The 104,285-nt window shown below is 39.1% G+C and overlaps 1 protein-coding gene across 11 annotated transcripts; it reads right to left on the reverse strand.

Moving 5' to 3' along the window:
- Window positions 1-3,585: 3,585 nt before the first annotated feature.
- On the reverse strand, window positions 3,586-86,784 carry PPP3CC (protein phosphatase 3 catalytic subunit gamma). 11 transcript variants are annotated; one of them, XM_069576008.1, is made up of 15 exons: window positions 86,608-86,784; window positions 77,851-77,903; window positions 50,230-50,427; window positions 49,740-49,864; window positions 43,019-43,130; window positions 35,869-36,014; window positions 33,099-33,238; window positions 29,812-29,889; window positions 29,482-29,576; window positions 25,849-25,974; window positions 24,851-24,922; window positions 12,914-12,995; window positions 12,194-12,291; window positions 5,215-5,244; window positions 3,586-4,108 (listed from the first exon to the last, which is right to left on the reverse strand). In XM_069576008.1, exons 3-15 carry the CDS (start codon window positions 50,255-50,257, stop codon window positions 3,891-3,893), a joined length of 1,350 nt encoding a protein of 449 aa, XP_069432109.1. In that variant the 5' UTR covers window positions 50,258-50,427; window positions 77,851-77,903; window positions 86,608-86,784; the 3' UTR covers window positions 3,586-3,890. The 11 variants fall into 11 exon arrangements, with proteins under 11 accessions (XP_069432109.1, XP_069432108.1, XP_069432106.1 ...); XM_069576007.1 differs by lacking the exon at window positions 86,608-86,784 and adding an exon at window positions 86,037-86,406; XM_069576005.1 differs by lacking the exons at window positions 77,851-77,903; window positions 86,608-86,784 and adding exons at window positions 75,346-75,455; window positions 77,095-77,156.
- Window positions 86,785-104,285: the final 17,501 nt, after the last annotated feature.

The following is a 104,285-nucleotide window of genomic DNA, read 5'->3' on the forward strand; positions in this document are numbered from 1 at the left end:
CGTCCAACTCTTTGCGAACCCACGGACTGAAGCGTGCCAGGCTACTCTGTCCTTGGGACTTCCCTGGCGAGAATACTAGAGTGGGGGTTGCCATGCCCTTCTCTAGGGGATCTTCCCAACCCAGGGATCAAATCCATGTATCCTGCATTGCAGGCAGATTCTTTACCATCTGAGCCACCAGGGAAGCCCTATTTTGAATAGTGTCATGAAATCAGTTATCCTGTTACCAGGATAAGAAAGCAAATCTTTGCTATTGAGAAAAACTTGTTTCATGGAACTGTATCTGTTCTGTAGGAACAGAGAAGGCTATGTAAACATAGATTAAAAGATATGAAAAACACCAATATTCCTGGAGAGTCTGATGCTTCTGTCTTAGGCAAGAACGCACATCATGCCCATTGGTGTGATAAGCCATTTTTGCTTTGCCCGTCAATATCTAGTCAAAAAAGCCCAGTGAATTAGCAATGTCTATACCCATAACCTAAGGTTTTGAAGAAAACAGGCGGCTTTTGTTTTAGCATTCTGTCACACACACACAGTTTACTTGTTTTGCTTTTGCTCTAAATATTCAGGACACAGAAATTTAAAAAGGATGTATGTGTTGAACTTGTATTAGATGAGTACTGAATTTTTTTTTTTTTGAGTACTGAAATTTTGATTAATGAGAAGTGTCAACTGATCAATCTGAAATTTTATATGACATGGAGGTAAACAAAACTGGGAAAACTGAGCTTTAGGAAGTGTCATTTCAAAAATGGTTATTTCAGAAAAGTTCACAAAGAGAAATGATGTAGAAAGTGCCCCCAGCCCCTGCTGCCCCCCACCATGAGAAGAGCTGAATAAGGTCCCTGTGAACTTTAAAGTGAAGGAGAACAAGAGAAAAGTATTTCTAGTATCTTTAGAGCGAACATTCAGAGGAAAGATTTAGTAAAAACAGAAGAGGTTTTCAAAACAGCGACACTGCAGGGCACTGACAGCGTTAAACTGTTTGTTTGAAATGATGACTCCAGGCAAATGATGAGGCCCCAGGTAGTCCTATGACAAACTGAGGGCAGGCCACCAGCCCTCTTGGGAGCTGTTGTTTAGATTAAAACACTAAAAAAATAGGTTAAAATCCTCCAATGAAGTCTAAAGGGAAGAACAAGTAATGTTATTACAATATATTCCTAAGGCTCACATCTTCTAAACTGTCTTGAATCACAGGTGCAAATGCCCATACAGGTACACTGACTGTGGTCCGGTTTTAATGGCCACCCATTCCAGTGTTCTTAGCTGGGAAATCCCATGGGTGGAGAAGGCTGGTGGGCTACATACAGTCCATGTCGTACAGAGTCAGACAAAACTGAAGTGACTTAGCACGCACACACTGTATTACACTCACCACACAACTTTCTAAAGCATTGAAGTACACACTCCAGCTTTCCACAGAACATAAGAAATGCTTTTACCTCTAGCATTCAACAGGATTTCCAAACCCAACTTTCTATAAGAGCTGTTGCTCTTTTAAACCCCTTCTAATTTTCTTGAATTGTGACCACTTAACTTTTGGCTGGTACTTCAATAGCTCAAAGGGTACCTGTAAAATATATCTTTTCACTTGGCTCTGTCATGGAAAATTGCTTTATCATACTACTTCATTTTGAGAAGAAAATGAAGACTTTCTTAAGTAACTTCTTTTTTAAAAAACTAATAAAATTTTTTGCTTATAAGGATTAAGTAACTACTTCCCTATTTGCCTCTTGAATGAAGCCCTTACAATCGAAGCCCAGGGTTTCAACCTGTGGACCGTGTATGTGTAAGAATAGCCTCGATGGACAAGAGAATGGGATCAGGGACACCCATCCATCAAACTTGTGAACTGACAGCATTTCTTGAGATTTCCAAAATTCGGCCCTTTCTCTGTTGGGACTGGGGGAGAGAGGAGTATGAGTCTATCTAGGTGATGAATTCCTCTGATTATAAAGAAATGATGATCAGTAAAGACAGCTACTGGAGACTCTCCCTCCTTTCAGAAGTTTTACTCACAATCCAAAAAGAGATCTTTTCTCTTCTTCCCAATACCCTTCCTATCTTGTTTGTTAAGAGAGCAATCTATGTCATCAGATTCCAATCTCCAAAATACTTTGATTTCTGTCATAAACAAATTGGGAACTGTTAGCAAGGTATAGGAAAACAGAGATAGATGGGCTAAATCCTCATTCTCCTTATGAAATTATGTTTGTTTGTTTTTTGCTGTTGTTTCTTTTTTGAGCCACACCATGTGGCTTGTGGGAGTTTAGTTTCCTGACCAAGGATTGAACCTCAGGCCCTCAGCAGTGAAAGTGTGGAGGAGTTGTAACTACTGGGCAACCAGAGAATTCCCTGAAGTTGTATTTTCCGAAAAATGTTTTCTGGTGTCCTTGAAGCTCCAAACATAAAGTACTACTGTCTGGGATACATGTTTCAAGACTGGGCTTCTACACCCCAAATGACATTAAGGAATTCTACAAACATGCACTTTGGCACAGTGTTGCTCAGACATGTACATTCCTTACAAGGCTGACCAGTGAATTATTACGACATGGCACCTGTCAACCAGGCTAAACCAAAAATGGGAGCCTAAGGATCCCTGAAACTTTCTTCACTAGTTGGTTGTGACCTGAAAAACTAAGGGAAGATTATTCAAACATTATATCTGAACACTTGTTTTTATATTCTAAAATATGCGACAGAGACTAATAATACACAGTTCAACCTAATGAGTGCTAAAAAATGGAGGAACATCCCAGTATTTGATAGACAGGAGATCATCAGTCACCCAGTGCCTTTTAGCAAGACTTCCAGTTCACAAGGGGACTGTTTTAACCTAGTCAGTTTCCATGACCCTGTGTGCGTGTGCTAAGTCGCTTCAGTCGTGTCTGACTCTTTGCAACCCTATGGACTGTAGCCCCACTAGGCTCCTCTGCCCATGGGGTTCTCTAGGCAAGATACTGGAGTGGGTTGCCATGCCCTCCTCCAGGGGCCCCAGTTGGTTTCAAAAATGTCGACACAGAAAAACAGACGGAAAACAGGGAGAAGAGATGTGATACGGAAGGGCATAACTGTTGAAGGTTCTACAGAGGCATTTATAAAATATTTAGAAATGTCACTTCCTTTGCAGATGAGGTAAATTATCTAGGATTCAAAAATAAAAGCAAAAGAATCTGGCAACAGTTAAGAAATCTCCAAAATTCTAAGGGACGTTTAATCCAATCATGCTCATGGTTAGATGAATAAATTTTAAGTCATTCTACAAAAAATCCCTCATTATTTTTTATTTTGCCATACCAGGATACATTAAGAGTAATTGAGAGTCCAGAAGAGAGTAGGTTATTATGGAAAGCATTTCCCTTGGCCCTTAAAATCAGTGGGTTTGGTTTATTCACTGAGGAGTTCTACTATAATCAAGTTTTCCGTAAGAAGAGAAGCTTTAGCCACTGAAACCTAACATATTTTTCAGTGGTACCCTGTAGAAAAGGAAAAAGAAAAACACCCTTTTGTGTTTGCAAAATGATTAGTCTGAAATGAACAATACTACCTCCAAAAACAAGAGAAAAGGCTGACTAGTTCAAGTCCGAAAGCCAGGGAAGAGGTTTCCAAGGCCCTTTTATTTGGGGACAGTCCCCTTTATAACACACGACTTCACTATGTGTCAGACAATCAGATCAGTTCCTAAAAATTAGAGGGGGGGGGGAAGGAAAAACGAAACAGATGCATTTTACATATATATTAAACATAAATTAAAAGAATTTATAAAAGGGTCACGTTTCTTACAGAGTAAATGCAGAGTGTATTTTGAATGCACCTCCAGGTTTAAGTTGTTTAAGTTGTTTGTGTTTAGCTTTCTGATAATAAATAAATAGCACAGACTGTTAAGTCTTGGATCCACCAGTGCCACCGCAGGGCTCTGAGTCATGACTGGCTCTTCTTCCCTTGTCGCTCCTGTGTGCAGCGTTGCCTTGGACCAGTTTCACCGGCCCATCAAAGTACTGGCTATCTTTTCGGGGTGGCATCCGCTCATTAATTCGGTCCAGACCTCGGGCTTCTTCAAAACTCCGGATTCTGTGCTGAAGCGAAAACCCTCTGATGGCTACAGGAAAACAGGAAAGGGAGGAGCTCCATTAGACATCTTTTAAGTTTCTTAGCATACAGCAACCTCCTAGAGGAAAATATAGAAGGGTGACCGTGGAGCACATGTCTGGTGAAGGCAATGAACAATATTTGATTTCAATTAGCCTGGTCTGAAGCTATTGTTTCCTTAAGGCCCAAAGGGCCACTGAAACTGTGAAAGTAATTTTCATAGCTCAGTTCATCACAGCAGAAGTGGACCTGACAAAAAGCCCCCAATATCTTTGAAAGAGTCTCTTATGGGCCAGAAACGTGCTCAGAGAGAGGAAAGAAGGCAACACTAGAATAAGAGAACAAGTTAAGCAGACTAGTTATCTAACACAAACATCACACTGACCACACAAAAAAGTAACAAAAGAGCTAATCCATTTGTTTAGGATAGCTTTTTTTTTTTTAATCTTGCAAAACCAGGAGCTGAACATAAGTTAAAAGCCATCTAAAAAAAATAGTTTCTAGGTATTTTCTTTCTGTCTGAACTTCTGTATCACCAAGGAAAGGCATTCCCAGTGTGAACCACCTTCTCTAACAGAACAATTAAATTTATAACACAAGTTTATCAATTGTGATGATTTTCAGCCTCTGATTCATAGATAATTTGTTACTTAAAATTTGTATACTTTAGCTTGTCTGACTGAGGGCAACCTCAGAAACAAATCAGACTGCATTCCTATCTGCTCTTGCCTCCACTTTTGATATGCTTCAGAATCGTTAGATAAAGAGGTTGATGGTTTGAATTTCCAATAATTAAATGGATACCTCATACCTATGCAAGGGCTATCAGAATGCACCATCTGAACAACCCATGACTGGTTGCTTAAACATCAGCCATTGCATTAAAACTGAGAGAGCCCAGAAAGGACTTTGGCTGTGGAGAGGGTCATTTGAGTTAATATTACACAAACGAAGGACACAAAGGAAATACTTTGTGAGCATAGCTAGAGTTATCTTTTCCTTGTCTCAGTGTTAACAGTTCTGGTGATGCAACAATAAAAGATGTCTAACATTGACAAAGCTTTTTAAAGAACAGACAGACACATGATCACATCTATCGCAGGAACACGGCCATACCTTCCCGGGCCTCTACCGCTTCTACTGTGGCTGTGAGAGGCAGGAGCAGTGGCATGCAAAAATGAAGACAGAGAAAGAGTGAGTAAACCAACGGCACTGCTGCCAGCAGAGACATCCCGGGGCCCGACCTTCGCGCTTATTCCCATCCGTAATGAAAGTGAACTAGTCAGAGAAGCGAGAGGATTATTGCGAAAAACTAAACTAGGGGTGGGGTTGGGGGGACATGAGGTGGGGAGAGTTACTAAGATTTTTCACACTGCAAGTGGCATGATAACCTTTTAGCTAATGGTATCCACGGCTAAGACAGTCAAGCTGACTCGGAGAAACGAAATGCTGCTTTCCTCATTGTAAATAGCCAGCTGCTAATTTATGCCTTGACATTCATGTATCAAAGTAATGACAGGTCCAGTCAAATCACCTGATATTACAACCGTTCTTTAGTTTGTGATAGTTCAGATGGCACTAAATGAGCTGCTGCTGTATCCTCTTAAAAAAAGTTATTCAAAACTATGAATGATTTCAAGCAACTTATACAGAGTCTAGCTATCCTCTCAAATTACTTAATATAAAAGAGTGGCTTTTGCCACAGTAGCTATCCTCCAATTAAAATAAATAAATAAAATATATATTTTTAAAAGAGTGGCTTTTGAATAACAGACTGGCATTTGGAAGGAAAGAAAAAATGGAATATAAGTGAGAGGTTATTTCTTTTCCAAGGGGTGAATTACTAAGCTGGGAAAGGCATAAAGCTATTCGATTTCAAATGTAAATTCATGTACCATCTGGAATTAGAGAAACAGCAGAGGCTGGCATGTCTAACTTACATGGCTTCCATTTTCCATGGGAGAGAGCAGACCAGTTACTAAGAAGGCCCTCTTCTTCAGTGATGGAAAAGGAAGCTATTTAAAAATTAGTTCTAACAGGTAAACTTTCCTGCATGTTTTTTAAGACAGTAAAAGCACTACTACAGAAAGTCCCCGACATATAAACCTTCAAGTTGAAGAAGGTTCATGTTCTTCAAGTTGAAGAACATGTGTTCTCATGTTCAGTTATGTAAGTTAAAGTGAAACTGCAGCTTGTCTTCCATTGATTGACGATGATCCATCATCACGGATCTACCATCTCTCACCTCCTCCAGGCAGTAACTCTTGCCTGTTCACTCTCTGCCAGCCCCTATATGCCAGCTGTTTACTGTACTTTTCAAGGTACTATACTGTGAGATGAAAAATATTTCCTTTGTTTTTGTGTTTGTTTTTTATGTATTATGTGAAATTAGTTGGGTACCTAGGCTACCTTTGTTGGACTTACAAACTGGACATATGAACACGCTTTTGGAATGAAACTTATACTTATGTAGGGGACTTACTGTATATGAAAATGTTACAGGTTGAAGCAAGAAAGATCTTATTAGGAAAATCCTGTCAGCTTCCCCAAAACTAATTTTTAAAAGAAGGCAGGGAAGAATAATGAACAGTAACAGTTTGCTATTCCCAAAGCTTTTTATAATCAATCATACATAGAGGAAAAATTGGAAGAACTGAAAATTAACTTCTGAATGCAATGTGAAAAATGGCAACTTGGAATCAATTTATCGAGTGAGTGTTTACATTTGTCAACCATATGTTGGCAAGTGTTAAAGCAATGTCACACCCTCCCAAATCACCTCACAGAAAACCAACTCTCAGAAGGAAAGGACAGTGCCTTCAGACAGCACACTATAACAGCAACTGTTAGGAAGTGAGAGAACAAAGCTTTCCCTGAGATTGTATACAGAGCATTGGTTTAATTAGACTTTAAAAGCTATGTTTGCGGTAAAATGTGTACTAACATCGCGTTATTTTGGGTCCTCCTAGAATTGCTTTTTGCATTGGGTATTAAGATATTAGCCTGCATGAGGGATATTCTTTATAAGTAAGAGTCATACAAAACTGAAGAACTGTGTTTTTTTTTCCCCCCTGTACTGAAATACTTTTTTTTATTGAGTGAGATTTCTTTACTGAAATATAATTCATATACCAAAAAATTCACTTGTTTTAAGTGTACAGTTTAGTGATTTTAATATAGAGTTGTGCAACCATTACCACAATCTATGCTTAGAACATTTTCATCACTCTCCCCGCCAAAAAAACCCCATCTCCCGCCCTTATTCCTTCACCTAACCTTACACTTATCTACTTTCTGTCTCCACAGATTTGGCTGCTCTAGACATTTTGCATAAGTGGAATCATGTACTATGTGGTGTTAGTGATTGGTTTTTTTCACATAGCAAATGGTTTTCAAGGTTTATTCATGCTGAGGATTGTATATCACTCCTTTTTATGACTGAATAGTATAGTTCATTGTATGGATATACCACATTTCGTTTGTTTATTCATTAGGTGATAGACATTTGTGTTGTTTCCGCTTACTGGCTATTAGAAAGCATGCTGCTATGAACATCTGTGTACAAGTTTTTGTGGGGCTATATCTTCATTTCTCTGGGTACGTAACTAGGAACAGAACTTCTGGGTCATATGATTAACTGTATGTTCAATCATCAAAGAAATTGCCTTATTGGTTTTCAAAGGGCTGCTCCATTTTACATCCCCACCAGCAGTATATGAGAATCATAATTCCTTTCCAACACTTGTTATTGTCTGTCTTTTTTATCACAACTGTCCAGTGGGTCTTTAATTAAAGTGATGTCTCATTGCAGTTAATGTCTAATGATGTAGAACATCTTTTTACATGCTCATTGGTCACCTGTATCCCTTCTTTGGAAAAATGTCTATTCAATTTTTTACCCATTTTTATTTGGGTAATTTGTCTTATTGCTATTCAGTTACAAGAGTTCTTTACAGTTTCTAGATATTAGTCTCCTATCAGATATATGCTTCGTAAAGATAGGGTTGGCCAAAAAGTTCCTTTGGGTTTCTCTGCAAGATGTTATGAAAACACCCAGAGGAACTTTTTGGTGAACTCGGCGTTTTCACCCACGCTGTGGGTTGTCTTTTCACCTTCTTGATGGTTCTGTTTGTAGCACAAAACTTTAAAACTTTCAGTGGAGTGCTGTTTATAACTGACCTGTTTTTGTTTTTCTTTTTTTAATCTTATGGTCTTTCCTCTTTATTTTGTCTACTTGGAAGCCTGGAATTAAATGTGTGATTACTGGATTTCACTGGTTTGTTTTCCTTTTTGCTCCAATTTCTCAGCATATTTATTTCCCTTTACCGTGTTGGATGTACACTGTAACTTACTCAAATCCCCCTTGGAATAAGGTGGAGTGTAAATGAATGTAGGTTATAAGGTCATATGGGATGGGACCTTGTTCACTGAAGGCTGTCCAAGTAAAGTTCTATGAACAATAAAAGGTCTTTTCAGCTAATGCTCGTTTGTCACTGAACCTGTGGAACTGAGACTCTGATGGAAAAATGACAAAATTAACTCAGTTCTTGCAAATCAGTGATAGAATAAGAAGCTCTAAAAAGTTTGCTGCAACTTTAGTTATGTTCTGACACATTCCTGAGCTTTCTATCAATTTTCAAGTATCGATGCTGCTGCTAAGTCGCTTCAGTCATGTCTTACTCTGTGGGATCCCATACATGGCAGCCCACCAGACTCCTCTGTCCCTGGGATTCTCCAGGCAAGAATACTGGAGTGGGTTCTATCAATAACAATCTTACATTGATTAAAACATTCATATTCAAGTCAGGAATGAAGAGAAACTGCATATATTTGGGACTGAGAACAAAACGTGGGGTTATAAACAACAAATCTCCAAACAACACATCTATAAAATTCTGTTACTTATTCCAGATTTGCCAATTTACTTTTTTCAAATCAAGATCTAGAAAAATTTGGTTCAGATTAAAAAAACTTTGTGGATCAGCAAATTTTTGAAACATTTTAAGCAAGGATGTATAGGATGTTCCTTTTTTTCTTTACCCATGTTACTTCCTATTAACTCTAAAATGCCTTGTCAGAGTTGCTCTCAGAATATCTCACATGACTATCAATGAAAACTACAGAAGCTAAGAAAATTAACTATATACTTCTAAGGAGGAAATATTCATTCTTCCTCATAAATAAACTAATATTTCAGTATCTGATTTGAAAGAGAAAAGAGGCAACCAATCCTATAAAAAGTATGGGGAAATGAGGCTGTTCCTAAGAATAGCCTTGGAATATTCACAAAACACAAAGAATTCCTATAAGAGGTATTCCTATAGGAGAAGAGGAAAAAAGAAAAACTGAAATAGAAACAATTTTTTTAAAAAAGGGCAAAAAAGCAGTGAACTCTAAGTTGTTAATGTTTCAGCTCCAGTTTTCAAGCCTAGAATTAGTCATCCAGTGATCTGATCTCACGTCTCTTCCCCCTGCTTGACCAGATCTGTTTATACTAACAAACATCAACCTTTTCACTCCTGGCTTCTATCAAGCCCTCTCCTTAGGAAGTCAGCGCCCATATGATTTTCAGAACTGACATTATGGTTGAAGAGGAAGCCATATCTTGCAGGGTATGGTTTGCAGGCAAAGAGGCAAACTCCTTCTCTGACTGAGCAACTTTAACCACCACTTCCCATCAAATTAAGACATAAAATGCACACAAGTGAGGCACATGCTATGCACAGATATGAAGTGCACTGCTTAATACATCTTTATATCTATGCATGCCCTTGTGTAACTACCACCCCAATAGTGATAGAGAACATGACTCCTACTCCAAAAGTCCCCTGTGCCCTGTCTGGGGCCACATTCTCCCCCCAGAGAAGCCATTTTGACTTCTTTTACTATTTATGAGTCTGCCAGTTGTTGTTGTTTTTAAAGCAGAAAAATAATTTATTCCGGAAGACAGCAGAAGTAAATTCATCCTGAAAATATACTTAGGCATAATTCTGGTGGGACAGATCTTCCTTCCGAGTATGTTCTACTGGCGTCCCCACTGTCCTGTGACAGTTCTTAAACCCTTCGCTGATGCTCATGTAGTGAGTAGGAAGAAGCAGCCTTCAGATCCACAGGTTTCACAGAGACAGTCATGTATTTTTCTTAGAAAAACAGTACTTTTTATTTTTTCATTTTATTATTTTTTAATTGTATTTTTTTCTAGAACAGCACTTCCTTTTTTTTTCTTTTATTAAAGTAAAGTCGCTCAGTCGTGTCCGACTCTTTGCGACCCCATGGACTATAGCCTATCAGGCTCCTCCATCCATGGGATTTTCCAGGCAAGAGTGCTGGAGTGGATTGCCATTTCCTTCTCTAGGGGATCTTCCCAACCCAGGAATCGAACTCGGGTCTCCCGCATTATAGGCAGATGCTTTACCGTCTGATTTAGTATTTTTAGGCTCTCCCCCGACTCCCCCCCAAAACAGCACTTTCTGTCTCAGTTCAGTTCAGTCACTCAGTTGTGTCTGACTCTTTGTGACGCCATGGACTGGAGCACTCCAGGCTTCCCCGTCCATCATCAACTCCTGGAGCTTGCTCAAACTCATATCCATTGAGTCGGTGATACCATCCAACCATCTCATCCTCTGTCATCCCCTTCTCCTCCCGCCCTCAATCTTTCCCAGCATCAGTGTCTTTCTATCTCAGCAGAGTACACAAACATTTTATGGAGTTTGTACAGTTTACATTAAGTAGGTATACAGTTAATCAAAAGGTGAGAAAAGGTGACAGGGAAAATAGTACTGCATTGTAGAGTAAGACGTTCCAATGTGCTATGAATACTTAAGGCAGTGGATGGCCAAGGTCAGGGTACTACGGTGATTTTATATCTCTTCATGACTAGAGACAACAGCTAAGTGACCAGGTCACCAACAAGGGAATGATAACTCCCTGGTTCGGACCCTCAGGGATGAACCAGGGCTTCAGGAAGCTGACGAAGCCCCAGGAACACATTCCTCACAATGAAGGCATCATGAGGCCGTGTCCACCATGGCTGTGGCCAGAGCTGCCAGCCCCTGCCCTACACCCTCACTTTGGTCCCACCTAGAAGTGTTCATCTGCCTGCTCCTGAACATCATACAAATCAAACAGTCTGTGCCCTTTTGTATCTAGAGTTTTTAGTTAAACATGGTATCTGTGAGATTCAACCATATATTCAGAGTGTTATTTTTTTGTACATATTCATGATGTTACCTTTATTGCTGAGTAATACTCCATTGTATAAATATTAAGTGGAATTTTTTTGCATGTACTCATAATGTTTTTGCATAGATTCATAATGTTATTTTTATTGCCTGGTTATAGGGTAGACAAATGTTTTCATTTACTGCCCAACAATTTTCTGAAGTGGTTGAACCAATTTACAAATGCACTGGCAATATATCTTGTTCTCGACAAACTTACCAACACTTGATATTGTCACACTTTTAAATTTCAGCCATTCTAGAGGATGTGAGTGGTATCTCACCATGGTTTTATATCCATTTCCCAGAAGAGTAACTATTTTAAGCATCAAATCTTCATATGCTTTTTGGCCATTTTGATACTTTCTTTTGTGAAGTACTGTTAAAATTTTTTGACCATTAAAAAAATTAGCTGTATTTTTCTTTTGGAGTTGTAGTTCTTTACAGACTCTGAATTTAAGTTCTTTGTTGGACATATGTACTACAAAAATCTCCCCGTTTACAGTTTGTCTTTTCCCTTTATTAGTCATGAATTTCTGTGAATAGACATTCTTAATTTTAATGAAACTCATTTATTAATTTTTTTCTTTTAATTTTAGTGCTTTTTGTGTCATATTTAAATTTTTATCTTCCTCAATGCTTACTTTGCATATCTTTTTCTGGGAAGTTTATTTATCTTTTACATTTAAATTATAATTCATTTTGATTTAGTTTTTACATATGGTGAGAAGGATCAATCCATTTCCCCCCCTCCAGAGATGGATATTCAATGGCTTCAGTGCCATTAACTGAAAGGAGCCTTAATTTCCAATTTGACACTGATTGCTGGGTAACAGGAGCACACATTCCATGGAAGAAGCATTGCTCATACTCACCTGTCTCAATAGTCTGCTTCCCTCCTGAGAGGACACCCAAAGGGAGTGTCCCTGTAGGAGTCAGGCCCTTGAGAGTTAGCACGCTCTCACTCTCTTCCCTGCAAAAGAAGATCAAAGCCCCGGGTTAACGCCAGGCAGGGTGTCTACCACTCAGCATCTACAAACATACTTGAAAGAAGACAAGAAAAGATGCACAAAGATGGAGGACAGGTACTCCTTCTACCTCTTCCCTGACCCCCAAAAGGGAGGTTTTCTGTATATATTCCAACTTTAAGCAATTAGCCAGGCCCCGCTTTTCAATTAGAGCCACTTAATAGTCAGGTGCTGATCTCATGTTTTCCGTACATTACCCTATTTAATCCTCCAAATAACCTTAAAAGGCAGATCCTGCTATTATCTTTCACAGGCCAAGAAAATGAGGCACAAGATCACATGGCTGAGAAGATATAGGGCCAGGATGTGAACAGAGGCCACTGAGCTCCAGAATCCACATTAGATCACTAACATTCACTGCACTGTATCTAAGCTCACACCAAATGAATGTTTGCCAGAATTATTTCTAGTCACTTTAACATGTAGGGCTGATTCAATCTGCATTCAACCCAAAGACCCACAGTTTTGATACCATACTCCAATTCTAAAACTACTGATCTGAAATCAACTTCTAAATCACTCTCAAAACATTTTTATTGCACACCATATGACAAGACTTTTCCTTACCGGAGAATTGAAAAGACCCGTGCCATCTTCCCAATAGCTCTGATTTTATTCTTGATGATCTCCTTGCGAACTGTAGTGCCTCCTTAGAGAATACAAACAATATGTGAGTTAAAAGAATACGTTAACAGGTTAAAAAAAATGCAGGATGAAGTGCCTTTCTAAGTTAAAGAAATGGTTTTACACAAAGAAATAAAGGCCAAAGTTTGTCTAAACAAACAAAAAACCCAGGAAGTTTTAAGGAGCAGGAGAAAAAAATAAAGATGAAGTAAAAAAAAAAATGGAGGGGCCACAAAAAGGACAGAGTGAGCAGATTTATGAAGGAAGGAACTTACTGGTGCTTCTGAAAGGTAGAACACAGTGAAGAAGGAAATACGTATAAACAAAGACAGTTGCTACTACAGCAAAAATCTCTCTTGAGAATGCTGTGGGCCACCTTACGATGCAGGGCTTGGTCGGCCAAATGGCAAGGGATGACTTAAGCAGTTGTCTTCTACATGGAAACACAGCACACAGCTGGCTCTCCTGGACTGAGCAGGAGCTGCTTTTATTCTATCATCCTCACTTACACACTGCTGAGTTATTTCCAACCACAGACAGCTGTGCAGTAAAAACGAGGATGACAGGTAAGGTATTTTATAAAACATCAAAAAAGTTAACAGAAGACTTTTGGGCCTTTTCTCATACCAGATTTAGGAAACAGCTCACACACCAGAAGTCAATGTCCAGGCATGCATCAGGTGGCCGCATTCAAAAGTCAGAAACTAAGAAACATGGCCTCTCCTTCCTCGCCCACCCAGCTCTGAAAATCCTGCAGGATCACACAGCAGGGGCCAGAGAAAACGTAAACATTAAAACAGAAAGGGAGGATGGAGGGCCTGTCTGAAATTACTCAACTATAACTAAAAAAGTCTAATTAATAGACTGTGATGAGACAGACAGCGAGTATTAAGCTCGTAGCACATTCTGTTCAGATACCTTTCTGAAAGCTTGAAATGTAGTGATCTTCAGGGAGAAGAGACACCAAGAAACAAGGAGATGGAAATAGAAATATGGGAAGAGAAATTTAAGTTTGCATGGAAGAGAGAGAGAAAAAAAATCAAAGTGAAATGCAATGAGAGAAGCAGGCTATTATCTTTATCAGCTCAGAAGAGACATCTTGGTATCATGATAGAATATTAAATTACAGACTTCTTGCATGGAGCCTTCAGAGTTTTAAATGAATTCACATTTCTTATTTTCCAACATATTCTATCCCCACAGATTATGAAGATAAAATCAGACAAGGAAAAAAGACATTATTTGCGTAACAAATAATGCTGAGAACAATGAACAAAGGACAGAATGAACAGCAGGTACATCTCTAAATGGAGGATCATGTTTTTGTATGATGGACACAATTATCTTCTCATCTCCTTCTGGAGATATTAGTTTTTCCATGTTTAAATTTTATATCTTTAGAATCTCAAGTTCATCCATTTAGGCTGTTTTTTGCTGTTGCCTCAGAGACTCTACAGAGAAGTCCCATAATCCTTGGTGTTTGCTCATCGTTAAGAATGACGGATTGGAAAGCTTTCTGAACTGGCTGGTGGTTGACTGCTGTCTTTGAGCTTTCTGTGCACAGAGTGATCGGGTGGGGCTTTTTTTAGGGAATTTTCTGTATCAGTACTGAGAGTGCATGCACATGTGCCTGTGTGTGTGTTAGCTGTTCAGTTGTGTCCGACTCTTGGTGACCCAATGGACTGTAGCCCGCCAGGTACCTCTGTCCATGGGATATCCCGGGCAAGAATACTGGAGTGGGGATAGCCATTTCCCTCTCCAGGGGAATCTTTCTGACCCAGAGATCGAATCCGGCTCTCCTGCATTGCAGGCAGATTCTTTGAGCCACCAAGGAAGCCCATTGAGAATGCATGGGATCACTTAATTTACCCATTTTTGGCAAAGTTATCAGTGCCCTCAACTGTATCCCTGTCCAGAAATTCTTTGGTTTACACTTTTTTGGATATTAGCCTCTGGTCTTGGGAGAAAAGACAGCTAGGACTTTAACTGTCTTTCAAATATCTTTTACCTGCTCTACTTATTTTAGCTAGGGGCCCACCTCCTTCTCAATAGTCCCCAATTCTAGCAACTGGTGTAGTCGAGCAATTCCTCTGCTTTTTGAGGATTCTGTGCTGAACTCAGCATTCTCCATTACTAAGCCAGGCTTCAGCTTTCTTGAATCAGCCAAGTTAGTAATACTAATTCGTTTCCTGGCTTCCAAAATTCCTACAGAAATCTCTACATTTTTGTAGGCTTATAACTTTGGTGAAAAAAAAAAACTATTGTGAAGTATGATAAACATACAGAAAAGTACACAAAACAAACACAGACTCGATGCTTTTTATTAAAACACAAATGGCCAAATAACCAGCCAGGACAATAAATAGAGCCTTGTCAGCACCACAGATTTCTCCCTACTTGGGCCCCTCCTAATAATTAAGAGTCTCCCTCTTCCCAAAGAAAACTGTTCTCTTGACTTCTATTGGGATCACTTTCTTGCTCTTCTTTATAGTTTTACCATTTAAGCATGTATTCACAAGCACTAGTTTTAATTTTCTTTTTAATGTTAGGTAGTTGGGACAATCAATGAATTTTTGTGTCCGGCTTCTCTTGTTCAACATTATGTTTTTAAGATTCATCCATGTTTCCTCTGCTCCTACAGTTGACTGTCACTGTTGTATACAATTCCACTATAAGAGTATGTCACAGTCTATTTATCCTTTTCACTGTCAGTGGTCATCTGGGTTGATTCCAATTTTTGGCTAATTCAGCTGCTATGAATATTCTGGTATATTTCTCTTAACTGCACATATTTCTGCTAAGTACACTCCTAGAGTTAGACTGCTCAGATATAAGGTATGTATATGTTCAACTTTGGATAACGGTTTGGCATTATCTACTAAAGTGGATGTACCAATTTATACTTTAGTATATGAGCATTCCTGTTGCTATACATTCTGGTCAACATTTGGTGTTATTCATGTTTAACTTTAGCCACTTTGGTAGGTATGCAGAATCACCCATTGTGGTTTTAATCTGCACTTTCAAAATGACTAATGTGGCTGAATAACTTTTCCTATCTTTATTGGCCATTTGGATATCCTCTTTTACGAAGTGCTCATTCAAGTCTCACCTCATTGATCTGTAGTTTTTTATATATTCTGCAAGTGAACTGTTGTTGGTTGTATAGCAAATACCCTCCCCCATTCTGTAGCTTGTCTTTTTTTTAAAAAAAAAAAACGTTTATTTATCTGGCTGCTCCAAAGGTCTTATTTGTGCTTTCTATCTTCATTGAAGTATGTGGGATCCTTAGTTGTGGCATGTGAACTCCTTAGTTGCAGCTTGTGGGATCAAGTTCCCTGACCAGGGACAGAAGCTGGGCCCCCAGGCATTGGGAGTGCAGAGTCCTAGAGCCACTGGACCACCAGGGAAGTCCCTGTTGCTGTCTTTACACACTTATTCTTCTGATAAACACAAGTTCTAATTTTTAATGCAGTCCAGTAATTTCCTATATTGTTAGTGTTTTTTGTGTATTGTTTAAGAAATTTTCCTCTACTTCAAGGTCATGAATGCATTCTATGTAATACATATTAGAAGCTTTATTGTTCTGCCTATCATATTTGAATGTGTTAGTCCATCTGGAATTTATTACTGGGTTTAGAATACAATAGGGGTTAGTTAGGTTTAATTTTTTTCTCAAATAGACATCCTCAACCATACCAATACCATCGTTTTCCTATTATTCTGCAGAGACACCTCTAGTGTAAATCAAGTGTCTATATACATGTGGATCTGTTTCTGGATTCTCTGTTTTGTTTCACTGCTCCTCTGTCCTTGAGCTAGTAATTCCAGTTACTTTCTTCTTTGATCTTACATATTTCCGTATGAATTTCAGAAACTACCCTTAGAAGTTCCATATATATTTTAGGGTCAAATTGTTAATATCTGACTTTGTATTGAATCTGCACATCAATCTGGGAATAACATATCTTTATAACACTGAGTCTTCCAATAATCTGTGGACATGGTATTTCTATTTATTTACATGTCCTTTAATTTCTCTAATAATGGTTTAGTTTGTTGCTTAGAGGTATCACACATCATTTGTTAGGTTTATCGCTAGGAATGATATTGTCAATGGCAGCTTTTTAAAAATTTCATTTTGTTTGGTGCTGGCAAATAGAAATACAATGATTTTTGCTTTCTGACTTTGTATCCAGCAGCTCTGCTACATCTGTTTATTGATTCTAATAAATAATCTATAAACTTTTAAATTGCCTCTCTATATAATCATATAAATACAATCTATAAATCTATAAATAACGATCTATAAATAAACGATCGTTTTGTTTCTTCCTCCTCAATCTTTATACCTTGTATTTCTTTCTATTTCCTTACTGTACTGGCTATGACTTCTAATAAGATACTATAAAGAGGTTTTGATAGCTGGCATCCTTGTCTATTCCCAATCACTAAGGAAAGCTTTCAATATTTCACATATGATATTTGCTATAGGTTTTCACAGATACATTTGTCAGATTAAAGAACTCCTTTCTAAACCTAGTTTAAGAGATCTATTGTACATGAAGGATGAATCTCATCCAATGCCATTTCTACACCTGGTGAGGTAACGATTTTTTCTCCATTTTTTCCCTTAATGCAGTGAATTATATTAATTGACTGATTGATTAAAAAAAAAATTTGACCATGCCTGCAGCATTCAGGATCTTAGTTTTCCAACCAGGGATCAAACTTGTGTCTCCCGCATTGGGAGCATGGAGTCTTAACCACTCAACTGCCAGAGAAGTTCCTGTTGACTGATTTTTTAATATATGTATTTTTTACTTTTCAATAGTTTTAGATGTATAGAAATGTTAAGATAGCATAGATAATTTCCATATACCCTCTCCTTGTTTCCACTATTATTAGTATCTTACATTAGTATACCCTGAATGAATTTTGAATGCTAAATCTTCAAACATGTTGAATAAGTTACATTTTTCTAGAAATCTATTTTATCTAAGTTTTAAATTTTACTAGTATAAACGTATTCTTGTTATTTTCTTAATGTCTATAGGATTGGTAATGAATGTTGTCTTCTTTTTCAGTTCTGTCATCGCTATTTTTGTCTTCTTTACCAGGGATTTATCAATTTGATTGAAATGGGTACATTCTGGTTTTACTGCTCCTCTCTCCTATATTTTATTTAGTTTTTGAGGGGTGCACTGCATAGCCTTGTGGGATCTTACTCTCCTGACCAGGGACTGAACCCAGGTCGTCAGCAGTGAAAGCACAGAGTTCTAACCACTGGACCATCAGGGAATTCCCTATGCTGTATTTCATTTTGTTTTCTTATGCTTTCCTTAACTTCTTTATTTCATTCTACCTGCCTTCTTTAGGTTTAATGTGGTAGCCCCTTTTTCTCTTAACTTCTTGAGACAAACTTTGATTTTTCACCATTCTTCTTTTCCAACATATGCATTTAAGGCTATAAGTTTTCCTCTAAATATGATGTTAGATGCATCCCTCAAGCATTACTGTTTATTTTCATTCAATTTAAATCATTCTGTATTTAAGCACTGATTTTACAAAATGTGATATAAAGGTCAACTAAATTTATAATTTAATTTGTTCATGTAAACTGCCTTCAAAATACACTGCAGCTAGGATGTGCCAGGAGAATCCCAGGGACGGGGGAGCCTGGTGGGCTGCCGTCTACGGGATCACACAGTCGGACACAACTGAAGTGACTTAGCAGCAGCAGCAGGATGTGTATAAAACTTTACATGCATTTTGGAAGGAATCACACAGAAACAGTTGCTTTTTCAACAAAATTAGCCAGTTTCACATCCCTTTTGGTCAGTCTCCCACAGATATGTGAGGTGAGAGGCACATGGACCTTGTACACATTGAACCATTCTAGGTAATGATTCATCTCCTCCGTTTGTAGGTAACTTGAGACATAAAACCAGATGCCTGATTACAATTTCTGAAAGAGATCTCCCTGTTGATGGCATCTCTCACACTTAATTCTGACCATCCAGCTGCTTTAAGGTCCAGTATAACTCAGTTCCTCTCCTATGGTGTCAACCAGTGAACATCTGCTAAAGTTCTGGTTCCAGTGCCAAACCCACACCTGTCTGGTGCACTGCCTGCCCTCAAGTTTTAATGTGTAGTGCTTTTCATTTTCTGTTCAAATTATTTTCAAATTTTAATTGTGATTTATTATTTGACTGCTGGATTACTAAGTATATTTTAAAATCTCCTAAAATATGGTGGTGTTCTAGTTATCTTTTTGTATTGATTTATATCTTATCTGCCAGAGAAGGCAATGGCACCCCAGTCCAGTACTCTTGCCTGGAAAATCCCATGGATGGAGGAGCCTGGTGGGCTGCAGTCCATGGGGTCGCTAAGAGTCTGACATGACTGAGTGACTTCACTTTCACTTTTCATTTTCATGAATCCAAGAAAGAAATGGCAACCCACTCCAGTGTTCTTGCCTGGAGAATCCGAGGGACGGGGGAGCCTGGTGGGCTGCTGTCTATGGGGTCGCACAGAGTCAGACACAACTGAAGTGACTTAGCAGCAGCAGCATATCTTATCTGCATATAGTCAGACTATAGTCATTGTGATTTTAATGCTTTGATACATGAAACTTGCTCTTAACCCAGAACATTTCTTGTAAAGGTCCAGTCTTGTAAGTATTCATGCATGTTTGAAAAGAAAGTATAGTCGGTATGTTAGGTGCTTTCTCTTTCTATGTCGAGTGCTGTTGTCTGTCACTAAGTTGTGTCCAACTCTTTGCGACCCCACACACCAGGGCTCCCTGTCCTTCACTAGCTCCCAGAGTTTGCTCAAATTCATGTCCACTGAGTCAGTAGGTCAAGTTTATTATCTGCATTCTAATTTTCTACAACATTCTTAGTTTTGTTTGTCTGCTTATTCTGCCAATCCCTGAAAAATATTTGTTAAATTCTCTTATCACTGTGGACATTTCTATTTCTCATTGTACTTTGGTTAATCTTTGCTTTATATATTATGAAGCCATTTTACTAATTCACACGAACAAAAATTTTTCATCGTTTTATTTCATGTAATTTTTCAGTATTTATTTTTATTTATTTATTTGGCTGTGCTGAGTCTTAGCTGCAGCATAGTGGTATCAATGATCTTTTTTTACAGCATGAGAACTCTTAACTGTAGCAAGTGAGATCTAGCTCCCTGGCCAGGGATCAAACCCAGGCACCCTGCACTAGAAGCATGGAGTCTTAGCCACTGGACTACTAGGGAAGTCCCTATTTCATGTAATATTAATCTATCTACAACAGCTTTTCTTTGGTTAGTAGTAATATAATATTATTCTTCTTTTACTTTCTGTTCTTTACTTCTTTTATAAAAGTAGTAATATATTCTTCTTTTACTTTCAAATTTTCTGTCTTTATGCTTTCTCTCTTATAAAACATCATAGTGTTTTTTTCTTTTGTTTAATCTTTCCTGACTATCTTTTATCTATTTACATGTGAAGTTGCTGACATATTTACCATCATTTATTTATCCTATTTGCCATAGTGTTATAAGTACCTTCCCTCCTTTCCTGCCATCTAGACTATTTTTTTTTTTAATATTTATTTATTCGGCTGAGTTGAGTCTTAGCTGCAGCATATACAGGACCTTTAGTTGTGGCATGTAGGGTCTAGTTCCCTGACCAGGGATAGAACCTGGGACCCCCTCCCTGCATTGTGAATGTAGAGTCTTAGCCACTGGACCACCAGGGAAGTCCCCTAGACTTTTTTATTATAGACATTTTCCCCCCTATAATTTAAAGATTACACACTTTAAAAAATCTTCTTGAAAACTACTCTGCATATTACACCATGCATCTCTTACTTATCAAAATATAATGTTAATAGGTACTTCCCCCACCTTCCCCAGATAATATAAAGTCCTCACACCGTTTAACCCTATCCCACTGCCAACTACTACTGTCATATATTTTAATTATCATTTAAATTCAGTAAAACGTTATTATTATTATTTAATAAGGTCTGCATTCATTTTATTTACCTATGTATTTTCTACTGTTCTTGTTATTTATTCCTGACCCTCCAAGCTTCCATCTGGTATTTTCCTTCTGTTTGAGTAATATTCTTTAGAATTCCATTTAGTGTGGGTCTCCTGGTATTTCTTCTAGAGTAACTTTTACAGGGAGGAATACCTGAGAAGTGCTTATTTCTTCATTTTTAAAGGATATTTCTGCTAGGTATAGAATTCTAGGTGTACCAATTATCATCTTTCAGTGCTTTGAATATGTTAGTCCATGGTTTCCTCCTTCCATTGTTTCCATTAAGAATACATTGTCAGTTTAACTGTTCTCTTTTGAAAGTAATATTTATTTTAGCCTGGTCCAGTTAAGATTTTTTCCCTTGTCTTTCATCTGAAGCACTTTCACTGTGATGTACTTAGATATTATTTTCTTTGTATTTATTCTGCTTTTGTTTTGGGGACTTCTTCAATCTGTGGCTTAACTAATCAGTATTAAAATACTTTTATCCATTATCTCTTCAAATACTGGTTGTACCCCATCCTCTCTCTCTCTTCTCTAGGATTGATTCCAAACACACAGTTGATACCTGTTCACTGTGTCTTCCATGTCTCTTATACCTTTTCTGAGTATTTTATTCTTTCTCTTTGTGATGTATTCTAGGTTGTTCCTTCTGACCTATATTCTAGTTCATTTATTCTCTGTTTAGCTTTACTGAGTCTTCTATTAATTTATCTGTTAAGTTTTTTTTATTTTTCATTCTTAGAATTTTCTTTTGGTGCTTTATCAGCTCTGCTACATTCCATTTTTATAATTTACAGTTCTCTGCCAAAATTTTTACTTTAGTCTTTTACATTCTTGAACATAGTTAGCATTGTTGAATTTTTTAGCATGGTTATTTTAAAGCTTGGTCTGATAAAGCTAACATCTGAAGAACTTAGGGGTCTGCTTTTATTTCTCACTCTTTCTGCTCATTTTCGTTCGTGTTGTTATGTCTTCTCATGTATCTACTTATTTTGGGTTGTGAGCCATGTATTATATTTGGAAAACTGCAGCAGTTTAAGGTTCTATATAATGCTATCTTAGTCTGAAAACGTTTGCTTTTGCCAGATGCTTGGGACTACCTTATTTAAATTTCAGAGACTGAAATGATTGAGGATAGTCCCTTTCAGGGAATTATACTTCTAGTTCACCCTTACTCTTACATAGATACAAGCTTTAGGGGCCCAAAACCAATGAGCAGAAGCTTACCCATACTCTATCCATTTTTGACAAGTCACAAACTCCCAACTTTCTCAGCTTCTATCAAGAGGGCTGGTCAATCTCTTAGCCCCCTCCTTTGAAATTCATGAATGTGTTTAGGAGAAAATTAGTCCCAAATGTGACCAAATGTCTTACTTCTCTGGATGTATGCTTTTCCTCAGATCTCTACTTGGTAATTCTTTTTCACTTTCTTAGCTTTCTGAATGCCTCTGAAGCAACTTTTAAAAATATTTTGTCTAGCTTTTCTACTTGTCTTAAGAGTCAGGCTTGGTTTGAACTGTCTGGCATTATTAAAGCAAAAATCCTTAGCTTTTATATCACTTGGATAAAACCAAAATTGTAGTTTTAGTGTGGTTTCAGGAAGGAATGGATTTAGAAGTATGCTCAATTCACCAGCTTACCCTAAAAGGTTAGTCTTCATTTCCCTTCAGAAAAAAATTTTGTTAAAGCCTGTATCAGTTTATAGTCACATACCTTGTTAAAAAAAAGAGGAAATGAGAAGATTCTATACATTTACTTTTGTACTTAATATCTAACACACTTTCCATATCAGCACCAATAGCTTTACTTCCTTTTTTCACTTTTTAATGGCTGTACTTCATACCATTCAATCTAACTCAACAAATATTTACCTACTATGCTCATTTACTTACTCTACTTGGTTTTGAGGTGATAATGGTAAGCAAAAACAAATTTTGTCCTCATTACTCAAATCCCTGTTGAGTGACTTGTAACAATACACATATATTAACAGTATAAATAAATGCAAAATTGTAACTCTATCAAATGCTAAGAAGTTAGCACCATTGATAAGAGAACACATCAGGGGTATTGGGTCTAATCTGGGAAATCAGAAATACCTTCCATGACGAAGTGGCAATAAGTTGAATAGGAACTAACTAGAAGAGAAGCGGGAAGGAAAGGAGGCTTACTGCAAGAAAATAATCTAACTCCACTGAGAATCTACCATATGGATACATCATAATTGATTTGCCCAGCTCTCCACTGAGGGATATTGTGATGTTTGAATCTTTTGCTACTATATATGATAATTTGATAAATATTCCCAAATATAATTTTTGGCATAATATAGGAATCTCATTCTTATGATAATCAAGGATACATATAATAGCATTAATACATACAAGAGAGTTCACAATAATTTCCACTTAGATTAAAATACAAAATTTACTAGATCTATTTCTTACATATTTCATCCTTTCCTAACTTGAATTCTTTGTTTTAATTTTCACTTGGCTGCACTATTTTCACAAGAATTGGTTCCCTGCAGTGATCTCCTATCCCATTCTTAAAGGTAAACATAGTTATGCCCCATCTGCTCTGCACCTTCAACGTGGAATTTGAAGCATAAGTATGGTCAGGACTTTCATCTATATTCTCAAAGTAAGCTGGGCTTTCTGCACAACACAGATACTTCATCCTAACAGCTGAGTGAACCACCTTAGTATAAGCTTGGAGAGAATGAGGCAGTCAGAGGTTTATGCTAAGGTGCCACCATCTTTTCAGAATCTCCTGCATTCTCAGGTGAGTTAGGATCTATCTTTAAAATCAAATCTCACACAAATTACTAGAAAAAAAATTTTGGCTACATAAACAAAATGTAACTATATAAAAATCTCTCAGGCTAATAAGAAAAACAAACAAGCACGTAACAGTACAAAAGTGGGGAAAATGCATGAATGGACAACTCACAAAAAAGAAATAAAAGAGGTCAATAAGCACAAGAAAAAATGCTCATTAGTCATCATAAAAATAAAATTTTAAATTAAAAAAACACCAGACTATAAACATTATAATCAGTAGTATTTAAAAGAGCACTGAGAACTATGTGTTGCATATGCAGAATGTAAACTATTACAGCCTTTCCAGGTTATCTGTGTCTAAATTAAAATTATAAGTACTAATTGACACAGATTTTCAATTTATGGAAATCTATCCTATGGAAATAATCAAGAAAGTATTATTTTTCATTTCCTAATAGTGCTTTCTTTCATACCACATGTCAACATTTGACTTTATTGTTTGTTTGTTTTTCCCACCACTAGAATACAAGCTTATTGAGAGCAAGGGCCTATACAGTTCTTGGCACATATAAGACATAATAAATGCTGATTGTTGGACAGAATATGCAAGGATTTATCTATAAAAATTTTCAAAACTGAAGTTTTAAAAGAAAAAAGTTGGAAAAAATTCAAAATCCATCAGCAGAGGATTGGTTAAAACAAAGAATAATCAACATGGACAACTATGTACCCATTGAAAATTAGTCTACAAAAATACCAGTAAATGTATGTGATGCTATCACATGACTTTTTTTGTTAAAAAGAAAAAAAGAGGAGAAAAAAGATGCTAATAACAGTTTTTATATCATGATGTTAACAGTGGGTATCTATGAGATGGTAGAATTACTGGTGACTTTTTCCCCTTATTTATGGCTTCCTATATTTTTCGAATTTTATTTTTCTACAACAAACATAATTATTTTTTAATAAGGCAAAGAAAATTCTCCAAAACAAACTAAAACCCAAACCAAAAGTTCTTCATTTCTAGTTCAGAGAAGGAAAAGGCAAGTTTACCTTCAAGTTCATCATCGGAAATCAATTCATCATCAGAGCATATGTTGAGAATGTTAACCAGCATCTCTGTAACTAGATGATAAGACAAAAGAGTCCAAAATTTGTATAATTAATAAGACACTTTCTCTAAAAGGATGTGGATATATAAATAAACATATATATTTTAAATAAACACAGATAAAAATGACTGATTGTTTTGCTGCTCAGAGTAGCTTAAGGAGCAGCACTAAATGCAGACCTTCAAGTTTATACAGATTTGGGGGAGATTACTTGCTCCAGTTAAAGTACAGAGTCTTTGAAGATTCCAATGCTTAACAACTTGATTTCATTTTAGACTGCTGCCAGAACCTTTTCTACACTGATACACACAGGAGAAGATTTCCTCCCATTTTACAAAGAAAGGAAGCCGCCAGGCCTATGTACAGCAGGCTGACAGATTTGCATAGCTCATTTGCTCGTGCTCAGTCACTCTTGTCTGACTCTTTGTGACCCCATGGACTGTAGCCCTCCAAATGCCTCTGCCCACGGAATTTTCCAGGTAGGAATACTGGAGCGGGTTGCCATTTCCTTCTCCAGGGATCTTCCTGACCCAGGGATTGAACCTGCAACTCCTGCATTGGCAGGAGGATTCTTAACCACTGTGCCAGCTGGGAAGCTTATTTGTATAGATGCACAAATAGAATTCTAAGGATAAATCTTCCCATTTAAATCTCTTTATCACTGAAGGAAAGGTTATTTTACTGTTACTTATGTTATTCTAACATCTTGATCATACAAGGCCAGCTAGTTTAAACTGATACTTAGAATAAGAAAATCATAATCAACTAGAATTATAATTTAAAATCCAATAAGTGCCACTTAAAAGTCTTTGTAGAGAACAATGAAAACAAAAAACACTTCTGATAACTTTAAGAAAAATACTTCTGAACCATCAGGGAATGCATCCAAGTAGGAGGGTGTTACTAGTTAGGATAACTTATCTGTCTTAGTTCTCTTACCTTTTTCCCCGACAAAAGGCAAAGACCACGTGAAAACATCCATAAAGTTTGGAAGCCAGTAGGGGTGTGGAGAACAGTTAAACTGCCTGATATTCATGACGTTGTTTTCATATTTTAACACAGCAGCTAAAAAAGAAAAAGAAAAATATCTGGCACAGAGGAACAGGACATGGTAACTGGTATACTGGATACAGCTGTGTACCTACTACCCAGATTTCAGGAACTGACTTTCCATTTATAAATTTAGGACTCATGGAAAATCTTACAGCATGCTGTACAGTTCATTCTTTTAAGAATTATCCCAAGGAACAAAGCTACCTGAAGAGCTCATATAATAAAAGTACAAAAGAAACTTAAGCTCTGATACTTCAAAGGTCTTGCATGGTAACTATCTATAGAAATCTCAGATTCCACATGAGAAAAATTTCATCATGATTTCCCTTTATAGGCCAAATGGTTACAATTACAACTTTCCTTTGAGGGCAAACATTTCTCATTAAATGAACACAGCCTGTTTTCCTAGTCATTAGCCAGGGCCAAAGATTTTATTAATTCATAGTAGGGAATACAGATAGATGGTAAACTTGGAGCAATTTAACAAGGTTCAAAGTAGATTAAATCACTTCTCCATACAATATGTGAATAAAAAATTGCCCATCTCTCCTATACATAGTCAGTATATTGCTCACACTTTCAATGTTTAATATTAACTGGTTCATATACATATATTGCACACACACATACTTTAGTACCAAACTGATTTTCTTTATACTTAAAATCCAATCCCTTAGTTTGCATCACCAGCAATGCAATGTGGTTTGCATTATTCTCTTAAATTATTCTTGGTATGATCATAAATAGAATAGGGTACAATAGTTCTCTAGAAATGACAGGTATAATCCATCTCCTGATTCCTGTCTCTTTGGTTATTACAGATAGCCTAGTATTCTCAAATTTTTAAGTCACTGAATATTTAAAACGTTTACCATAGACTATTAAATAAATACATGAAAACAGGATTTTCAGCTTTTAAGACGCTTCTAATACTGGTACAATGTACATGTCCCATTATTTTCATGTATATTCAAGTATATTCATGTTTATTCAAGTTAGATGAGTATATAAATATTCAACAATTCCCTCAATCTACACAAGAAAAAGAGATGGAAGGTGGACACAAAAGTAGAAATAGAGATCTTTAAAAATCATGACTTAAAGGTCTTTCACATAACCAGTAGAACTATTGATAAAAAAATGTCTGTTCGTACCAATAAGTCTAAAGAATATGCAAGAAAGAAAAGCAACAGAAAAAGAAGGAGGGAAAGGGGGACAGAGTCATCTTCTTCAAGAGGAATAATTAAGCATCACTAGAGATTATTTTAAATGCCACATTTTCTTCCTTCCCCAGCCCCCTAAAAGGTTAAGAAATGACCAAGGAAAACAAGATAGTTGCCAGGTAAAGGATGTTACCAATTAAGTCAAGGCCGACAAAAAAACTCAGATTCAACTGGACTCTAAAATAGTTTACTAATGGAATGATCAAAACAAGACCAGATTAGAATGAGGCAAAGAACAAGCTGGCAGTTAGTTAAGCTAGTAAAGTGATTGCTGATTTAGATGACATGTTTTAGCTTAGCACACTGATAAATCCACTGGCCAATCAATAGACACTTTAATAGCAAGGTTAATCAAGGGAGTGAGAAGGGAAAGTCTTCATCACAGATACGAGGGTGAGGGACAGACTGTCCTTGAGGAAGTCTGACAGCATGAGAGGCACATACCATTCATAAGGGAGGAAACAAAAACAAAAACCAAGTTTCTATTAGGAAAAGGGAAATAAGAAAGAATGGACTTAGGGAGAAGCGAGTACTGAAGGATAGCCGAGACTCAGAAAAGAATGATGAGAAGGAAAGCCAAAATGTAAGACTGGAAGAGAATTTAAGTCAAAGAAATGCCTTTTAAAAATGGACAGCATGTCACTAAGGACATCCAGAGATAACTGATCCAAATCAGAGTGAAATGAGATGTGCCATTTCACAGTTGACTTTGAAATAGAGGAAATAAGTATACCATGGACCTCTTTTACACTTCTCTCCCCAACTGCATATACAAGATATGACTATAAAGTAATGAGACTTAAGAAACCATCAACGACAAACACACCAGACCTTATATATCAGATGAGTGTGGTCCTTTGATGTAATCACACCAGGCACAATAACAGGAGGATGTTATAGCAGTGTAGCGATTTAGTCTGACCAATGCTTTTAATATTCATTCTGATTACTCCAACTTATCTTCAACAAGGCTATGTGACAGTTATTTAAGATCAACTGAGGCTCAGAGAAGTTAAGTAACTTGTTCATTGTGAATTTAAAAGTGAAGCAGGACTAGACGAGGATTTTTGCCTCCTAGCTCTCAGTGTTCTTATCAATGCACCTTGCTGCCTTACTGTATGTTTAATCCAAAGATGCTGCCATTACTCAAAATGTTTTTGGAACTCTTCTTTTGGAATTACCTCCAGAGCCATTTTATAAGCAACACAAGGAAAACCAGTCTCATTACCTTATAATCATACCTTGTTCCTGACCCCAAATGGTATCGTCTAGCTTGATCACTCACCTTAGTCCTCAGTCTTGACTCCGAATGACTTTTGGCTGTTCCAAAAATCAAATCCACCCTCAAAGGACGATGATTTCCCATCACTGAGGATAATCAAAAGAATGTGTCGCAGACTCTGAAGGCAATGCCAAAAGAGGAGTTCCAAAAATGTTTTGAACAATGGCAGCATTGTTGGAATAAGGGTATAAGCTCCCAAGGTAACTACTTTGAAGGGACAATACTCACTTGGATATATTTGTTCTGGCATGTTTGTTTAAAAGTTCTATTATTTTATAGTCATACTTTATCAACAACAAAACAGTTACAGAGGCATGTTACAGAAGAGGCTTTTAGGTAGAAGATCGTCCTGATACAAACTTATCAACTAGGGAACATAAAAGTTAAATTAAAAAAAAAAATGACTAAGACTACAAGAAAGCCTTAAAAGTAGAATTTCTGGATCAAAAGGCAAGTGTATATCCAAATCTTTTTTTTTTTAATGGGAAACTGAAGTTAAGAAAGCTATGCGACTTCCTAAAGTCACACTATTAGTTTTGAGCAGGGCTTGGACTAAACAAAGATTTTTCTGACTTTTTGGTATAGTATTCATTCTAACTGTATCATTTTTCAAGAGCAAAAACAGTTTAATAATAGACATTAAAACACTAAATAGTGACATTTTATTGAGGGACTGTTATAAATAAATTAGATTCATCAAAACCAATAATTTATGCTGTTTTAACCTCAACCTGAAGTAATGTATTTCTTCTTATATTTTGATTCAATGGTACAGTCAAACCTACTGTAATCATTACTTATAATCACAGAGTCCCCAAATCCTTAGGAGATGAAAACTAAACAGAAGCCTAAATTCTAAGTTTCTTGGCCTTTGTTTCAATTGAGACTTCTTTTTTTTTCTTATTTAAAATTTATAAATATATTCCAAAAATTACCTATGCACATAACATATGATTAAACTAGACCTCACATTTACTCACAAATTCAAACTCAAGTATCGCTGGTCTCCTTTACCTTTATTGTTATAGACATCTAGGTAATTGGGTGCAGAGAAAATTGTAATGAGCGATGGAAAGCCCGTCATTTGGCTCTTCCTGTACATTCGATACCTAGAAGAGAAATGGCAGCCCGTCTGTCTTGATATTAAAAGAAGAAACTCTGCAGTGCTGCTGGGTTCAGAGTTTTGTTTTGCTTATTATTGCTGTTGTTGTAGGCCGTGCCACACAGTCAGCAGGATCTTACTTCCCCAACCAGAGATAGAACCCACAACCCCTGCAGTGGAAGCATGGGGTCTTAGCCCCTGGACTACCAGGGAAATCCTGGTACCGTTTTGATATAACTTACCCGGCATCTTGGGCTTCATGGGCTCTGATTATTGAGAGCAAATTATTGTTCTGCAGAAATTCACAAACTGCAGGGTAACTGTAAAAGAAAATTAGAAAACATAAATTCAGAATGAAGACACTTGTCTTTTAATAGGAGGCAGGGGAAAAATTAAGATGAAAGGAATCTGTTTTAAATTTACAGGTTTTCATTACCACTGAACTTTTATTAATAGCTTAGCAATCATCACTCTTGTTTTCCCATGTCACTGATACACCTCATTCCAGATCAAGGACGTACATAACGGACAACCCTGGGACAGAAGGAGAGCTCCCCTACCTTCTAATTTTTTTCTTTAACCCATAAAACTCATAATAATAACACAGTATCAAAACTTTTCTTAGTATCTTGATATTAAAAAAGTGTTAATACCAAAGCAGTGTGTGTGTGCATACACGTGTATGGGTGTGGTAGGTACCAACAACTGCATAGGTGCTTTCTGAATGGCAAATACCCAACAGGAGAACTAGAGGATACAAAATTATCCCAGAGTTATCCAAGTGTTAATTATTTAATTTAGGTTTAGTCTTTGTTTCTTATTATGTTCAATAAGCTTTAAAACAGGTTGCACATTTATTCATGTGGTATAAAATGGAAAGATACAAAAAGTTCTACAGTGAAACATCTCTCTCCAGCCTATCTCTATCTTCCAGTTACCCTGGAATCATCCAATGTCCGTGATTTCTTTGAGAGCCCTTCAGAGATACTTTACTCAGTTTCAAGCAATTATACACACACACATGCATAGCCCCCTTTAAGAAATGTTATCAGATGGTACACATAGCTTTTTCGTAGGTCTTTTTCTTTCACTTTATATTAGTGATTATTCCAATCAGCATACAAAGGATTTGTTTTCTTTTTTTCATTTTTTAAAAATATTCTAATTGCATCGCCTGGTATATTCCTTTGTCGGGATGTACAACCATTTATTTAACTAGTCTTCTATTGAATGTTTAGGTTGTTTAAAATCCTTCAGCATAAACAATGCAGGAAGCAAAAACCTTGTATATGCATTTTACACATTTTCAAGTACAGTGGATTCCCAGTACTTGCAGTAGCTATGTTCTATATAAAGTTGCTGCAAAACTGAATGTCAGAACACTGAACTCCTAGGGGAAATGCATGGTTAGGGTCCAGGAAGCCTCTGGTCACAACGTTTTCATAAACGAATCAACACATAACCTTGTTTCATATGTGTTTCTGTGCAAAGACACCTGATTTGAGATATAGTGTGGATTCATTAACATGGGACTTATGACCAACAGGGCCATACTTATTCCTGAATGAAACTTATCTAATGCACCACAGCCTTCTGGCACATAAGAACACTAGATAGCACTTCAGTACTATGCTTGGGGTGATTTTAAACAGCAACAAATTAACCAACAAAAATGTGGGAAATGTTTCACTAAATAGAGCACAGAAAAAATACTTGCTTACACTGTGAGAGCTGAAATAAGAAGGCAGAGCAACTGTGCCTTCAACCTCAGTGGAAACGTGCAACGGGTGACCCAAATTTTCCATTGCTCTGTACACATGAATGTCTGTGAGTGACTGGAATTGCTGAGAGTACTGACTCTGGGGTTACAAATGAAAACAAGCAGGCAGATTTGCAAAACAGAATTCGTGAATAATGAGGATCGAAGATCATGAATGATAATAGCCACAGGATTACATTTTAGAAGTAGAAATTCTGGAATAAAGGCCAAGGCCATTTATAATTGAGAGATATTGTCAAGCTGACTGTCATAGAAACTATACCAATTTATATTCTCCTAAAGATAAAAAGCTTTATGTTATTTTAAGCAATGTACAGAGAAGTAAAATTTAAATGGTTCTATCATATTAGTCCCTGCTAAAGTTGGCACAATAGAATGAAAAAGTTACTTAGAAGAATGTTAAAACTACGGCAAAACTGAGGTTTCTTTTTGTGTATAGATTTCATTTAATGAATGCATTATCTTCAGCAATTATCACAGATTTTCAGGGTACTAAATACAGATATTACTTATTGGAATAAAATATTGGAATTAAAAAAAAAAAGTAGGCTTCAAACTTCCCTGAACCTCCCTACTTTGGAGTGGCAAAGTACAATCAAAGCTCACATAGGAGATTTAAGACCACAATCAACTTCCAGGAAATGTCCTGGGCTTAGTTCACAATGTCCTGTTCTTTTTATATCTTTGCCAATACCAGCAGTTCCAAAAGCTAGAGAGCTTTTAAAAAAATAACAGGATTCCCTTGTCTCAGGCTTACTGAACCAGAATCTCTGAAAGAAGAGCCAAGAAGTCTTTATTTTTCAAGAAGTCAACAGAGGATGTTTGGGAACAGATAATCTAGATTATCCAGAGTCACACAATAACACTTAAGCACTACACGATGTTGTGTTCAATTGCGTTTGGTATATTACACCTATTAGGGCATAACACCTAATAAAGTATAAAAAAACAAGCAAAGGAAGAAAAGCGGTTTCTTCCTTTTATTAATCAAAAAATTGAGTAGAAGTCCCTGAATGACACAGATGCAAGATACCAAATATGCAATTTAAAATACTTTGATAAAGTATATTACAACTTCCTCTTCTAATTTTCTGAGGATTCAGTTCAGTTCAGTCGCTCAGTCTTGTGCAACTCTTTGTGACCCCATGGACTACGGCACGCCAAGCTTCCCTGTCCATCACTGACTCCCAGAGCCTGCTCAAACTCTTATCCATCAAGTCAGTGATAACATTCAACCATCTCATCCTCTGTCGTCCCCTTCTCCCACCTTCAATCTTTCCCAGCATCAGAGGCTTTTCCAATGAGTCAGTTCTTTAAGTTAGGTGGCCAAAGTATTGGAGCTTCAGCTTCAGCATCAGTCCTTCCAATGAATATTTAGGACTGATTTCCTTTAGAATTGACTGGTTTGATCTCCTTGCAGTCCAACGGATTCTCAAGAGTCTTCTCCAACACCATAGTTCAAAAGCATCAATTCTTTAGCTCTCAGCTTTCTTTATAGTCCAAATCTCACATCCATACATGACTACTGGAAAAATCATAGCTTTGACTACATGGACCTTTGTTGGCAAAGTAATATCTCTGCTTTTTAATATGCTGTCTAGGTTGGTCATAGCTTTTCTTCCAAGGAGCAAGCGTCTTTTAATTTCATGGCTGCAGTCACCATCTGCAGTGATTTTGGAGCCCAAGAAAATAAAGTCTCTCACTGTTTCCATTATTTCCCCATCTAATCTTAACTGAGGATTAGCTTACCTGTAAAAATAAGAGCACCCTCGGACAGTGTTGTGGGTATAGTGTTCCAAGGTCTTTTCATTGCCATAATCCTCGGAGGGATCAGACCAAAGCAGGTCACACACTGGCCCAAAGGCTGGAGGTTCTTTAAACCTGTCTAACTAGAAGACACGCAAAAGCCAAAAGAAGAGAAATCATGAAAGCAAAAGAGCTTTTGGAAACTGTATGTGCATGTTCAGTCGCTTCTGTCATGTCCGCCTCTTTATGACCCCATGGGCTATAGCCCGCCAGGTTCCTTTGTCCACGGGATTTCCCAGCAAGAATACTAGATTGGGTTGCCACGCCCTCCATCTGGGGATCTCCCGGCCCAGGGACTGGACCCTCATCTCTTTAGTTTTCTGCATTGCAGATGCATTCTTTCCTGCTCAGTCTCCGGGGAAGCCCTGGTCGAGGTCAAAAAAAGACCCTTCCAACCATAAAACTGTATTAGGAGAGTGGGCAGTAACCCTTAAAGAATTTTCCTTTAGGATGAAAATGAACATTTAATAAATTTACATGCATAGTTTTTGGTAACAAATTTTAATTAATAAATCCCCTTATGTCCTCATCTTAAAAGTGGTGCTCATTTAATTTGAATGTGAAGTCCATCACTATGGAAACATACTATTTATGAGAAAGACTATTTCAATTGCCTAGGTGAGTCCAGGTTACCATGAGAGCAGCAAGGGTTTTCAATGGCTCTGTTCATTGCTTATCTCATTCCGGTGGAGATTTATTTTAAAGAATGCTAGTTCTGGGGGGGTTTTTTGCAAAAGGTTTCATCCTTTCCATTCTCTGCAGTGGAGGCATTTCACCGTAAGTTATTAACTGAAGCCTCTAATCACTGGTGCTTTAGTTAACAAACGAAAACAAAGAAACAAAAGAAAGCACACGCACCAAGTGACCAGGCGAGCTGAATGCCAAGAAAAGGACCCCTACGAAATGAAAGGGGTGCTTTTTATTAACACGACTGATTTAGAATTGTAAAATTTGAGATTCACTATGTAAAACAGTGAAAGTACCACTATGTAAAACAGTGAAAGTGAAAGTCACTCAGGGTGTCCAACTCTTTGTGACCCCCATGGACTATATATAGTTCATGGAATGCTCCAGGCCAGAATATTAGAGTGGGTAGCCATTCCCTTTTCCAGGGATCTTCCCAACCCAGGGGTTGAATACCAGGTCTCCTACATTGCAGGCAGATTCTTTACCAGCTGAGCTATCAAGAAAGCCCAAGAATACTGGAGTGGGTACCCTACCCTATCCCTTATCCACCAGATCTTTCTGACCAAGGAATTGAACCGGAGTCTCCTGCATTGCAGGAGGATTCTTTACCAGCTGTTTATTTAATAACAAGGCAGCAGAAAAGGCTGTGCATTGTTACTACCCTCTTACCCTGAGAATAGTAACCTTAAGTCAGAGAAAAGAGTTTTCCAAACAGAAAATTTTTTAGTTTCTGTAAAAAGAGGAAAGAGAATACCTTTCCTCTCTCTGTATGTAAGAGAGGTAAGAGAATATCTCTTCATGGTTCCATCTTGGAAGTCTGTATGATTTTAAAAATTTGTCTGTTTCTTTTAGGTTGCCCTATTTGTTGGTATACAGCTATTCATAATATTCCGTTGTGGGGCTTCCCTGTGGTTCAGCGATAAAGAATCTTCCTGCCAATGCAGGAGATGCAGGTTTGCTCCTGGGTCGGGAAGATTCCCTGGAGGAGGAAATGGCAACTCACTCCAGTATTCTTGACTGGCAAATCCCATGGACAGAGGAGCCTAGCGGGCTATAGTCCACACGTCTGCAAAGAGTCAGACATGACTTAGCAACTAAACAAGAGAATGCAAAGGCAGAGGAGAGAAGATGATGACGCAGAACAATATAATTGAAAAAAGACTGATGGCCTTTTTTCAATCATGAAGATACACAGTCCTGAAAATCACGATTACCAACTAAGGCAAGTGTAGCAGTTAAACTCTACCATCTAAAAAGTCGAAGTCAATGAATTTCACAGATGAAGAGTCCTCAGCCCATCCATTTCAACTTCCTCATTTTACAGACAAGAAAATCTAAGAGGTTAAGTGATTTGCTATGGGTTACACAATTAATGGCAGCTTCCCTGGAAGCTCAGATGGTAAAGAATCTGCCTGTGATGTAGGTAAAATGGGTTCAATCCCTGGGTCAGGAAGATCCCCTGGAGTAGGGAATGGCAACCCACTCCAGTATTCTTGCCTGGAGAATTCCATGAACAGAGAAACCTGTCGAGCTACAGTCCATTGGATCACAGTCAGACACAAGTAAGTGACTAACACTTTCACTTCACTATCACATAATTAATGGCAGAACAGGGACTAGAACCCTGGTTTTCTTCCTTCCTTCAGTTCAGTCACTCAGTCATGCCTGACTCTTTGTGACCGCATGGACTGCAAACTCACATCCATCGAGTCTGTGATGCCATTCAACCATCTTACCTCCTGTCCTTATTGCAACATAATTTAAAGTTTCAGGGCTATACTCAAAATATGTTATGTTTCTAGTTTGTAAAAGCCAGGTTTTGTTAAAAGTTAGACATTTACTGGAAGAGATACAGGAAAGATGTTTATAGAAGCTACTGCCCAATAAAAGATCACTGGTGATTTGTTTTTCTTACTTTTAGTTATCCATATTTAATTTTTTTCAGCAATAAAGACATGTTAGTTAACTGCAATAAAAAGTGAAATTAAAAGCATTTACTCCACGAGACTAATGAATGCTTACTTACTTTCCGAATGTCATCTAAACAAGTAATTTCAGGTGACATTCCTCCATGTACACACAGAAACTGCTGGTTTAAGAGGGCAGCAAGAGGAAGACAGTCAAATGTTTCCATACACGCATCGTACACCTGTTCAGAATATTTGATTCGACCTATTAAAGGAAAAACAAAGGAAGAGAAACAGAATTTATCATACCTGAGAAAGGATACAGGCCAGATGATTATAAAGCTACTCCAAAGCCATTTAATGCAGGCAAATTCAAAAACACAATCATCTTTGTAAAGATATTTCTGAAAAGTTGTGGATAAAGGGCAGACAAAATCTCCATCTTTTTCTAAAGACAAGTGTGGCCTTGGATTAAGTTTCTAGTTCTGTTGTCCTGGAAACCTGATAAAGTGAATGTAATCAGCTGTGTCATTAGGCAATGATGTTTATGGTAAAAATTACCCAATTACCTCAGTGCTCAGTTGCTAAGTCATGTCCGACACTTTCTGACCCCATGGTCTATACCTTCCAGGCTCTTCTGTCCATGGGATTTCACAAGCAAGAATACTGGAGTCGGTTGCCATTTCTTTCTCCAGGGATCCTCCAGACCCAGAGATCAAACCCACGTTTCCCACATTTCCCACATTGCAGGTGGGTTCCTTACCACTGCACCACCTGAGAAACCCACCCAATGACCTGGTGGAAGCTACAGCTTTGGGCATCTCTGAGTTCAGTGACTCACGAGGTATGTCCTTGGTGGGACCCTGAAAACTATGCCAATAAAGCTTTCACAAGTGATACTGGCACTTGTGATGTATGAGGTTTCTAAGGCAGGGTGGCTCCCTAATCTGTCCAGTGTGGATACTGTCTCCTTGCACCTGAGCTGTGAGTAGCAGCAGACTGGGGAAAGGGAGGCAAAAGGCAAGAAACCTCTGGACTGAGGCATGTGCTGTGTACTCCCAAGAGGACTACTCCATGGAAATGGACACCTGGCGCTGCCTTCCTGGGTTGTGCTCTTTAGGATGGATGCCAAGCATCCATGCCCCATGGTCTCTCGTTGAGTCTCGAGTATTTTGTTGGTTCTAAAAAGCCTTACTGGCTGTGTTGAAAATATATAAATAGAAACCGAAATTTTAGGAGTCATCAATAGAATGTCAATAATATTTTTGCTCAGGATTTTTAAGGTCTTTAAGCAAATTATGTCCTATGCTGTTTTAGGTAAAAACGTTCATCTTAGTGAACTGTATTTTAATGTGGTGGTCGTTTTGAGGCTACAGAACAGCAACAAAAATACTCCAGTGGGCTTGAGAGTTATCTAGTCGTGATATATAATAGCTGAGGTCATGAGAGGCCATGAAAGAACAGGTAATAGTTGAGAAGTTGGAAGAGGGCTTCCCTGGTGGCTCAGATGGTAAAGAATCCTCCAGCAACTCAGGAGACGCAGGTTCAGTCCCTGGGTCGGGAAGATCCCCTGGAGAAGGAAACAGCAACCCACTCCAGTATTCTTGCCTGGAGAATTCCCTGGACAGAGGAGCCTGGTGGGCTACAGTCCATGGGCTTGCAAAGAGTTGGACATGACTGAGCAACTAAACAATAACAAGTTGGAAGATGGCTTTAGTTTAAAGAGAGAGGGAACATCTTCTTCTTTGGTCTTGGGTTCAAAAACCCAATATGCTAGGAGGTGCATATTGGTAAACACTGCCAGAAGTTGTACAAGCAGGCAGTCCTACAGAACTGTGAGCTCCTTTTCCTCTTCCACAATTTCATGAAGATGACACAGAGCCCACAAGGGCCCAGACAGCAATGCTATAGCAAGTGAGTCAGACTATCCAGCTGGTAATTATTTCTGTTTAGTGCCGTCCTCTAATCTCCATGCTTTTATTTATTTTTTTGAGTTGGTAATGTTTCCATTAGCTGCTTATTGTTTTATTTTTTAATATAAATTTATTTTTTTTAATTGGAGGTTAATTACTTTACAATATTGTATTGGTTTTGCCATATATCAACATGAATCAAGCATCAGAGTTCAAGTATCAGAGCCTGGTCCTGGCAAGGCTTTGGGGAATAAAATGAAGGGTGATGGGTCCAGATGTGGGTCGGAGTGCAATTCCTGGGTGGCAGGAATGACTGGAGAGAGATTCCTGTAAACCAGTGGACCACTCTTCATCCCTGAAGGTGGATACTGTCCCTTTACTGCCAATACTGATTAGGATTTGAGGACATTAAGGGAGTCTGTGGGTTCCTTTAGAGACTTTTAAAGAATTCTGTATTACCATAAAGGCAATTAAAATCTATTTCACAATATATGCTGACTCTATTACAACATCCAAGTTAACAAGAGCCATCTTTGTATCTGCTTGCAATTATATCTTTCTGTTCTCCTTTGCATCTGAACACTACACCTTCGGCTATTTCAAAAGTAGACCCAGAAACAGCCATAAAAAGTTTTGAAGGGAAAAAAGGCAAGGGAAATAAAGCCTTTCATTTGTGGCCAGTGATTTACTTTTTCTCTTGTAAATCCATGGAGCCAGAGTTCCCCTTGTTCCCAACATCAATAAGCAATTCCTTTGTAAGAGTCCTAAGGGTGTATATAGGCAGGGATTTTAATTACTCATTAGTTCATGCTCCAAACACCATTTTACACCAATAAACTGCCTTTCAACCCTAAGAATGACTCAGAACAATTCCTTAGCCTATTTCCAGAAGAATGCCAAGTCTGAAGAAAGAAATACAGTGTCTTAACTCATTTTGTAAATTGAAAGAGGAAGTCACGAATCAAACTAAGCACACAAGCAAAATATGAGTTACAGAATGTTATCATTTTTATGTTCTTAAAGTTTTTGAATAGGTATATAAACACTAATTCTTTTCTGAGGGGTTAGACTGAGGATGACTTAGTTTAACTGCATTTTCTATGATGGATATATAATTTTTGTGTAGTAATATTTATTATATTATCTTTATTATTGTTGAAGGCTCCCAATGTTCCTGTGCCATCTTAAACACAGTGGAGTCTGGAACCTGACTGCCTGGACTTGAACCTCAGCTCCACCACTTACTAGCAATAGTACTTTGGACAATTACTTAACTCTGTGTCTTCATCTTCTCATCTATAGTATGGGCCTAATAACAATACCCACCTACATTACAAGGTTGCTGTGAGGATCAAGTGAATTCACATATGTAAAATGCTTTGAAAAATGTGTGGCACAAAGTCGGTACTATATAAGTTTGGTTGTTTAAAAAATATTTACTTATTTATTTGGTCATACCAGGTCTTAGTTACAGCATGCAGGATATTGGAGCTTCACTGTGGCATGCAGGATCTTTAGCTATGGCATGCAGCATCTAGTTCCCTGATTGAAGCCAGGCCCCTGTGCATTGAGAGCACAGAGTCTCAGACCCTGAACCACCGGGGAAGTCCCAGTAAGTGTTAACCAATAAAATTACCTTATTTTATCCTCAGAGAAACTCTGAAGTAGGTACTATCACTGACTTCATTAAAAAGTTGAGGAAACTGGGCTCACTTGTCCAAAGCTGCAACTAGTAAGTAACAGAACTAGAACTTGAACTTGTTCACGCTCTTAACATGATGCCATACTCCTTCCAGTCTTTATTTTTAAGTTAAATATTTAGTAGGAGAATCTAAAGAGCCAAATACATAGTTACCAAAGGTTAAACGAGCTGAGTGTTTTATTTTCATGATAAGTTGTAAGGTACATCCCATAATGAAGCCAACGCGCACCTCGGGCACAGGATCACACTGTTAACAAGCTCTAACCAGTATCAATAACAGAACATGAACAAAACAAAATTCTCATCAATATTCTTTCAAAGTAATTTTGAGAGTCAACACTATTTGCAAAAAACCATGAATTGCTCTAAACAGTGGTTATATATATTTGTTTTAATTTTTATTTGCTTTCTTTTTTTTTTTTAAGGTAATAGGTTAAAAAAAAAGGTTCAAAATTAGTGTGTCTTTCCCCTCCTTTAGGCAACTAGTTTTCTGGGTGTCTTTATAAGATATTTGATGCATATACATGCAAATATGTATATTTCCCTTTCACAACAGTCATTTGTTTTTTACATAAATGTAGCATATATACACGGCTGGTGACTTAGCAGCAGCAGCAGCATATGTACACTGTTTTCACTTGCTTTTTTGGACCTCTATTTTCCTGGTTGTAATGTGCGGCATGTTGTATCTTAGTTCCCTGACCAGGGATGGAACTCAGCCTCTCAGCAGTGAAAGCATGGAGTCCTAATCACTGGTCCATCAGGGAATTCCTGTTTTTCGGACTTAAAAACATATTCTGGAGATCACGCCACATCATTATATGAAGAGCTTTGTAATTTTTAAATATCTATATAATATTCCACTTTATGGATATAACACAATCTAAGGACACCAATCTCTTGCTACTGTAAATAATGCTTATTTAAGTAATGAACAATGGCAAACAATATTTGTTTATTAAAAAAATCAACTTGTCATAACAATACTATTTTCATTAGCAAAATTATAGGAGTTTCTGGAACGTCCTATAATTTTACTTAATGTTTACACATCAAAAAAAGGCCCCTGGAAAAAAGAAATTAATTTACTTAGAAATTTGAACCCAGAGCTATGAGATAGAATCATAAAACCACTAGGTTACTTGCTTTCTAAATATTATAGCAATAAAGAAATGTTTTTGCAAAGATAAATAATATGTCAAAAATTAACTGTTATACTTTGCTACTCAAATTATCTCTGAAAAACTTATCTCTGGATTTGAAAGAAATTTTAAAAATATCTGCAATATAAAGCACTTTAAAACCTGATATAATAAAAGCCTCCACCTGCCCCTTTTGGAAATATTAACAAGACTGCAGCTACAAAATTTGGAACTAAGCATCACTTGGCAGTAATTATAAGTGCTGATTCTAAATGCCGCGGTGTCTCTATAAGAAAGATCAGCTTATCAGTAAAAACACTTGTGCAAAGCAGCACACATGCTCTTTCCTTATATAGGAAAAAAATTTGAAACTGTACTTGAATTTGTGTGTTTATTCCAAGATTTATTTACATTTCAGATGCAGTGTTAGAATGAAACAGGAGTATGTTGGTAGATGAGAGAAAAAAACGTGCTTTAACTAAAAAAGCATGTGAAAAGTAAATAAAAACCTGAGATAAGAAATTCTGTGCAAAATGACACATTCAAAATGTTTCCCAAAACTATTGTTGTATCTTCTAAAAATAGCCTTGAACCAAGTATACTCATCAAAAAAGGCTCTGAACAAAACAGAGGAAAAATTAGATCTACCTAAAACACCCTGAATCTTAATTCAAAGGCATTCATACGCCTCTTTCTTCATTTCTTATATATTGCTAAACATTGGGCATTCCAGAGCCTTTGTGAATTGCTTAATATGAATTGTTTATTTTCCCAGGTAAAGAAATAGAGACATAATGAGAACCACTCCAGCACTTGGCTTAGAAAAACAATGCAAAATATTTCCAATTTTTAAATCACTTAATGAAGTGGTTCTCAAATGACAAACAGTAGATACGTGCCAAGCCTTTGTAACAGGTGTTCTTAACTAGCAGTGTGCTACAGAATCACCTGAGATGCTTTAAAAAGTTACAGATTTCGGTCCCAGTTGGATAATTTGAAAGTTACCCGTTTAAAACCTTGTTATAATATTAACAGTTACATAGTGGTGATGAAAAGCTAATTCAAGGAATCCTGGGGAAGACAAATAATTAAAAGTACTAATCTTCCTGATCTACAGAATCACCTGAGATGCTTTAAAAAGTTGAAGATTTTGGCCCCAGTTGGATAATTTGGAAGTTACCAGTTTAAGACCTTGTTATAATATTAACAGTATTACATAGCAGTGATAAAAAGCTAATTCAAGGAGTCTAGGGGAAGACAAACAATTAAAAGTACTAATCTTCCTGATCTAACTCCCCACAGGTAATCATTGTGACCAATTATTTCTGCACCTTACATATTTGTAATTTACAAAGGCAATCACACTATACATGTTCTGCAGATGGCTTTGGTCACCTAACAACATATTTGAACATCTCTTCATATCAGGACATCTATATCCACCTTGATCTTACAACAGTTGCCTAGCATTCCACTTTTTAGATGTATTATCCCTTATTTAAGCAGCTCCTTACTGACATTTGCTTCCCTGGTGGCCCAGGTGGTAAAGAATCTGCCTGCAATGCGGGAGACCCAGGTTCGATCCCTGGGTAGAGAAGAACCCCTTGGAAAAGGGAATGGCTACCCACTCCAGTATCCTTGCCTGGAGAATTCCATGGACAAAGGAGCCTGGCAGGTTATAGTCCATGGGGTTGCAAAGAGTTAGGCATGACTGAAATGACTTAGCACACACATACAGGAGCATGTATGGAAGTTATACGGAAACATTATACCACTTTACATAAGGAACTTGATAATCTGCAGATTTTGGTATCTGTGGCAGTCCTGGAGCAAATCCTTGGGGACATCAAGGGATGGCTGTGAGTGTGTGTGTGTGTGTATATATATGTATAGATTTGAACTATTTCAGGATAGGTTTTTGTGTAGACAGAATAGAAATCTGTATCTCAAATAGTGAGCTGCTACTGCTAAGTCACTTCAGTCATGTCCGACTCTGTGCAACCCCATAGATGGTAGCCCACCAGGTTCCCCCGATCCTGGGATTCTCCAGGCGAGAACACTGGAGTGGGTTGCCATTTCCTTCTCCAATGCAAGAAAGTGAAAAGTGAAAGTGATGTCCGACTCTTAGTGACCCCATGGACCGCAGCCTACCAGGCTCCTCTGTCCATGGGACTGTCCAGATAGGAGTACTGGAGTGGGTTGCCATTGCCTTCTCCAAAATAGTGAGCTAACAGTTATTAATTTTAAGTGATGTAATTGTGTGGACAATTTATATCTTTGGACTTATTAATGTTTTCCAAATATTCCCATGGGGGAAACTCAAAAGTTATTTTTTAAAACAAGTGTCTTAAATAGTGGAACCCAGGTTCTCACTAGAAAATGAAACAAAACAAGAACAAAACAGAACAGGAAGCATTTGAGGTTCAATAGTTTCTTTTCTTTGTGTTTAATTTGCTTTGGGACGAGCTAAAGCATAGCTTCCAAAAAGTTCTGGAGAAGTGATTATACTTACATTCCTGTTTGAAGGTAAAATATTCTGTAAGATGCCGGCATTCATGATTTCCTCGAAGCAGAAACAATGTTTTGGGATGATTGATCTTTAAACTCCATAAATACAGCACACACTACAAGACAAACACAAGGATAAAATTTTTATTTTTGATCACGATAACACATAAAGACAATTTATACAAGTTCAAATGACTTGCTGTAATGGCATGTCTCATTGCTATTCCCAAGACAAAACGTGAGGAATCCGTCTTTTGAGTGTGACCTGCTGCTGTCGCCCTAGAATTCTTTCTTTTTGTTTGTTTTTGTTTTGGCCTCACTGTGTGGCATGCAGGATCTCTGTTCCAGACCAGGGATTGAGCCCAGCCCCCTGAAGTGGAAGCGCAGAGTGCCAACCACTGGACCACCAAGGAATGCCCTGCCCTAAAGTTTGAAAGAACATAGGAGAGTAGGCTTCCCAGAAACCGCTTCTCACTTTCTGTTCCCATGTTCTATCCAAATATCTAGATCTCTATGATAAAGCCACCCACACACATTCCTTAGTCCTAAAACTTGTATTTTATTTAGTGCAGAAACACTAGAGACATTTCCACTAAAATCAGGAACAAGGAAAGGATAGGCACTATCACCACTACTATTCGACACTGTACTAGAGGCTGGATGGCATCACCGACTCTACGGACGTGAGTCTGAGTGAACTCCGGGAGTTGGAGATGGACAGGGAGGCCTGGCGTGCTGCGATTCATGGGGTCGCAAAGAGCCGGACACGACTGAGCGACTGAACTGAACTGAACTGAGAGGTATTAGTCAACTGAATTGAACAAAAGAAGTCAACAAGAGGCTTAAGAATGAGTAAAAATAAAACTGTTCCTGTTTTGAATATATGAATTCAAATATGAATTCATATGTATGAATTATATATGAATATAATATCATACCTGATAAACTCCAGAAAAATCAATGATACAACTAAAATAATAGAAAAGTTCGGTAACATGGAAGGATATAAAATCAACATATGAAACCAGTAGCCTTCATATATACAAACAATATGTAGGATACAATGATAGACAAAACTCCATTTACAACAGCAGTAAAGAAGATTAAACACATAGGAATAAACTTAACAAGAAATGTGCAAAACTCACACTAGGAATAACTTGAAGAAACACTCCTGAAAGACACAAAAGGAGACATGAACAAATAGACTCTCCCTGTTTCGGGATAGGATGATTCAGCATTAAAAGAATGTAGTTCTTCCAAGTTTATAAACTCACTGCATTTCCAATAGAAATACCGCAAGCTATTCTATGGAATTAGATGAGTTGATAGTTAAATTTATACGAAAAAATAAACTTGCATGAATAGCCAGGAAACAGCCAGAAAAACACTGAAAAAGAGTGTTAAGACATACTGTAACATTTCTAAATTAAAACAGTGGTCCTGGCACATATATAGATAAATATACCAGTGGAACAAAATGGTCAGAAATTAACCCACATATTAATCCATGTAAATCCAAGCTCCAGGAGTTGGTGATGGACAGGGAAGTCTGGTGTGCTACAGCCCGTGGGGTCGTAAAGAGTCAGACACATCTGAGTGACTGAACTGAACTGAACTGAACCGAATCCATGCATACATAAAAATCTGAGATTTAAGAAGAGTGGCATACATTTATTTCTTAAAACAGATATGTAAATATATCTGTATATGTTTAACCTATCTCCGAAAGATCATACGAGAAACTCTTAACAGTGATCGTATGAGTACAACGGCTAATACATGAGAAGATGTTTAACTGCACTAGTAATCAAAGAAATATTAATTGAAGCAACAATATACCCATCATTTTGGTAAATGTTAGAAAATGAGATAAAACCAAATTCTGGAGAGACGAGAACAAACATGAATTCTTAGGTGCCGCTAGTAGGCGTATAGACTGTTACAGCTACTCTAAAGAGTGATCTGAGATACTCAGTTCATGCACGGGACATACCTTTCCCCCTAGCAATCCCAGTCTTATTCATACACCATTTTGTTTTTCGTTGTTGTTGACTCGCTCAGTCACATCCGACTCTTTCGTGACCCCATTGACTGTAGCCCCCTAGGCTTCTTTGTCCACAGGATTCTCCAGGCAAGAATACTGGAGTGGACTGCCATTTCCTGCTTCAGGGGATCTTCCTGATCCAGGGATTAAACCCGTGTCTTCTGCATTAGCAGGCAGATTCTTTACCACGGAGCCACTAGGGAAAGCCACAGAGCAACTACTAACAAAACATGGGACCATGAATGGATTTATCCAAGGGTGTTCCTCACAACAGTGTTCATTATACAAAGAAACTGGAGTCAACCAAGTTGTCCACCATGGAGAAGAGAGAACTGAAATGTCAGAGATGATGTACTGCGGAATACAACGGAACAGACAGAAACCCAGAGAGATCTTTAAAACATAACGATACGTAAAAACCAAAATCAACAGAAGCTTGTTAGAATACAGAGATTCCCAGGATCTACCCCAGACCTAAAAAAATCAGAAATTTTGGGGTGGGGTCTAGCAATTTGTTTTTGAATAACCCCTCCAGGTAATTATGATGCCTGCTAGAGTTTGAAAATGACTGAACAGCACCATATCATTTATGCAAAACTAAAAAATATTTTTTCCTCAAAAACATTATATGCTAAAAAGTTAATATAATTATTATATGTATTCTGAGGTATATACCAAATGCAACACAATTCTGAGGTATATACCAAACACAATACAAACATGTACACTTGGGAGAGGGGGTAAGGAAAATAGAGGTCACAGATAAAAAATAAGAAATAAAAAAACAGTAGAGGGACTTTTAAGGAAAAACTAGCAATAAATGTGCCATGACCCGAAGGGGTGAATTCAACCAAGATTTCCTACCTCCTAAAAGGAAAGACATCAAAATTCTGAATCCAGACACTTCTCTGACGTCCTCTTCTAATTCACCAGCATCTTCTGCCTATGCTTCCTGAATGAGACTCCTAACTAGTGTCCCTGAACCCATTTTTGGGCTCCTAGAGTCAGTTACCACATAACAGCCAGAGTAACTTTTAAAACATAAATGAAAGTTATATCACTGCCATGGTTAAAAAACAAAAAACATAAACAAAAAAAGCTCTAGAGGATTTTCATTGCATTCAGAATAAAACCCAAATTCTACCATGGTTTGCAAAGTCTGACATCATGTAACCCCCGCCTATCTCTCTGATGCACCATCCCCACTGTCCTCTTCCTCATTTTGTCTAGCCACGCTGACCTTGCTTCTGTTCCTGAGCTGTCTTAGGCGCGTTCCTTCCTCAGAGCTCTACGCAGCCTCTGCCTGGAAGGTACTCACCCTACCTCCATCTACGTATGGCTCATTCTCTCAGGTCATTCACATTTTCTATTCAGATGTTACCTCTTCAGATAGAACTTCCCTGACCTCCAACTAAATTGAAAGCGAAAGTGTTAGTTGCTTAGTCGTGTCCAACTCTTTGTGACCCCCTGGACTGTAGCCTGTCAGGCTCCTCTGTCCATGGGATTCTCCAGGCAAGAATACTGGAGTGGGTAGCCATTCCCTTCTCCAGGAGAACTTCCTGACCCAGGGATCGAACACTAGTCTCCTGCATTGCAGGCGGATTCTTTACCATCAGAGATACCGGGAAAGTCCCAAATGAGCTACTCCTGTCCCCTTTAGGCCTTTACCCTGACTTGATTTTCATGGACACTAAACAAAGTGTATAAAGATGCTGTCTCTCTTACTAGAAAACACAACAAAGGACTTGGTTATGCTTGTTTATCTTCACATCCCCAGAATGGTAACAATGTCTCCCAACTTAGGTACTATTAACAGGCACAATTCTTTGCTGCAGGATGCTTTGTATGCCTGTGTGCTAAGCTGCTTAGTCCTGTCTGACTTTGCGACCCCATGACTGTAGCTTGCCAAGCAGAACTTTATGTGACAAACTATTCATTCATGTCACTGTACATAATTATATGTGCAGCATAATTTCGCAAAAGGTAAAACTGTTAGATCAAAATATGTCTATGTTTTAAGGAAGACAATGCAAAAGAAACATTGTAAAATGTAAACACATAGACACAGACAAATATAATTAGATGGCTTTTCCCTTTTTGGGGCTGACTTCCGTTTGCAACATACCAACTTTCACAATATTCCAAGGAAAAGTTAGATTAAATTCATATATAAACGTAGAAAGCACTTTCTCTTTTCTATACTTACCTTTCCAAGAACATGGTATATCTTTCGATTTATTTGCTGTTTATTTCTGCCTTCTGAAATGACCAACTAACCTTTCTGAAGTAATGAGCTATAAAAGCACAGTGCACATCTACTCGAGAATGTAATTTGGTTGATATACTTCTTGGCCTCTAATTTCAAGTTTTATTCCCTCGTACTATACATCAGGATACAATTTTATGATTATTTTGTACACAATAAAGAAAGGTCATGATTATCAGAAGATCTCTTTATATACTACTGGGTGAAAGAGGATCCCATGTTTACTTAGACTAATCAACTAGTGACAGGAAATGGACTGCCATGACTGGTTCAAGCCAACCAGAAAAATTCATCCCCTTGGGCTGGGATAAGGGCCTTCCCTCCCCAACATTAAAAGTTCTCCCTGAACCCCCAATCCCATTTATTTGAACAAAACAAGGATTTTGCTAGTAAGGAATAAGAAGAGAAAAAGTAGACAATAAGCAGTACCTGCTACAAACTGAATTATCCGAAGAGGAATGGTGAGATAAATTATGGTATTTATGCCACTGATCACGCTTTTGGAGAAATTTTAATGACAGGGAAAAGTGTTCTCAACACAACGTTGAGGAGAGGAAAAAGATTACAGAAGAGAACGTACAAAACAATCTCACCTTTCTTTGAAAATTGTATATACATGTAAAAGGAGAAAAAAGAATGCAAGGAAATATAACAAAATAGTAACTAATTATTTCATTTATAAATGTTTTTGTTAGATTCTGCATTTCCCAAGTTTTCTACCCAAAAAAATGACTATTTATAACAAAAAATTGTCATCAGGGCTCCATTATCTTATTTTCCTGTTTAACATAACATTCATGTTTATCAAGCACATTGATTAAAAAATTATTGTTCAATTATATACTTATATCATGTTGGACTAAACTGTAGCTTACAGAAATCTATAACCTTATTAGTTTATAAGTGACTTCCAACTAACACCAGATATCTCCTACAGTTTAATCTTAAAACTGGTGTGATATAGCACTGTCACTTTAAAGTTTTGATTAATTTATCTCTTAAACTATTCCAGAAAAACACTTTACGATAGCCAAACATCAAGTAACAAAATAAAGCCAAATACAACCTATGATTTATTAACATCCATTCAACCAACAAATACCGAGTGCCTACTATGTGTCAAAACCTAACAGAGAGATTTCCCTGGTAATCCGGCAGTTAAGACTCTGCTCCCATGCAGGGGGCAGTCTGGAGGCAAGGCATTTAGAATCTGGGACACTGGCAAGACCACACTGAGGTTTTCTGACTCATGAATTTAGACTGTCTATTTAAATGAAGAGTAAGATCCATTTCTCCTGTTTCTTGGGGGTTTTTTGGCAGCTTTAGAACCACAGCTGCTTCTCTTGTTGAGACCAGGCGACATGGTTGACTTGTATTAGCAGACATGCTGCATGAACAGTAAACCCTTAGCCACCAGAAACGTCCTTAGTCCAGTGAGCCCCAGTGTGAGAGAGAGGCAGAACTGACAACTGCAAGAACAAGCGGGCTCAACGTCTCATCTCAAGCCTATTCTGGGGACACAATAATTCAATTACCTGAACTATTTCAAAAGTTACTTTTTTTTGCCGACCATGTACAACTGAATCAATAGACATTAAATATGAATGTACTAAGTCCTTCCATTAGCTTTTTAAAAAATATTTGTTTATCTGGTTGCACCAGGTCTTAGTTGCAGCATGCAAGATTTCTGATCTTTGTTGCGGTGTGCAGGATCTCTAGTTGTGGTATGTGGGATCTAGTTACCTGACCAGGCATAGAATCTGGGCCCCCTGCACCGGGAGCATAGAATCTTAATCAATGGACCACCAGAGAAGTCCTTCTGTTAGGTTTTAAAATAGTTTTATTTTTTATATGTAAAAGCTTATATTAATACTTTGTTTTAAATCTAACCATTTTTCTGTCATCATACAGTTTTCAAAATATATAAATTAGAGTTTTCATTAACTATTTTTCCTTCAATGAACATGTACTTACTATGTGCAATAGATAAGAAATTATTCCTACAATAGGTTAAATGCCTGATTATTTAGCATTGGCAGTTAATCTATGCATTCAGTGTAGCCCAACAGCTTATGGTTTTACAATTAAGGTGAGCTAATCCAAACCCCATCTAGGGTGAAAAGCAATTTAAGTTATTTATATATAGCCTGTACACTACCTCCAAAGAGGAAAGGTTGGTAAACACTTAAGTTATTTGCAAAACTGCATTAATACAGCCTTCCACATGTCAGATTTTTACTGGCAAATAAAAGAAATAGTTTTTTAATATCAATTTCTATCACTTTACTTAATGAAAGTAACAAAGTTTATAAATTCTGCAAGTGTTCATTTTAATTTCTTCTACTGAAGAAAGAAAAGAAAAAAATTTAAGAATAAATATGACAGTTCCAATATACCCAGTTTAATATTTACCTCTATACTGAAATAGCCTCTGTCCACGTAGTCACCCAGAAAGAGGTAGCGTGTATTACTAGGTGATCCTCCAACTTCAAACAACTTCATCAGGTCAAAGAATTGTCCATGAATGTCACCACATACTAGGAGGGAAAAAAGACATAAGGTGAGGTGAAAAATTATGTTTTAGAAGAGAAAGAGCATTACACTATTAAGACCACAGTTTAACTTTCAACTTAAATCACTCTAGCTTTTGACTGGACTGCTTGATAACTGCAGGTAATCTATCAATCTGAAACAGTCCTATCGGAAATATTAGACATTTTCAATTGTATTTCTTCAATGAAAAACATATCAAACAATCGTGAGACTGCTCACAATTCCTAGAATGATTATTACACATTTTAGTCGATGATGACTTGTAATCATTCCTCAAACTAGCTCAAATCTGTAATCATTCCTCAATCTAGCACAGATCTAAGTACCACCGTGCAGATCCTTCTCATACCGGTGATTGGAGCATCTACTTCTATCATAGTCTTCTCTTGTCTCAGTATGGCAGCCCCATCATTGATTATTTTTAAGGCTACTTCCTCTTCCAGTCGCCCTTCCTTCACCAAATGGTTTTTCAAAACATCAATTTTAGGTTTCCCATTCTCAAACACTTCCTTCAAACTAAGCCGCTGGGTCGGAGGAAAGGGGACAGCTAGAAAGAAAAGAAAAAAAAATTTTTTTAACAGCTGAAGTTATAGAAAACAACCATAAAGACATCACTTTTACATAACAAATTAAGTCTAAAACATCACCATGATTTAACATCCACAGCACCAGAACTACATGCGGAAAAAAAACTAAAGATACTATATATTATAGATGATCGATTCTAATTTTTTAGAAGGCCACAAAGTCAAAGTTATTTAAAAGATCTAGATGTATATAAATTATGCCTTACATATAAACATGAAACACTTGATTCAGCAAATAAGCTAACAGTGAGACAATGAATATATTTTTTCTATGAGAAAGGATTCAAAAAGAAACTATGGTTTAAAACATAAAGGAAAAGAAACCACAACACTACTAAAAATGCATTTATTTCCTTCAAAGAATAGACATAATGAAACCGTGTCTTGGAAGTTTGACTTCAGTCCCTGTTCAGGGGAATCATAAATGTATGATTTTACTATTAATGCAATGTATGACTGTATTATTAATAATACATACACAAGTGTATGTATGTATTATTAAAAGGTCAAAGTGAAAGTCGCTCAGTTGTGTCCGACTCTTTGCGACCCCATGGACTATATAGTCCATGGAATTCTCCAGGCCAGGATACTGGAGTGGGTAGCTTTTCCCTTCTCCAGGGGATCTTCCCAACCCAGGAATCGAACCCAGGTCTCCTGCATTGCAGGCGGATTCTTTTACCAGCTGAGCCATAAGAGAAGCCCTATTAAAAGGTAGTCACTTAAAATATTAGTGATAATAAGAACACAACTAACAGAATGGAGCTCTTTCAGAAAATAACTTGCTATAGTAACAGAGCACAAACGAGAAAAATAGATATGGGAGGCCTAGTTTTGTTTTCTAGTCTGGAAATGCTAACAACTAACTTCACTTTAATAAAGATTATATACAACATCACAGTAAGTTAGCAACCGGAACAGAAAAAAAGTTTTGACATTTTAAAATTGGCTATCATCTCTTCTTCTACCTATCTTTAAAACAGTCTACTTTAGACTTCCTGTGACCTATAGCCATAAGTCTATAAACCATACATTTTAAAGAAGAGGTTCATGTTATTTCTTTTTAATTTTGGTCACATGGGATCCAAATGAACTGACCAGAGATCAAACCCGTGCCCCCTGAACCAAGAGCCCAGAGTCCCAGCCACTGGACTGCTGGGGAAGTCCCAACAGAGGGGTTCATTTTAATTTGTGCTTATGTCTGATGATTTCACTTCTAGCTTTATGGAAGTGTTATTAAGAACCAACTTGAAATCCACAGGCGCTTCCACAATTTTAAACTTGCTCTAGCCATACCATTTTGTATTATTCAAAAGTAAAGAAAGTCCTATGGTAGGTTTTGTAATACTCTTGGCTACAACTTGACTCATTTTGACTATTCAAAGCCCCCTGAAAGAAATCATAGTATCTATCCAACCGGCAAATATTACACTGAAACAGGGAACCACATGCTGCTGCTGCTGCTAAGTCACTTCAGTCATGCCTGACTCTGTGCGACGCCATAGACGGCAGCCCACCAGGCTCCACCATCCCTGGGACTCTCCGGGCAAGAACACTGGAGTGGGCTGCCATTTCCTTCTCCAATGCACGAAAGTGAAAAGTGAAAGTGAAATCGCTCAGTCATGTCTGACTCTTAGCGACCCCATGGACTGCAGCCTACCAGGCTCCTCTGTCCATGGGATTGTCCAGGCAAGAGTACTGGAGTGGGGTGCCATTGCCTTCTTCAGAAGGGGACCACATACACCCCAGTTTACTCAAGACAGTCCTAGATTTCAGCCATTCTCCTAGTGTAACTGTTAACAGCATCCCCTTTTACTCTCAAAACCACCTCAGTTTGGAGGACAAATTCAGTGTTAACTTGTGTGATTCATACAGTACACCAATATACTATCTTAATAGGATAATCTACACCTATTATAAGACAAAAATATTATGATGGGTCTTTTATTCACTCATCTTAGTGAGTCTATAAAACAGGGTAAAGGTTAGTCCTGAACAAGTTTACTTACATTTTTACTAAAATAGCAATGGTACTATGGTTGTGTTTAATAATAATAAAAAAACCTTTTATATTTTAGTGATTCTTACTGAAATATTTTCAAATGAAAGTAAATGCTATTTGGGATTTGCTTCAAAATTATGGGAGAAATAAGCAATAGTATAGAGCAGCAGCAGTCCTGGGAGGCACAGTGTGTGGCATAAGTCCTCTTGGAGGAGGTTGCCATTAGACCCACTACAGAGCCACCAAGCAGGTGACCCATTTCTTCCAGTAGTCAAGTATGGATGTGAGAGTTGGACCATTAGAAATCTGAGTGCGGAAGAACTGATGCTTTCAAACTGTGGTGTTGGAGAAGACTCTTGAGAGTTCCTCGGACTGCAAGGAGATCAAACCAGTCAATCCCAAAGTGGATCAACTGTGAATATTCCTTGGAAGGACTAATGCTGAAGCTGAAGCTCCAATACTTTGGCCACCTGATGCAAAGAGCCGACTCATTGGAAAACACCCTGATACTGGGAAAGATTGAGGGCAGGAAGAGAACGGGGCAACAGAGGATGAGATGGTTTAGATAGCATCACCGACTCAGTGGATATGAATTTTGAACAAACTCCAGGAGACAGTGAAGAACAGGGGAGCCTGGTGTGCTGCAGTCCATGGGGTTGCAAAGCTCGTGCTCACTAAGCTCAGATAATCAGAATCTGCATTCTCAGTCACCACACAGGCACAGTTTATCGGTCTTCGTGTCCTTACCCCCAGCCCCTATGTGGCCACATGGATACAAGGAGTTTTCCACTCAGAATTTCTGAGTGGAAAAGAAGGGGATCTAGAGAAATGCTTCGTAAACTGTCTTGGGAACTGCCCCCACCCTAGCACCAAGAGGTAGAAAACTAAACCTTGTAAAATGCAGTAAAAATAAATTACTAGAAAAATAATCACAGGTACAGATATTGTGCCGATGTTGAGCTGCTATGAAAGTTTTAAAATGCTCACCACTCTCTGTACTTACTTCACTTAGCACCAATTGGTGGACAGACACTGGTTCACAGACCACACTTTCTAAGTAAGACTGGTTTGGATAAATATGGATTTAGAGGAACAAGAATAAGACTAGAATGAAAACTTGAATATTATGTATATACACGTGTTCAAGCCCCAGTTTGAGTTTTAACAAGTTTCAAACTGCCTTTAATGACATATGGAATTTCACTGATTAAAAAAATACAATCTAAGCACTTGGACTCTGAAGTTTAAGCTTCTAACATCTTACCCATGCTTTAAACTATGAAGTATTTAAACTGTAACACTGAGGTTTAGTACTTGTATCCTTTCAAGTCATAAATAAACCAGAAGCCACCAGACATAGAAGTTTCCCTTCTTCATTTCTGTGGCTGTGTGTTGCCTCTTTATTCCATTTCTAAAGGTATCATCCTTCCAAAACCAAGTCTTAGGACAATTTTTCAATTTTCAAAGAAAAGATACTCAAGTGTAATTACAAGGGTAATAAGTAATTCCAGACATTTGTTAAAAAAATTATGCTAACCAAAGTAGGCATTTTAATTTTTTTCTAAATATATATATGTTTTATTGAAGTACAGTTGACTTACAATGTTTTAGGACCAAATTAGGCATTTTTAAATGAAAGAATCAAAATGTCAGTAGTGCCAGCACTCAAGTTATTGCTTTATTGATTATTTCATATTGTCACTTGGGGGACTGGTCCTTTATTTTTAACATAGGCTCATCATTTTAAAAGGTACAATCCTTATCAACAAGAAAGTAGGGTTAATAGACGGATTAAAGGGTTTCAAAACGCAAGCATAGTGTTAAAAAAATCTGACTATGAATCAAAACATCATTTACCCAGAAATATAATTTAGGGGTTAACAAACTACAGTACATTTTTTTTTTTTTTTGAGGAGAGGAGGTTCTTGGCATTCAAAGATGACTGGTACTAGAAAAGGCCACTTAGGCCTTCCCTGATGGTACACTGGTTAGGAATCCACCTGCCAATGCAGGAACAAGGGCCAATCCCTGGTCCGGGAGGATCCCACGTGCCACGGAGCAACCAAGCCCATGCGCCACAACTGCCGAGCCCACGCTCCTGAGCCCACACGCCACGACTCCTGCACGCTCTAGGGCCTGTGGGCCACAACTACTGGAGACTGTGCTCCACAACCAGAGAAGCCACCACAGTGAGAAAGCCGAGCACCACAACTAGACAGCAGCTCATCACACTAGAGAAAGCCCATGCAAAGCAATGATGATCCAGCGCAACCAAAAATAAATAAATAATTAAAAAAGAACAGACTACTTAAAGTGTATCCACATTAAAAAAAAAAAAACCTCATAAAAAATAGTGGAGGGAAATCACTCAGCTTTTTATCTTTAAAAATAAGGGACTTTCCTAATGGTCCAGTGGCTAAGATTCTGTGCTCCCAATGCAGGAATCCTGGGTTCAACTCCTGGTCAGGGAACTAGATCCCACATGCCAACTAAAGATCATGTGTGTCAAAACTTAAGACCCAGCACGGCCAAATAAATAAATAAATGAGAAAGTAAAAACTGTAGAAGTGGTTTTACTTCATAATTAAACTAGCTGCAACATGATTATAAAGGGAGTTGTTTGTACAAATACAACCAAGAATTTCAACATAAACCTTCTAAAAACTGATGAGCCCTCCAGACTCTTAAATCCAACAATCTATTTAACATCTACTCAGATGTCTAAGAGGCATGTACAACTTAACATGTTATGGAAACAACCTGTGTGCCCACTGACGGATGAATAAAGACGTTATGGTACATACATACACAATGGAGTATTATTCAGCCTTAAAAAATGAGAAAGTCTTATAATTTCCAACAATATGGATGGATTTGAAGGCATCATGCTAAAAGTGAAATATGTCAGGCAGAGAAAGACAAAATCCTGTATGGTAGCACTTACATATGGAATCTAAAAACAAAACAAAACTCATAGAACAGGAGATCAGACTTATAGTTACCGAAGGAGAAGGGTGGGAGGAGGGAGAAATGGAGGAAAGGGGTAGCAAGATACAAATTTTCAGTGAAAAGGTAAATAAGTACTAGGAATGTAATGTACTGTAATGATAATAGCTAACACTGCTGTATGATATATAAGAAAGTTAAGAGCATAAATCTTAAGAATTCTCATTGTTGTTATTGTTGTTCAGCTGCTAAGTCATGATGGATTCTTTGCGACCCCATTGACTGCAGAGTCAGGCTCCTCTGCCGTTCACTATCTCCCTGAGTTTGCTCAAACTCATGTCCATTGAGTCAGTGATGCCACCCAACCATCTCATCCTCTGTTGCCCCCTTCTCCTCCTGCCCTCAATCTTTCCTAACATCAGGGTCTCTCCCAATCAGTCAGCAGCTCCTTATGTAAGATTATGTAACTCGGAATCAAACTTCCACTCATGTACATGTCTTCCATTTTGATTCCTTCTCAATCCTAAGAAAAGCATTAATAGAAGGATTTTTTTCACCCCACTGTTAAAACAGAATCATTGTTGACATGGTTGATGACCAAATCCAAATCACATTTTGGACACTTTGCAAGGAATATTACAAAACAAAGCATTTGACTTTGCCTCGTCTCTCTCCTCAAAAGTAGAAGCACAGTAATAAACTATTTTCATCACCAAGTAAATAGTGATTTTCTGTATTCTTCGATAATTCATATAGCGAGTGCCCAGTCTATTAATGTTTCAGCAGGAAAATACCTCACTGAGACCTCATTATCAGTCTGCACCTTCAGGTGGAACATCTTAGCATTCTAGTCAGTCCCAGGTGATGCCAGTTGTACAGAATCTGCCAATGCAGGAGAGGTAAGAGACACAGTTCGATCCCTCGGTCAGCAAGATCCCCTGGTGTAGGAAACGGCAACCCATTCCAGTATTCTTGCCTGGAAAATTCCAAGGACAGAGGAGCCTGGCAGGCTACAGTCGATGGGGTCACAAAGAATGGGACATGACTGAGGGACTGAGCACAATCAAAGAAGTCAGGAGAAGAGGGGAGAGGAGGCACATGGTGCTTTCACTAAGTCTAGAACGTTCCTTAAAGACCTCTTTTCAAAGCACTTTATTTTTTGAGCTGCTATTCCCCAGAGGGAGGACAGGGTCATGGTATCTTGTCTCAAGAAGCAAGAGGGAAGTAGAGCCAATGGAAACACCAATGTCCTTGGTCCATGGATGATATTAACATATGAGGTAGGGTGAAAACTCAGCTGTCAGGGACTCTGAGGGAGTGAGTCAATTTGAAAAGACAATGGAATTCTCTCTCTTTCTCCCATAAAATAGTTATCATATGTATATATATACATATATATGTACATATGAATGTAAAATTTTAAAAACAGAACTCTTATTTATGAATTTAAAATTCGCACAGAATTAACAAAGTCACTTTTAAAGGTTAAGACACAAAAAAACTCCTTGGTGATAAGTAATACACCAAATATCTTTTATTTAAAATTGTTAAGTGTCCCAGTGTTAACTCTGTTTAAAAATAAATTCATATAATATGATCTAAATTGTGACTAAATAATGCATTAGACAAGGCAGTAAAGAAATATACCCAAGTATTAGTGCTAGGTAACAAGATTCTAAATTATCTTATTTTTCCAGCTTGCCTATTTTTTAAATTTTCTCCAATTACCCTGTGATACTTCTATAATCAGAAATATATGTATATATAAGAAGTTAGTATATAATTATTTCGTATACTACATGATCATACTGATATTCTTTCTAGTGAACAATAAAAATTGGAAGAATAGGATGAAAGTATGTGTTTGGACTACAGATGGCTTTTTTTTCCGTATCTGCTTTGCCCTACATTTTTTCAAGTTTTTATTTTAAAAATTTACTAAAAGAAAAATAAGAGATGCCAAAGGCAAAAAAGGCAATCCCGTTGGCAATAACTTTCCCTATGTTAATCAGTTTCATACATAAATAAGACTTTTCTCAAATCAACAGAGCTGTACCCCAAACTGACTCTTAGCAGCGACATTCAAAAATTCAACGTCAAATTTAAGTTACACCTATAAATGACCAAGAGTTATTTGGACAAAGAGGAAACTCTGTGGCTTATGCTTCAAAAGACACAAAAGCACTGTGGTGAGTGGGAGATAGACCCCTCAAGATGCCTGGGCCCATGGTATACACACACCTTCTCCCAGGTACTCCATCAAACCACAATCTAGGTACTGCTGGAAGGAAGGAAGTCTTCAAGCCTAAGTAAGGTCCCATATCAGATGACCTTAAAATAGGAGATTGTCCAGGTACACCCGACCTAAGCACAGGAGACCTTTGCATCTGGATCTAGAGGTTAGACATAGGAGCTGAGAGATCTGAAGCATGAAAGGGATTCGACGTATAAGTTCTCCATCGTTAGCTTGGAGATAGAGGAGGCCACAGAGCAAGGAATGAAGGCAGCCTCTAGGAGCAAGAAAAGGCCCCCAGATAAAAATAAAGACTTCATTCCTACCACCACAAGGAACTATCAATAACCTGAACACGCTAATGATCAGATTCTTCCTCGAGCCTCCACATGTAAACTCACCCTGGTGGGCACTTTGATTTCAGCCTTTGAGCTGTTGAGCAGAGAAGTCTATGCCACAAATGTACCTCTGAGCCACACAACTTTGAGCTGAAAAATCACTGTTTTAAGCCACTAAGTTTTTGATAATTTGTTACACAGCAGTGGAAAACTAGTATTGAATTCTTGAAGTTAAAGTTTTTTCCTTAGACTGTTCAACAATCACAAATACACTTTTATATGCACAAGAAACTAACACGAGACACCTCTCAGAATCGAAACAGAAGTCCCAACTTATAACTGTACTATGACTCATAGGACAGACAAGTGAGCCAAACCAAACCACAACATACATCACAGACTATCTGAGCTCAAACTTTCTCACACCAGATGTTTCAGATCTGTACGTTTCAAGATAAGACCTCAGGTAAAGTAATTTAACAGTAACTCTGCATAGACACCAGATCTGATCTAACACTAGAACTTATGAGTACCAGCAACTTACAAGTTTACAGATTCTAACCAGCCCTTGCCCAGATTACCAACTTCCACCCTAAAAATCCAACAACAGTCTCTTATCTAACAATAGTATCTATGAGCAGCCTTCCTAACTGCCTCAGAGAAGGTCCCTAGCCCCTCTGGTTCTCATTGGTTCTGTGTGCGTGTGCTCAGTTGCTTAGTCATGTCTGACTCTTTACGACCCTGTGGACTGCAGCCCGCCTGGCTCCTCGTGTCCATGGAATCTTTCAGGCAACAATACTAGAGTGGATTGCCATTTTCCTCCTCCAGGGGATCTTCCTAAACCTAACTTTTCTTTATAAACAAATCCTTCGGCTGACCTTGTTTCTGGGTACATCCATGCACCAGTGTAACAGTGTACACTTATGAGGCCATTTGATAACCACCTGCTCAGGGCCACCCTGACTACAGGAGTGCGTTGCCTGAGCTCTAGTAATTTTGTCGAGCACTTCAGGGTCAAGGTGATATGTGGGTCCTCTTTCAGTCTTATCAGATTGTACTGTTTGGAAGCAAAATCTGGCTTCTAATTAATAGCATTCCTATCACCTGTCTGTTTGTTCAGCATCTTGAGTGTCACTCATCTAGGAGGAAGTACATAGGCAGAGGACAGACAAGGATCTAAGCAGGGTATCCTCCAGCCAGCCCCAATGGCTGGTTCAGACAGCCTCTGACAAGTTTGGAAGGTCTCATTAGATGAGTGTCTTAGATCAACTCTGCACTAGGTCAATTTTTCTAAAACTTCCTAAGGATCTTCCTCAGTCCTTAAACTCCTGAGAAGTGTTTTGTTTAGTTCTGTCTACCTGGAGCTGAGGCTCTGACTGGCCCTCAGTTGGTAACAGTTGATCTCTGGTGTCACTTTGTGTCTTCTAGAGACACGTGGTTGCAAAAGTGCCGTCCTTAATCATTGCTGCAGATCACACTGAGCTTTCTCAGTCTGAGCCTTTGTCTCCTCTGTGCCTCTTCTGCTTCCTTTACGTTTTCAGATTATGAATATACTCAATAAATGGCATAATTTCACCCAGGAAAAATTATGAAATACAAATGGCATCTTGGGGAACGTCTCACATGAACAAAATTATTTGAGAGGCACCTTCAAACAATAGGAAACAGAATTCTGAATACCCAATGCTCTGCATTCTTTAATATGAGGAGACTTCCAAATGCAATTCAAACTCTAAAACTGGCTCCCTGAAAGAATTCCCAAATGCCAGGAAAAAAGAACATTTGCTGAAGGAATCAGGCTTGTGTAAATATCCCTGATCTCTATCAATTAGTCCCTATTTTGATGTGTTTAGGAGACACAAGGCTTCCCTGGTGGCTCAGACAGTAAAAAATCCGCCTGCAATGTGGGAGACATGAGTTTGATCCCTGGGTGGGCAAGACCCCTGGGCAAGGTCATGGCAACTCATTCCAGTATTCTTGCCTGGAGAATCCCATGGACAAAGGAGCCTGGCGGGCTACAGTCCATCGGGTCAAAAAGAGTCAGATACGACTGAGCGACTAAGCACAGCACAGGAGATACAAAGAGGCTTTCCTGGTGGTTCAGTGGTAAAGAATCCATCTGCCAATGCAGGAGACACAGGTTCAATCCCTGGGTCAGGAAGATCTCCTGTAGGAGGAAATGGCAACCCACTCCAGTATTCTTGCCTGGAAAATCCCATGAACAGAGGAGCCTGGGGAGACTACAGTCCATGGGATTGCAAAGAGTCGGACACCAATGAAGTGACTTAGCACTCACACAGGCAGGAGACACAAAACCTGGAAAAGACTATTTGGCATTACCCTAAAGGGAATTTAGAGACCAATTAATCCACAGGCAATAAAAGCCCTTTTAATTTGTAACTCTCTGAAAGTTGTAAGTTTACTCATTTCTAATACCCTCACAATTCCCCTCTCATTCAATCTTTAACTCTTAACAATGTCTTTTGTTATTGATTTTGAAGGAATGTAAAAGAATGCATGTAAAGACACGGAAATGTGAATGCATAGTATCAGATATGTTTTTGGTTATGTAGAAATAGAGAATAATTTTGTATTTTAGAAAAAGAAATATCTGTCTCACCACAAAAAAGATATGGTCATTGTACGGTGCTTATATGTTGTCAGCTGACACCATTGTGGTAAATAATCGTTTTGCAGTATATAAGTATATCAAATTAACATATTATACACCTTAAACTCACGAAATGATATATGTCAATTTTATCTTAAAAAAGCTGGCGGGGGGAATTTCTGGTTGTATCAAAAAATGACAGAGTATAGCTACAGATTAATTAGACAGTAGACCTTAATAAAGGTAGAAAGTCTGAGAACTGGTATATTTTATCTGTCTGGGTTTGTACACAAACAAAACAACCTTTGATGAGAGAAAGAAAATACATCAAAATTTCTGACAAAACTGGTTAAATGTGAGGGATTTATCATAAGGAATAAAGGCTTATAAATCCTTTTAATGTAAATGCTTTCATGAGTAATAAATAGAGGAAAACTAGAATTTGATTTTCTTTCTGTTAAAAGGGCAAAGTTATTCTGTGCCGAAAGAAGACATTCCTTAAATCCTTAAATCAAAATATCCTGTTAATTCTGTGCTTTTTTTTCTTTTAACAAACTTGTAAGTCTTCTTTTTTTTTTTATATTCCTTACTTTTAGAAAAAAGATGACATTCCTAATAAACAGTGTCACTTATTGCTGTATTTTTAAATATACTGCCTTTAATTTACTCCTCATCTTTGGATAGTCACAACTAGTATTTTGTCACACAACAATTCCCTTCAATTTTGTTCTACTCCAAATTCAGAACAATAAAACTGTAAAGATGTCTCTTACGCCTCCAATACCTTTGGGTCTACCCAATTAAAGGACCATTAGGTTACACAAAGATTTGATCCTTTACCTTATTAAAAATATTTTTAAAGGATTAACAGAAATTATTAGCTCTGTTTGGCATTCTCCAACTTTTAATTAATTCAAAACTATTGTGAGAGCTCTTTGCTTTATTAAAATGGGGTAAAAAGAAAAAAAAAATCTGACAAATGAAAAGAGTTCAGCCCTCAGCTTTCCTAAGTTAATGACGTATTAATTTAAAATGTGTTAAAATGGCAGCCCACTCCAGTACTCTTGCCTGGACGGAGGAGCCTTGTAGGCTGCAGTCCGTGAGGTAGCTAAGAGTCAGACACGACTGGACGACTTCACTTTCACTTTTCACTTTCATGCGTTGGAGAAGGAAATGGCAACCCACTCTAGTGTTCTTGCCTGGAGAATCCCAGGGACAGGGGAGCCTGGTGGGCTGCCATCTATGGGGTCACACAGAGTCGGACAGGACTGAAGTGACAGCAGCAGCAAAGCAGATATGCTTCAATGTTTGTCTATCTTTCAGGTTAAAGATACATTTATATACAAAGACTGACACAATAGCTGTCGACAAAAGATTTATCTCTAGGTTTAAATAAGCTTGTATTGGTGACATTCCTCATACATTTTATAGGATAAATCAAAAGGCTTGGAGATTTGGCAATATCCTCTCTGTTCAAGACATATTCTTACTTTCAGAATACTCAACGACTGACTCTTTATGAAACTGATTATGTACTTTAACAGAAGATTCCACTCTCTTCCATTCTGATAAGGCTGGTTAATGGTTAATATAATAAATAATGAATAAATAAAGCCTGCAGACTCAACACCTACAAAGAGTTTCTGCTTCTTCCTTACATTCACCTAAAGTTCCAGCTATAATCTAAAGATCAACAGCTAACCTTGGGGAGACATGTCAAAAGAACTTTGGTAAAGGTATGTATCAGGTACTTGTAACTAACACTGCTGCTGCTGCTGCTGCTGCTAAGTCGCCTCAGTCGCGTCTGACTCTGTGCGACCCCACAGATGGCAGCCTGCCAGGCTCCCCCGTCCCTGGGATTCTCCAGGCAAGAATACTGGAGTGGGTTGCCATTTCCTTCTCCAATGCAACTAACACTACATGGAACAAATTAACTATGCGTAACGCTGACATCATTGCTATGGCCAGACACTGTGTCTGAGTTAGGATTTCCAGAACTGTTTTGCTCCAAAAGCAGAAGATAACGTGAATAGACCATTTATGTCCAAAATCAACAGAACACAATCTCTCAGATGCCAGAAGCCACTGATTACCATGCACATTCCATGCTTCTGCCCTTTATTCTCTTGGATATTTTCTTCTGTCTCAAGATTCCAGACTGTCAGTAAACACCATGCCCTTTATTCTTAGTACTACCAAGACCTTTATCCTTGATAATCAATAAATGCAGGACTAATTCCTCAGACACTGGGAAAGGAAAATAATCCATATCCAAATTAAAGGGGAAAAAATGACTTGGTTACCATAGGAAGATCCAGATAGATATGAAATATATGAGACATTATCTCAAGTTTTAACAATAATTATTGAAGTTTTGTCTGTTACAGATGTCATGTGTGTGGTCTCCAGAGTCTTAAATAATGCATTCAGTCATCATCATGCCAGGTGACTCTGACTCAAAAAATAATCATCTGACCTACAGGGGTGGGATGCGTGGGTGGGAGGGAGGCCCAAGGGGGAGGGGACATATGTATGCATATAGCTGATTCAAGTTGTATAGCAGAAACTAACGAAACATTGTAAAACAATTATATTACAATAAAATAAATAAAAACAAGAAAAAATCACCTAAGAAAAAGAACAAAATGGCTTGGTGTTTACAGAGGTCAATATTACTATCATCAAAAGCTTGATAAACACTGACAACCTCTCTTAACAATGGCACAGATCTTGACTGATCACTCCTAAATGGTAAATCCTCCAGTTTAGTTAAAAAATGATCAGAAGCAAAGAGTGAAAATTGAAACAGAAACCACAAATTGTTCCCAAACTCAGAAAAAACACTATGACTTAGAAGCCAGAAAAAGTGAACCGAATCAAACCACAATGTGCATTACAGACTATCTAAGCTCTCTCTTTTTTTTTTTGACATTAGCTCATTATGTATGTTCCAGTACTACACAGAAACTGATCTGACAAAAACACCTCAGGGACTCGGGTGTACTAAAGATAAAATCACTGACCATTCCAGCAAGTCAACTACATCACACAGTGTAGCCAGTCCCTGCCCAGACTACTAACTTCCACCCTAAATTCACTCTGTGACCAATCTCTGCTCTGAAAATTCTGTGTATCCTCCTTTCTAACTCCCTCCTTCTGAGATGCCCCACCAGTTATTCTAGTATGTGTTATTCCTTGCTGCAACAAGCTAAGTGTAACTGCATTTTGATAAGATATAGATGTGCTCCTGGCGGTCTCTGGTGACAGGCTTTAACCTCCCCAAGACCGGGAACTGGTGGCCTAGAATCAGGGATAGGAGGAAGACTTTTGTTACACACCTTTTAAAAGTTTATACCATATTATTGTATTACTCACCTAGAGACAGACATCTTGGAGTGCGAAGTCAAGTAGGCCTTAGGAAGCATCACTACGAACAAAGCTAGTAGAGGCGACGGAATTCCAGCTGAGCTATTTCAAATCCTAAAAGATGATGCTATTAAAGTGTGGCACTCTATGCCGACAGATATGGAAAACTCAGCAGTGGCCACAGGACTGGAAAAGGCCAGTTTTCATTCTAATCTCAAAGAAGGGCAATGCCAAAGAATGTTCAAACTACCACACAAATGCACTCATCTCACATGCTAGCAAAGTAATGCTCAAAATTGTCCAGGCTAGGCTTCAACAGTACGTGAATGGAGAACTTCCAGATGTTCAAGCTGGATTTAGAAAAGGCAGAGGAACCAGAGATCAAATTGCCCAACATCCATTGGATCATAGAAAAAGCAAGAGAATTTCAGAAAAACATCTACTTCTGCTTCATTGACACACTAAAGCCTCTGACTGTATGGATCACAACAAATTGTGGAAAATTCTTCAAGAGATGGGAATACCGTACCACCATACCTGCCTCTTGAGAAATGTGTATGCAGGTCAAGAAGCAACAGTTAGAACTGGACATGGAACAACCGACTGGTTCCAAATTGGGAAAGGAGTATGTCAAGGCTGTACATTGTTACCCTACTTGTTTAATTTATATGCAGAGTACATCATGCAAAATGCTAGCCTGGATGAAGCACAAGCTGGAATCAAGGTTGCTAGGAGAAATATCAATAACCTCAGATATGCAGATGACATCACCCTTATGGCAGAAAGCAAAGAGGAACTAAAGAGCCTCTTGATGAAGGTGAACGAGGAGAGTGAAAAAGCTAGCTTAAAACTCAACATTCAGAAAACTAAGATCATGGCATCTGATCCCGTCACTTCATGGCAAATAGATGGGGAATCAATGGAAACAGTAACAGACTTTATTTTCTTGGGCTTCAAAATCACTGCAGATGGTGACTGACTGCAGCCATAAAATTAAAAGACGCTTGCTCCTTGGAAGACAAGCTATGAGGACAGGACATATATTAAATATAACCAGGACAGCATATTAAAAGCAGAGACATTACTTTGCCAACAAAGGTCCATGTAGTCAAAGCTATGGCTTTTCCAGTAGTCATATATGGAGTGAGAGTTGGATCACAAAGAAAGCTGAGTGCTGAAGAATTGATGCTTTTGAACTGTGGTGTTGGAGAAGACTCTTGAGAGTCCCTTGGACAGCAAGATCCAACCAATCCACCCTAAAGGAAATCAGTCCTGAATATTCATTGGAAGGACTGACACTGAGACTGAAGCTCCAATACTTTGGCCACCTGATGCAAAGAGCCTCATTAGAAAAGCTCCTGATGCTGGGAAAGATTGAGGGCAGAAGGAGAGGGGACAACAGTGGACGAGATGGTTGGATGGCATCATTGACTCAATGGACATGAGTTTGAGCAAACTTCAGGAGTTGGTGAAGGATAGGGAAGCCTGGGATGCTGCAGTCCATGGGGTCACAAAGAGTTAGACACGACTGAGCAACTTAACAACAACAAACTGTATTACTTATTCAAAATGTACATAACTCTATTATAAATTAATCAATCCAATGGTAATACTACCAATATCTATTTTGGCTGCAACTCATCTAGGAATCGAAGAGTATTGCTGCATGTCAGAGAAGTAAATTCACCACCTGTTTCTACAAGGCTAGAAAGACTACTTTTGGTGTTTTTGGGTTTTTTTTTTTGCCATGCTGTAAAGCTTGAGGGATCTTAGTTCCCCTACCAGAGATTGAACCCAGGCCTAGGCAGTGAAAGTGCTGAGTCCTAACCACTGGACTGCCAGGCAATTCCCAAAGATAACTAACCATTAATGGATCATCAACACATCATCAACAGATCTTGGTGTCCAAATTCAAAACCTCTTCCTATTGTGAAACTTAACAAATCTAAATCAGCCATCAGTTAGAGGTGATCATTTGCTTTGTATCTAATGTGAACAAAATGTTATTACATTTTGTGTTTATTAAAATCAAACTTAATGACTGCCATTAAATAGCCTAAGTGGAGCTATGCTTGATAAATATCATAGCTCACACTGTAAATAAAGTGAAGATTTTCAAGCTATTGTAAAACTTTTTTGAAATTCTCAAAGAATTTGCAAAAACAGAAAGTACAGCATAATGAATACCCCAGTATCAATGTTTAACCTTCTGCTTATCTTCAAATCACATCAAAGAAACCACATACTCAATGCAAAACAGTTTTTAACAACATATACAAATTACTGTACATAAAACAGACAAGCAATAGGATTTAGTATATAACACAGAGAATTGTATCTTGTAATAACTTATAACGGAAAACAATATAAAACATATATATTATATAACTGAATTACTCTATGATACACCTGAAACTAACAATATATTATATATCCAGTATACTTCAAATTTTAAAAAATACTTATTTCTTCATCCATTTATTTGGCTGCGTCAGGTCTTAGCTGTGGGACACAGCATCTTCCTTCCATCACGTGGGACCTTTTGCTACAGCTCACAGATTCTCTAGTTGTGGGGGGCGGGCTTAGCTGCTCCATGGCACGTGGGATCCCAATTACCCAATCAAGGATCAAACCCATGTCCCCTGCAAGGTGGATTCCCAACCCCTGGACGACCAGGGAGATCCCCATACTTCCATTTAAAAAAAGAATTTTTAAAAAACTAAAGTTTACAGAAAACAATAACTCCCACAAAACCAAATCTCTTAGAATGCCACCAAAGATAATCACTGTTAAAATTCCGGTACAGATCTTACTATTTTTAATAGTTAAATATTTTATTTTATAATCAGCTGTACTATACAATCCTGTAATCTGTCTCTTGCAAAATACTGCAGAATCCTCCTCTTATAACCTGTTTCTTTGAATTTTGTATTAAACTACTAAAATCTCACACCAACAAATATTCTTCTACAACAGAATTCTCAAAGTTTGCATCGTAATTCACCTAACCAATCTGCTATCATTAAACATTGCAGCTATTCTCATTGTTAATTTTTGCGATCATGAGTAATGTAGAAAGAAATATCTTTGTTCACACCTCTAGCATCTCATATGCTCACTGGTCATTCGAATTTACTCATTCATAAATTATCTATAAACAACATCTCCTTTGCTCACTTTTATTGTCCTCCTGAATGATTTGCTGTTCTTTAATAAGTATAAAAAATAACTAAGAATACACCCATGGACTAAGGCTAGTCATATAGTGCAAATATTTTCTCTCTGAAGCATACTTTGAAAAGGAGGCATTTCAACTCCAGGCAGTATTTCAAAGTAAATTGTATGCTGGGAAATAGATGGGGAAACAGTGGAAACAGTGTCAGATTTTATCTTTTGGGGCTCCAAAATCACTGCAGATGGTGACTGCAGCCATGAAATTAAAAGATGCTTACTCCTTGGAAGAAAAGTTATGACCAACCTAGATAGCATATTGAAAAGCAGAGACATTACTTTGCCAACAAAGGTCCATGTAGTCGAGGCTATGGTTTTTCCAGTGGTTATGTATGGACGTGAGAGTTGGACTGTGAAGAAAGCTGAGCGCCGAAGAATTGATGCCTTTGAATTGTGGTGTTGGAGAAGACTCTTGAGAGTCCCTTGGACTACAAGGAGATCCAACCAGTCCATCCTAAAGGAGATCAGTCCTGGGTGTTCATTGGAGGGAATGATGCTAGAGCTGAAACTCTAATACTTTGGCCATCTGATGCGGAGAGCTGACTCATTTGAAAAGACCCTGATGCTGGGAAAGTTGAGGGCAGGAGGAGAAGGGGACGACAGAGGATGAGATGGTTGGATGGCATCACTGACACAATGGACATGGGTTTGGGTGGGCTCCAGGAGTTGGTGATCGACTGGGAGGCCTGGCATGCTGTGGTTCATGGGGTCGCAAAGAGTTGGACACGACTGAATGACTAAACTGAAGTCATCTGTACAAAATCCTGGATCAATTTTAGGGTATAGCTCCCTTAACTTCTTTTTTAAAAATAAGCTTTATTGAGGTGTATTTAGGAAGAGTAAACTGTATCCACTAATGTGCACAATTCGATAAAATATGACACATCTCCGTTTGTCAAACCACAACCACAATCAAGATATGAAACTTTTCCATTACGCTTGAAAGACCCTCTCCTCTGCCTCCCAGCACTGCTGCTACACTTTGTCACTACACATGAATTCTGCACTTTTTATTTTTGTATGAATTGAACAGTCCAGTTTTTAGTTTTTTTGTGTCTGGTATTTTTCATAAACATAGTGGTTTTGTGATTCACCTGTGCTGTTGAATATGTCAGTAGTTTTTATCTTTTTATTGCTGACTAGGCCCCACTGTGAGAATTTACCATGAGGTCATTCATTTACCCACTGAATATTTCCTGGTTTGGGCTATTATGACCAAAGCTGCTATAAACATTTGTGCACAAATCTTATTTTCATTCAGTTCGGTTCAGTTCAGTCGCTCAGTTGTGTCCGACTCTTTACGACCCCATGAATCGCAGCATGCCAGGCCTCCCTGTCCATCACCAACTCCTGAAGTTCACTCAGACTCACGTCCATCGAGTCCGTGATGCCATCCAGCCATCTCATCCTCTGTCGTCCCCTTCTCCTCCTGCCCCCAATCCCTCCCAGCATCAGAGTCTTTTTCAATGAGTCAACTCTTTGCATGAGGTGGCCAAAGTACTGGAGTTTCAGCTTTAGCATCATTCCCTCCAATGAACACCCAGGGCTGATCTCCTTCAGAATGGACTGGTTGGATCTCCTTGCAGTCCAAGGGACTCTCAAGAGTCTTCTCCAACACCACAGTTCAAAGGCATCAATTCTTTGGTGCTCAGCTTTCTTCACGGTCCAACTCTTACATCCATACATGACCACAGGAAAAACCATAGCCTTGACTAGACGGACCTTTGATGGCAAAGTAATGTGTCTGCTTTTGAATATGCTATCTAGGTTGGTCATAACTTTTCTTCCAAGAAGCAAGAGTCCTTTTAATTTCATGGATGCAATCACCATCTGCAGTGATTTTGGAGCCCCCAAAATTAAAGTCTGACACTGTTTCCACTGTTGCCCCATGTATTTCCCATGAAGTGATGGGACCAGATGCCATGATCTTCATTTTCTGAATGTTGAGCTTTAAGCCAACTTTTTCACTCTCCTCTTTCACTTTCATCAAGAGGCTTTTGAGTTCCTCTTCACTTTCTGCCATAAGGGTGGTGTCATCTGCATATCCGAGGTTATTAATATTTCTCCCGGCAGTCTTGATTCCAGCTTGTGCTTCATCCAGCCCAGCGTTTCTCATGATGTACTCTGCATAGAAGTTGAATAAGCAGGGTGACAATATACAGCCTTGACGTACTCCTTTTCCTATTTGGAACCAGTCTCTTGTTCCGTGTCCAGTTTTAACTGTTGCTTCCTGACCTGCATATAGGTTTCTCAAGAGGCAGGTCAGGTGCTTTGGTATTCCCATCTCTTTCAGAATTTTCCAGTTTATTGTGATCCACACAGTCAAAGGCTTTGGCATAGTCAATAAAGCAGAAATAGATGTTTTCCTGGAACTCTCTTGCTTTTTCCATGGTCCAGCAGATGTTGGCAATTTGATCTCTGGTTCCTCTGCCTTTTCTGAAACCAGCTTGAACATCTGGAAGTTCACAGTTCACGTAGTGCTGAAGCCTGGCTTGGAGAATTTTGAGCATTACTTTATTAGCATGTGAGATGAGTGCAATTGTGCGGTAGTTTGAGCATTCTTTGGCATTGCCTTTCTTTGGGACTGGAATGAAAACTGACCTTTTCCAGTCCTGTGGCCACTGCTGAGTTTTCCAAATTTGCTGGCAAATTGAGTGCAACACTTTAACAGCATCATCTTTTAGGATTTGAAACAGCTCAACTGGAATTCCATCACCTCCCCTAGCTTTGTTCGTAGTGATGTTTTCTAAGGCCCACTTGACTTTACATTCCAGGATGTCTGGCTCTAGGTGAGTGATCACACCATCATGATTACCTTGGTCGTGAAGATCTTTTTTGTACAGTTCTTCTGTGTATTCTTGCTCTTGGGTAAATACCTAGGGTGGAGTGCCAGAGATGTAAGGTCAGATGTATAATTACCATATGAGGAGACTGTCGAGCAATTTTCCCCAAGGACTTTTACAACTTTACATTCCCACCAACGGTGCCTGAGAGCTTGTCACTGCACATCCTTGTTAGAACTTGATAGCTGTCCCTTCAATTTCAGCCATTCTAATGGGTGTGTCATGGTAGCTCATTGCAGTTTTAATGTGTACTTCTGTAATAGCTAACGATACCAAATATCTTCTTGTCTACCACTGGCTATTTATACATCTTCATTTGTGACTTGTCTGTTCAAATCGTGCCCATTTTTAAATTTTGCTGGTTGGCTTATCAGTGAGTTGTTCTTTATATATTCTTTTTTTTTCTGTTTATTAAAAGTCCTTTGTAAGACACACCTAGTGTATTTTCTCCCAGTCCAAGGCTTGTCTTTCATTCTCTTAACAAAACATATTTAGAAGAACAAAAGATTTTAATTTTGATGAAGTCCAATTAGCAGTTTTTATAGTTCTTGGTTTTTGTGACTTAAGAAAACTTTGTCTACCCCAAGGTCAGAAAGATTTCTTCTAGGTTTTCCTTACAGTTCAGTTCAGTTCATTTCAGTCACTCAGTCGTGTCCAGCTCTTTGTGACCACATGGACTGCCACATGCCAGGCTTCCCTGTCCATCACCAACTTCCCAGAGCTTATCAAACTCATGTCCATCAAGTCGGTGATGCCACCCAACCATCTCATCCTCTGTCGTCCCATTCTCCTCCTGTCTGCAAACTTTCCTAGCATCAGGGTCTTTTCCAGTGAGTCAGTTCTTTGCATCAGATGGCCAAAGTATTGGAGTTTCAGCTTCTGTATCAGTCCTTCCAATTAATATTCAGGACTGATTTCCTTTAGGATGGACTGGTTGGATTTCACTGCAGTCCAAGGGACTCTCAAGAGTCTTCTCCAACACCACAGTTCAAAAGCATCAATTCTTCAGTGCTCAGCTTTCTTTGTGATCCAACTCTTTCTCACATGCATAGGTGACTACTGGAAAAACCACAGCTTTGACTAGATGGACCTTTGTTGGCAAAGGAATGTCTCTGCTTTTAATATGCTGTCCTAGTTGGTCATAGCTTTTCTTCCAAGGAGTAAGTGCCTTTTAATTTCATGACTGCAGTTAACATCTGCAGTGATTTTGGAGCCCAAGAAAATAAAGTCTGTTACTGTTTCCATTGTTTCCCCATCTATTTGCCAAAAAGTGATGGGATTGGGTGCCATGATCTTAGTTTTCTGAATGTTGAGTTTTAAGCCAACATTTTCACTCTCTCTCTTTCACTTTCATCAAGAGGCTCTTTAGTTCTTCTTCACTTCTGCCATAAGGGTAGTGTCATCTCCGTATCTGAGGTTATTGATATTTCTCCCAAGTTTACAAAAATGGTAACGTTTCGCTTTTACATTTAGGTCTGTGATCCATTATTAAATAAGCCTTGTGTAGGCTACGTGTCAGATTTTACTTTTCTCCACATGGATATCCAGTTGTCCCAACACCATTTGTTGTAAACGTTTTCTTTTCACTGCTGAATTGCCTTATCAAAAAATCAAGTGACCATTTATGTGTAGCTCTATTTCTGGACTCTGCTCCTTTCCATTTATCTATCTGTCTGTGATTTTCACCTTTACCACACTGTCTTGATTACTGTAGCTTTATAATGAGTCTTGAAATCAGTAGTGTGAGTCCTTCAAGCTTGTTCTTCCTTTTTAAAATCATTTTGCTTACTATTTGCAATAGCCAAGTCATGGAAGCAACCTAATTGTCCATCAACAGATGAATGGATAAAGATACGGTGCACACACACACACACACACACACAGGAATACTACTCAGTCATAAAAAAAGAATAATGTCATTTGCAGCAAACATGCATGGGCCTAGAGATACTCATACCAAGTGAAGTCTGAAAGATAAAGACAAATATCATATGGTATCACTGACATGTATAATCTAAAATATGATACAAATGAGCTTATTTACAAAACAGAAACAGACTCACAAGCATACAAAATAAACAGGGTTACAAAACAGGGAAAGAAGGGCTGAATTAGGAGTCTGGGCTTAGCAGATACAAACTCTGATGAATAAAATAGGTAAGTAAGGACCCACTGTAGAGCACAGGGAACTATACTCAAAATCCTGTAATCAACTATAATAGTAAAGAATATATACATATTATATATATACAGCATGCCAGGCTTCCCTGTCCTCCACTGTCTCCCAGAGTTTGCTCAAGTTCATGTCCATGGAGTCAGTGATATGTAACCATCTCATCCTCTGCACCTCCTTCTCCTGCCCTCAATCTTTCCCAGCATCAGGGTCTCTTCCAATGAGTCAGTTCTTTGCCTCAGGTGGCCAAAGTACTAGAGCTTCAGCTTTCACATCAGTCCTTCTGGTGAATATTCAGGGTTGATTTCCTTTAGTATTTCTACAAGTATGTTTGTTTAAATCATGAATGGGATGTTGAATTTTTGTCAGTTTTTCTGAATTTACTGAGGTAATGCTATGTGTTTCTCCTTTATTCTGTTAATATGTAATTATATTCATTGATTTTCAAATGTTAACACAACTTTGCATTACTGAGATAAATCCTACTTGATAATAACATGTTATTCTTTTTGTTAGTACATTAAATTTGCTAATATAAGTTAGCTACAATCTCTGATGCTAAATTATTTATACTGTGCTAGGTTGTCAAAAGTATCCAAAAAACACTTTTCAGTATAGGTTTCAGATTTCAACTTTCTTAACTATAGAGTCACAAAAAATAATAGTGATCATAATGATAATTGTTGTCTGCTAACTACAAAATAGCCATTATGCTGAGGGCTTTACATACATAGTCTCATCTAACCTAATAACACTCTATGAAGTATTATTATCCCCACTTGACAAATGTGAAAACCAAGGCTCAGGGAAGTTAAAACTTTGTCCAAAATCTCACAACTAGTAAGTAACTGGAGGAGCTGGAATCTGATCTCAGGTTGATTGATTCCAGAGACTAAGTTCCTTAGAAAAGTCACTCAGTCGTGCCTGACTCTTTCCAATCCCATGGACTGTCCATGGAATTCTCCAGGCCAGAATACTGGAGTGGGTAGCCCTTCCCTTCTCCAGGGGTCTTCCTAACCCAGGGAATGAAATCCTGGTTTCCCACATCGCAGGCAGATTCTTTACCAGTTGAGCCACAAGGGAAGCCCAATAACTGAAGTAGGTAGCCTATCCCTTTTCTAGCAGATCTTCCCAAGTCAAGAATTGAAATGGGTCTCCTGCATTGCAGGAGGATTCTTTACCAACTGAGCTATCAGGGAAGTCCTTTGCTATAGTGCTTCATCAAATAATCTCTAATAGTTTCTCTTCATACATAAGTCAAAGTAAAAAAAAAAAAAAGGTTAGAATACAAATAATCTCTCTGGAAAGCCACTAAAATTTAAGTTTAAATGAGTATTATGTAGACATAACACACAATAAATAAATTCATATGCAAATATACTCAAGAAAGCAAAAGAATTTTATACAATCCAGGATTTTACACAATTCAAGATTTTACAGAATTCATGGTTATACAATGTTACTAACTGAAAAATAAAACACTCAGTACCTGAAGAGATCTAAGTTCCTACAGCTGGCCTTCCTAAAATCCTATTTAATAGTGATTATTTGTTAAAACCTTAAGTTCTGAAATCTATAGGAGACAAAAAACTGCAAAGGTCCTTTAAGTAGAAAATACGAGGGAAGTAATTATATTCTAAGTTAAATAATTCAGTATTTATCAAGCATCTACTACATACTCATACTGTCTAGAAGGTAAGGTATAGATTATGTAACACATGAGTTTACCTTAAAGAAATTTATATTCTATTTAAGCACACAAAATAATTAAAGTAATGTCAATATTATATCAAAAAATAAGATGTAATGTCAACACAGAACAGTTAAGCAATATACTGTATTGGAAGTATTAGCTGTATGAAAGACTATAGAGGGGATTATCAGTAGATGGCTACAGAAATCGGGGAAGGGCATCAGAAAGCTGAAACCTGAGCTGGAAGTCTGGGTCTTCTGGAAATTCCAAAGCTACTTTCTCAATCTTCATTTTTAGGTATTTATTTCCACTCTTGGCACCAAAATAAAATAAACAGAAGGTATACTAAAAGGGAGAAAAGAGGAAATTCGAAACACAGATGTAATATACTGCATGTAGACCCAGATTTGATCTCTGGGTTGGAAAGATCCCCTGGATAAGGGAATGGCTACCCACTCCAGTAGTCTTGCCTGCAGAATCCCATGGACAGAGAAGTCTGGTGGGCTAATAAGTCCATGGGGGTCACAAAGAGTCAGATATGACTGAATGACTAACACTTTATACATATTTTTAATGAAATAGTTTTAAAAAATAAATTTACATAAAATGGTATAGAAAATAGTATAAATACTATGAACACCCATGTACCTACCACATAGATTTAAAATATTAAGTCTGCCGTATCTGTTTCAAATACTTTAAAGAACTAGAATGTTACAATTATAATTGAAGACAGCCTCCATCCTTTTCCTTCATCCCAGAGGTAATTAGTACCATTAAGTATTTGTGTATCATTCCCAATGTCAATTTCTTTATATATATATAATTTTGCTTAAATATATTTATACACAATATATTTAAAATTTTTATATATGTATCATACTGTGTATCCTTTTGTAACCTGGATTTTATATTCAATGCTGCTTGCCAGATTTATCTGGAATGAGGCCAAGGTACCCATATTTCCTTCATTTTTTTTTTTAAGCTCCACAGGTGATTCTGTTTGGTAATCAGAGTTCAGAATCATCATTCTAAGCCTTAATACATTTATCCAAGAAAGTTTTTAGTGCTCCCAAATTGCCAACATATTTTAACCTAGTTTTTGCCCTGAGACAGTTGCTATTAGATTACCTGGATTGTGTGTGTGTGTGTGGGGGAACCTATTGTATAATGCTTTCAACTCAGAAGCAAAAACCCTAATCAAATCAAGTTTATATATGATTCAAGACAATAAGCAAACTATAAAAATGAGTTTCTGAAGGGGATGGGGGTGGCAACAAAGGGGTAGTAACACAAGAGTCTTATGGTGGTGATTCAGTTGAGTATCTTGATTGTGGTTGTAGCTATAAACATGTGAAACTGCACACAGCTACACACACACACACACAAGTCCATGTATAACTGGTGAAACAAGTAAGCTCTCTGGATCGTGCCAACGTCAATACCTTAGTTTTGGTACAGCACTTTGGCAGTGTGAGATACCGACACTGCGGAAGAGACCTCGGGGAGGGTGTGTAGGACTTTCCTGTACATTTCTTTGCAACATCTTGTAAATCTAAAATTATCGAAAAAAAATTTAATAAAGTTTAAAAACTAAGTTCTTACAGTACACTGAAAAAGTTCTGCAGCCTTTTCATGGTCAAATTCAACTCAGTACACTGCTTTAATATACATCCACTACATAAATGATACATAGTTTCATATGTCCAACATCTGATGCAGAACTGCATTAAAGAGAAAGACCACATTGGTGACAACCACGTTAATCCTGTAGGAAGTATAGGAGAGAAACCTTAAAAGTTACTGGCCTTTAAGCTATTATTTTTAGATTATTGTGTGGTCTTATCCTCATGGGACACTAGGATTTACCTAAATAGCTGTCTCTGTTCACTGCAAATAACCCTGCTTTCATTCCTATTTTAAGCCAGCAAGCCTGCCCTACTTTTGCAGCTTATTTCCTAATCTCCTCACCTGCCTTTCCAATCATGAACCAGTTAAACACCACTTAAGAGGTTATATTAACTATTATTAGTGAAAGTGGTATGTACATTTCAGGTCCTTTAATAACTAATCAGAAAAAATTTCATTTCAATAATCTGAAATCACTGTTTCAGATTATTCTCTGTTCTTTGACAGTCACAGAATTCACCTGTCTTCAAGAAATCATAACTTTACAGTAATCATACGTGTTCAATAAAACTTGCACAATAGTAAAAAACAACAACAACAACAACTAACTTACTTTCATGAATAAATCCACCAATTACCTTTATTACTCTGGCCCTTCATTAAAACTACTTATTTTATTTTTAAACTTCCACGAAGCCTTAAGTCACAAGAATAAAAGGTACCAAGGCATACATACAAAAAAAAAAAAAAACCTCCCACAAATTAAGTCTTACCTAGTAGGGCCACCGACCAACCGTTAAAGTTTAAACTTGAAAGGATTATCAATTTATAGAGTGAAAGGGGCAAAAATTTCTTACCAGATATAGTCTATGGTTTAGTCATCCGCTCTTCCTAGTGGTATTAGTCATAGGAAGCTCCACAGTTCTAATTTTCTGTTACATTTTTGGGAAATTATCACAGACTATACTGAGTACTTTTCAAGACAGTAATTAAGCTTCTGAGTATAACCAAAAATATGTTGCTTATAGTAAGAACTCACCAAATATGTTTCTGAACACATGATTTTCAAAATTCTATCTATACTATAGAAAAGGAAATTTTCACTATTTTGACTAAGCATTTAAGTTCTTTCAAAAGCTAAGGACACAAAAGTTGGAAAACATATAACACTGTTAAGCTATCATTGACATATACCACTTAAAATCAAACAGATCTGGGGTTAAATCTCACCAAGATTCAAGAATTCATTTAATAAAGAATAGCTAACATTTTTTTAAGCACCCACTATGGGCAATATGCTGAGCACTTTATATAATATGAAATATAATCTTTAAATTCTGAGGTAAGTACAGTTATCTCTGATTTTAAAATTCAAACAAGGAAAAGAAGTCACACACTAGTAATCAGCAGTTCCCATGCTCTTTCCTACACTGTCTTCAATAAAGTTAAGTTTCTTAGGCTTTCACTTAGACATTTACTAAGCACCTATGGTCTAGGCACTGTATTCAGCATTAAGAATACACAGTTCTTAGAGACTTCCCTGGCGGTTCAGTGTAAGACTCTACCTTCCGATGCAGTGGGTGCAGGTTCGATCCCTGGTCAGGGAGCTAAGATCCCACATGTCTTGGGGCTAAAAAACCAGACAAGCAATACTGTAACAAATTCAATAAAGACTTCAAAAACTGGTCCACATCAAAAAATAAAATTAAAAATACAGTTCTTGCACTTGAAGAGAACAGTTTAATACAAAGAATAAATTAGAAACCGTTTCTAATTAGAAATTAGAATGAATAAAGACCATTAAAATATTTTCAGAAATTTGTAAAGCAAGTGAGAGTGCTCATGGGAGCATGTAGGAGGCAAATATCTCATTCTTCTGATGAGGATGAGAGCAGCTAATACGTACTGAGCATTTACCAAGTGCCTGTGGCTGTACTCTATGGAGTTTATTTAATCCTTACAACTATCTGGCTTACCTGGTGGCTCAGCGGTAAAAAATCTGATCCAGGTTCAATCCCTGGGTCAGGAAGATCCCCTGGAAAAGGAAATGGCTTCATTCCAATATTCTTGCCTGGGAAATCCCATGGATAGAGGAGCCTGGCGGGCTACAGTCCATGGGATTACAAGAGTGGGACATGACTCAGCAATTAAACCACCACCACCATCCTACAAGCTAAGTTTTATCGTCCCTCTTCCTCAAATAGGGAAACTGAGGTAAAACAAAAGTAAGTGATTTGTCCAAGGTTATGTAGATACTAAAAGAAGCCAAATTTGAATCATTCATCTGACTTCAAAGCCCAAGTTCTAAAACAATTACTCACACAGCCTCCTAGTAAAAGAGAAAAAGTTTCTCAGCAGTCTTCTTGGCTAAATCCTGAAAGATAAATAGGAACTAGTCACGTTAGGGGGCAAGATTTTATATAGAAGTGGTGCAAAGAATCCTTTCACAGATACAGCACGGCATGGGATTCTAGGGGACAGCAAGGAGTAGGAACGTAGGTTTGGGAATGGGGGTGTGAAATAAGGAGGAAGTAACACAAGGTTAGAGGGTAAGCACGAGGGAAACTTCCGCATCAGCAAAGGTGGAGTTTACCCTATGGGCTGAAAGTGTTCATGAAGGATTTCAAGCACAAGAAAGATTCTTTATATCATCCAAGGATCATGATGGCATCATGAGATTAGATTAAATCGCCCTAGCAAGAGACTCGGAGAAGGCGATGGCACCCCACTCCAGTACTCTTGCCTGGAAAATCCCATAGATGGAGGAGCCTGGTGGGCTGCAGTCCATGGGGTCACGAAGAGTTGGAGCGACTTCACTTTCACTGAGCGAGCTCACTTTTCCCTTTCATGCACTGGAGAAGGAAATGGCAACCCACTGCAGTGTTCTTGCCTGGAGAATCCAAGGGACAGGGGAGCCTGATGGGCTGCCATCTATGGGGTCGCACAGAGTCGGACACGACTGAAGCGACTTAGCAGCAGCAGCAGCAGCAGCAGAGGCTACTGCAACAGTATTAATATAAGCAAGAAGTGAGAGAGGAAGATGAAGCAGTAACTTATGTAGAAACCAGAAGTCCACAGAACTGAGTCTGATAGAATGGGATATGACATGTAAGGGATAGCAAAGAGTCTGGCCTGATTCCCAGGCTTGTCATCTGAGCCAGTGACTAAATGGGTAAGTGGTGTGATTAACAGGGATGGGAAATATACTTAGGAAATCCTTTCCATCTTCTCTCCTTCTTAGTCCTTTTTAATATTTATTTTATTCCTTTACCACTTTTCTCACTTCAGTCTCACCAAAAAGAAAAACAAGCCTGTTACAATATCTGTTCGGGTAATGTTTGAATGTTCCATAATTCTGAATTACATTTATAAGTCGATTAAGCCTCAGTTTGTTTGTTTTCAACACATAGCCATCAAAATAATTCTTGCTCTCTCCTTAATGGAATCACTGCCAACTGATCATTGACAGTTTTCAGCTGCCCCTCGTCCTTCTCCTCTTCTTCATTAGGCCACTTCCCTTCTCTGAACTTATTTACCCCTCCTCTCAATTCCTTTAGTCAAGTACACTTTGTTTCTCCATCTTTACTTCTGCATGCTCTTCCATGCCCAACTATGTAGCTGCAACAACCTCTTTTCCTACCAAACAAGTAGCCATCAGTCCACGTCAGCTGTATATACTTTAAAACACATGTTCTAAACAAAACAAAACAAAACTCATGTTCTTCTCTTCAGCATGCCTTCACTGGGCCACCAGTGCATCCTCAAATTGACAGTGCCTTTCCCGAGTCTGGTTGCTGGAGGCATCTCTTAATTGCACTCTTTTTTTCTCTCTCCAACTTTATATTCTGAAACACTGAAATTCTATCAAAAAGTGAAAGAATACTAAGATGAATATCCATTTGCTCTTCACTCATATTCCCCACTGGACTTCCCAGAGGTCCTAGTGGTAAAGAACCTGCCTGCTAATGCCAGAGACACAAGAGACATGGGTTCGATACCCGGGTCAGGAAGATCCCCTGGAAAAGGAAATGGCAACCCACTCAAGTATTCTTGCCTGGAGAATTCCATGGACAGAGGAGCCTGGCAGGCTACAGCCCACTGGGTCACAAAGAACCCAACACAACTGAAGCAACTTAGCATAGACCACATTTTGCCACTTTTGCTTTCTCTTTCAACAAACAGATTTCTTTTCCCTAAACCATTTGAAAACAAATGGCAGACATCATGACATTTCAATCTAAATGCTTCATCAGGTATCACCTCAGAATTGGAACATTAACCTTTATGACCACAATAGCCTATCACATACCCAAGACATTTAATTTTGAATTTCTATATCTAATATACACTCCATATTCAAATTTGCCCAGTTGTCCTAAAAATGTCCTCTATGGCTCATTCATCTTCCCCATCCAGCCTTGGCACTGTACTTGACTGCCATTTCTCTTTCATCTTTTCTCATCTAGAATACTCCTCTTGCCTTTTTAATTTTTCATCACTGTGACATTTTTGAAAAGTTCAGACCATTTGTCTTACAGAAAGTCCCATAAGTTGGATTTGTCTGATTATTTACTATAACTAGATAAAGGTTAAATATTTTTAACAAGGGTTACAGGTGGCTCAGTTGTAAAGAATCTACCTGCAATGCAAGAGATGTGGGTTCAACCCCTGGGTCAGGTAGATCCCTGGAGAAAGAAATGGCAACCCACTCCAGTATTCCTGCCTGGGAAATCCCAGGGTCAAAGGAGCTTGGTGGGCTACAGGCCGGGGGACACAAAGAATCAGACTCGACCTAGCGATTAAATAATGATTATCTCCTAGTGCTTATTTCATTCAGAATTTCACTCTCTTGGGCTGACACTGTCTGGACATTGCACCAAAACATCATGACTTGTTAGCATTCAATAAATCTAATAACAATCATCAAAGATACACATTCACTTAGCCAACTAGTATAGCATATTTTTCTGTCAACCAAGCTAGAGAGCCTAGTTACTAAGTTATACCCTCTTCTAATAACACTCAGGAAACTAAAAGATTTCATGATAAAAATCTAGTTTGCCAACAAAATAAAACTGAATATAAGGAACCAAAGTTCTCTCTGCATACATCTGAATAATCAGGCAGATTATAAAGATAACGAAATCAGATATGACTTAGGTTAGAATGAAATTTTTAGATCTCAGCTTTTTATCTTTGAATGAAGCTAAAATTTAACATAAAAATGTTAAAATAGAATGCTATATTCTATTAATGACTGCACCAAAGATGATGATTTAAAAATAGCTCTTTATTTCTACTAGTCCTTTAGCAATTAAGTAGCAGCAAAGCCCCAAAATGACTACAAATATAACAGAATTAGTTGAATAATTTTGTCTCTTTTCCCAAAAATGTTACTTTAATGGAAAGATACTCTGTTATCAAATACTGCTTAGGAAAAAGTTTTTAATCAATTCTTTAATTCGCTTTAAGTAATGAGTCCTTTTGGCGCTAGTGGTAAAGAACCCGCCTGCCAGTGCAGAAGATGTAAGAGACAGGGGTTCGATCCCTGAGTCAGGAAGATCCTCTGGAGGAGGGCCTGGTAACCCACCACAGTATCATCCATTGCCTAGAGAGTCCCACGGACAGAGGAGCCTTGCGGGCTACGTTCCATAGGATCGCAGAGTCAGACACAACTGAAGCGACTTAACATGCACACAAGTCCTTAGCATTTGTCTCTCCAACGATCCAATAGCTTTTTTTTAACTCTACAGTAAAATGTGATGTTACTTTATAGAAGAAAATTTTATTATCAAGTGTCTGATATAATAAGGCCTTTATCACAATCACTATCATACAGGTAAAAATAACACCTTATTCTTACTAAAAAAAAAAAAAAAGTTGTTTAAATTAAGAGATCCTTTCTGAATTTTGAGACTTTCACTTAGAGGTGTGAGTTTCAAACAGTCTTGGATGTCCACGTGTTCAGATAGTTTGGCAGCTTGTTAATTACAACGGTAAACTAAGCATAACTGAAATACTTTTGACAAATTCAACAGATGTGTGCTACATGACTTGCTCACAATGAATATTTATCCTCGAAAATATTTCTTCTAGGTTGGCACTGTATCAAATGATTGAAAATATAAAGGATCAAAATATGAATATGAGCACTTTCAGATCATTTTCATGTTGACTGAAACCATTATGAAAGGATTTAGGTAAAATTACCATATTTACATTAAAAGAATATGATTTGCACAATAAAAGGTTTAACATGACATATATTAAATTCAAAGCATACCAGTAGATGGAAATACAGCTGATCCTTGAATAAGGAGAGGCTGAAGGGTGCCAACGCTGCACACACTAGAAAGTCCGCTACAACTTACAGTTAGCCCTCTGTACACACACAGGTGGTTTCTCCATACCCAAAGTTCCTCCGTATCCACGGTTCTACATCCTTGGATTCAACCATCTTCAGATCATGTAGCACCATAGTATACTATTGAGAAGATCCATGTATGACTGGGCCTACAGTTCAAACCTGTGTTGCTCAAGGCTCAACTGTATGAAAAATATTAATGAAAGTAGAGTAATGAAAAGTATTAACAGCAGCTGCTTCTGTAAGGAATGAATATGAAGCCTTTGTTTTCTTCCCTTTTGCCTTCCACAATTTATAGGGTTAAGCATATATTTACAAGAAAAAATAATTTTAACCCTTGGTAAATTCATTCTCATGATATGAAAATGGGAGAGGGAACGAACAGAAAATAAAAGAGGTATAAGTACCAGAGACAGAAGGGTTCAGGGTATACTAGTGGCAACAGTCATTTCTGGTCACACTACTCTTCTTAAAAAATTTTAAGAAAGCCATGCGTGCATGTGCGCGTGCCAAGTCGCTTCAGTTGTGTCCAACTCTCTGCGACCCTACGGACGGGAATCTCCTGGCAAGAATAATGGAGTGGGTTGTCATTCCCTTCTCCAGGGGATCTTTCCAACCCAAGGATGGAACCTGTGTCTCGTGTATCTCCCGCATTGGCAGGCAGGTTCTTCACCACTAGAGTTTTCCTGGGAAGTCCAAGAAAGCCACAGCCACATTCAGTCCCAGTGCCAGAATATTAAACAGCCAGTAGTCTTCAAGGCGTGCTACAAGTGACAGTACATTCTCTGACTATACAATATACTGGAATTTCAGGAGAATGGGAGAACTGTATCAAAAAAGAAACCTGACTTCTGTTAAAATCCATTCGGCCACCAAGGAACAAACTTAGACAATGCATTCTCCCTATCTGTCATGTAATGCACAGTGAAATTTCCTTGTTGCTGCTGGAAAGATTCAGTCCAGAGGAATAAAAGCTTTTTATAAAAATCACTGTCAAAGAAAAAAAAAAAAAACCAATCCCTTCAATAGGAAAAGAAACTTGGAAACCAGAAAAAAAAAATCAAGCTGAAAGATTTTCACAATTCAATTGTTTGAATTTCTGCTCCAGACACAAGTAGTGATGCTCTAGTGCATATGGACTGTTCTAGAAACTCACACATAGATTAATTCTTAAAACAAAGAGCAAACAAATGAGCACCCATTGGGAGTACACTGCAAGATGGCTCTCCATAAACATTTAATGAGTGAGTGAAATCATAAGAATTTTTATATCTTTTAAACACAAAATGAACACCTTCAACTGGGAGAGAAGAAACCAGCTGCCAGGGAATACAAGACAGACTGTATTATTGGTTTCTATGCTGTTATCCATGGGATTCCACCCAGATGTCCTTTAAATTATAGAAGAGGTATTTTCCTCAGAACAACTTCTTAACTTGTAATTTCATATGCTTTCTGATTCTGATATTTTTCAAATGGTTCATAATACTACATTGTCTTAGGCTTTTCACATCCATTATGTCATTTGCATGTGTGAGATGCTTGAGGAAGACAGTATTATTAACTCTATTTTGCAGATGAGATTATTGAGGCAAAAAAAAAAAGGGGGGGTTTAACTAAAAAGGCAAGGTTAGAAAAAAAACAGGCAAGGTCACAAGTAAGCTTGAGAAGCAGGAGTAAAACCACTGGTCTAGTCCTTCATTTTAGGCAAGTTGCTGTTTAAAAGACACTTAAAATACAAATCACTCCCACCCACCAACTCTTCTCCACCATTTGCTCAAGCAAAACAATTAAGTAGACTTTAAAGTGAACAGGAAATGACAGAACCAAAAATAACTGGGGTGTGGTCTCACCTCTGAAAAAGATTTCCAGCTGTGAATAAATGCAAACAATTCTGGCCAGACAAGATAACATTAGATCAGATTTAGAACCCAATACAACCAGGGGACCTTAGCTATAAATACAGTGACACCTTACTTTCTTAGAATAAACCTCAATATTTCAAACTCAGGAAAATGTAGATAAAAAGCAAGGTAGGTCACCAAGAAGCCACAATTGCTGTGCTCAAGTTCTCATGCTCAAGTTTTTACATACTAGACAAACCCATACAATCTAAGGCTTGAAATCATTCATGTTTCATTTCTTTAAGAGTAATCTGATAACACAGTCATTTATAATTTCCCAAAAAAACAAATGTGAATCATACAGACTATGAGGGTGTTCACTTAACTATGGGCATGCCTAGCAATAAGTCAGCACCTGCATATTAGCTGCATTTTACTTTACTTCTGTATTTAACGATTTGAAAGATAATTTTAAAATGACCTTTGTATCTTTTATATCATTTCCTTTATAGCTTATTGCACTGTTATGGTAGAAATTACGTGCTACAATGGCGATCAGAATTTGAGATCTGTAAAGGTCTGAGGACTACCACTAAGCTTCACTCAGATCCTATTTATTCTGACTTGACACACTATTCTGGTTTATCTGGTTTCCCTGCCTACTTCAGCTTATAAGTGGCAGATTAGAAGGGCATATTTTGACAGATAAAGAACAGTACTGAAAGAGATAAACTAAAAACAGACAAAAGCACTAAACTCGTATAGCAGTGAGGAGTCATTTTAGCACAGGAGGAAACTGCCAACACCCTTATATAGCAGAATGCACCGGCCATATTAACTGCATGGGACAGAAATTAATGTACATTATGATGACCTTGATTTATCAAAGAAGACTAATAGATTCTAAATCTTAAAGAGATGGTTATATACCCTTGATGAGTTATATACTATGAAAACGGACATTAAAATGGTCAAAATAATTTAGCAGTTAAAGGGCTGTCAGTTATATGACCAATTCTCTTAAATCTCTAATGATAGCAGACAAATGCTGAGGAGGTAAATCTCAAAAATCCCATTATATTTAATAAATATTATATAGTGTAGATAATTAACATTTATGATCAACACTTATGATGATGACTTTCTGGGTGGAAACTACATGATACATTAAAATTATATACTGCAGACAATCCACTTTTATGATGCTTAATGTTTCTGGAGGTGGGGGGGGGCCCTTAGTTATAACTAAAACTCTTTCCCTTCATTGACCATTCAATCATTTTTCTCCACTAAGAGAAAAATGTTTTCTCATCACCAATCTTGGTTTCTTTTCTTCATATAATTACCAAAATAAAAAAATAAAAGTATTTTAAGAGTTCTCCCCACTTACAACTAACCCCTTTAATCTAGAGGTCACTAACACACCTGGATCTTGGTATATTCCCTTCTTATAAAATAGTGCTTTCACACCCAGTATTAAAACTCAGAGAGAAGAGTTGTACTTAAGTCTTATGTCTGAACAAAAGAAGCACATAAATTAGTGGTTATGTTTAAACCACTAATCTTATCTTAAGGGCAGAAACAACTACAACGTAAGGAACACTTTAGTCGATGTTGGACACCTGAATCAGAGAATATCATTTTCCAAGTCTCTATGGCCAAAAGGAAAATAAAACAACAATCATGTCAAGAGATCTGTAGATCCCTTTCAAATATCATAAAATGAATTTATTTGTATTTATTTCACTGTATTGTTTCTTTTAGTAATAACAGTGACGTGATGATCTGGAGAAAGTGGGCTAAAAGGTACATGGTATTCATACTTAAAAAAGGTTGGGGAAGGGGCAAGAAATACCTGACCTTTCAGAAGAGGAGCGGCAGAAAGATCTGACTTGGAAGAGCCTACTTAACACCCTGCCCACATCACCCTAGATGGCTTCCCCCCAGGTAAGAGACTAAAAAAGATGGAGATCCAGACTCTTTAGGGGTTGATAGGATTAGAAACACCCACCCTGCCTGGAAATCCGACACTACTGGAGATAAACGAGCAATCCCCAGCTAGCTACTGGTCCAGGTACCACAGAAAACGCCTGGCGCCCCCGCCGGGCAGCCCCGGTGGGGATCCCCGCCTCCCGTCTCCCACACCCCTCCAGGTCCTCCTCCGGGATGGGCGCCGCCCGGGACCCCGCCGCCCCCCCGACTCCAGTCCTCGGCTCCTTCCCTCCCTCCGGCCCCGAGCCATCGCCCGGCCGAGGGCCGTTTCCCGCCGATCGACTGGAAGGCCTGGCCCGCTTGGCACCTTTGATGACGCGTTCGGTGGTGGAGAGGTGGAGGTTCCTCCCAGACATGATCCCCTCGGCCTCCTCCCGGTCCGGGGAGATCTCCAGACGTGCGCCCCCGCCTTCGCCTCCAGCGATCTCGGCTCCCCGGGGCCGGTCAACCGGCCGTGCCCCGGCCCCGCTTAATCAGGGCGGCCAAGGCACCAGAAGGAGGCGGCTGCAGCAGCCCGGCCTCGAATCCCACGGACACTGTGCGGGCCCACTGACCGCTCCCTCCCGCGGCGCCGAGTCGGGAGCGCCCGCGACAGCAGATCAGGCAGGCTACGCGGGCAGCCGCGGCTGCGCGCGGCCGAGACTTGTGCGCGCGGCCGGGCTCGTGCGCGCGCGCGCGCTCCCCCTGCTCGGCACCTCCCCAGCTTCCCTGCGGTGCGCGCGCCGCCGCCGCCGCGGTTACCGCGCCGAGGCCTTGAGCTCCGCAAGTTGCCCCGGCAGGTTGGTCGCCTGACCTCCAGCCCCAGGGCAGTAGACAACCTCGGCTTCACCGTTCGCGCGGAGCCCCCGGACCCGCGCCGCCGCCCTCCGTACACGCGCCTTTCCTTTCTCTCCTCCAGCTTCCGAAAGTCGGTCTTCCCCCTCTCCTCTGCCTGCCCTCCCCTGCAGCTCTGACTGCTTCTCAGCTGCCTGCGCCGCCCGGGCCTGGAGCACCTAACACCGGGCCCTGGATCCCGCACCCAAAGGCCCAGTGGAGCCGCGGCCATCTTGTGACCCGGCCCGAGCGTCCCGGCGGCTGTCTGGCGGAGCCGTGCGCATCCTGTCCGCCTGGGATCACCTTGCAGGGCGCCCTCGTCCTCCCAGACCTTCCCCACGGCGGGGCCTCCCTCCCTTTCCTCGGGGTCTCCCCTCCACTCTGTCTCTAGGAGTCGTTTTCAGTTTGATCCAGCTCCTTCCCACAGCTTACCCTCCCCCCAGTCACCAAACCCATTTAAACCCCTGGTTTAAGTTGTCATATTTGTCGAGAGAGCACCTAGTATATAGTGAGAACGATCGCGTGCATCCTAGTTCTAACCTAGTAGTGGGGAGTGGAGGGGGGTGGTTTCCGAGTGGGTGGGTAAGAGCCCTCCCACCCCCACCCCCACACACCCCGACAGGTGCCGCAGCCTTCTAGCTTCCTTTCCACTTGTCAGAAAGGGGACCGCAGCCCCCTCCAGGGAGCCCCTGGGCCAGATCTCCTCTGTGCAGGGAACTGACCTGTAAGTCCTGCGTGCCACCTAACACAGCTGGAAGCAGTCCTTCTTCCCCTTTGACACAGTGACACAGTACCTGCCTCCCCCGTCATTCTTTCCTGTAAAACGATGGGCAAGTCTCGGTAGAGTCAATAATCTGGCTGACCTTTTCTCTCCTTGAATTGTAAGCCTAGTATAGAAACTGTCTTCTAGTATGCTGCTGCTGCTGCTGCTGCTAAGTCGCATCAGTCCTGTCCGACTCTGTGCGATCCCACAGACCGCAGCCCACCAGGCTCCGCCATCCCTGGGATTCTCCAGGCAAGAACACTGGAATGGGTTGCCATTTCCTTCTCCAATGCATGAAAGTGAAAAGTGAAAGTGAAGTCACTCAGTTGTGTCCCTGTCTGACTCTTCGCGACCCCATGGACTGTAGCCCACCAGGCTCCTCCATCCATGGGATTTTCCAGGCAAGAGTACTGGAGTGGGGTGCCATTGCCTTCTCGGATCTTCTAGTATAGTGCCTGGCAAAGACAAATGTATTTTGATTTTAGTCCTGATAGTGGAATGTTAAAACTGGGATCCAAGGAGGTATATGCAAATTACAGGGAAACCAATCTTAACAGTTACTGTGGTGGCCAGTGAGTAATCATAAGTGGCTCTGTACATTTAGAGTAAATAAAACAAATATTTATTTCCTCAAATGTACTAGCCACATTTGAAGCATTCACTAACTACCTGTGGCTAGAGACTAATTGGATGTGGTAGAATAAGACCTAATGCAAAGAGCCATCCCACTGGAAAAGACCCTGATGCTGGGAAAGATTGAAGGCAAAATGAGAGGAAGGCAGAGGATGAGATAGATGGTTCCTTAGCATCACTGACTCAATGGACATGAATCTGAGCAAACTCTGGAAGATAGTGAAGGGCAGGGAGACCTGGCGTGCTATAGTCCACGGGGTCTCAAAGAGTCAGGCACAACTGAGCGACTGAACAATTACAACGGACCAAGTCACTTCCATCATCGCAGAAAGTTCTTTTGGACAGCTCCCAGCTAAAAGATTATAGAGCTTAATCTCCTTTAATGTAGATTTATGTAATGGGACCAACCTAGACAGCATATTAAAAAGCAGAGACATTGTTTTGCCAACAAAGGTCCGTGTAGTCAAAGGGAGAAGGGGACAACAGAGGATGAGATGGTTGGATGGCATCACCAACTCAATGGACGCGAGTTTGAGTAAACTCTGGAAGCTGGGGTTGGACAGGGAAGCCTGGCATGCTGCAGTCCATGGGGTTACAAAGAGTCGGTCATGACTGAGTGACTGAACTGAGCTGACTGATGTAATGGAAGGTGATCTGGGCATATACACTAGAGTCAGACCCCGAATTATGCTTTGCAGTTTTTTTTTTAAATTGGAGGTTAATTGCTTTACAATGTGGTGTTAGTTTCTGCTATACAAGGAAGTGAATCAGCTATATGTATAAATATATCCCTTCTCGCTTGTGTCTCCCTCCCACCCCACTCCCCCCAGCCTACCCCTCTAGGTCATAGTATATGAGCACAGAGCTGAACTTCCTGTACTATATGGCAGCTTCCCACTAGCTAGCTATCTTACTTACACATGGTGGTGTACATATGTCAATCATATTCATTCAATCCATGCCACCCTCCTCATCCCCACCTGTGTCCACATGTCTGTTCTATCAGCTGCGTCTCTATTCCTGCCCTTGCCTTGCAGTTTTGACCTAAAGGCAATTCATGGCAACTCTAGGAAGACTGGAGCCCTTCAGGAACTGGACAGATTTTGGTTCTGTGTTCTTGGGTCTTGATTTCAGGCTTTCACCAGAGAGAATTGTTCAGAGATTCTGAGGAAGTTCCTCAACTATGAAGTAACCAGAGCTTCACACCTCTATCAAACAGATCAACTTTCTAGTGGTCAAAAATATACTGGCTCCTGCTGCTGCTGCTGCTAAGTTACTCCAGTCGTGTCCGACTCTGTGCGACCCCATAGATGGCAGCCCACCAGGCTCCCCACTCCCTGGGATTCTCCAGGCAAGAACACTGGAGTAGGTTGCCATTTCCTTCTCCAATGCATGAAAGTGAAGTCGTTCAGTCATGTCCGACCCTCAGCGACCCCATGGACTGCAGCCTACCAGGCATAGTAGAGGCTAAAATTCATCTAGAAGAATGTACGCAAGATGACCAAAAACAAAGAGTTTAAGAAAACAGTGCAAACCGACATGAAGAGATGGGTTATTCAATAATAGTAGTGGGGAAATTAACCAACTATCTGGATCTCAGATATATCTTTGTTTGTTCATATTTGTTGGTTTGGTTTATTTCTTTTGTTTTCTTTGTTTTTTGGTCACACTGGGAGGCATGCAGTATCTTAGTTCCCTGACCAGGGATCAAACACATGCTTCCTGCAGTGAAAGTGCAGAGTCTTAACCACTGGACTGAGCTATGGAAGTCCTTGGATCTCAAAGTGGACCCACATTTTAACACCAAACTTCATAAGTAATAAATATGAGAATTAAAACAAGGTGCTATTTTTTACAGAGAAAATTGGAAAATATTTTTAAAAGATGATACTGTTGGTAGTACATCACAAGAAACACTGGGCTGGAGGAAGCATAGGCTGGAATCAAGATTGCCGGGAGAAATATCAATAACCTCAGATATGCAGATGATACCACCCTAATGGCAGAAAGCAAAGAAGAACTAAAGAGCCTCTTGATGAAAGTGAAAGAGGAGAGTAAAAAAGTTGGCTTAAAGCTCAACATTCAGAAAACTAAGATTATGGCATCCGGTCCCATCACTTCATGGCAAATAGATGGGTTAACAGTGGAAACAGTGGCTGACTTAATTTTTCTGGGCTCCAAAGTCACTGCAGATGGTGATTGCTGCCATGAAATTAAAAAACGCTTACTCCTTGGAAGGAAAGTTGTGACCAACCTAGACAGCATATTGAAAGGCAGAGACATTACTTTGTCAAGAAAAGTCCGTCTAGTCAAGGCTACGGTTTTTCCAATGGTCATGTATGGATGTGAGAGTTGGACTATAAAGATGAGCGCCGAAGAATTGATGCTTTTGAACTGTGGTGTTGGAGAAGACTCTTGCGAGTCCCTTGGATTGCAAGGAGATCCAACCAGTCCATCCTAAAGGAAATCAGGCCTGAATATTCATTGGAAGGACTGATGCTGAAGCTGAAACTCCAATACTTTGGCCACCTGATGCGAAGAGCTGACTCACTGGAAAAGATCCTGATGCTGGGAAGGATTGAGGGCAGGAGGAGAAGGGGACGACAGAGGATGAGATGGCTGGATGGCATCACCGACTCAATGGACATGGGTTTGGGTGAACTCTGGGAGTTGGTGATGGACAGGGAGGCTTGGAATGCTGCGGTTCATGGGATTGCAAAGAGTCAGACACGACTGAGTGACTGAACTGAACTGTTGGTAGAATTATAAATTAGCACAATTTCTTTGGAAAGGAATTTGGTAGTATCAATCAAAGAAGATATATGTATGGCCAATGAGAAGACTCATTAGTCATGAGGGAAATGTTGAGATACTATTTTACTAACCTAGAAGAGCTGAAATTAGAACTTCCTTGGTGGTATAGTAGGTAAGAATCCACCTGCTAATGCAGGGGACACAGGTTCAATCCCTGGTCCAGGAAGATCCCACATGCTGAGGGGCAACTAAGCCCATGCACTGCAGCTACTGGAGCTGTGCACTACAACTGCTGAAGCCAGCCACTCACCCTTGAGCCTGCACTCTGCAACCATAGAAGCTACCACAATGAGAATTCCGTACACCACAACAAAGAGTAACCCCTGCTCACCACAGCTAGAGAAAGCCTGCATGTAGCAATGAAGACCCAGTGCAACCAAAAATAAAAAACAAAAACCAAAGTAAAAAATAAAAAAATAAAAGCTGAAATTTAAAACTCTCAACATGTAAGTGTTGGCAAGGATGGGAGCAACTGGAACTCTCCTGCATTGCTGGTGGGAGAGTAAAATGCTACAACTACTCAGGAAGTTTGTTATAAAAGTTAAATATATACCTACAGTATTACTCAGTAATTCTACTCTTGGGTATTTTACCCAACAGCCTTATAATAACCCAGCAAAAATACCCAATACTACTCAGATAATAAAAAGAAAATAATTAATGATGTATGTAACAGTATGGATGAATCTTAAAAACATTATGGTGAACAAAAGAGGCAAGACACCAGGACTTCCCTGGTGGTCCAGTGGCTAAGACTCCATGCTCCCAATGCAGGGAGCTCAGGTTCAGTTCCTGGTCAGGGAACTAGATACCACATGCTGCAACTAAGAGTTTGCATGCCTGCAACTGAAAAAATCCTATATGCCTACAGCTAAGACCCAATGCAGCCAAATAAACTTTTAAAGAAACGAAGAAGCAAGACATGAAATAGACACATATTATTTCATTTGCACAGGAAAATGGTTCAATGAAGTCTGACACTGGATGGAACATTATACATTATGAAAAAATCATACTTTAGATGGAAAGATATTTGATATCATGAGAAAAATCTCAGGAGATGGGCGAAAAAGTACAATATGGACTTCATGTTGTTAACAAATGAGCTAATGTCTGCATAAAAAGGCTAGGAGGAAATGTTAATATAGTCATTCATTCAATAAATATTAATTAAATGTCATCTATGCCAAATACTGTGCTAGGCAGTAGGGATACAGTGGTGAACTGAAATCAACACAGTTCATACCACCGTGGAGCATTAGCTGATGACGAAAAGATGTTAAAAGTAGCCATCTCTTGGTGGCATGATTAAAAGTCACTTATATAAAAATAAGAGGGGAAAAAAAGAGAGAAAAGAGTCACAAAAAATGAACCATAATTTTCCATATTTTCTATGGTAAGAAAGTATTACTTTATAACTAGGAGAAAAAAAATTTTAGTGCTCTTTTCTTTCAAAGGCCTATTGTCTACGCCTATTTCCAGTAGCATTAAGTATTTATTTGGAGAACTTTCTAAGAGACTTCTCTGATCAAAACAAACAAAACATCTAGTACCATTCAGTGAAAAAAGAAAACTCTAAGTTTCCCTTCAAAAACAATTTTTATTTTGAGTAAATAAGGCTTTAATGTACCAGTGGCAGTGGTGATGTTTTTATATTAATTCATTATATTAATATTAAGTCATTATATTAATAGCTCCTGGCAACAACTGGAGAGTCTACCCACCTAGCCAAGGTAACTTGCATCTTCATCTTATTGATGTATTTGATTCTCTTTCCTTTTACTTTTCTGTATTGGTCAGAATTGACTAAATATTTAAAACTACCAAGATTCATGCTTAATTGGCAATCCTACTAATTTCTTCAAATCTAGGTTTCCATGATACAGGGCCTGTGAGACTTGTTTTATTTCCTTATGAAACTCCCTAAGCACTTCAAAAACCTTAATTAATGACTAACTCTTTTGAGAAATAATTATGAATGCTTTTAATTTAACAAAAGCAAAAGGAAACCTAGTTTCCACTGTTGTATAAAAGTAACCTGGCCTTAGTTTCTGTATGAAGCTATTAAATATTAAACTTCTGTGTTAAATGCAGGCAAGAGAACTGCAGAATATTTTTAAAATGAATAAAATGAGCATTTCTAAAATAGCAACTAAGAGTAAAAGGTATTTTATAGTGTATAATTTTAAATTTTATATGGAAAGCACTACATAAATGTTTTTATTAATAATACATATGATATGGACATCACATACTAATATTTCATTTATCTCTTTCTATATGAGTGCATTTGGGCTTCCCAGGCAGGAGATGTGGATTCAATCCCTGGGTCAGGGAGATCCCCTGGAGAGAAAATGGCAACCCACTCCAGTATTCTTGCCTGGGAAATCCCACTGAAGAGGAGGCTAGCGGGCTATAGTTCATGGGGTCACGAAGAGTCAGACACTGAACACACACACACATGAATGCACTTAACTTTGATTATATTACCTTGACATGAATACCCCCCACACCAACAGTCGAGGTCTAAACAAAATTAGCAAATTTCTATTAAAAAAAAATTTTTTTTTTGCAATTGGAAAAACATGACCCAAAGGAACATTCTACCCATCATAGCCTGATATGAAAGTAGTAATCTCTGCAGACATGTGAAAAAAAAGCACTAAGGAAAGTCTTACCTGGTGTGCTGCAGTTCATGGGGTTGCAAAGAGTCAGACACAATTTAGCAACTGAACAACAACAAATATATATTTACAGGTTAATATTCAGGTCATTTGGGGGGTAATGTGCAAGCCTCTGAAGTGTGTTACCCCTTGGTCTTCCTGGGAGAACCCACTACTATAACTGTAACAGGATTAAGGGCCCCCCAAAGTTGCCCATGATTACTTTTTTTTTTTTAATCATGACAAAACAGGAAAAGATGGTAATAGTCATTACTGGCTACATAATACAGTACAATCTAGGAGAATAGAATTTAATACCTCTGTCACTGTTGGGCTCCAGCATTCCACAGGTGAGAGATACCACAGGTAAATGTCAGGGGCATTCATCAAGTTGCTTGGGCCAAAAATTTACAGTGGAAGCAAGCAGAGGGGGAGGCCAGTCCTCACATCATGTCCTATAAACTTACACCCCCTACAGTCCATTTCCCATAAAACAGATCCTTTTCAACTAAAAACAAACAGCAGTCCAGGTTTGATGCAGGGTACAGGATGCTTGGGGCTGGTGCACTGGGATGACCCAGAGGGATGGTATAGGGAGGGAGGTGGGAGGAGGGTTCAGGATGGGGAACATGTGTACACCCGTGGCAAATTCATATTGATGTATGGCAAAACCAATACAATATTGTAAAGTAAAAAATGATAATAAACAAACAAACAAAAAAACCCTCAAGTGTCTCTTTTTCTAAAAGTGATCTCCTTCTTAGTAGACTTCTGTCTAATTCATTGTTCTCAGCTCAAACCTCTTCCCCTCCATCCACTACATTTCAGACCAAGTGGCCTTATACAGGATATACTGTAATTTATACAAATAGCCTCAAACAGACCAAGTTCATTTCTGTCCCAGAGCTCTTGCATTTCCTGAATATTCATTGAAAGGACTGATGCTGAAGCTCCAATACTTTGGCCACCTGATGTAAAGAGCTGACTCACTGGAAAAGACCCTGATGCTGGGAAAGATTGAAGGCAAAAGGATAAGGGGGCAGCAGAGAATGTGATAGTTAGATAGCATTACCAACGCAATAGACATGAATTTGAGCAAACTCCAGGAGATAGTGAAGAACAGAAGAGGCTGGTATGCTGCAGTCTGTGGGGTTGCAAAGAGTCAGACATGACTTAGCAACTGAACAACAACAAAATTGCTCAGAACATTCTTGTCCTAGATCTTCCCAAGGCTGCCTCCTCAGTACTCTCAACTCAGGTGCATCTCCTGAAGGCTAGCCTTCCCTAAACACTGTGCTGCCTAAAGCTACAACACCCACCACTCTCTGCCTCATTTCCATAAATTAATTTATCTGTAGCATGTCTACTCTCCCTTCTTAAGGGGGGTATCTTTGTCTGTTTTGTTCACTGCTGTTACGTTGTTATGCTGACCATAGCCTGAGGTTAGAGATTAATAATTTGTTGAATTCATGAATATCTTCTTACTCTGGTCCTAAGCAGAAGTTCTTAACTTGTGGTACAGGGATTTCAAATCATTCCCTCCCCATCCAGCTCCCAACTATAAATGAAATCAAGGTATTGAGTTTATTTTCAAGTGCTTTGGGGTGTATGTGAGAAATGTATAGGAAAGCATTTATTTTTCATTTTCTCGAAGGAATCCAGACAACAAAGTGTTAATGACCACTGATACAGTTTTAATTTACAAAGCACTGTCCCTTCAAAAAAAAATTCTTCTTTTGGCCACCCTGCATGATGGAACCTGAGCCCCCTGCAACACAGAGTCTTAAACTATTGGACCATCAGGGAAGTCCCTAAAGTTTCTTACACATTTAGTTCTCTTACATTTATGCAGATAGACAGTATAGAAATGATCTTTTCTACCTCGTAGATAAAGTCATTGAGGTGTGGAGACATTAAACAGATCAGAGTTTGCACAGCCAGTCAATGACAGAATTCACACAAATCCATTCTCTGGACTCAAAATACTTTGCCCTGTTGGCTGAAGACCAAGACAGAATCCACTCTTGCTTAACTTCATTTGCTTCCAAAAGCATCACACTTAAACATTTTTCTAAGAGCTTTCTTATTTAAACTAGTTTATAAGAGTGCATTAAAATTTTCGATGACAATAGTTATCACCAGCTAGATCAAGGCAGTTTTTTTCAAGCAAAAATTTAATGTATGGACCAAGGAGTGTAAAACAGTTTTCCATTAGGTTAAGAGGAACATAATTGAGGAAATATCTTTGTAAGGATAAATATAACAAATGAAAGTAATGTTGAGATCTCTAATGTTTAGATTTTATCTACCCTTTCAGTTAGGACGCACAACTGAACCATCTATTCTAAAAAATCAATTTAATCTACTTTTTAAAAAAAAGTTAGGTTTCCCAGAAAAGAAAAATCTAAATTTAATCTCTTTCTTCTGCTCATACAGTTTTCAAGAGGAATGGGATGGAGGGACCTACATTATTTGGATTAAACCATATACATTTGGGGCAAAGACATTTCTCCTCAAGGGCGATGCCTGTGTAATAACCAATATGGGAAAAGAATCTAAAAAAAGAATGGCTGTATGTATATGTATAACTGATTCACTTTGCTGTGGGTGTGAAACTAACACAACATTGTAAATTAACTATACTCCAATTTTAAAAAAAGTGGGGGCATGCCTATAGGATACAACCAGACACTGGCTTCAAAAGAGCTTGTTTCATTAACCTCAAGGACGTATGGGGAACATGCCACTTGAAAGAATCTTCTATTCTGGGAGGATACAGTAGATCAAAGAGAATTTTTTCCTTCCTTATGAGAATCTATAATTAAAGACCTAATCCTTTATTTTAAGGAAGGAAAAAAAGTCCTCCTTTATTGAATTAGTTGTTTTCCTCTCCTTAAAATGCACATGGTTAACATCATGTTTTGGAAGGAATTTCCTTTTAACTGGCCTGTCATTCTTAGATTTTGGTGCATTTAAAAATGTTATCCTGGGGCTTCTTTGGTGGTCCATTAGACTCCCATCTTCCAATGCAGGGGGGGCAGGTTCAATCCCTTGTTGGGGAACTAAGATCCCACATGCCTGGTGGCCAAATAAATAAATAAAATAAAAAATGTTAGCTGAGCAATGTGTGTTCCCGGCATCTTGGGACCTGTCACTTCCCCGGGACAATGTGAAGCCCAGCGCCCAGTCCCTGCCACCAGCAGAGGCCCAGTTCTGTGCAGAGCAAGGGTGGCAAATGGAAGGACAGCCCTACTGAAGACGGCTTGTTACCCTCACTGGCAATCACATAAGCGAGAAGCCTGAATTCATTTACTTATGGGGTGTGTCTACAGCTAGGTACAGGCGGCAACAACCACTGTATCCAGAATTTCTCCACTGAGGACAAGTTCAAGTTCCACTTTGGGATCCAAGGGCCTCATGTGGGCAACTGTGGTTCCCACAGGTTGGCGTGTACACCAATGGAGGCCTTATTATGGTAGACTGTGATAACCATCGGGTCAGCATCTTTTCTTCTGAGGGCAGGTTCAAGACAGAGATTGGACCAGGTAGCCTTGAGGGCCGAAAGAGAGTGGCCACAGAACGGATGGTGACAGGTTACGCATCTTAACCGTCCGGGCCAGTGGCAAGCTGGTTGGCCATTTTGGAGGCCATGGGGCCACTAACCACTACTATGCAGTGCCTCTGGCTCAGATGGTAAAGAGTCTGCCTGCAATGCAGGTTAGACCTGGGTTCGATCCCTGGGTCGGGAAGATCCCCTGGAGAAGAGAATGGAAACCCACTCTGGTCTTCTTGCCTGGAGAATTCCATGGACAGAGGAGCCTGGCTATAGTCTATGGGATCGCAAAGAGTCAGACACAATTGAGCGACTAACACTTTCACTTTGTGAACAAGAATGCAATTGTAGTGATAGATTTCCATAAATGTTCATGGAGGTGGACACCCCTGGCAGAGTTCCTTTTCAGGTTTGCCTCCCACAGGAGGCAGTGGACCCTTCAATGCCTCCATGCGGTTAGCTGTGGACTTTAGGGGGAGCCCCCTTGTGGCTAACAGGGGAAGTGCAGCCTCCAGCCGTTCGAGGCTCTGGCTCCTTCTAGTCCTGGTATCAAGTCTGCAGAGCCACTACAGCGCCACAGGGCCTGGCACTGACCGCAGATGCCCATGAGGTGGTGGCCTATGCTGGTGTCAAAGAACATAATCAACAATCTATCATAGGAATGGAAGAGATTTATCTGAGCCACATTAAGGACGATAGCTTGGAAGACAGCATCGCAGATAACTCTGAAGAACAGCTCTGGAGAGACAGGGTTTTCAGCAGTTTTATACGTTGTCAGAACAAAGAGGGCATCCCTGGTGGCTCAGGCAGTAAAGACTCTGCCTGCAACCCGGGAGACCCAGATTCAATCCCTAGGTCGGGAAGATCCCTGGAGAAGAGAATAGCGACCCACTCCGGTATTCATGCCTGGAGAATTCCGTGGACGGAGGAGCCTGGCAGGCTATAGTCCATGGGGTCACAAAGAGTCAGACACAACTGAGCGACTAACACACACACACACACACACACACACACACACACAGAACAAAGAGCACTCAACAAGTCAGGGAGACATTCCTTCAAGGTTTTTGTTTTTGTTTTAAAAAAAAGCACATATACAGGGTCAATTTGACCTTGGCACCCAGGAAGGGAGTTTTATCATTGAAGGAATATCAGCACTGGTGTCCCAGGAAGGGAGACATTGAATCTTTACTTTTCACACAGACATTCTTTACTTTGGGTCAGTGTACACTTTTCTTAATCATTAAAGCAGATGTACAATATATGTTTGATGGGCCACAAACAAGGCTGTTTTAGTTAGCATAAAATTCAAGTTAGGTCATGTGTAAGCCAGAATGACTTCCCCAGACTGCAATATGTGAATACTTTATCACTGCTAATCAGAAATGGCAACCCACTCTAGTATTTTTGCCTGGGAAATCCTATGGACAGAAGAGCCTGGTGGGCTACAGCCCACAGGGTCACAGAATCAGATAAGACTTAGGGACTAAACAACAACAAACGACTGTTTTAAGGTCTATGCTACACTAGTGGCTGCACAGAGACCCTGCCTAGATCATGCAGGGAAATACCGAGGGGTGACTGGACCAGAGGCTCTGGCCAGGAGGTGGGCCACAAATCTGGCAGCACTGAGTGTGGGCTGTGGGCATGGGTGCCCTCCCTTTCCCCATCTCCCAAACTCAGGGTTGCTCTCTATTTTTTTCCTTTGGCTACACCATGCAGCATGCAGGATCTTAGTTCCTGCATTGGGAGTGCAGAATCTTAACCACTGGACCATTAGGCGCATGCATGCTAAGTTCTTTAATCATGTCCAACTCTTTGCCACCTTCTGGACTGTAGCCCACCAGGCTACTCTGTCCATGGAATTCCCCAGGCAAGAATAATGGAGTGGGTTGTCATTTCCTACTCCATGGAATTTTCCCAACCCAGGGATGGAACCCACATCTCACATCTCCCACATTGGTTCAGTTCAGTTCAGTTCAGTCGCTCAGTCGTGTCTGACTGTGCAACCCCATAGACCGCAGTATGCCAGGCCTTCCTGTCCATCACCAACTCCCGGAGTTTACCCAAACTCATGTCCATTGAGTCGGTGATGCCATCCAACCATCTCATCTTCTGTTGTTTCCTTCTCCTTCTGCCCTCAATCTTTTCCTTCATCAGGGTCTTTTCAAATAAGTCAGCTCTTCGCATCAGGTGGCCAAAGTATTGGAGTTTCAGCTTCAACATCAGTCCTTCCAATGAACACTCAGGGTTGATCTCCTTTAGGATGGACTGGTTGGATCTCCTTGTTGTCCAAGGGACGCTCAAGAGTCTTCTCCAACACCACAGTTCAAAAGCATCAATTATTTGGTGCTCAGCTTTCTTTGTAGTTCAACATTCACATCCATACACGACCACTGGAAAAACCATAGTCTTGACTAGACGGACCTTTGTTGGCAAAGTAATGTCTCTGCTTTTTAATATACTGTCTAGTTTGGTCATAACTTTCCTTCCAAAGAGTAAGTGTCTTAATTTCATGGCTGCAGTCACCATCTGCAGTGATTTTGGATCCTAGGAAAATAAAGTCAGCCACTGTTTCCACTGGTAGGCAGGTTCTTTACCACTAGTGCCAGGCACCTGGGAAGCCCACTAGGTAAGTTCCTTTTTATACAGTTGTTGGTTTAACTGGGTGGGCCTAGACTGTGGTCTCAAAGATGTGTACCTTCCTTACACATCTCCCCTGTCCCTTCAGTGTGCTCCCCACTGCCAAGCTAGGTCCAGAACAGCCTTTTACTCCAGGTATGGTTGTCTGCCTACCACCCACTATACTGACAGTGATAACAATACCCCATCACTCATTAAATGACTTTACACACACACACACACACACACACACACACAAAGCCAAATACAGGATGATATATACTTTAAGAGCACATTTCACTTAGAATCACCTCATCAAAGATTTCTTTTCAATATGCTATTTGAGATTCCTTGTTTCAAAGAGACTCAGCACATGTTTCTGGGCTCCCTACGGGGTGGGGGGGTGGTGGGGAGGAAACTAAAAGGTGTATAAAAAGAATGATCATGGCTCACAAGAAATGGCAGAGAAAACAAAATAAAAACCTACAAAACACATAAAATGTATGGAGACTTGTTTTTTGACGTTTTGATGTTATGCCTATGTATGAATGTTATGATGGATGCACACTTATGCTGTTTCCAGTCATAAAAAAGGAACATTTTGAAAACAGATTTTCTTTTCAGGGGCCTCTCCTTGGAATTTCCTGATGGCTTTCTTTTAATGTGTATACTTACAAAAACCTTTGTGGATTATTTTCTGAGTTTATTCTTAAGCAACCTCAGGAGATAAGCAAACCACAGATGGAGAAAAATATTCAGAACCTAATGGAAGAAACAACTCCTTCTTGGCTTCTGATCACCAGAAGTAGAGCACTTTTGGATTACTCCTTAACTATAATTGATGCCACTGTTTCAGAATCCCACCCACTGCCAGGGTCAAAGATTGTTCTTATACAGGAAACATAGTCTGTGAACTCCCTTCCTTCTTTTAAAATAAACCTTGAAGAGACATCTGGCAAGAACTGTGATGTTGGAGAGAAAAATATTTTGGGGCTGACAGCTCTAAACATACTTAGCTGAGAGCTGATAAGGACCTATGGATCTTTTCCAACAACCTTTTTTTTTTTTCTATTTAAATAGAATGGAATCCAGTTTATTTCAGAAGGATGGAAAGGATTCACTTCCTCTGGGATTTAAACCTGTCATTCTTGAGAAGTCCAGGTATATCACATTAGATCATTCGGTTCAGTCGATCAGTTGTGTCTGACTCTTTGTGACCCTATGAGCCACAGCATGGCAGGCCTCCCTGTCCATCACCAACTCGCAGAGTCCCCCCAAACCCATGTCCATTGAGTTGGTGATGCCATCCAGCCATCTCATCCTCTGTCATCCCCTTCTCCTCCTGCCCTCAATCCTTCCCAGCATCAGGGTCTTTTCCGATGAGTCAGCTCTTCGCATGAGGTGGCCAAAGTATTGGAGTTTCAGCTTCAGCATCTGTCCTTCCAACAAACACCCAAGACTGATCTCCTTTAGAATGGACTGGTTGGATCTCCTTGCAGTCCAAGGGACTCTCAAGAGTCTTCTCCAACACCACAGTTGAAAAGTATCAATTCTTTGGTGCTCAGCTTTCTTTATTGTCCAACTCTCACATCCATACATGACCACTAGCAAAACCATAGCCTTGGCTAGACAGACCTTTGTTGACAAAGTAATGTCTCTGCCTTTCAATATGCTGTCTAGGTTGGTCATAACTTTCCTTCCAAGGAGCAAGCGTCTTTTAATTTCATGGTGGCAATCACCATCTGCAGTGATTTTGGAGCCCAGAAAAATTAAGTCAGCGACTGTTTCCACTGTTTCCCCATCTATTTGCCATGAAGTGATGGGACTGGATGCCATCTTAGTTTTCCGAATGCTGAGCTTTAAGTCAACCTTTTCACTCTCCTCTTTCACTTTCATCAAGAGGCTCTTTAGTTCTTCCATTTCTGCTATAAGGGTGGTATCATCTGTATATCTGAGGTTATTGTTATTTCTCCCAGCAGTCTTGATTCCAGCTTGTGCTTCCTCCAGCCCAGGGTTTCTCATGATGTACTCTCCATATAAGTTAAATAAGCAGGGTGACAATATACAGCCTTGATGTACTCCTTTTCCTATTTGGAACCAGTCTGTTGTTCCATGTCCAGTTCCAACTGTTGATTCCTGACCTGCATACAGGTTTCTCAAGAGGCCGGTCAGGTGGTCTAGTATTCCCATCTCTTTCAGAATTCTCCACAGTTTACTGTGATCCACAGAGTCAAAGGCTTTGGCATAGTCAATAAAGCAGAAATAGATGTTCTCCTGGAAGAGTATGAAAATCTTTAATAAAAGAGATGAGCATTTTGTTTTCCAGTAAATCAAAAACCCTGTGTTGACATTTGGTGTCCTTATTTCTCAAGACGGATTTTGTTCAAGTCAGTCTCAGCATCACTGAATGGTAAAGACGAATGTGCAGAAGCGACTTGATAGAAGGGCATTCACCTTCCACCAAAAATTAACAGTATTACAAAGAGATGGCTAAGATCAAAGTTTTAATCTTCTTAGTGACCTGTTTACTTTGCTCGGCTCTATCCTAGGTTGTTGTTTCATCACTAAGCTGTGTCTGACTCTTTTTCAACCCCAGGGACTGTAGCCCACCAGGCTTCTCTGTCCATGGGATTTCCTGGGCAAGAATACTGGAGTGAGTTGCCATTTCCTTCTCCAGGGATCTTCCTGACCCAGGGATCAAATTCCTGTCTCCTGCATTGGCAGGTGGATTCTTTACCACTCACTGAGCCACCACAGAAGCCCACTCTATTCTATCCTGGCCACAAATTCACCTCTTTCAAACTTCTGTTTCTAAAGAAAGACCAGGAAACAAGCAATTGGCAAAACCAACACCAAAGACAGTAAAAACACAACAGGAACTGCTGCCAGGGCATAAGGAGCCCGTCTATCAACACAAAGCTTGCAGGCATTCCATTTGATCTTTTCATTCATTCTTACTGTGTGGCAGGTGCTGGAATCATAAGAGAAACCAGGTAGAGCCTCTACCCAGAAGGAAGTTGGTGTATAAAGAACAAGCAACTACAATGCAAGTCCAGTAACTGATAAGCACAGGGAGGCATTAATCCCACCTGGGCAGGTGATCCAGAGGTGGCACAAGCCGAGGATGGAGTGAATATCATTTTGAATAACTGCATTAGAAGTTAGTCCAATACAGCTACTTAATGCGATTTAAAATTCCAATAGAAGCCACTTAATAAATTATTCTTGAGTTAAAAAAAAAAAAAGGACTGAGAAACAGGCATTTGGGAATTTTTATGTAGTAAGACAGCATCAATTCTTTTTTCCCCAAGTCTTTATTCAATTTGTTACAATATTGTTTATGTTTTGATTTTTTGGCCATCAGGCATGTGGAATTTTCACTACCAGACCAGGGATTGAACCTGCAACCCCTGCAGTGGAAGGCAAAGTCTTAATCACTGAACTACCAGGGAAGTCCCTAGCATCAGTTCTTTTACCCTACTGTTCATTTTTGTTGTCAAAGATAAGTAACAGACCCCTGCTCTTTTGAATACATTGGAGAAAGAGCAGATTTAGAATTTTAAATCTCATGACAGAACTCTTCCCTGTGAGACATTCAGCAGACATGGTTTGAATGAACCAAGTATATTCTGCTTCATTGACTACACTGAAGTCTTTGAGTGCATCACAACAAACTGGAAAATTCTTAGAGATGGAAATACCAGACCACCTTACCTGCCTCCTGCGAAACCTGTAGGCAGGTTAAGAAGCAACAGTTAGAATGGACATGAAACCATGGTCTGGTTCCAAATTGGGAAAGGAGTATGTCAAGACTCTATATTGTGACCCTGCTTATTTAACTTATATGCAGAGTACATCATGTGAAATGCTGTGCTGTCAGGAAGCATTTAACAGGAAGCTTCCTGTGTGCTGTTTTGGATCTGTCAGGAATTCTCTGTTCCTTATTAATTCCTGAATACTCAGGAATTAAGAAGGGAGGCAAGCCTCTCCCAGGGGCTGAGGAATCCAGACATTTCCTTCTTTAGTTTTTCTATACGGTAATAAGTACCCTCTTCCTTCTTGTGAACCATACGGTAGAATGATTGTTTACAACTCTCTCTAACATGGATCACCTATGTTTTTTAAGTCTGGAATTTTAATGTTTATCTTTGCTGAGAATAACTACCTTGTAAGACAGTATATATCCCCACACCATGTTGATTAAAACACCTTTGTTCCATCAGAGCTCTGGTCCCCATGTCTTTCTTTCTCTTTCTCTTTTTCAGGCTGATGCCCTGGAGCGCAGAGGCTCTCTGAGTTCACTTTCCTGCCTGGGCTTCTAAGACCTTCTCGAGAAGGCACTCTGAGCCTTCACCACATTGAGAGGGTGCCTAAGGCCCCGCGCAGGGGCTTTATTGGCTTTCTGCGTAAACCAAGGAATATCAGCCTTTCTCTCTCCTTTACTTTCTCATCGGTCGACTCCAGACCACCAGGTTCCGGTCCATTAAATGACCTCAACAATGCTGGATGAAGCGCAAGTTGGAGTCAAGATTGCTGGGAGAAATATCAATAACCTCAAATATGCAGACACCACCATCCTTATGGCAGAAAGCAAAGAGGAACTAAAAAGCCTCTTGATGAAGGTGAAAGAGAATGGAAAAGCTGGCTTAAAACTCAACATTCAAAAAACTAAGATCATGGCATCCGGCCCCATCA

The sequence above is a fragment of the Ovis canadensis genome, chromosome 2 (assembly GCF_042477335.2).
Source record: "Ovis canadensis isolate MfBH-ARS-UI-01 breed Bighorn chromosome 2, ARS-UI_OviCan_v2, whole genome shotgun sequence".
Lineage (NCBI taxonomy): Eukaryota > Metazoa > Chordata > Mammalia > Artiodactyla > Bovidae > Ovis > Ovis canadensis.

Excerpts from the sequence above, each read along its gene's own strand:
- PPP3CC (XM_069576003.1), bottom strand. The coding sequence starts at position 86,085 with ATGTCTGGGAGGAACCTCCACCTCTCCACCACCGAACGCGTCATCAAA. Across the intron at positions 50,428-86,036 it reads CACCGAACGCGTCATCAAAG|CTGTCCCCTTTCCTCCGACC; the intron begins GTGCCAAGCGGG and ends TTTTCTTTCTAG. Across the intron at positions 36,015-43,018 it reads TTTTACCTTCAAACAGGAAT|GTCGAATCAAATATTCTGAA; the intron begins GTAAGTATAATC and ends TTCCTTTAATAG.